General features: G+C 48.1%; 6 protein-coding genes and 1 long non-coding RNA gene across 17 annotated transcripts in view; 3 read left to right on the top strand and 4 right to left on the bottom strand.

The window, feature by feature from the left end:
* Positions 1-37,318, bottom strand: part of RNF213 (ring finger protein 213) — a 56,141-nt gene extending 18,823 nt beyond the window's left edge. The window contains exons 1-40 of one of the 2 annotated variants that reach the window (XM_062591406.1): positions 37,263-37,318; positions 35,059-35,200; positions 33,056-33,378; positions 31,131-31,802; positions 30,267-30,445; positions 29,476-29,634; positions 29,004-29,191; positions 28,468-28,748; positions 27,081-27,349; positions 25,606-25,794; positions 24,883-25,081; positions 24,098-24,153; positions 23,575-23,728; positions 23,111-23,266; positions 22,335-22,433; positions 21,398-21,520; positions 20,834-21,017; positions 20,013-20,186; positions 19,592-19,750; positions 18,712-19,298; positions 17,787-17,952; positions 16,917-17,134; positions 16,236-16,376; positions 15,817-15,978; positions 14,228-15,365; positions 12,219-12,412; positions 11,869-12,021; positions 7,634-11,227; positions 7,305-7,441; positions 6,882-6,977; positions 6,276-6,394; positions 5,739-5,861; positions 4,835-4,914; positions 3,871-4,018; positions 3,311-3,464; positions 2,685-2,873; positions 2,096-2,238; positions 1,502-1,656; positions 908-1,120; positions 310-491 (exon numbers count right to left, since the gene is read on the bottom strand). In XM_062591406.1, coding sequence (XP_062447390.1) covers positions 310-491; positions 908-1,120; positions 1,502-1,656; positions 2,096-2,238; positions 2,685-2,873; positions 3,311-3,464; positions 3,871-4,018; positions 4,835-4,914; positions 5,739-5,861; positions 6,276-6,394; positions 6,882-6,977; positions 7,305-7,441; positions 7,634-11,227; positions 11,869-12,021; positions 12,219-12,412; positions 14,228-15,365; positions 15,817-15,978; positions 16,236-16,376; positions 16,917-17,134; positions 17,787-17,952; positions 18,712-19,298; positions 19,592-19,750; positions 20,013-20,186; positions 20,834-21,017; positions 21,398-21,520; positions 22,335-22,433; positions 23,111-23,266; positions 23,575-23,728; positions 24,098-24,153; positions 24,883-25,081; positions 25,606-25,794; positions 27,081-27,349; positions 28,468-28,748; positions 29,004-29,191; positions 29,476-29,634; positions 30,267-30,445; positions 31,131-31,802; positions 33,056-33,378; positions 35,059-35,167 — 11,765 coding nt within the window. In that variant the 5' untranslated portion in view covers positions 35,168-35,200; positions 37,263-37,318. The remainder of the gene's footprint in view (positions 1-309; positions 492-907; positions 1,121-1,501; positions 1,657-2,095; positions 2,239-2,684; positions 2,874-3,310; positions 3,465-3,870; positions 4,019-4,834; positions 4,915-5,738; positions 5,862-6,275; positions 6,395-6,881; positions 6,978-7,304; positions 7,442-7,633; positions 11,228-11,868; positions 12,022-12,218; positions 12,413-14,227; positions 15,366-15,816; positions 15,979-16,235; positions 16,377-16,916; positions 17,135-17,786; positions 17,953-18,711; positions 19,299-19,591; positions 19,751-20,012; positions 20,187-20,833; positions 21,018-21,397; positions 21,521-22,334; positions 22,434-23,110; positions 23,267-23,574; positions 23,729-24,097; positions 24,154-24,882; positions 25,082-25,605; positions 25,795-27,080; positions 27,350-28,467; positions 28,749-29,003; positions 29,192-29,475; positions 29,635-30,266; positions 30,446-31,130; positions 31,803-33,055; positions 33,379-35,058; positions 35,201-37,262) is intronic. The other variant, XM_062591407.1, reaches the window with a different exon arrangement.
* Positions 37,319-38,762: 1,444 nt separating this feature from the next.
* On the bottom strand, positions 38,763-47,413 carry SLC26A11 (solute carrier family 26 member 11). 2 transcript variants are annotated; one of them, XM_062591767.1, is made up of 16 exons: positions 47,150-47,412; positions 46,609-46,801; positions 46,337-46,422; positions 45,323-45,402; positions 44,317-44,459; positions 43,830-44,005; positions 43,512-43,584; positions 43,121-43,171; positions 42,689-42,749; positions 42,303-42,358; positions 42,053-42,193; positions 41,405-41,532; positions 40,863-40,962; positions 40,248-40,384; positions 39,660-39,732; positions 38,763-39,380 (listed from the first exon to the last, which is right to left on the bottom strand). In XM_062591767.1, exons 1-16 carry the CDS (start codon positions 47,345-47,347, stop codon positions 39,289-39,291), a joined length of 1,788 nt encoding a protein of 595 aa, XP_062447751.1. In that variant the 5' UTR covers positions 47,348-47,412; the 3' UTR covers positions 38,763-39,288. The 2 variants fall into 2 exon arrangements, with proteins under 2 accessions (XP_062447751.1, XP_062447752.1); XM_062591768.1 differs by lacking the exon at positions 43,121-43,171 and having other exon boundaries at positions 47,150-47,413.
* On the top strand, positions 47,346-52,005 carry SGSH (N-sulfoglucosamine sulfohydrolase). The gene is made up of 9 exons (XM_062592089.1): positions 47,346-47,367; positions 47,725-47,817; positions 48,209-48,369; positions 48,629-48,734; positions 49,344-49,494; positions 49,855-50,011; positions 50,197-50,278; positions 50,379-50,582; positions 51,061-52,005. Exons 1-9 carry the CDS (start codon positions 47,346-47,348, stop codon positions 51,618-51,620), a joined length of 1,536 nt encoding a protein of 511 aa, XP_062448073.1. The 3' UTR covers positions 51,621-52,005.
* A 187-nt stretch (positions 52,006-52,192) lies between these two features.
* GAA (alpha glucosidase) lies at positions 52,193-62,904 on the bottom strand (the record flags this gene model as incomplete). The annotated part of the gene is made up of 19 exons (XM_062591811.1): positions 52,193-53,472; positions 54,042-54,194; positions 55,054-55,218; positions 55,477-55,575; positions 55,873-56,014; positions 56,235-56,383; positions 56,878-57,029; positions 57,473-57,606; positions 57,934-58,051; positions 58,560-58,644; positions 58,781-58,894; positions 59,133-59,243; positions 60,030-60,161; positions 60,366-60,484; positions 60,846-60,965; positions 61,058-61,154; positions 61,633-61,798; positions 62,350-62,495; positions 62,575-62,904. Coding segments are annotated over 19 exons (2,592 nt in total), but the record flags the coding sequence as incomplete, so codon positions are not given.
* A 162-nt stretch (positions 62,905-63,066) lies between these two features.
* LOC134148951 (uncharacterized) lies at positions 63,067-67,989 on the top strand. Of its 3 annotated transcripts, none has more exons than XR_009960314.1 (3): positions 63,067-63,140; positions 63,296-63,649; positions 67,817-67,989. It is a non-coding gene; the product is annotated as an uncharacterized LOC134148951 (long non-coding RNA). The 3 variants fall into 3 exon arrangements; XR_009960313.1 differs by having other exon boundaries at positions 63,093-63,140; positions 63,223-63,649; XR_009960312.1 differs by lacking the exon at positions 63,067-63,140 and having other exon boundaries at positions 63,149-63,649.
* Positions 63,193-77,879, bottom strand: CCDC40 (coiled-coil domain 40 molecular ruler complex subunit). 4 transcript variants are annotated; one of them, XM_062591658.1, is made up of 19 exons: positions 77,724-77,879; positions 76,948-77,076; positions 76,377-76,548; positions 75,861-76,051; positions 75,261-75,344; positions 74,956-75,175; positions 74,011-74,168; positions 73,024-73,146; positions 71,889-72,010; positions 70,909-71,152; positions 70,622-70,804; positions 69,333-69,578; positions 68,345-68,558; positions 67,641-67,810; positions 67,169-67,260; positions 66,344-66,464; positions 65,485-65,673; positions 64,509-64,667; positions 63,193-63,559 (listed from the first exon to the last, which is right to left on the bottom strand). In XM_062591658.1, exons 1-19 carry the CDS (start codon positions 77,856-77,858, stop codon positions 63,314-63,316), a joined length of 3,198 nt encoding a protein of 1,065 aa, XP_062447642.1. In that variant the 5' UTR covers positions 77,859-77,879; the 3' UTR covers positions 63,193-63,313. The 4 variants fall into 4 exon arrangements, 3 of the variants coding, with proteins under 3 accessions (XP_062447642.1, XP_062447643.1, XP_062447645.1); XM_062591659.1 differs by lacking the exon at positions 76,948-77,076; XR_009960311.1 differs by lacking the exons at positions 63,193-63,559; positions 64,509-64,667 and having other exon boundaries at positions 65,584-65,673; positions 66,344-66,492.
* A 435-nt stretch (positions 77,880-78,314) lies between these two features.
* On the top strand, positions 78,315-113,392 carry TBC1D16 (TBC1 domain family member 16). Of its 4 annotated transcripts, none has more exons than XM_062591845.1 (12): positions 78,315-78,354; positions 85,438-85,673; positions 86,826-87,456; positions 102,567-102,764; positions 103,603-103,750; positions 104,858-105,022; positions 105,720-105,868; positions 106,619-106,753; positions 107,567-107,753; positions 108,996-109,175; positions 110,196-110,342; positions 111,122-113,392. In XM_062591845.1, exons 2-12 carry the CDS (start codon positions 85,496-85,498, stop codon positions 111,365-111,367), a joined length of 2,364 nt encoding a protein of 787 aa, XP_062447829.1. In that variant the 5' UTR covers positions 78,315-78,354; positions 85,438-85,495; the 3' UTR covers positions 111,368-113,392. The 4 variants fall into 4 exon arrangements, with proteins under 4 accessions (XP_062447829.1, XP_062447830.1, XP_062447828.1 ...); XM_062591846.1 differs by having other exon boundaries at positions 104,855-105,022; positions 107,570-107,753; XM_062591844.1 differs by having other exon boundaries at positions 104,855-105,022.
* Positions 113,393-137,894: the final 24,502 nt, after the last annotated feature.

The raw sequence follows: 137,894 nt of genomic DNA, 5'->3' as shown, positions 1-137,894 counted from the left end.
GAAGTATGGAGACTGTGCTAATAAACAGCAGCCTAATCAGAGTTTTATATAAGCCTTGAACCCAGCTGGAATAAACTGCATAACATAGCTAGACTTAGGGGAGAGAATTCACATAAACTGAGAAGAAAGAAAAAACAACCAACTAAAACTGGTTCTTGATGTTTGATGTGATTCAGCCTTGCAGTAACCTGAAAAGGTTTGTGAAATCTTTCTCTGAGAATAGCAGCACCAGAGCAGCTTTCAGTCTGTACTGATATTCTTAACAGCAAGGCATGAGATTAAGATTATTAGCAGATCTGTGGTACATACTTCAGCTCCTTTAGCAGCTGATGGCACCGACTTTCACTCCTCTGTAAATCCTTCTCTTTACAAAGAAATTCAATGGGCATACGAAGGTTCTTCACTTTCTGTAGCCACATCTCCAGGTTGGATGTCTCCACTTGATTCTCCAACTTTTCGACACATACAGTTGCAGCTAACACATCTAAAATCTAGATGTGCATATACAGAGTATGAGTATAATATTGCAGCTGCATTTAACAATCATTTATGAACCTTGGGCTCATTTTGGTTTGCTAAAACAAGTGTTGTACAAATAATGTTTTATATGATTTTCTTAAAACTCTGAAATTTGCATGCTCGTGACTCAGATCATTAGCACATCCTACTAATCATGTGAAAGCATATCAAACTACTTTAATACTGCTAGTACGGCTGGACAGCTTTGCAAGAGTGATAATATAGCTGACTATCTGTAATACTAAGGATCCTAACTGGGCTTATGCTTCCCACTCTTTAATGCTGCTGGAATCAGAAGGAGATTGAACACTAGCTACATCAGGGAAGATAAATTGCATTCTCTACAAGGACTGAGGAACAGAAAATGTCTGATAGTGAGCGACTCTACCATCTCTGAATGTGGTATTCCATATCCTTCCTGGTCAATAAGGTGGTCTACCACAGTGGGATGTACAGCCAGGATCCTAGAAAAGTTTTGCAGACGGCTCTTGAACTGATTATATCCAAGGTGAACCCAGGGCAAGGATGGCATGGCCTCCTCTCTTCCGGGAGATGTTGCCTTCCATTCCTCTATGCAGGATAAGAGGGCAATTTGCAGACACTGAAAGTTTAGAAGAAAACAAAGTAAAATAAAATCAGAACTAAAAAAAAAAAAAAAATAGTTCTAAGTCGTTTTGTATCAGAAAGCCTGACAAAAGCCTCTGAAATAAGGGAATCAGTACTTTACAAAGAAGACAGTCTTAAATAATGTGGGAGTTTTTATAGGTGCTCCTGTGGAAGTGCTTTTTTGAGTAAGGCCTCAGCAATTTCAGCAGCCATTCCATGTCAAATGTACTTGCTTTGTGACTAGCTTGCTGTTAAGCTGTCTCAGAGAGGGGGAATTTGACTGACAAGATGGTGAGATTGATAGGGAAAGGCATGTTCACAGGCATCATGCTCTCCCTGTCCTAAAGGGTTCTTGATACTTGTTTCAGACACTGACCTGCAGCCCTTCTAGAGAGGACACACCAATGGTCAAGACAATAAAGTCTGTGACATAGGACTGGAAGAGCATGTTCCTGTCTTCCTCAGTCAGATCAGAGATAAATTTTCCCAGTGAAGTTCTCTGGAAGATATTCACAAACTTCTCAGCTTCATCTGGAAAACGAGGATGCAGAGAAAAGCTGAATATTAAGAGGAAGAAGAGTTTGACACAGCTTCTATCCTAAATGGACTACACGAAATTAATAACTGATGCATATAACACTATCTCATTTAGAGCACTAACACAGGATTTGAGGCCAGGCCTTCTCAGCCCAAGAACCAGTCTAATATTTACTGTATCTCACCTTCCTGTTAAGTCTTTATAATTCCATAGTACTTTCAATGCAAGGGCACAGAATAGAGGAGAAATGCCAATATTCAGAAGCACAAAGAAAAGCTAGGTGCACAAAACCCTACTGGGTCATACAAGCACAGAGGAATTGAAAATGACTCCAGGGTTGCAGGAGGGTAGATGCATAGTAGTGACAAGCTGGAGTTCACAGGGCAGAAGTATGGAGCTGCTCCGCTTTATGAGTTCAAGCCAGTGTCTCACCTTCAGTGCTTTGAATGTATTGAGCCTCCAACCACATATCATCCAAGTACTCCTTTATCCTCCAGCTGAAGGGCACCATCACATTCCCAGCATCAGCAGGCAACATCATGTTGCTCTGCACCAGAATTATCTCTGTCTGAGAGCTAGGAAATTAAAAGGTCATTAATGCTCTCGGCATTTGCCTGGGAAATGCATTCAGAGGCAGGAAGCACCAAAAACCAAGAACTTAGCTGTAGAAGGGGATGAGGGAAGAACTGAGACTCACTGACACAACCTTTCCTGACAACTGTGTAGTATTAGGACTTATTCAGTAAGCATTCCCTAGCAAAAGGGCTGTAACAGCAGGGCATGTGGCTAAAAAGGAATGGGTAAAAAGCGTGAATATGCCAAGACCCAGAGAGCAAAGCCCAGGAGCACACAAGATTAGGTAGAAAAAGAGGAGACTTCTGAAGTCACTAAGAACTGCTCCACATGCTTGTTGCATAGGGAGCCAAGAACATGTTAACCTCCGATATGGATTTAAAGCCATTGCTGGCCTGGTGTTAGTCCTGCCAGCCAAGCCCTCCCACAGTTCTCTGCAGTGACTCACCTGCTCTTACCCACACCGTAAGGGATGGTCAGAAGTTTTGTATCACTGAAAATAAACATCCACAGGTTTGTCACCCACTCTGCCACTGGCCTGACCAACAGCTCCAGATTGCCATGTCTGTCTACAATTGCTATCAGGAGAGCCAGGAATGGAGTGATCACATTCTGGACTCGCTTCCACAAAGTGTGCCTTTGAGGGCAGAAAGAGATAAAGACACTCAGAGGGAAGGTGAGCAATGGTATCAACAAGTCAGAAGGTGATTTTCCTGAGAAACTGCTGACATGTGTGATAAAGAATCCTAACCTTGTCTTAAAAAAAGAGAGAGACCACAACAACCACCAACACGACAACTCTTCTCATTTGTGCCCCTCCTGTAATCCCACTCTTCCAATCAGAACATTTGTGCATTCATGCATTCCTGTCCCAGAACAGACTATTCTGCTCTAAGTCACCCTCCCTCAGACACCAGGAGAGGACAAAATTCCCATCAGAGAGTTTCCATCACAGATTTGAGACTGACACTGCAAATATTCAGATACACAAAACTGCTGTCTCTGCTGAGCAGTTGCCATTGGCAGACTTTTATTGGAAGCTTATAGGTTACAAGATACTGCTGTTGTCCTCACCTGAAGGTGCCTGCCTCCTGAAGAGCACTGAGGTTGGAAGCCTCCCGAAGCACCCAGTTTTTTAGGTGAAAGGAATTTTCTTCTTGCTTCTTCAGAAGAGTGGAAAGGCGACTCTTTGTTATCTTCAGGAAAGAGGCTACAAAACACCAGAGACCTTGCATTTTCTTCTTTTTTTAAATCCCCTTTAGATCAGAACCCATATATCACAGGAAGCACAGAGCTTCACAGTTGTTTCAGTAATCATCCACAGGGGAAAATCAACCACTAGATATAGTACAGCCAGATAGAGTCAAGACCAGAGTTCCAGGAAAAGCCCTATAGCCCCCAAAGGAATGGCAAGTTCAAGGCAAACTCTAGTGAGTTCTCAGGCACACACTCTTGGGAGCTCACTCACCTGGGCCAGCTACCTTCTTGACACTATAGCAAGGACCACCGAGCTCTGTCAAGCTACAGAACAGAGATTCCTTCTATTTTCTGGAGCACCAGCGGATTAATTTACATGTTTTGGTAGTCTCTCAGATGCTCAGGGACTCTGTCTGCTGCAGCGTGGGAGCACATACCTTTTAAGTCATCCTCTTCGGACAGAAAGCCAAGAAGAATCTCAATTCGCCTTGTACTACGACTGAAGTCTTCATTTTGATCTCGTAGCATCCCCACAGCACTTTGCACACAGCTCCTCAGGAGTGCAGTGGTATCCAGGATTTCACCCTTCCCAGGGACAGCATGAAAACAAGTTCACCATTCTTCAGTTGTACATCCTTGCCCCACAACACATATCTCTCTTAAAATGTTTACAGTGCTCTCCTACAAAGGGCCTGTGCCTTTTTTCCATCTCTTAGTTTTCCTCTTATCCCAAGCTGCAAATCTAAATTCTCCTTTTGTTATCAAGACTTCCGTGGGCCCTTAAAATTGGTTTGCAACACAGCATTTGTATGAAGGCAAGATAAGATTCCTGTAAGGAAGAAAAATCCAGTGGTTCAAACAGAAGAGGAAATGATAAATCTGACTAGGGGATATACTCACTCCCTGGGAGATGTTTAAGCACTAGCAGGGCAAAGCCACATGCAGTCACTCTGGTACTGAGCATTCTGCAGCATCACATACTGTCAAGGAGCACTAGCCAGCCTCAACATGTCTGCAGCACAGTAAAGTCCACAGTCAAGTCCAGCTTTAAATGACCCCTCAGCTGACAAGCACAAGTAGCTGAAGTGGCAGGTTCAGAATCACAGATCTCAGCTTCAAGGTGCACTGAAGCTTTTTAAAACTGATAACAGTGACTCAAAATTAGAGATATGAAATGGCTAAGGAATTGGAGAGTCCTTAGAATGGTTTGCTTCTTTAGTGAATCTCATTTTGACTGGGGAACAGGGAGGAATTTGTGTCTAACAATTAACACCATTAACATAATATTCCTGATGGATTTCAAGTGAATGTGGATGTAAAATGTACATTGCACGTTTGGATGACAAAAGGCAGGGAGCCAAACTGACAGCTGAGAAGCAAGCAAATGTTTTTTGAACTTACTTCATAGTTCTCTGCTTCTGGCAGGAGTTTTTCAACCTCCATCTTGGCTTCGTCCTGATCCTTGCCATTCAAAGGAAGAGCTGCAACCAACGTGTAAAATTCTCTTTAGAAAGAGGCAATTCACTGCTGCTACCAGGTAGGAGTTTATTTAGGGACTGCATCCTAGAGCAGCAGAACATCCGTCAGAGATCCATTATCACCTGCATAGCTAGCTGAGATGCCATTCTCCAAACAGTTACCACTGCTAAGGCCGCCAAGCTTCATGCAGCAAGAACTGGAAGAAATGTGACACTCAGAGCTTATGTGCTAGGCTGTAATAGAGTCCTTATAGCTGTATTCTGCCTCCTGTAAGGCAGTATAGTGGAAGAGGAGAGACTCTAGGAAAAAACGCAGGAGGGAAGAAAAAGTCTTTTATAATCTTCCTCCAGGTTTAGATGAATAGATCTGTATTGATGCAAGTTGAGAGACTCTCTAGAATAATACACTGTTGGTGGTTTCCCCTACATGTAGTGTAAGCACACCTCTTCGAGCTCTCGTATTCACATTGACTGTGTTCTGGGCCCTGCTATGCAGAATCTGCTGCCACCCATGCTGAGACAGAGCATGCTGGGTGTTCAGCGGTGCAAACACTACATTTGTGTCAAAAGAAAAAGGGAAATCTATCAAATTAATTTAATTAATGACCCCAAAGTTGCAGTCTGTAGATGTAGCAAGCTAAGCACAAATATAAGTCTGTAGCCACACAGCATCCCCTAAAAGGATTAGAAGCTGAGCAGGGGAAACAGTTAGATTTATTGTATCAGACACTGAGTCCATTAGTACTAAATCTGGAATAATTCTTTATCTCCCCTTTTCCTCCACTGGTGTACCAACACTATCAGCTGGCAACCTGCACTTAGCTTACTTTTTGTTTTATCTGAATCCTCGCAGAACATCTGGCTGATGGCAAGATTCTTCAGGGCAGAGATATCAGAGATCATGTCCTTGGATCTGCGGAGATCATCTATATGTACCGATTGCCACAGGCCTGAAGATGGGACAAAAAGTCATCTCACAGACTCATAGAATCATAGAATCAGTAAGGTTGGAAGAGACCTCTGGAGATCATCTAGTCCAACCTCCCTGCTCAGCAGGGTCACCCAGAGCATGTCAGGTCTACAGCATGCTCTTCTAGAAGAGCTTCCCAAGAATTATCTCCAAGTACTTATGAACTGGCAGTTGAAATTCAGAGTTTGCTTACTCTCACTTCTTGCTGTAGAAACGGAAAGCAGCAATTTGCTCTGGATGTGCTAATGCATGCTACCCCAACTGACAGGCCACACATGCCACAGGAGCTTTGAGGCTCTTAAAACCCAGTGCAGACAACAGAAATCTTGCTGGTGAAAGCAGATCTTGTCTGAAGCCAAACAAACAATGACGAACCACAGACGGCCAGACCCACCTCCATGGAATCCCACGTAGGACGTTCCTCCTTCCATCCGGGAAAGCTTCATAATGAAGTAAACAAAGACAGAGGCTTCTCCCAAGTCCACCTTGTTGATTTCATTAACAACAGTGTATCTATAACAAAGAGGAAATGCTGTTTGGCAGACCATGAGACAAAAGTCAAAGCCACAAATCTTTCCTTGGTAAGAGAGAGGACATATTCTTCTTCCCCTGTAGATACTGAATAATGGAACTACGTTTCAAGGCACAGCTAGAGGTGATGGCATCAGAACAGCTTGTTAGGGAAAAAAGGAGTAAGGGGAGTGGAGTGAAGTCAGAGACTGTTCTGATGCCATCACCTCTAGCTGTGCCTTGAAAGATAACAGTTAATAACAACTCATGCTTCAGACAAAGGAGATTGTCTGTTAATCTGACACAGCTGTAATGTGGGTTTTTTATTATTATTGAAAGAACAATTCGTGCCTCTAGTTTCATTCTACTACGGCACAAATAAAGTGCACATTCCTGATTTTGAAAATCTGAAGATGATACTAATAACAAAATGGGGGGTGGAAAGTACTATGCAGAACAGCTAGCTGGAAAAACTTCTCATTTGACTTACTTGGCTGAGGCGATGAGCTTGGCATTTTGAGAGCCATCTTCAAAGTCTGTCTGAATAATAAGGATTTTATTTCCTGACGTGGCATCAAGGAAATCTCTAAAGGGTAAAAGGGGATTTAAAAGAAGTCACAAAGTGTAAACATAAGATGTAAGAGATGGCAGAAATAGTCACTCCACATTGGCATTGACTTGCTGCAGACAGATTAGCACACCTAACCTGTAGGGATGGTTTAATTTTAAAAACAAATCTCATGCCTCAACACGATGTAGCTGATACTGTGTGCACTGAGCCAGTACATAGGCCATCATCGCACAGCTTCTCCTGCCTCCCTTTTCTTTATGTGTTGCTCTACATGTTCTTCCAATGCATGTTTCACCCAGGTAACAGCCTATTCAGAGCAGGGTAAGGCAGAAACAGACTCACCGGATCCCTTTCAGAAAGGAGTACTCAGTGTCAAACTGCTGCAGGGACAGGATTTGAAGCCTTTGAGCTTTACCCTGCACTTCTCTCTCCAGGCAAGCAGAGTCAGCACTGGTGAGAAGCCTCGAGAAGGTGGTGACCTGGGAGTGCAAGATACAGGTTTGTTTTTAGCTCAGGAACAGAGTGGGTAGACAGGAGAGATTTGCTGGACTGTGCTCGCAGGCAAGGCTGTTACCAGGTTTCCTCAGATGTAGCCATAGTGCAGCACTAGCAGTATGAATTAACATAGTGCAAGTTATGTGATTTAAGAGAGGACTCTGCAGAATGTTTACCTCTGTAAAGACTGTTTGACACCCAGATCCAGTGTGGACGTGAGCTTGGAGGAAATCTGCAAAAGACGTGTGTTGCTGCTCCTTGAAATATATATCCGCCAGAGAGTCTGCCATAAACAAACCCACAGTGTTGCACAGGCGGATCACAGAATCAGGAGTGGCACAATTCAGCAGCGCCAGCTGGGCTTCTCTCTTCACGCGCGGCATGAGTTCATCAGCAGAACACACTGGTTTCAGCCTCTCCGCTGTCTGCAGGACAACAGACGCACAGGTATCGGAATGGTAGCCTACAAACACGTCAGAAGGGCTGTATTTCTGCTTGCTTATGAAGTGCTCTTCTAAATTAACGGCAGTGAAATCATGCACCCACTTTTTCAGCTCTTTCACAGTTTCTCTTTGCTCCTTGCTCAAGACAGTATTGATATCCAGGTAGTGCTTTTCTAGCCTGTTAATCAGTGGAGTGGGGAAGTGCTTATATACCACATCTTTCTCCTCAATGACTATCAAACGGAACTTTGGGTGCACCCGGCACTTCACTCGGTGGGTGCCCAGCCCCAAATCAACATACTTCTGGCCAGCAAGGTACACATAGTATTGATTGAGGGCATCATAGAGGCTTTCATAAAGGTTCTGCAAGTTGAGGAGCACCACCATTTGGCCAGTTTCCATGCAGACCTTCACACGGTTGATGTTCCTGCATATCTGAGTGTACTCTTGGTCCTTGGGGAAGCTAGAGCCAAAGATAATTTCTGGTTGTTGCCGGGCAGTAAAAAAAATCTGCTGGAGAATCTTCAGCGCTGCATAATTTTCAGTCAACACCAGCAGGTACCTGCATTCACCATCCTGACCACTGCTATAAATGTTTTGTTGCACCAGCTCAATGCTATTGATATCATGAGTATGTATTTCTCCTTTCTCTGGTAATTGTGACGTGAATATTTCCAAAGCATTGACATCATCTTTACCACTGAAGTTGCGAAGAACAACCTCAGCTATGTCTCGAGGTGTCGGTGCCCTTTTGGAGATCTTAGTCAAGGCAAAAACCATCTTTATGAGGCTGTAGTAGTCACGCAGACCAAAGAACTCCCTGTCTTGGGCTTTGCAAATGTTTTCATATGCATCTGCAAAATGATGAAAGTACTGTTCAACCTTTTGTAAAGCCCCTCGTGCTGAAAAACAAATACCCTTTGCACTTTCTACAAGCTCTTCTTTGCTGGGGTCACCACGGGAGACAAAGATGCCTCGATTCATCTTAGCAGGGTCCAAAGCCCAATTGGAAATCCCAATGAAGCCAACCTTTTTGTGAGGAAGAGGGACATCATCTATGCAGCCATCCTCCAGAAGTGGATGCAAAGTCTTCAAGGGCATTTTGGGAGAGTCTTCAGCCAGCCCAATTTCATCCAGAACCACCACAGAGACATACTCCTCCAGGTTCTTTCCATCTTGGAATCGAGCACAGTGTTTGAAAGTGCCTATGATTCCTTCCGGAGTAGAGAGAGGGCTGCACTGAAAGGACACTAAATGAATTTGTTTCAGCTCCTTGAATATATCTGAATGAGCGGCTTGGCCCTGCATAGCATCAGCCACGATGGTTTTAGCAAGGGATTTGGAGCTCCCAGGCTTGCCAACAAGAAAAAGAGGGATTCTCAGCTCAATACAAATGACCATCATAAAGACATTTTCCTTCAAGGCCAAATTTCTTGCTATGGTGTCTTGGAGGTGCACACCACTCAGGAATAAATCCTGCATTAAGCAGATTTCTTCCAAGATCTTTTTCTGGGTATCATAAGGTTTTGGAAGGACCTGGCTGATGACCCTTCTATACATCTCCTTCTTTTCCAAGGATGCATGATAGCAGACCCCAACTGCCAAGACTAAGGACCAGATAACACTGTTTCTCTCAACATTGCTCTTTGGAGCTTTCTTCTCTGCGAGGTACTTCTCCAGCTCTTTCAGCAGTAGCTTACTGTGCTTGTGAAACCACTTCAAAACTTCCATGCAGCGCTCCACATCCCGCAGGCTTACAAAGCTGCATTCATTGTCTCTCTGCCTCATGTATTGCTGAGAAGCAAAAAGCACTTCTGTAATTACCTCTGCTTCAGCCTGGCTCATTGGGACATGTTCAGTAAGCCTCTGTACAATCTGCTGTATGTACATTTTTTCAGTTAAGTTGTTCAGCTGCCCAAAGTCCCACACTAATGGAATCATACTGGGTGGGAGAGCATGGACCCGGTACACAAGCTGTCTCAGAGGAATAGAGCCAAGTTTATCCTTTGTCTCATCTGCTTTTACACGGTAGCCCAACCCAGCTGATTCCAAGCGCTGAATCATCTTTGGTGTGTGCTTACGATAAGGGTTGCAGGCTGCTATGATCTGCAAGCCTGAGCAAGAGGCTAAAGGCTGCCCCTGCACTGTGCGATCACACAGTACTTCTTTGATGCTGCTCACAGCCTCTGTTGTGTTGGCTTCATCGAAAAACAGGATTGTGTCCAGCCCATGCTGCTCCTTATTCATTTTAGCAATGGCTTCTGCTTCTTTGATCCTGGCATAAATCATCTCTGCAGTAGTACCTCCATGAACTTTTACAAGTTTTATGTTCTCTGCCTCTGCACAGCTTCTGCGCAACTCGCACAGAAATTTTACAAGTCTAGTTTTCCCACAGCCTGTTTCTCCCATGATAATGACTGGGATGTTGCATCTGAATCGCATCTCAATAGCTAGGATCTTTAGCATGTTGTCTGTTGTGATTTCATACGTTTCATCGGGATCTGTTACCCAGGGGACTCCCAAAACCATGCAAAGCTTCTCTAGCTTCTCATATCGGGGCAACTGATCAAACTGAATATTGAAGGGAACTCCTTGAAGCAACAAGCCCTTGTATAACTGTGAAGTCATAACATTTCTCTTGATAATGTTGCCATTCACAGGATTAACGGCATCAACACCACCACTGCCATTGGGCTGGAAGTGGAAACCAATGAACGTCATGGACACACGATCTTCATTGAAGAACAGATATGGATGAGGCTCAGATTCCCACTTTTTCCGAATGTGGAAAGGAAGAAGATCATCTTCTGCGATGTCCTGCATGTCAGAAGACAGGCTTCCTGAACTCTGATCAGAAATGTTTAGGGATGGTGTTGCAAAATCCCTTGCCATTAAGATCATGAAGGTAACCACAAAGTTTTTGAAACCCTGCAGAGTGTCCCGGACAAATTCAGGATTGCAGAAGATAGAAGCTTCACAGTCTCTCAGCTGAACATTCAAAAACCACGCAAAGTTTCGCAGTTCGGACCAAGAGGGATCTATGATCCCACAGTGCAGGAGGAACTGTTGTAGGCACTCTGCCGGGCTTCCTTCTACACAGTCCGCTTTGTAATAGAATGTATCAAGATTGTGCCCAAGATCAAATCTCTTCAGATATTGGAAAGGTCTCTGGAAAGCCTCACTGCAAAATTCCTCCTCGTCCATTCCTGGATCTGAAACGTCCCCAGACCGGTTCCCAAGTGTCTCCATCTCTAGTACCTCCTTTGGAGATTTGCACATTACTTTAGGGAACACATCAAGGAAATTATACTTCTGCCTCTGTGAGATCTGGAGTAGAGGAAAAAACAAACAAAAAAAACATCAAAGCTGTAGCATTCAACTGTGGCTCTAATCTTCTACAGTTTACTTAATCTGTTCTTCCAGCATTGCTGCCTAAGATCACAGACATACTACACAGCAACAGCCAGCCGGTACAACTGTGTCACTTTTTCCCCTCCTCTTTTTGGTGATGCATCAGAAATGTATCACAACAATTAATCCCTTTTCCTCCTACAATTTCTTTCCTGTAACAATACTCCTTTGTCTCCTCTACCTCTTTTTTCAGAGCTACCTCAAAGGAAAAATAAAAAAGTTAAATCCAAGAAACTATTGGGTTTTTTTATCCCTCTCACTTCTACACTCTGTTCTGGTATTTACATTTAAATATTTATTACTTCCAAACATGCAAAATAACATGATGAAGATTGCCTTCAGCAATGACTTACTCAAGAAAACTACAACAGGCATAATTTACTCTCTGTTTTTTACACTACTTCATAATGGAGATGCACAGTATACCCCAATGAAACAGGAAATCTCTCTACTCTATTTAGGATTATAGTCTCTACAACTCACGTTCAACTGTATACAAACATCTGTGTATAAAGTGATGAAAAACTCAAAGAGATCAAGTATTCCTGTATACATACATGTCTTGCTGTTTTCTTTGGCACTGGTAATACCTCAAGGATTTCAACAATATATAAATGGTATTTCTGTCGTAGCCACATATTTCCATTCATATCTGTCAGATATTGCAAAACCAATAGCTTGAACAGAAATTCTGGAATTCCACTTTGTACCTATCATTAGAAAAGGGAGAAAGCCATTTCCTGGTTATTTACTCATTGCTACTTATTCATGTAGGGACTAGAGAACAGTTTCTAGTAAAAAGGCTCACTAAGAAACAAAAACTTTTAAAAAAACAAGTTTTCCAAGGATCCTCACAGACCCTAAAAGTCTAGACAAGAAGGGCACATGGAAGGCATGACGCACTTACTGAAGAGGTGATATCAAAATGGAATATCATGGGCTTTTGCTGGTGTTGTCTCTTCAGAAAAGGCAGAAGAGACTTTAGCACTTTATCTTCATCCACCTCTGGTTCAATTAGCCTGATAGTTTTCAAAAGTTCTGTACAGTCAGATTGCTGTTCTTTCAGTCTCTCATGCAGTCTCTTCACATAGAGGGATTTTCCTGTTATCACACACACACCAAAAGAATTAAAGCAATTAATGCAGAACAGGTCATACTAGGACTATATTAAGAACAACAATGACAACAACAAATACAAGTCACTTGCTTAAGTCCCATATCCTTCCAAGGCTTTCAAACCTTTCAGAAACATATTCCAGAAGGAAAAAGTCTGAATTTGGTTAGAGTGCTTGCAGGTTGCAGCCTAGAATCAAAGCCATTGCCATTGTTAACTACTGAAGGTAGTCACTATCTACATGATCTGTTTTGCTCAAACCCACCAAGAAAGGCATTACTCTTTATCAAGACTTAAATATTTTCTGTTATGCAGCTGTATTTCTAAGGTCAAAACACGGGAAAAAGCAGCAGCAGCCAAAGAGAAAAGCACTCTCAAGTTTCCTATCCTATCCTGTAGAAATTAATTTAGGCAATAATAGCATAAAGCCAATGACTCAGCTTTGTTGTTTGTAATTGCCTGTAGCCTGTCGGTTCTGCAATTGTGATGACCCAGCCCCGGTTAGCATGGATAATGGAGAAATTGTTCTAATCCATGTCTAATCCAGTCATGGTGGCTTGGGGTCCCATCACACCCTTTATGCTGTCTGTAGTACAGGAGCTTGCTACAGTAGGCCTATTCCATAAACACTTCCAATTTACGGAAATGTCTAGGTGGAGTACCAAGTGTCTTCCAACCTTTTGAAAGCTCCGAACTCCCCCCTCAGCAGTATAAGAAGTCTGTAACACAACAACAACAGAAGAAGATGGATTTATAGTTTTCTAGACTGAAGCTATGGCAGCAGCCTTTTACAGATGATACCCAAGAGCTGCCCCGGGTTTCTTAAGTTTGACAAAGGACGCAGTTTATTCCAAAAACTGCTTTGAATTTTCCCACTAAGCCCATGAAAATGGTGCAGGACACTTCCCCTTTTGAACCCGACCATTTTCATCAGCGGCTGTGCTCTACCAAAGCCCAAGTGTGGAAGCTGTAAGGATGTAGCAAGGTCTGATGCAGCTCCTGTGCAAGTCTGAACTGCTTCTAGTGCATGCAAAGTTTACACATGAAACACACAGCACACACAGACAGTTGGACAGCCAAAGCACTTACTGGAGTACCAATCTCTGAGACAGGTCAACAACTAAGGAACAGAGTGAGAACAATGCTGACATACTACAACACTTTCAGAGTACTTTTCCAGTAATTTGCAGCTTAGAAACTGCTATGCCAGATATATTTGTATTTAATAGCCCTTGAGGGATGTTTCTCTCATGAATATATCTAGTAATTTTTTAAGTCTGTGTAAAACTTTAGTTTCCACAATATCCTGCGAGTTCCACAGTTTAACTATGCGTTATTTGAAGAACCACTTGCTTCTGTTTGTTTTTGAGCCTGCCACTCAGTAGTTTCACTTAATTCCCTCTAGCTTTTTGCACGAAGAGACTGTCAGCAATCACTCCCTATATGGAAAAATATGCAGGCTTACAACTCCTGTTCCATCTCATGCACATTTTCCTAAAGGTATATGTAGCCCTAGGAGGTTAGATTAATCTTATGTAGCATTCGCCATCTAGTTTATGTTGATGATGTAAGCTTTCTCTCTAGTCACTAAAAAGAGACAGTTGTCAGATTAGCAAGCAGAATCACTTCTGAAGACGCCTATCCTATGAGCTGTCTGTATAGCCATCATCTCACCCCACTATGAAGAACTTGAATCATTCTTTTTGACTAGATGCTTATGAACAACCCAGAAAACCTGGCAAGATGAAACCCCCTCTGGTTTTCAAGACTCAGTAGACCCCACTTTGCATGTGGCATCTTACCCACTCCAGCTCTCTTGGAAGACACAATCCCAACACACATGTTGTCCTTGAACACAGAAGCAGCTGAGCTTAAAGGCTGAGTGACCCTGTAGTGATCCTGAAGGTATCGCTGGATTTCAGCCAGGGGCCTCTGAGGGATCACGTGCACTTTATACTCGCTGAAGACAGATGGGATGTAGCTGTGTTCCCTGTTGCAGTTGCACAGAATGACTAGATGATACATGTTGTTGTGCTGTAAGCACTGGAACAACTCCTCTACTCTGGAGCTGACATCATAACTTAGCTCATCCGCATACAGCATGGTGTAAATTTTCTCTCCTCTGCTGCTAGGAGAGAGGCACCTCCTGAGGAAAAGCTCCACTTGCTCAGAAGTGGTCTGCGGAGTGCACAGGAGAACTTCATCAAAAGTGGGCAGGGGCTGATTGGGGCTGTACATGTAAATGGCCAGAGCAGAAGTGAGCACTTCAGAGCGAGGGCACATGATGAGGTTAGGCTGACCAACATGCAGAAGATCTTGTGGGAAGTCTCGTGTGACACGCTCTCTTCCCCAGTCGGCCAGACTTTTCAACCACCTGCCAAGTGTATCGACATCCAGGCAGTTCGGAAGGAAGGAACTCATGTTGCTCATGTAGCACTTCCAGATGCTCTCCAGCCTTTCAGTCAGGTCCCTCTCCCCTTTCAGCATTGCTGGCAAGTCAGAAATAGCCTTCCTCGAGCTGGTGGGCACCCTGCTTCTGGAGGCTCTAAGGACATCCTCATTGGTGCAGTTGGGTTTTAGGAATGAAAGCATCATCATGGCATTCTGATTGGGCCGCCCCTTCTTGAGTTCTGTGCACAAATAGACCAGCTGCTCAGCAGTGTAGTAGTTCAAATAGAAGTGCTGAGATCGCTTTTCACACATGAAGGTTTTCCATCTTTCCAGGAAACTCTCCATTTTTCTGCAGAGCCCTGGGAGCACAGCGACCACCTCTCCTTGCCCTTCTAGCACTGGGATCAGTGCCAAGGAGAAGTCTATGAGAACACATGACTCACTTTTGGGTGAGCAATATACATTGGCAAGCCAGAAACGGAAGAGCATGTTCCCAGCTGAATAAAGGTCTATAAAGGACTGTGCAAGTCTTTGGACATTGGAAAAGATCTGTGTGAGGACAGAGAATAAGAAAAATAAAACCTAAGCTGATTTTGCCAAGACAAATCCCAGTCACGAAACTACAGGGAAGACTTTCAGTTAAAATAAAAGTTTTTGTCTGGGCCAGGTACATCAGGCCTCACAGTGTAAGAAAAGGTTCCCTGTGGCTGTTTAATGTGAATATCCCTAGAAGTGAGTAAGGGATTCAGTCCGCACATTGCTACAAGAACACAGCAACTCTCCCAGCCAGGAGCATCCCCAGTGCAACCAGAGGACTGAGGATACCAGTCCCTTGTTCCATCTCTAGTCTAGTTCCACCCCAGCAGGGAACCAAAAAGGTATGAACCTCTGTCTCCTGCAGTCCATCCCCAGCAGCTTAGCTGTAAACCAGTCTTAAAAAAGTCACATTCAGGGCAAAGTCCAACCCCAGCCTCAACACTCATTGGGTTTGAAGTCTGACCTCTGAGAACCTCTCCACCTCCAGGCCTTGCTCTCCCTTTGCAGACATGAGCATCAGTTTGTTCTGCAGTTCACGCAGCTCCTCCAGAGAGTATCTCCGTAATGCCTCATGATCTGCAGAGCTTCCTGGGAGGGCGAAGTGCAGGACATTATCCAAAGAAACCTGCCAGAGAATAAGTCATCAGCAGCAGCACTGATGTGCATTGAGGTTTCACTCTTGAGGCAGTGCTATGCCTTGCAAGGAGGCTGCTGAGAAGGCAGCAACCTCCATAAAGGAACTGTGCAAAGTGGCAGAGAAGCTACAGCATGTTTCTGTCAACCACTGATGTGCCAGCAGTGTTACCTGCTGGAGATATTCCTGAGAAAACAGCAGCCTGACATAGTGGCAGCTCAAGAGGAGGAACTGCCAAGTAGCCTCACCTTTTGGCCATCAGCTGGTGCTCTGACAGTGTATATTCCTCTGCTGTTGATGGCAGCTGCCAGTGATAGAGATGACAATTCCACAGACCCATGGCTCTCTTTCACTGTTTTCAACCATTTTAAGTGTTGAGCTGAAGCATACTGCAGGGAGAGAGCACATAGTATTGCCCTAATCACTCCGACTTGGCACTTCTTTCCAGGATTACATCTGTGTTCAGGACAGACAGTTTAGACTGGCATAAGAGAGTCTCGGGATGGGGAAGGAAGAAAGGAATGACTACTGGCTACAGCTTGAATTTTCAGCAGAGCTGTCCTGTTTCAACTCCTTGGGCCGCAGAACAAGTAAAGCTTGCAATGCTTCTTGCTGTAGAAACATGCCCTGCTGCAAAGCAGTTCCCAGTCATCTGCCTTCCCTTCTACATTAAACTCGTGTAAGACTGAAACTGCATCACGTCACAAAGCTTCAGCAACTCTCTGGCAAAATCTTTGCTGCAATGCTAATTGTTGCTGCACTGAATCTTTGCGCTGCAGAAGCGTAAGACACTTTCCTTCCAAAAAAGGAAGGACCTCTGTGATGCCCACACACAAATGCAACTTGTCCTCTGCAGTCAATCCTCTGGCCACTCTTGGAAGGCAGAAATGCAATAAGATGCAGAGAGGAACTGCTGCAGCAGAACTCACCAGTTTCTTGGGAAGATTCTCATCGCTGTCAAGCGCTCGCCACAGCTTCTTCAAGCAGTACATGAAGTCACTAAACCCTGACTCTTGCCTCAGCTCATAGAGCAGGGAGGAGTAGCCATGCACAGCATCATGGAAACAGGCCACACGGTCCACATCCATATCATTCTCCCCAGCAGAGATGGAAGCCAAGTCTACAAATACCTTCAGCTCATTTATATCTTAAATGAGATAAATATACAAAGAAAAAACAAATGAGGCAGTTTTACCGCAATCTCGCATCATCCCTTTTTGCAGAAAATGGAACATCTCTTGCAACTTCCTTCCACCTATCCTGCTGGTTAACTTTATCGGGTGATTCATCCATATTAACAATATCCTTGGACCTGGCTATTCTCAGCATTGCCACGAACAGCAGAGTCACCGCCAGGACGGAAGCTGGACACTGCACGTACACAGTTGTTCAAGGGGTGTGCATGTGTGCGTGCACGTGCACATAAGATAACTAAGCTAACAGACACGTAACTAGTCAGACCACTGACATCCTGTGGAATGGATAGCTTCTATTCTCTTAAATCACCACTCTGAACAAAACAGCAACAACTGTTATAATCCCTTATACCAAGCCCAGCTATCCGGCAGGTTAGCTACTGGAGGCTACACAGGACTATAGCAGTATGTACAGGTTTTAGAGGTCTACTTCCTTAAAGGCTCCACACCAACATCCATAAGAGATGCTATTAACTCTTATTACTGATCAGGAGCTGAAATGTCAGAAAGCAGATGGTTCATGTACATGGCATTCCTCCTTGCTCCTTGACCCAGCATCCCTTCTGGTACCATCTGCTCAATTCCCAAGTGAGCAGCACAAACCTTTCAGTGCCTCTCTGACCCAGCAGACAAACTCCTTCTGACGTGTCAGCTCCATCAGACACTTGCGACGGTTTACAGTGATCCCCTGCAGCAAATTCTTGGCACGCATAAGCTCAGTGCTGATGGAGTTCAGTTTTTGTGTCTTGTAACATTCAAGCTTTTCTGTCTACAAAAGAAGTGATGCAAACAAATTTCACAATCTGGAAATGGGAGAAATGGTCCATTCTCTAGTGGGAAAAGGGAATCTCTCTGCAAAACCACAAGTCATACAAGAAAATATACCTACAGACTAGCTAAGGAACAAAGTGCAGAGATAAGAGAAGGCAGAACTTAACTGTGCTGTGTCAAAAGGAACTACAGAAGACAGACACCAGCAATCAACTTCCTGAGGTAAGTACACTGGGCTCAGGGCTGTGCAGTCACTTCCCTTAACACACACCCTCCTAAATCAGAGCCTTGGATCTCACATGCTGCCTAGACCATTCTTCTTTCCCTCTTGTTACACACTACAGCCTGTGACTTTGGGTGGGGGAGGTGTTTTGTTTTTAAACTGTGTCTTAACTGTATTGAAAGCACTTGGTAGCTTGCACAGGTGACAAATGCGCTGGACTAGAAAGCTGAAGACATCCCAACTTGACGATACAGGTACCTCACAGCCTTGGGTTTTGTAACTCAAATTCTGTCACTGGGCATGACCTCGAGTGAGACACTCCCCCTCTGTTCCTCTCTCATTCAGAGGCATACATCTCTCTCAAAGAAGATTACACACTTGAGCATGTAGTCTGAACACTTAAACTTTTACCTAACATAAGTATTCTGAGGAAGAGAATAGCTCTTGATAGGCTAGGGTTGATTTTCTGGGAGGTTCAGATTTACCCAAGGTTTGCAGTAAACACCTTAACAGTACAGAGAAGTGGATACTTACTATGTCCAGCAACTTTTCCAGGATACTGAAGTCACCAGAGAGCTTTAAACTCTCTTTTACATTGGCAATGATCTTCGCAGCATCAAAAGTTAAATGCAGTTCATGGTATTGCTGGATCTGCTGAAGTCGCTGATCTACCCAGTCTCTCTCTTCTCCAGGTCTGAGTTCACATATGGTATTTAGCTCAGTTTTGATATCTTCAGAGTTGTTTGTAAATTCCTGAAAAATCTTATCAACTGCAGAAAGAGTAAGACTTCCAGATCTAAGATCATCATATAACCTTTCATAGCTCTCAAAACACGGGTATATTAGACTGTCAAATACATTCTCAAGGCCCAGTGCAGGAACCTCCTGGTCTTCTGAAATTTCATACTCATACTTCTCCCTTGTATCCTGAGCTGCTTCCTCCCAGAACTGCTGGAAGATCAGGCTGTCTTTAAAAGAATGCATTTTCAGCACAATTTCTTTTAGCTCTTGGCTCAGGCTGTAGTAGGTCCGTAGAGGTCTCTCTCCCATTTTCACAACTGTATTTAGTCTTTTTGAGGAAAGATCTTCTGAGTGTTGAAGCTCCACTTCAGCTACAGCCACTTTAAAACACAGACAAAGGTAAAGTCAAAGGTCAGATGTCTAGTCCAATTTGTTTTATCAAATCCCCTGAGTGGGCACTGAGTCACACACTGCTATTAAACATGTGGACCTCTAGAAATATCATTTAATGTTTGAGCACTTACTCTTTCTCTCAAATGCTGTAAGTTTAGCTCCCCCTCCCCCCCCATTCTTGCTCTAGTTTAGAATTAAATCTGTTTACAAAGTCTAATAGCTGTCAAAGAAAATTACATTTTCTGAAGTTGTCACTTCAAAATTACTCCCCAAACATTACCTTTCACAGATGCCTGCACCTTCCTACACATGCCCAGAAAGGTTCCTATTGCTCTTTTTTCTCTCCTGATAAGTGTTACTTCTTCTCGCCTCCTCTGCAGCACTTCTTTCAACTCATTCTGTAGTGGTTCTCTGACCTCATGCAACAGCTGCTTGTGCTCTGAAAGAAAACCTGTCTGTAGTCACAAGGCAAAAACTTCCCATCCTCTGCACCCAAACTCAGGTATGGGTTAGTATAGTCAAAATGACGCAGTGAAATGCAGATAAGACAACAGACCTGGGAGCTCCATGTACATGCTGCACAAGGGCAGTACTTCTAACTACTGAAGCACCTATTCAGTATTATTAATCACTGAGGTAGGCTATCAATCACTACAGTGATGCCATAAACCACCATGGCCAACTTTGAACAGTGTTCTTACTTAGTTCCCAGATAAGGATGAATTGCTTCTCATGCTGAAGAACCTCTTCCAAATGTTTCACAAGGATACATCCTTCCTGGATATCATTAGCGACACTCATAAACACAGAGTCTGCTATGGCCATTACATTTTTTGCTTCATCTGCAAGTTGTTCTAGGAGCTTTGTGTTCGTTCCTGTTCAAGAAACAAAGGATATAAAGCCTAGATCTTTCCTGCTTCACAAAAGCTAATCAGAAGCAACAATTATCCAAATTAAAATCCTTCCATTTCCCATTTGAACTCCTAGCCCACAAGCCTGTAAACTCTTCACACCATCCTCCAACCCCCCATGTTCTCCTGAACACAATCAGTTCCAGGATTTCAGGAGAGCAGCTCAGGGACCTCCACATAGAAGGTCACTTCCCAAACAAGGATGAGGAACTCGTGTGGAGAAAGCACAAGCCACTTCAGACCACCCAAATGACAAAATATTTTGCATTTTTACATAGCAATAACATGTTAGAACTTCTCCTCAAAGCAACAAGTTATGTTCTATAAATCCACTGGATCTACAGATTCAGCCGTTCAGTATAAATCTTGAAGTGGCTGCAGTGGATTAGCAAAAGAGGAACACTGGCTCCCTTTCTTTAGGCTTTTCTCTCCAACATCAGTCTGAATACTTCGAGTCTTGAGATGGGGAACAGAGCAAGAGCAGGAAAATTTTTATACATTCTTCATTTCCTGCTCTGCAAAAGGAAGACTATAGTGAAGAGGCAGAGAACAGCTTTTCATAGACTCTTAACAAATATTACTAACAAACATGGACATACAGACAGACATACCATTAAAACTGAAGATATGTTTTATGTCAGGCCATGTAAGCAAGTGGTGCAAAATCTCATCAAAATCATCCTCATGCTGCCCACTCTTTTTGCTTGGCCATGACTTCATAATAATGGTTGATACAAGCCAGCCAAATTTCTCCATGTTGTGGGAAGGTATCAAGTCAAGGAGATTGCTCCGAGTCTGCACAAGTCATACAAGACACAGGGGAGGAATGCATCAGTGTTTCGCATTATGTTGGGTCAGTCTTTGTTGACATCAGTGTCTGATCCTAAGGCATGTTACACCTCCCATGTTAAAGCGTGTTCCAAAAAAGTCATCTGACATGACTGATGCCAGAAGCTGTGATGGCAAAAGTATTTTTCACGGACCCTTTATAAGTGGATCTTGGATTCATGATTACAGTATCTTATTTGTTGGTTTAACAAGCGAAAAACACCCACAACAATTCAAACAAGGAACGTGCAACTCTCCTGCCATCACAACGCACATCTTTATACAGGATTTCTATGCAACAGGCAATAAGACTCTTCCTTTTCCTACCTCAAGCGAAAATACAATACCTGGCCAGCTGCAGTTACAGCCTCTATAGCACAATTTTTGAAACACCAGCCAATGGAATGGTCCAGATTCTCAAATTTGTAATGCTGACAGCATGAAGCTAAGATTTGGTTAACAGGATGCTCCTATAGGGCAAAAGAGAAGAGAGATGTCTTACTAATTAGAAGTTTCTAAAATGTACCTAAAGCATGAAGGAGTGCTTCTATTAAGACAATAAAAGGAACTAAGCTGAAAATTTAAGTTTTCTAGCAATGTCAATCATCTGCCCTGCATCTACATCAGGGATTGGAAGTGATATGAAGCTTGAATAAACATTAGGAAAATCTTTTACATTGTTTCTTTTTAAAGTTTGTGATTACTAAATATGCATCCCTCCAACCAAGCCAGGCTTCTACCAGGAAATGCTTGTTTCCTAATTATACCATGAAAACCAATGGCTCAAAGAATTTTGTCACTTATGTAGAGAAGAAATACACAGGATCAAGTTTGAAGAGACCTACAGAGCATGTATATTTGGGAATCTGGACAACCCAGCTTCTACCTAATGGAAAATGTGCCAAATCACTTTCTTCACATCCTTCGGTGCTTATTTTATACCAACAGTTTCTTAAAACTAAGGGGATGGTAATTACTCAAAACACACGATCTCCTTTAAAGCGCCAAGATATCACTCACTGCTAGAAACATAAGAGCATTCCAGCCAGGTCAGCTGCCTGGGCTCTACCGGAGCTTCTGATTCCAGAAATACAGCATGGTACCTTTTAATATTCAATTTTTGAGCCTCCTAAACCTTGTTTATAACTGCAATAGCAATTTTGCAACAGTCACAGCATTTTAACATGCCCATTCAAGCTCTGTAAGTTATTCTACAGTAGAAATTATTCTACAGCAGAAGACTGGCTGTTGTTCCCTCTGAACCTGGCCCGCTGGTCCCCATACCTGACGAATCCTTCCGTCCAAGTCTGCAAGCAAAGTCTTCTTCCAGCACTTAGTGAAGTGTTCATCTGGAAAGCTGATCTTCACAAATTCATCCCAGGCCTGCAGGCAAGAAGTAAACAAATCCAAAACACTAAGCGTTGAAACTTAAAAACAAATGAAGGAAATAAAAAGACCATTCTGACACTGAGGAGAGGCCCCATGTCTGTTTTAACTGGGGCAGATAGTCTGCAGCCCCTCCAGATATTTCCATCCAGGAAAAAATCACTGTTCAATGTATAGTTAAAGAACACTCCCAGAGCCACAACAGGCAGCTTTAGCCCAAACACTTCCAAATATGCCTATTGCTAAAGGAACTGAAGGAACTTCTTTCATCTTATTGCTGGAAATGGCCCCAAGGAGAGCTGGGAACATGAGAGTGAGGTAGGCTGTAATGAACCACTCTGTGCTTTGCTTGCTAGACAGCCTCCAGGAGATACAGGGCAATCAAGAAAACAGCTCCAGCTGAACACCAGCACTGGGTAGCTCCTCTTGGGGCTGCCCAGCAAAAGGAGAACAAGGTGAGCTGAGAAGTACCAACCAATTACATCCCTTTGCTTCTCTCTCTAACAGCATTTAAAGCAACCCAACTTCTGAGTTAGTGTTCTCTATCTGTCCCCATCTCATTCTTCACTCAGCTACAGCAGGTACAGTCCTCAGGAAAGAGCCACTGTACTCAGACCATACGGTCAAGCTCTAGTAAAATACATTTTTATTCTGACTGTTTAAAGAAGACAAACCTCAAGTTCCCATAAAAAAGAAAATGCAACAGATTGATTGCATTCCTTCAGTAAGTTCTGGCTTAAAGCACTTCTGAACCAAGTTCGAGTATGTGTCATAGCTTCATAGAATATTTCTGCCACTGGAACTTCCTGTGTAGTTTCACCTATTGGAACCTGTGACACAGAAGAGAGAAGAAAAAATAAGAACAGTTACAAGCAGGAGAGCAATATGCAGTTGATTTAAAATAAATATTTCTGAAATGGAAGGCTTATGCACCAGGAATTCCAAAGCACAAACCAGCCCAGTAACAGACCTTCACAACTATTTGAATAAAGGTGAGAAAAAGGCTGGGAAAAGTCCAGGGCTTACAAGCAGCTTATGCTTAACAATCCTCATTCTAAAAGGGGCCTAGTGTATCACTTTTATAATGCTCCTGGACATCCCATTCAGATAAACTCTTGAATGGTTACTCAGTACTCACTGCTGTGGGCTTGAGTCTGGCAGTCTTTGAAATCATCTTGATCGAAGTAGCAGGAATTTTGAACCATGACCCCCGCTTTGCGCACCTGCAGACAGTCTTATGCAGCTTGAGGCAGAGAATCAAGCAGGACTGCCAACAGCTAGCTTCCAGAGCTCTAAAGGACAGGGAAAAAAAAGGGAGAACCTTTTTGTCACTTGGCTGTGGAGCAAGTGACACTTCCTTAAACAAAACAAAACAAAACAAAACAAAACCAACCCTCAAAGAGCAAATTCAATATAGCATGGCAGCTAGTCATCCCTTCCCTGGAGAGATTAGAAAAAAAATGGTTAACTGAGAAAGGAATAGAAATATAGGACCCTTTTATCCAAATATTACTTGTACAGACTCCTGATATTCTGCATGAAACGTAACACAACACACTTAAGCTACAAGCATAACCCCTCACAAGAGGTGTATTAAAAAAATAAAAATAAAATAAAATAAAAGAAGAGACAAGGCTCTCACAAAAGTGCATTTCAGTTACCTGGCTTGTTTTTCTTCCAAGATACACAGCAGTTTCTTTAAAAGACTTTCCACTACCTAGGAAATGAAAGATAAAATTATCAGACCAAATGAAAGATAAAATTATTAGACCATGGAATTAATTTTACAGACTGCTTTCTCAAGATCAAAAGAGGATGATAAGAAAAAGGAAATTCAGGATTCTCTCATGCCTTCTCCAATATTTTTATACATAGGCTATCCCATTGCAGAAATGCTTTAGTGGGTGCCACAGTCAACATGTATTTGGACAATTAGTGACTACCCAATAGCCAAAATTCTTACAATCTGAGGTTTTAAAATTCGTTATTACGGTTCTTACTTGCAATGTCCAGTTCCTGTTGTTCTCACACAGATACACGTGTTTTCCCAAAACACAGGAAAATATCTTAAATCAACAGCACGTTGCCCACATCCTCAAGCACTGTGCAAATAAGGGTTTCAGGCAGCAGTTTGAGTAGCTTAGGATTAAAATGTTTACTGCCAGTGACTAAGAGCAAACCCAGACGAGCAGACTCTTCCCCTTATCAAGGCCAACAACTTTTCTTTTTCTTTCTTTCTTTTTTTTTTTTTTTTTTTTTTTTTTTTTTTTTTTTTTTTTTTTTTTTAAGATGCACCCTCTCATTCATCTCCTCTTGGAAATCTTCTACTTCAGAGCAACTTTGTGCTCTGACATGTTACCACTCATGCTCCCCCTCAGTGTGGTGGACACAAAAGCCCAATCTAAGCCTTTATTCCTTACTTGGGTAAAGCTGTTGGAAAACGAACCTTAGAACTACTGTGTGAAATCAGAATGTTCTCTAATCTGTAAGAAACAGCTTGAAGAGAATCTAATAAATCACTGGATAAATCAGTTATAAATTCAGCCAGATCCTCCAGGGGCAGCACGCAGATCCAGGACCTGACCAGAGTCCTGTCAAATTCCATCAAGTATTTCTTTTCCTTCATTAGCTGCAGTAGAATCCCCCTGGATGGAAAACAATACAAAATCTTCAAGTTTTCAAGGTACGAGATGCTAAAGTTGGTTGAGCCCACAGAGGACTGTTACTCTTAACTCGCATGCTTCTTTTGTCTACCTCGAAGACAGGTAAAAGACCCCTAGATCTGGTAATCATAGCACTAATGTCAAACTACTGAGCTGAAGCATTCAACAAAAACAAATTCGAAGTCTTGCTCAGATTGTGCTTTAACTCATAGCAAGCTTAACCAATCCTGCAAGCTGCTCCACAGTTTGTGGAATTAAGGCTTGTTTATGACAAAGATAGTATGCTGTGCAGCTTTGCTGTACACCATAATCTTTGAGCCACCAATATAAGCTGTGTTCATACATCCCAGACACCCAAAATCAACATCCTGCATTTCTTATTTCTTAGAACAAGAGGGGAAAAAAATCTAAGGGATGAAGTAAGGTTATCACCAGCAACTACAACACCAAAATACTGGTTAAAACTAGTAAATCTAGAAAGCCCCCAGACATTCTGCTAAACTCACGTCTGTTGCTCCTTCCTTATTTCAGCAAATTGAAGTCCTTCAAGGCCTGCCCAGGAGTCTTCCGCCATTTGAGAGTGCTCATTGTGCAAAGAATCACCAAAGACATGCAGAAGAGGGAGAATCCATACCCATTGGCCTACTTTGTCATCAATGCATTTTTGGCACAAGATTGTCAGGTAAAATTTCAAACTAAAAAAAAATGGCAAAAGAATATATGGGATGAAAAAAAAACTTTGTCAAAAAAAAAGGCTACGTTTCATTACATACCTTCACATAACTTTTTATAATTATAATTCAATCCTACCTTCCTTGAAGAGTATATAGGACTGAAGTTTAAGACTCAAAGCTGTAATCCTACTTGAATCTCACTGCATAAATATATGTATGCATATTTTTATCTATCTATCTATATATGAATATATATATCAAGTAGAAGTGCCAATAATTTTAACTACAATTTCCACATGACCTCTCCCTAACTCAGTCAGAGATACTGTGAAACAGATGTACAGGGCTACAAATGCATACAGTCATTCTAGTAACTCTCACCAACCTTTTGGCTGGGCTGAAGTATTATTACAAAGGCCCCCCAAAATGAAGTTTAATAGCTGCAGCCATGTAGGTAAAGTAATTAGAAGGTCAGGAGTGCCAGGCAAGCAGATAGATAAAAGTCTAGTGAGCAGGGAGTCTTTAGACTGAGGAAAATCAATGCAAGATGTGCACTGATACATGTAAGAGAATGTGCAGACAAGAAGTATCTGAATATGGCATTTTAATTAATACAAGCAAGGACTAAATATGATGTTACAGATCATTGAAGTTTAAGTATGAATAGCAAACAGGTAAGATAAGCCTTGCTCAAAGCCTTGCTTTGAACAGGAGGTTGGAAACTGAGACCTCCAGAAGACCTTTCAAACCTGAATTTTTCCATGATACTCTGACACTAAGAGCTGGATCCCATATTGTTTGATTGCAAGGTGCCATGCTTATTATCTATTACACTGCAGCAAAACCAATCCAGTTCGCTACTGTCAGTTAGGTGATGTGACTGAATGAGTCTGCTCTGTAATGAGTAGGATTATAAAGACCTTGAAGCTGCCAAATGGTATCAGTGGATGGATGGCCATGCTCTGGAATACGAGTAGCAGGGGAGAATTCCCACAGCCTCAGTTCCTAGGTCAATAACAGCATCCAGAAGGAAAAGCAGATTCTGAAGGAAACAGTGACACTCACGGGCAATACCCTCTTGGCCCAGCTCAGCTGTTTATAAGAAATGCCGTAGAACCAGCAACCCATCTTACTTCAAATACAAGACCCTAACTGCTCTGCACATTTTGATCACTGCTGCAATATATGCCTTTTAGGCCAGCTGGCTAAAAACAGACACTGCTAAGTGTTTTCACAGGTCAAACCATTCCATGCATGCAATCAACACCATCTTCTTACTACACATCCCAGAATTAACATATACGTACCTTACAACCCCTGTAAAAGCATTTTTGGTGTACTGAATTTCATCCCATGCAGCTTCTCGTGACATCTTCTCCAAACACAACAGGCTACACAGGCTAGCCAGATAGTCCTTAGATACCGGCAGGCCAAACTCTACAGCTACTGTTAGAATGATCAGCCCCAGAGCTAGTTTACTTTTTATTACCATGTTCTTCTGCAATGCACGTGCACCTTCTGGATCAAAGAAAGGAAGAGCTATTTTCCAGATATATTTTAGCAGCAAACCATTTACCTAAGACAAAGAAGGGGAGAAACAAACACACATCAAAATATTAGTTCCCCTCTAAGCCATCTTTTGAGGCCATATTTTTCCCCTCAGTGTCCATTACATCTAGATACTCCATAGCCACATGCACCACACAGTCCCCAGTACCACCACTTGGTTACTGCTGCATGTCCCCACACCCAGAACAGCTGGGCAACATCAAGGAGCAGCACAGATCTCAGGAAGGAAACTGTGGGCTGTTTTACACTTAAGATTCTAGAGGAGGGGACACATGACCAACTTACCTCATCATCTTAAGCTGCAGTCTTGATCAGCAAGCAAACAGGCTTTAGCTTCCCAGTGGACTCAGACTGGTTGGGAGTCAGTGAAAGCAGATTTCAGCCCTACCCACAGCCCCCAAAGCCACTCCAAAACTACGTCTCAGGAGTTACACAGTATTGTGATGCTTGGTGATCCCATGGTATCAAAACCACTCCTCTAAAAACAAGCAGTTGTTTAAACCATTCACACTCTCTACAGTGCTTCGGTAGCCAAGACATAAGGTTACATCAGTATGCCATCTTGTGGCCTCTGCCTCATATCCAGGAGGAATGAGGCCACTGAAAGTTAGAAATAAGCAGCCAGCAGTGTGAAGCCCCCAAAGAGGATGTGATATTTCTGCCATATTTCCTACTTATTCCAGGTAAGAAATTCAGGGTTTCAGAAGCCCTGTCTGCACCAGTCATAAGAAGTAAGCCAGGAGGAGCTTGTCTCAAAACATGGCAAGTTTGGAGTCAAAGACAAGCGCAGAGAAGGCAGTGACAGAGTGACTAGCAGCAAAACTGAAGGGCTAGGCATAGGAAACTAACATCCAGACAAAACTCTCTCAAAAATCACCACGTCAAATCACCACAGTCAGGAGCTCTGCTCCTGACCAGAACTGCAACTAGTTAAAATGGTTTGACTGGAAGTTCTCAAGGTACGAAGTGGCAGTCACCACAAAAGGATTCACATTTGTTCTGTCACACATGAATCTTTTGACTGGAATGCCAAATTAGATAAACAAGGTCAATAGCAAAATTAAAGCTCTATGTTTAGTAACCCAATTTCTGTCTTCTAGGATCTGTTAGAAGAAAACATATTACCTTCTCTGCTCCAAAGTTTAACTCTGCCCATAGTATTTGCCTGCCATCATATACCAATGGCTCTCTCAGAACAACATAAAATTGTGTCAGTTGGGAGAGGAAGTTTCTCAGGTTGACAGGACTCCAGGTTTCTAGAATGCTGAAGATATTTTCTAGCATAACATTTGCTGCTATTATCTTCCCTTCCACCACATCTTTGCATTTATCACGGGCAATTTTGTTCCAGACGCTTTTTATTACGGAAGGCTTTGCACACACAATATCATCATATTGATGCCATTCTGTAATAAATAACAGAGATCAGAACACAGAAGAAAATCATTTGAGAAACAAACACCCATCTGCCCATGCCACTGCTCTTCTAGTTGCCCACAGAAATACTCGCACTGACCCATTAAGTTTCCAGCCTCAGTCAGTGGATTCTAATAAAGCTAGTCTATATGAAGTTAGAATCCATTCCACTAGAAGGCCTCTAATTGTGCATAATTGCTCCCCAGACCAATCTGTAACTTGCAGATCAAGTGGCAAAATTTTACCTCCATTGTTGATCAAGTTGCCTCTTATAAATAAGCAGCGATTCACAATATTATTAGTTAATGTAGGCTTGTAAATAAATTCATAGTCTCCTTCACTACACCAGTATTTGTAAGGGATATATTTATCCTTATTTTCTTTTGCAAGAGTTACACAGCCTTCAATGAGGTATCCATGTTCTGCTAGATGCCTAGATAACACAAAACACACCAAAGGAGGGCAAAACATAAGACAGATGCCAGTTGATCTATGTACTTCTTCTCCATGCATCACCTCAGTTTTTAACAGGAACAATGATTACTCTTTCATGATGACTATTCCGGAATACTTATCTTCACTACAAAAACACTTTGGGGCTATATACAATATGGACATATGGCTTATCTGATATATTAAAATGAAGTACCATGCTGCATCCTGTTCTCCACATGCAATATCCTCCTCTCCCTCTGTGTGACTCAAAAGAGTACTTACTTGGTGCAGTTCAGCTCACAAATGTTGTCCTTCCAGTCTTTATAACCAGAAATGCCTTCAGCTCTGATGAACACTTTATGGATCTCGGGGTTTAGCTTGAAGTCTTTGGACAATATCGCATGGAAATACACTGTAATATCATCTCTTTGGTTCACAGAACTGCAACAGAAAGAATTAAAAATATGTATTTAAAACAATTTGTGCAATTTAAAAAACAAAATGCATTTCTGAGATCCTAGTTTACTGGACGCAAGAGCCATGAGCTTTGTCAGCATTTCCTGCTAAAACCAATGCTACATGGCATGCCTCATGCAAAACCCTCTGATGGGTTCCTAAAGGAAGCATGAAATGCTCTGATCACACCTGTGCAACCTGAAATGGCTGTGTTTTACCCTTCTTCCAGCTCACATTCACTGAGCAAAACAAGCTACACCAACAAAAACAGCTCTTTGCCTACTTAACCCACAAAATTACATGTGTGAAGCAGTCCTGGCCACAGGTAAGAATTTTCTAATTCATTAGAAATTCTAATTCATTCTTTCATTCAGAAAGACTCAGCTGCCAAGTGTACCACATTAGCCAGTATGTCACTTGTGCTGCAGCTCCTGATCGCTAACTCTCCTTTGCATGACCAGCACTTTGCTTCAGTTTTAAGTCCAGTTCTATTTTCACAGACCCAAGATATATGAAGAACTAATCTTAGTACTTCAATCTCCCACCTCAGTCTGGAATTCTCCTTGCACCAAATCCTGTAAGTGGAGAATGCTGGGAAGCAGCAAGGATCTTCTCACCTTTGTTTAATATTATCCACAGGTTTCTGGTTCTTTTGTTGCTTTGTGTCCCTGTGACTGCTGGCAACAGCTGAAACATTGCCTTCTTTAGCAAACTCTGGCCCTTTGGTCTGATTTTTATCAGTTGTTTCATGTACTTCCTCTTTTGGGGTCTTTGTTTTCTCCTTTGCATTTTCCTTCTGTAATAGGAGCATAAACAGTATGAAATTAAGTCAGAAGACCCTGGAAGTACAACATCAAAAGAACTGTTCAGCATCTCCTCAGACAGTAGGAGATATCCAGCACACAAAGCATACCAGTTAACTTCATACTTTTGTCCTCTTGAAACACCAATCTCTCACCAAGACAAATGCAGTAAGGGGAAACTGCTTATTAAGGAGAATAGTGGATGGATTGCAAGAGGAATTCAATACACACACAACTGGAGGAAGTCAGGTCAATAAGCCATGGATCCTCAGAGGATAGAGCATAAAGGAAATTAAAGATAAACAAGAGCAATCTACAGCTTAACAGGTCTATCCACGAGTGGATGGTGCATGGATTCCTACAACACATGAAGGTCTCTTGGTTAGAGGAGAATTAACATATCTCAGTGGAGAACACTCCTGGAAGAGCTGTCTGGAGAACAGACAAGTTCACAGCTCCTGGTAGTAACTCAGCAACTATTCAATACTGGAGCTGTGCTAGAACCAACACACAAGAGAATAGAGTCACAAGAGACACTTTATAGTGCCACTCGCTTTCTTTCCATATGCCCAATCTCATGAACTTCAGCTTTATTGACTACAAAAAAGGGAATTAAAAATAAAGGGAAACATTTCCCAACATGACCAAATACTCACAAGTCTTCATTAACATATTCACCTTGAAAGTCAAAGAGCTCATTTGCTGGCTGCTCTCTTGTTTACTCTTCTCAGCCTGTGAGTTTTTGACCACAGGTGGAGTCTCCACATCTTGACTTTGATGTGCAGAACAAGACGTTGCAGACTTACTTTCAGATGCCCCTATATCCGGGCAAAATTCAAAGGAGATGCTTGCTCTGTCTCCCTTTGAGGCCAGTTTGTCTCTGCTGTCCAAGGACTGGGAATCTAGTCTGGTTTCTGGAAGTAATCCAGTGTCAGATGCATCATTGTGCCCTTCCACATTACTCCTGACTGTTTCTCCATGCTCTGCAGTACTTCCACCCCCTACCTTTTCCTCTGAGGCTGTTGAGCTTGTAGATGAGGCATCCACATTACCAATGGTGCTCCGTTTTGATGCGGTCATCATGTCTACTTTGTTGTGACCATCTTCTGCAATTATTTCCAGACTTTGAGCCTCTTTTTCCAAGTGACCCAAGACACTACCATTTTCACATGTTCCTCCACTGTCACCACCAAGCAAATCAGCATGAGCTTTGCCTGCTTCATTGCTTTGTGGAACTGTGTGTGTATCAATCACTTCTGGTGTTTGAGCCGGTGCTGTGCTTAGGGGAGGCAAAGAGTTCTGCTCCTCAGAGTCAGAAGGATTTGTCTTTGCTTTATTCCTCTTCCTTTTCTATATGAAGGAAGGAACACAACAAAATACCAGTTTACTCATGGTAATGGAGAAATTCTTTACCACCTCTCTCACTGCAGGTAGTACAAACATCATCTTGCTATGTGAAGTTAAGGGAGAACAATCACAAACCGAACAGACAAGACCAGCTACCATGTGATCATAAATACCCATAAATCAAATGGATAAATCAAATGGAATCAAATGATAACATCACATTGCAGTTCAAAGAGAAAGTGAGAACTTTGTCAGTTCTAACTCAGCTTTGAACTACATAAGTGTACTTGGCCTGAATGTTGATCTAAAGGCAGCAATTAGGCCAAGAGAAACCAAGATGGCCGAGGAGACTAGGCCACGCTTATTACCTTTGGCAGCTTCAGGTATCTTGTCATGAACTAGACTGGACACCTGATACGTTTTAAAAATAACTGGAAGCGAGTTACAACCCAGCTCCCCAACAGCTCCCCAGGCAATTGCACAACACAGAAGAGGGAATGGGGGACAGCAAAGAAAAGTGATGCATCTGAAGGTTACACTGATGCATGCCAGCATTGACATGTTTGGAAAACCACTGACTGTCAATGCTGATATAGGAAAAATCATGCACCATAGTTCAAAGAACTGTACCTCAGCAGTCATTAAAAAAATCAAATCAGCAAATTCTCGTCTGATTTGTAGTCCTATAGGTCTAACACACATGAAGTTTGCTGAGCTCGTTCAAATAAAAATGACTGAGATGCATCTTTCTTAACTCTTGGGAATCTCAGAAATTTTGACATTTTATTACAAAGTTGTTTTAAGTCATAAGTTAACAAAAAAGAGCTGCTCAGAAAAAACTTTAAATTCTCTAATTAAAGATGCAAGTAATTTTTGAAAATTATGTACTTTTAATACTGAAGGTTTTCTCACCAGTAATGCAAAACAAGATATTAACTGGGCAGCTCTGAGTACAATGCCACTAACAAGAAGATACTGACCTAAATAAAACGAACTAGTAAGGTGAATCCTGTAGTGTTTCTCTTAATGGAACAAATGTACTGTTAGGGGTAGCTGTCAGCTATCCACATACACAACACTTACAATGCAAACAAATGTATCTGGAGCTTGCCTAGGAACAAAGGCAGCAGTGTCAGGTTTGCCAGATTCATACAAAAGGGATTAGTGGTGATGTAACCCTGTCTCACTGCATTAGGGAAGACAGAGCAACAAGTTAGCAGCCATTCCTGCTCCTCAGCACTGGCAAAGAGCCTCACCTTCCGCTGAGACTTTCTAGAGGAATGATCTGTCATGCATTTAGGTACGGTCTCTGAAGTATTGCCTGGATCTCCTATGCTCTCCAGAAGTGATACTTGCTCTTCCTCCTCCTCTGGTTTGGTGATAGAAGGTGGCCCACTGGCAGTGCATTCAGGTGTGGTCTCTGAGGTACTGCTCAGAGTTCTTACACTCTCCAGCAGCAATGCTCCCTCCTTCTTCGTTTCAGTGGTAGAAGGCAGCCCATCAGCACCTTCTTCTTTCAGCTTTCCTCCAGGCTCCACGCCTGTATCTGGGACTGGAGCTGGCTTCACCTCTGCTCTTTCTGCAATGGAAGCAAGGTTCATTGTTAAACTAGAGTCAGGACAGAAAACAGTTCTCAACTGCTAGTGAGCAAGCAGGGCCTGCTGCTCATTAAATGCATCAATTCAACACACAAGCTGCTTTGTTTCCTCTTCAGTAACAACCACTAGCAATAACACCATCTCCAACCCCAGCAGAGCCTCTTTCCTCCTTCTAGGCTCCCACAGTCAGTAGCAGAATAATTAAGGTAAGAAACCACTATGCTCAGATACAAATCTATCTTTATTCTACCTCCAGTTAGCATGCTACTAGCCAAAGCAGCAGGCCTCAACTGCCTGCTAAAACTCTCAAGGATCCCCAAGATGTGCAAGTGACAGGACACTGGCATTTCTCCTAACTGGCTGTGCGACCTCTTCCACACAGCTGAACACTGTGTCCAGGAAGGAAATTCTCTTTTCCTCTTCAGCAGTTTCAGCCAGTCTTTAAAACCTTCTGTGGAAAGGCAGCTCAGTTCTGACCCAAGCATCAGAGTGGATCTCCACTTCTACATACCTGTTTCACAGGCTCTTCAGCACTGTTCCTGCCCTGTTTTTGAGAGCAGAAGCACTTAACCTCTTTGAGAAGAGGTCAACTAACACCAAAGGACACTGGTTTCTTTCGAGTATTTTTGGAAGCAGGAGGACACACACAATCAAGGTGGAGGTCAGCACATAGCCCCTTTGAGTGTTACAGCTTGAAAGGTGCACCATGCTTAATGACAGCAGGTTGTTCTGTGTCTGAACCAAACATCCTTTGCAATATCGTTTCGCATCCAATTTAATGTCATGTCATTATCCAAAGACTTTAAACTCTTGCATGAGTCACTGCTCCTCAGCAACTCCTCTGTTGACAGGGCTTGACCTACACATATTTACTTGGGGGAAAACTCTCTGGTCCCTCAGAGCAGATTTACTTTGCTGATACAGCAGAACTCCTTCTACCACGATTAGTTATTGACAGAGCAGGGTCAAAGCTTTGGGATCACCAGATCAGATTCTGTGGACATTTTTCTACAGTATTTAAAACTTAAAGATCTCAGGTTTGTTACCTTGCCATTCTGGATTGTGTAAGGATCTGTTAAGATTAGATCTTTTTGGTACTACAACAGGTCGATTCTGATTTAGCAGATTCCTTTAGGACCCTAGTTCTTCATTTCAACACATCAAAAGCTGCCCTGGTGATTTGGGCCTTTCTTGCTTTAAGCAGAGAAGGGATCAGCCAATATTTCCTCCAATGTAACTGCATTAATTCTGTGTACTCAAATCTCTTACTACTAGTGGAGGTAAAATTAGCATGTTGTCAAGAAGAGATGGAAATTCAGACAGCAAGCTGTAAACCTAACAATACTATGAGGATAGGAAATTCTGGTTCAGTAGGGACTAAATTGGACTTTGCAGAGCAGTATTCCATAAAAACGGCACCAGTTCATTGGCAAAACAGGAACCAGTTCAGCATTGGAGAGCTAGATGTGGAGCATATGCATGGGAGGTATCAATGACTGAAACCACTCTTTCCACCCCTCTCCAGTCACTGCAACATGAGGAAAGCTCCAGACAAGCCACGAGTGCTACAGCTGGCACAAGAACCAGCTGCTGCCCTGGCCTTTGGTGGCCAGCCAGCCCCCAGTGTCGCCCACCGCTCCACTCACACCGCACCCTCCTACCTGGCTCCTGGGGCCCCGTGCTGGCACCGGGAGGCAGCGGGGCCCCACAGCGGCTGCAAAACCTGGGGGAATCATCTTGAGAGACAAAGTGACACTTAGGACACTTCATGCTTCCCAGACACCAACGCTGCGCTCGGCTTTTCTGAGCCACAGGGAAAGAGAAAGGGATGGGACAGACGGAGAAAAACGAGCAGTTAACGCAAAACAACCAACTTCAGCCATACCGTCCTTTCCTCGCTCATTTTCTGTTTTCAGGGAACAAACTGAAAAAGTAAGATAGGGATGTGAAGGCTTCACGGAGCGCTGCTGGGCACAAACAGGACAGCTCATAGCCCAGCCGGGCACAACCAACAGGCTGGGGCAGAACAGTAGGGAAAAAAAAATATATATATATATGTATATATGTATATACACACGTGTATCTACATACATGTATGTACGGGTGTGTGTACATATATTTTAAAACATACTCCACTCTGCGTGGAAATCTTTTAGGAATAAACGCGTCAGGGAGCAGAAGCTCCCGGCTCTGCCCCTCCTCGACCAGCCCTGCCGAGCCGCGCGGCTCCCCGCGGCCCTCCGGCTCGCGGCCCCCCTTTACCTCACGTCCGCAGACCGGCCGAGGGCCGCCGCGAGGGCCGCGCCGCCAGGCCCCGGCCCCGGCCCCGGCCCCGGCCCCGGGCCGCTCTGCAAACGCTTCCGCGAGCGAGGCGCCCCCCGGGCAGCGGCCGCCCCCGGGGCCGGGCCAAGGCCGCGGCCACGGGCCGGGCCGGCCCCCACCTCGGCCGCCCCCCGGGGGGGGGGGGGCGGGGGGGGGCTGACCCGAGGGGCGGGGCCGACCCCCGAGGGGCGGGGCCGACCCCCCGAGGGGCGGGGCCGACCCCCCGAGGGGCGGGGCCGACCCCCCGAGGGGCGGGGCCCGCATGCAAATGACTCTTCGCTTGTCCCCGCCGCTGGACAGCGGCTCCGGCGCTGCCGGGGAGGGAGGGGATATGCAAAACAGCCGGGCAGCTGGGCCAATGGCGCGGCAAGGGGCCGGCAGAATGTAAATGAAGCCCGCTGGGTGAGCACCGGCGGCAGGGGGCGGGTCTGCCTACAACTCCCAGCGTGCACCGGGGGGGGGGGCCGAGGGGGCGCCGCAGCGGGGGGAGGGGGGGGAGTGCGGGGTGCCCAGGGGAGCGGGGATGAACCGGCAAGGGGGGGATGCGGAGCGAAGGGTGCGAGGTCACGCGGGGGGGGGTTGCGGGATGCCCAGGGAAGCGGGGATGCACCGGGGGGGGAGTGCGGGGTGCACCGGAGCGGGGGAGTGCGGGGTGCCCAGGGGAGCGGGGATGCGCCGGGGGGGAGTGCGGGGTGCACCGGAGCGGGGGAGTGCGGGATGCCCAGGGGAGCGGGGATGCGCCGGGGGGGAGTGCGGGGTGCACCGGAGCGGGGGAGTGCGGGGTGCCCAGGGGAGCGGGGATGCGCCGGGGGGGAGTGCGGGGTGCACCGGAGCGGGGGAGTGCGGGATGCCCAGGGGAGCGGGGATGCGCCGGGGGGGAGTGCGGGGTGCACCGGAGCGGGGGAGTGCGGGATGCCCAGGGGAGCGGGGATGCGCCGGGGGGGAGTGCGGGGTGCACCGGAGCGGGGGAGTGCGGGATGCCCAGGGGAGCGGGGATGCGCCGGGGGGGAGTGCGGGGTGCACCGGAGCGGGGGAGTGCGGGGTGCCCAGGGGAGCGGGGATGCACCGGGGGGGAGTGCGGGGTGCACGGGAGCGGGGGAGTGCGGGGTGCCCAGGGGAGCGGGGATGCACCGGGGGGGAGTGCGGGGTGCACGGGAGCGGGGGAGTGCGGGGTGCCCAGGGGAGCGGGGATGCGCCGGGGGGGGAGATGCGGAGCGAAGGGTGCGAGGTCACGCGGGGGGGTTGCGGGGTGCCCAAGGGAGCGGGGGTGCACCGGCGGGTCAGCGTGCACGGGGCGGGGGGGGAGGCAGCAGCGGGCGGGCGGAGGCGCCGCGCTGCACCGGCGAGGGGGCACACACCGGGCAGCCCCGGGAGCTCCGAGGGGCCGCGAGGTAGTCGGGGGCGGGGGGACACTGCAGCCGGCCCCCCACTCGGCGCGCCCCGGCTCGGGACCCGCCGTGGCTCCCCTCCCCGGCGGCCCCCGCACGCAAAGCCCCGGTGCCCCGCGGCCAGCCCGGCCCCGCCGCGCCGCGGCTGCACTCACCGACGGGACGGGACGGGACGGGACGGGACGGGGACCGGCAGCGCCCGCTCCGGCAGCCGCTCCGGCAGCGCCGCCCGCCCCGGCGGAGTTTCGCTTTTAGGCGAAGCGGCGAAGTTTCGCTTTCCGGACGTCACGGGCGGCCGCCCCCGCCCCGCCCCGGCGGCGCCGCAGCCGCCGCGGCCCCCGGGCTCGGCAGCGCTCCGCGACTCCCGCGGCTCCTCCCGGCGGGGAGGACGCGGCGCTGAACGGCCGCCGTCGGACACCGGCGGTTGCTCCGGCAGCGGGAAAGCTGCACGAGCCGCTGGGAAGCAGCGGGAAGGAGCGGGAAGGAGGGATGCAGCAGCCGAGCGCCTGAGAGCAGGGCATGGGCGGCCCGAGGGCAGGGAACCGCCGGGAGCGGGCGAGCGGCGTCTGGTCCGCTCCGTGCTGCAGCGCGGCCCAGCCCTGCTGGCCCGGCCCTTGGGCACTGGGAGCTTTTAGACAATTAAGCCCTTTGTGGAGGGCTCTGGAAGAGGCTTTTTATTAATCCGATTTGAGTCGCAGCGCAGAACGAGTGACATGCGGGACGAGTGCACCTGTGCCGTGCCTGGAGCGTCCCTGGGGAGCATCTGCCCAGCGGCGCCGGGGTCCCCTGCGCCCAGGCTGCTCCAGGGGAAACACGAGGTCTTGTGCAGGGGAGCAAAATACATATATATAAAACTAACTTCGGGCTGGATATCCACCCCTCCAGCTTGAGCTCCGTGGCAAGGAGCCAGCGAAGGCATTGGCGAGGAAGGAGCCCAGCTCCCGCCTCCAGCGCCCGGCCAGCTCTGCGGCACGGGGAGCCGTTTGTGGCCGGTGCAAGCAGCCGGCGGCTGGCCGAGTCCCCCTCTGCCCGCTCCAGAGCAGGGCGGTCCTGCCGGAGACGCGCTCGTAGCCCCGGCCCTGTGCTGCGCGCCACGTCCCGCGGCACTCCGACCTCCCGAGAAGCCTTTCGTTGTTTGGCCGCTCAGGCAGAGCTGCACCAGCTCCCTACCATGGCCCGGGCGGCCCCGTCTCATTCCCCGTGGGGGTCTTGGAGGTGCTACAGCACCACGGGCAGTAAATGGACAGAAATTAGCTCCTAAGGCTGCCAGTGCAGGACTGGGTCAGCACGTGTACAAAGAAAGCGTTTGACCATTAGTCTGTTTAGCTTAATGCATCTCTTGAAGCCCCTCCTGTCTCCCAGCACAGGAAAGAGCACTCATCCCCCCCCCCCCGGCCAGCCTCGCACACGGCTGAGGTGCTCGTGTCTCCTTTTGCAAGAAGTTTTGCTCCTCTCCTTGCAAAACCTGCAAAACCTCTGGCCAGCAGCGCAGGCACGTGCCTCCGGGAATTGCCCCCGGAGTTCATGCAGCGCCCTGGTTTCAGTTTCTTTTCCCTGCTCAGCGCTCTGTGGTGTCCAGGAATTAGAACTTAGTCACTCCTTCCTCCACTGAAGGCAAAAGCTTTCCCCAGAGGCAGGCAGAGATGCACGCTCAATCGTTTCTAATTACTGTTTTATTTTGCAGCCTATGCAGAACTCCGCCTCGGAAAGGAAACCTCCTCATAGCCGGGCGAGCGTCAGCCACCTTCATTCAGGAAAATGCCTTTCTCATGAACCCTGGGCCCCGTGCCCTGCTGCTCAGCACCAGCATCGCCACGTGCACTCGCTCCACGGCGCAGCGAGGAGCAACGACCCGCTGCCGGGGCGCCTTCCCCGCGGGCGCCCGCGCGGAGTCGGGCAAGGGCAGGCGGGAGAGCCGAGGCTTGCGGCGCACCGGATCCGCGCGGGCCCTGCAAGCCAGGGACGGGCCCGGGGCGGTGTGCCACGCAGACCTGGCTAACGGCACGGCTCCGTGCGGCACGGAGCCCCCGGAGACGGCAACAAGGAGCCCGGCTGGGAGAGCGCCACGAAGCCGCGCCGCTTTGCAGCGCACTAACCCTGCCCACGGCCAGGGAGGACACCCGTCGCCCGGGGCAAGCAGGAGCGGCCGAGCCTCGAGCACCGCGAGGGCGCCCGGCCGCCTCACTGGATGCGCCCCGCGGCCAGCGGCGAGCGCTCGGCGCCGGGGAACAGGACAGCCCAGCTGCTCCGCAGCTCCGCTTCGCCGTGCTGCTCTGAGGAGGGAAGCGGGAAGAGCGGAACAGACACTCAAGCCAAGGCTCACCGCGCCGGCACCGCGGTGCGCTCTGCTCTCCAGACTCCAGCTCTGAGGAAGTAGCAACCCGCCAGGGAACCCAGCCCTGGGCCACCCACTCCTGCCCATCCTGCAGCCCTTGGGGCGAGCGTTTGGCTCCCAGACTTGTCTTCCAGAGCCTCCTTCAGTGGCAGCAGCCTCGGGGATCAGTGCTGCAAAGCAGCAGCCTTCCCCACCCCGGGGCGGCACCAAGCCTCACCTGCCTCCTGCCAGCTGGTGAAATGCTGGAACTCTTCTAAGTTTGCAGACAGCAAGACTTGGAGAACATTGTCCTGAGGGCAAAGAATGCAGCAGGCTGGGATAAGCATGGTCCTGACGGATTTCCACCTCCCCAGAGGCTGGAAGTCCTGCAGACAGCCCTGCACAGAGGCGTACATGCCCGGCCCGTGAGACGTGCAACCCTTCCCCACCGCTCAGCGTCCTGCAGCTGGACTCGCATGCTGCAGCCTCCCCTCTCTGAGATGAGGGTGCTACCAAAAGAGAGGCAGCTACATCCTGCGAGCAGGCCGTGAGCAGCCAGCCCACAGCCATGGTCCTGGCTTTCCCTGCACAGCATCTTTGCAAGTGAGATGGGAGCAGCTCGCACCAGGGCACTGATGGCTGGTGCAGCCTGAAGGCTCTCTGCAAGCTGCAATGCAGCTCCCAGTGCAGAGGATGGCAATTCGCCTGGGCTCTTCTGCAGGAACCCCTCCTCTGGAGGACAGGGCTGATGCTTGGCACATGGGAAGCGGCAGGACAACGGCATGGTCCTAGTCAGCCCCAAGGCTGCTTCCTGCTGCCCACATACCTGCAGGCCGCGGAAGGTCAGGGAGAGGCCTTGCTTGTGCAACTCGTGCAGCAGATCTGCCAGCCCCACCACCACCGTGTAATCGATGCTGCTGACGTAGTGGCAGTCCAGGATGACGGAGCACGGTGAAGACGCTCCTGAAGAAGAGCATGTGGTCATTTCTCTGATGAGGCCAGAATTAACCACCCTCAGCTGGGCCATCGTGCATCCTGTTCACAACCAGCCAGAGCGCACACATGCAGTCTGCTCCTTTAGAGCCAGATCATGCTAGAGGGAGATAAACTTTGACATAAATCCCAGGACATCCCATCCAAAGTCCTCGTTAATTTTGCTCAACCTCTGCTTGCAAAGAGCTGCAGCTCCAGCAAGCCGGCGAGCTCCTGGGAGGTGGCTCAGGAGCAGCCAGGGCTGGAAGGGACGAGGACAGAAGGGGTCTCAGGAACACGGCAGGAACCAGGGGCTCTTCCCGCCACAAGAAGGTGTTCCGTTGCTGCTTATATCTGCAGTCTGCAGCACTGAGGCCAGCACTTTTCACCCCCTGTGGAAGTGATGCGGGTGGGCACTGCGTTGCAGGTCACCGGGCCACGCCGACGGGCTGGGAAGCAGGCGGTGTACCTGCCAGAGCGTGTCTGCACACGGTGTCCCGCAGGTACTCGATGGCCGGGAAATGCAGGCTGCTCCCGGGCTGCACGAGGAGCTCTCCCTGGTCAGACACCTGCGCAAGACCCCAGAGCAGAAGGTGGCATGTCACGGGAAGGGATGAAGGACACCACACAGGCTGCAATCTTCCCCAAGCAGGGGAAATTGCACGTATGACAAAGTGAACTGTCTTCCTTCCTGCAGGCGGGGAACATGCTGGAGCCCACATCCCTCGTGGAAACTCCCCTCCTGCAAGCAGCCAGCACAAACAGGGAAAGCAACGCCTCCCTCCAGCTCCAAGCGCCCTGGATCGCAACGGCCTTTTGCTTCTCGAAATGGGTCCCTGCACTGCACTGATGGCAGCATGGGGAGCTGGGATAGGGCAGAAGCAGGACAGAAGCAATATCCTGCACCCCAGCTCTCCTGGTACCTGCTGCTCACAGGGAGCCCTCTCCCAAGTCCCCACTCCTTGGCAAGCCCAGCTGGCCCCAGCGCATCCGAGGCAAGGTGAAGCCCACCTTTATTGGGGGCCTGGCAATGGGGTAGAGCAGGAGAACCCCTGAGACCAGCATCCCAGCCACAATGCCGTACTGGACCTCCCAGAAGCAGAACAGGAATGTCACGCACAGGGGCACGAGGTCCAGCCCTGCAAGAGAGAGAGCTCGGTCCCGGGTAGACCTTGTCCTTGTGCCGCGGGGCCCTCCAGGACGGCACCTGGGTCAGAACATCCCTGGGTGCCAGGGTTGTAATGCAGCAGAGGGAAGGGCAAAGGGCAGCGTGGGAGGAGCTGCAAAATCCCGACTTGTGGTGCTTCAGGCCTTAAATCTGGGCCTGTGGACCAAAGGCCATCACAGCTGAGGACACTGTGTCACTGGGGTTAGAGCAGAGCCCTTGGATCAGCAAGGGAGAAATCCCAGGCCAATTCTAGGTTACTCACAACCCTTCGGAAAGGGAAGGGCTCCGGTAATCCTGCAGTATTGGCCAAACTGTCCCCTCTTGCCTGGCACCCAGGTGGGCACGTGGCCCTGGGGAGCAGCAGTCAGAGTCCCCGCTGGTGGCCCCAAGAGGCTACGACATCCCTCATCCGCCCTCGCAGAGGGCAACTGCTCCGCACGGAGAGCCGGCGGATCGGCCGGGACCCCGCAGCGCCCGGCTCCGGCCCTTACTCTTAACCCGCCACAGCGTCCCGAAGATCCCGGCGTCGAACATGGGCACCACAGCGCAGATGATGACGGCGGCCAGCGCCGCTTTGGGAACGTAGTAGAAGAAGGAGGTCAGGTAGGCGAGCGAGAGCAGGACCAGGGCCCCTGCGGCGAGACGGACGGCAGCGCGTGAGCCGCCGCGGGGCGCCGCAGCCGGGCTCGGGGCTCTGCGGGGCCGCCCGAGCGGAGGCCGGGGCGGCGGCGCAGCCTCTACCTGTGACGAGCCCTCCCGCGGGGGTGCAGGCGCCCGTCTGCGCGTTCACCGCCGTCCTGAAACGCAAAGCGCCGGCGCCGGCCCGGAGCTGCGGCACTCGGACCTGCCGCCCCGGCGGCGCCGCGGACGGGGCAGATCGTCCCCGTTCAGCCCCCCGCGGGGAGGCTGCTGCCCGCCGGCGGCACCGCGGCGGGTGCGAGAAGCGCAGACGGGGCGGGCGGGCGAGCGGTGACCCACGCGCAGCTCTGCTCCGAAGCGGGGGCACGTGGGGACTCGGACACGAGGGGTCCCCCCAACCCTGCTCCCCAGAGCCCCCCGAGCCCCTTTGCCTTGCCCCCAGCAAGGGTCCTGCAGCCCAAGCACCCGCTCCAGCGGCTGCTACTCACCGCCCGAAGCTGCCCGTGACGGGATACGAGGAGACGAAAGAGCCCAGGATGTTGGTGAAGCCTGCGGCGGGCCACGGAGAAGGGTCGCGGACGCAGCAGCCAGCGGAGGCACTGCCCGGCCCCCCCGGGGGAGCAGCCCGGCCCCTGCCCTCACCTCCTCCCGGGGGGCCTCGATCCGACGGACCGCCTGGCCCCAATCCTGCCGGGCCGGGCCGGGCCAGCCGGAGCTGAGCCCCTCAGAGAAGGTCCCCGAGCACCGTGCCCGAGGGGGAGGCACAGGCCCCCTCCCTCCAGCACCCAGGAGCTGGTCTCCAGTTCTGGCTGGGAAAGGGGATCTTAGGGGCCCTAGAGGGGACGCAGCTGCTCTCGGGCCGGATTCCCACTGCACCGTCCCGGAGAGCCCCCCTCGCCCTGCTCCGAGCGGCCTCTTACCCATCGCCAGCAGCTCCTGGTTGGGGTCAATCCTGTAATCGTTCTGCGAGGCTGCAAGGATGAGGCAACCAGCATGGCCCAGAGCTTTGCACGGGCCCAGCACAGTGCAACGCGGGCTGCAGCACGGCGGGACAGCCCTGGGACCCATCGCAGCACCCCGACGCACAGCGAGGGGGACCCCCGGGCCCGCTCCCCGGTCAGGTACACGGGAACTGCCTTGCCATGGGGCGCCCCCCCAGCAGCACTCCCCAGGGCCCCCTTCTGCTGGCCCACGCGATGAAGCCAGCTCGGCGAGCGCAGCCCCCAGGCGCTCCCTTCCGCTGCCTCCCTGTGAGCAGCGAAACCCCCGGCCCCTTCCGAGACCCCTCCTGGGAGCCTCACACAGCCATACCAAAAGCCTTGGCAATCGCAATGGTCTCCAGCAGGCCCATGAGCGGGACCACGGCCAATCCATCTCCCATGTCCTGGGAGAGAAGGACAAGGTGAAAATGCTGTGGGAAAGACCAGCAAACGCAAGCCCCGATGGGATTCCCTGCAGTGCTTCCCACACGTCTGCACAGCCCTGTCCCCTCTCCAGCCAGGGAGCGGAGCTGAAAGGAGCTGCCCCTTCCCAGGAGGAAACCTTGCACTCAGGTTTGCTCAGCTATTTAAGATGACATTGAGCAACAAGAAAGCAATCCCTGGAGGAGCCCAGCCTGGCAGCACCCACCTGCACCATCCTGCTGAAGGGGACAGTGTCATTGGGGGCAACCTCAGAAAACAGCGGCAGCTGGAATGCAGGGAGCCCTTGGGGGATCTTCCCGGTGAGCGTGAACGGCTGAGAGCCCATCACCTGGAAGGAGTAAGCAACCAGGCCAGCAAACAGGACGACGAGGGCATTGCGTGCTACAATGGAGAGAAGATACCTACAGTGAAATATTGCCATGAGCCCTGAGGTAGCAAGACAGACCAGAGGATAGGTACCCAGACTGCACACAGGTGTTGGAGCCTTTCTACCCTTGGCACAGTGGCAGGACCATCTAGATGACTTCACCCTCCCCAACCCACCTTTGGGATTCAGCTCTTGCCAGCGTTGGACAGATTCAGGCTATGTTTTCCTCTTTGCAGGTCTCCCCTCTTCCCCTGCTCCAGAAGAGGTTGAGACCATAGGAAGGACTGCCATGGGAAAGAGAAAAGGCAGAGAAAGAACAACGCACCCGTGGCGGAGATCCAGACGATGAAATAACTGACCCTGGCGGACAGCGGCTCCACACTGGGAGCTCTGGGAAGGCGACTCTTCATTGCCCCAAGCCCTGTTAGTGCCACCAGGCAGGCCAGCCCAAGGATGGCATCCCCAGCCCTGCAAACAGGTCACATTGATGCCAACCCAAATGCACTGCAGTGCACAAGGAGAGGTACTGCAACAGCTCCCGCGAGGAGCGAGCTACGCAGGGAGCAGCTGCAGCTCCGGAGGGAGCAGCCCGGCTCGCAGGCATCCTGGTGACCCCTGCGCACCAATGGCAAAACACATCACGTTTCTGGGAGGCAGCAGGAGGGGGAGAAGAGGGTCTTCCCTGAGCTGGTGGCAGGATACTGATGGGTTTGCAGACTGCCTCTTCATATAAAGAGGGAAAAAGGACCCCAGGAACAGGCAGGATCCACATGGCTGGAGCTGCTTCCAGCTTAGGTTATGTGGGAAAAACATTGCAGCTCCCACTGTAGCACCTCACAGCTATTTTTCCACTCACGTTGAAGCCAAAACTGCATGTTACTGAGCTGTGCAAAGAACCTGGGGCTGTGGCACAGATCTGGAGCCACAAGTGCAGCTAACAGGGCAGGGGAGAATGGGACGCAGGGATCATTGATCTCCCTTCTTGGGCTGCCAAAAATTGGAGGAGGGTTTGCTACACACAGATGGTCTCAAGCATGTGCTTTTGGACTGGCAAAATCCAATTGACCTAACTGGGAGCAGAAAATAGGACAGGCATGCTCCATCTCTCCCCTTCTAGCAACTTAGGAGCCCGTGTACTCCCCTATCTTCAAATTTCCAGCACAGATGGAAAGGACAGAGAATGCACTCTCATATCACAGCACTGAGCAGAGACCAAGCAATTGGTCTGAGGAGCCTGGTGTGACCTAAGATACGGTTGTAGCAAAGCAGCAACTGCCCCTGCACCTGCAGGAAGGGATGGGAGCAGGGAAGGTGCAGGGACAGGCGCTGACCTGGTCTCTCCGATCCTTCTCAGCGTTTGATACACCTGCAGGAAAAACTGCCGAGGGATTCCGTGCAGTCCCAGGATGTTCTGTGCAAAAAGGTAAAGCCTCGTGAAACCCCACCCAATCCTGGCTCCCAGTGCCCTGGAGGGCAGCAGCACAGGGGCTCAGCAAGGCCCCTCCCCAAGGGCCCTGGCACACACAAGGTCTTTGCCGACTGCTAGCTGGGAACTTCATCAGGGACTATATCATGCTCCCTCACGCAGCCTTCAGGAAAGGAGCTCCCCCTGAGCAGCCCCATGCAGGGAGGCCTCAGAAGTTCTCTAGCTCTAGCTTTTTGCAGCACTCCAGCCCTGAACATACCTCCACACCATCCTGCTTACACATAACCTCCCAGTAAGGAGCTGTTTGGGATCTTTGTCCCATCCCCAGCCCACCAGCCCCTGATGTCTGCTTGCTTGCCGCTGGGAAGCAGCAGCAACAAGCTCCTGGGTTCCTTGCAGAAACACTAGCTGCAACCACAGCCATTAGCCAATATAGGTCCTCGGGCTTTTTGCAAAGCCTCACACTGTTCCCGTAAGCTTGTCTGATTTTGGTTAACCACAAAGGAAGCATTGCTGCTCCAGAATACTTCAGACCTCAGAGACACCAGTAAGGGACTGGTGAGGCCCTGAACCCACCAAGCCTTGCAGCCAATCTCAGCAGGCCGGAAAGAGTCACCCACCATCTCCATTGAGTGGCCAAATCAAATACACCTCGTGGTTTCACTGGGTGCCCTGATAGCTGGCAACTCTCACTCCTGGCTATCGCCAGGCAAGAGGATGCGTTTCAGAGGGCAGGTGGCTCACCACCGGTGCTCAGGAGACAGGGCCCACCAGAAGCCCTGGCAGTGGAACCCACATGCCCTTTATGGCCTCCTTCCTCTGCCACTGAGCCACGTGCCCAGCCCAGCTCTAAATATCCTGTCTCCACAATACATTTGTCCTGTGAACAAGAACCTCAGAGCAAATCAGCAGATCCTACCTTGACCTGGTTGAAGCTAATGGTGACTGAAGCAGCTGAGGTGAATCCTTTAATGACTGGGCAGGATATAAAGTCCAGAATAAAACCTGTGCAGGACACGGGTGGCAGTAAATGAGCTGCAGGCTGAGGCAGGGTGTTTGCATGCACACAGAGCTGTTGTCAGTGTTAGCAAGACAACCCCAGAGTCTCAGAGGGCACAAGGGAGGAGAGGGAACAATTACAGGATGTGCAGCATCCTAAAAATATGACTATACAAGGCAAGAGCATCTCACCAAGACGTAGGAGCCCCATGGCCAGCTGGATGCAACCTGACAGGAAGGCGAGCAGGACGGCATAGACGGGGTCATGGAACGTGTAAGAAGAGACAAGCAGCGACATGATGGCAGTGGGACCCAGTGTCACATCTTTGGAGGTTCCCAGTAAGCAGTAGACAAAGCAGCCCATGAAGGAAGAATAGAGGCCATACTGCACAGGGACAAAAGGAGCATTCAGCACCACCACGCTTGGGGCTGGGAAACGCTGGGCACTTCCAGGAGGCTGGATGAAGGGAGCACTGTGCTACTTTGAGATCCCTCCAGAGCCCACAGTCAGTCCTAAGCAAACACACTGCATTGTGGCTTCCTGTCCCAGAAAACTATGACTGCACATGACCAGCCTCTGGCCTCCCAACCCCTCCAGCCCTCCTTCACGCTCCTGCCCTCCCTGCAGCAACCCCTGCTCGCAGCTGTCCTGCAGTTGCCCTGCTGCAACAGGTAACGGCTGAGCCTGTGCAAGACGCAGAGCTCGGGGCTGCCGCAGGGGACTGCAACGCACCTGGACAGGCAGGCCGGCCACCTCGGCATACGCCAGCGCCTGCGGTATGACCGTCAGGCCCACGGTCGCTCCAGCGATCAGGTCGAGCTGCAGCCAGGCCAGGGAGTACCGCGGAAGCCAGCTGAGGATTGGGAGCCTTTTCTGCACCGCGCGGTAAGAGCAGCACCGCCCGGGCTCCTCGGGGCCCGCCGCTGGCATGGCTGCTGCCGCAGGACCCGGCGGGCTTTCGGCGCGGGGGCGGCACAGGGGGCTCCGGCAACGCGCAGCGCCGCGGCCGGGGGGGCCCGAGCGCCGCGCGCGCCCGCGGAGGCAGGGCCGGCGGTGGCGGAGCCGGGCGCGGGGCTGCGCGGCCCCGCGGAGCCCGCGGCCCGGAGCCGGCTGCGGGCGGGGGCTGCCCGGGCAACCCCCGGCACCGGGCTCCTTCCCGGCGGCCCCGGCCGCATCCGGGGGCCCCGCCCGGGCCGCCTCATGTGACGGGGCAGAGGAGGAGCCGGAGCCGCCGCTTCCCGGCCGCTTCCCGGCAGCGGCGGCCCCGGAGGGCGCCCGGCGGCGCTGCGCGATGCGGCCCGGGGCGCTGCCGCCGCCGCCGCCGCTGCTGCTGCTGCTGCTGAACGCGCTGCAGCTCGGCGGGGTCCCGGCCCCGGCCCGCAACGTGCTGCTGCTCCTGGGTGAGTGCGGCCACCAGCACGGGGCGGGGGGGGCCGGTGTCCTGGCCCCGCTGCCCTGAGCGAGGTGGGCAGCAGGAGCAGGACCAGTGTGGTTTGGGGGACTCCCTTGCCTGCGCCCTTTGGGCTGGGGAGAGATGAGCCGCCGGAGCCCTGCTGCAGCCCCTGCCCCTGAGCCTGGTGCTCAAGGCACCACGGGCTGCAGCAGGGCCTAAACCTCCTTGCAAGAGGGGGCAAAAACCCTCTGTCCCGAGGATGCTCCCCAGCCTGCAGCATCATTCTTAACCACTGCACCTGTGCCCACCTTGCAGTTAGAGACACCCTGGCAGTCAGACCCCATTGGCACAACAGGCAGCCGAGCTCAACCTCACACAGCTCCTTTTCCCCTTCGCAGCGGACGATGGTGGCTTTGAGAGTGGTGTGTACAACAATTCAGCCATCCAGACACCCAACCTGGACGCGCTGGCCCGGCGCAGTGTTGTCTTCCAGAATGCCTTCACCTCTGTCAGCAGCTGCTCCCCGAGCCGGGCCAGCATCCTGACCGGCTTACCCCAGGTAGGGCCCCGGGGCATGCCGGGGGGGCAAGGGCTGCCGCCCTCTGAGCGGAGCCTGCATCCTTGCAGCACTTGCGCAGGACCTGGAGATCCCTGCCTGTCCCCTGCCCTCCCCTCTGGGACCTGCCTCCGCCGCTGCTGCCCAGCTTTGCAGCTGCAGCACGTGCGCTTTGTGCCACCCCGCACACCAACAGAGCTGGGCTGGTTTGGGGGCCAGGGGGGCCGGCATCATCCAACCTTTCTGTCTCCCCCATTTGCAGCACCAGAATGGGATGTACGGGCTGCACCAGGACGTGCACCATTTCAACTCCTTCGACAGCGTGCGGAGCCTGCCCCTACTGCTCAGCCAAGCGCACATCCGGACAGGTAGAGAGTCAAGGATGAGTGAAACAGGCAGGAAAACTCTCCTCCTCCATGCGTCAAACCCCAATAGGCAGGAGAGCTTGGCAACTAACTGACCTGTGAGTTAGACACCACTAACTAGACGCATGCCCCTATTCTGTACTGACACATGATTTTCATTTTACTTCCCCCTCTGCTGCCCCCGTGCTGCTTCCCCTTCCCTCTGTGCCTCTGCCCATGTTCTGGGAGAATGGCCCACTTCCACTTCTGTTCCCAGTCTTTCTCCTTCCCGGTTCCCAAGTTCACACAGGGCTCCTGCTCGACCCAAACCTCCTCCTGGGCTGCTTAGCTGTTCTGGCACTTATCCCCACCTGCGATTTGAGGCAATGGTCGCAGTCCAAGTCCTAGTTTCTGCTCAGATGCAGAAGTGCTTCTGTAGCCAGCAGGATCGAGTGAAATGACTGGAGAAATCAACAGAATCTTCCGCTCTCATCAGCATTTCCTCTGTGCAGCCAGTGCTAGAGCAGATGATTTGCATTAGTCTCCAGGGAAAAGGGAGGTAAAAGCAGCAACCAGTACTTCACCCCTTGCTCCCTTTTTTCCTGATGCACCACGCATCTGCATTCTTTGCAGGGATAATTGGGAAGAAGCATGTTGGCCCAGAGGCTGTCTACCCCTTTGACTTTGCATACACAGAGGAGAACAGTTCAGTCTTGCAGGTTGGAAGAAACATCACTCGAATCAAAGCACTTGTCCGGAATTTCCTCCAGAGTCAGGATGAGAGGTGAGATGGACTGGGCATTCCCACGTACTGCCTTGTGCCCTTGGAGCACCCTCCAACTGGGGTATGGGAGAGCCGAAGGTCTCTAAACAGGGAATGCAAGCTCTTGGGTGGCAGGGAAATTAGCCTTGCTGAAGACACATCTTCATATCCCAGCTGATCATGAATAGGAAAAGACAACTTCACTCTAGGTCTCCCCCAAGTCAGAACCCTAGATTAGATGGGAGTCCTGCAGTGGGTTTGGATAGTATCCACATGGACACTGAATCCCTCCACAGCCCGAGGAAGATCCAGGTGCTTGGGCAGCCCTTTCCTTCACCACCTCCACCCCATGCTGTCAATCTCCTCGTTTTCAATTTCTAGGCCTTTCTTCCTCTACGTCGCCTTCCACGACCCCCACCGCTGTGGGCACTCCCAGCCCCAATACGGGGCCTTTTGCGAGAAATTTGGCAATGGAGAGAGCGGCATGGGCTGGATCCCTGACTGGAAGCCGCAGCTCTACAGCCCGGAGGAAGTGCAGGTGGGACCCCATAAGGACATGCAGCGGCTGCAGCATGTCAGTCACCTCTCTTGGAGCAGGGGAGGACAGGGGAGTCACAACAGCAAGTGCTGCTTGTCACAGCAGCAAGCACTCGTGGAGGCTGGTGACCCCCTTCCCAGTGGTTACCACAAGGCTGCCATGTGCCCGTTTTTTTCACTGTTTAGGTCCCTCACTTTGTTCCAGACACCCCAGCTGCCCGGGCAGACTTGGCAGCCCAGTACACAACCATCGGACGCATGGACCAAGGTGGGGAGCAGCCGGGGAAGGGGGATGCTGGGGCCAGGCTGATGCCTGTGTGCATCGAGGTCTGTCTCGCACCAGCTCAGCTCTGCCCCTCTCTGTGCAGGCATCGGGCTGGTCCTGGAGGAACTGCAGCGTGCTGGCTTCCACAACAGCACGTTGGTGATCTACACCTCTGACAACGGCATCCCCTTCCCCAGTGGCAGGACCAACCTCTACCGTTCGGGCACTGCCGAGCCCCTGTTGATCTCCTCCCCTGAGCACACTGGGCGCTGGGGGCAGGTCAGCCAGGCCTTTGCCAGCCTCCTGGGTAAGAGTTTGTGCTGTTGGGGAGACAGAGCAGAGATACGCAGAGCTGTGGCTGAGGGTTACAATCTGTCTTCCACCTTCCCCATGCTGAAACCCAGGGTCCTCTCCCTACTGGGCTGAGTCAGTCCTGCAGCCCTTGGCACTGGCATACCTGACCCCCTTCGTCAGAATGTGTGGTCACCGGGAAAGGCAAGGAAGGACCACGGAGGAGCCGTGTCCCAGCCCTGCAGGCTGATGTTCATCAGCCCAGGACACAGTTACATCCCCCAGAGCTGGAGCAGCTTCAGCCCCACATGGCTGTCACATTCCTCTCCTGCAGCAAAGCTGGCTGAACAGATTGCCCCAGTGGGAGGGGAGGAACGTGGACAACTTGCAGCCTGTGCAGCAGCAGACCCCAGAGCCTGTTCTCCACCTCTCTGGGGCAGAACTTCCTTCCACAAGTACCAACTGCCTTCTCTCACTCGTCTCTTCCTCTCTAGATCTCACACCAACCATTCTGGAGTGGTTCTCCATCCCCTACCCTACTTACAGCATCTTTGGCAGAAAGAAAGTGCAGCTTACAGGAAAATCTCTCCTGCCAGCACTGGAACTGGAACAGCCCTGGGCTACAGCCTTCAGCAGCCAGAGCCACCACGAGGTGACCATGTACTATCCCATGCGGGCCATTCAGCATCAGCAATTCCGCCTCATTCACAACCTCAACTACAGGATGCCCTTTCCCATTGATCAGGACTTCTACGTCTCACCCACTTTCCAAGACCTGCTCAACCGGACGAGGGCTGGGCAGCCAACCCACTGGAACAAGACCTTGCACGAGTATTATTACAGGGACCGCTGGGAGCTGTTCGACTGTAGCCGTGACCCCACTGAGAGCCAGAACCTGGCTCCTGACCCTCGCTATGCCACAGTCTTCGAGCTGCTTCGCATACAGCTCTTGAAATGGCAATGGGACACCAGTGACCCTTGGGTGTGTAGCCCTGATGCTGTCTTGGAGGAGAAACTGAACCCTCAGTGCCAGCCACTGCACAATGAACTGTGACTGTTACTTTGCCTTGCACCGGCATCCATTGCCACAGGGTGGTGCCAGGCACCCACCAGGCCTGGTGCCCTCTCCCCACCCCGTGTGCCAAGCGAGCAGCCATGCTCGCTTCCATCGGGTTCAATGCCAATGCCTGGAGCCAGTATGGCCTTAGAGCCAGGCCAGAGCACTGCACCCTGCCTGCATGGCACGAGGCAGATAGAAACGCAGATGGGCTAGTCCCAGATTCCTGTGTCACACCCCAGCCTTGCTTTCTGTATCAGAAACACCACCTGTCCCTGAAGCCCTAAGGGATCCTCTGCCCTGGGGCCTTGGCTGTATTCTCAGCCAGGGAAACTGTAATGCTAACTTTACTTTTCAATAAAGCCACTGGAAGAGAACATCTCAGCTTTTACCTCGAGTTTTGGCTCTTTCCTGCCAGATCCGTTTCTCCACTGCAGTGCTCCACATTGCAGTTTCCGTAGAGCACTGCCTGCTGTGAACCTCGCTGCAGGGGGACAGCTCTGTGCCTGCTCCTCCATGGGGAAACAGGCAGTCTGGGACAGCAAATACCAGCAAGTGTGCAGCAACACTCAGTGCCAGTAACATTTAATTTAGCAAAATATAAAAAAATGTACAGCATCTCTGAAGTGTGTGTGCCTGGGGACTGCAGAGAATTGTGAGCCAGGCTGGGATATCCGGAGCAAGAAGCCAGAGCCGGGCCAGCTCCAAGCAGATGTTTTGGCCTGGCCCCGAGCTGTCAGAAGGGCCCCAGGAGCAGCCAGTGGGGCTGCAGCTCTAGCAGCGTCCTTCAGCTTCAGCCCCTCATGAAAGTGGGTGCTGACCTCCCTCTTCATGCGGTCATATTTAGCCTGGATGCCGGTCAAGCTTCTGTTTGGGGCCTCTAGCTGGATCACACCTCCCTTGAGCTGGCTGCGGTGATGCAGCAGGACCACTCATTGCCTTTTCTCCTGCGTCAGCTCCTCCTGCAGGCTATTCACAGCCTTGGCTGGGCACTCTGTCAGCTTGGAGCTCTCAACGAGACGTGGGGAGCAAACCATGACAGTTTCTCCCAGAGGGTAGCACCTATTTTAGAATAGGCAAATGAAGCTCAACAGGACAGACAGACCTACTCTTTATTCACAGTACTTCCACCTCGCTAAACACCCACATGCAGATAGATGGTCCCTTCTCAGCCCTTGCTGGAGACGCAGGTCCTGGCTTCACCCAGGGTTCAGCAGCAAGGGAAACGCTGCAGAGTCCCAGCACATCTCGGTCATTGGAGCATGAACCCTCACCAACACTGGTGGCTGAAGGCTCTACAGCTCCCAAACCCTTTTCCCCAGCTTTCACCTCCCACGCCCAGCAAATGCTCTGAGCTTGGCTCAGATGCTAAACATGTAAGCCCAACATGCAAAAGGGGCTCAGCCTCTTGCCTGTATCCATTCCAAAGACACAATCAAGAGATTCTCTGTAGTCCCTTGACAGGTTAACAACTTTGGCACATTAACAGGTTTCTTGTCTCAGCAGGCATTTGGGTTTCTTTTCCTGTAATCAGGGTTCCCCATCCCCTGGGGTTCTGCAAGCCCTCAGAAGCACCTCTGGTAAAGAGCCCAAGCATTTCAAATCTAACTCATTTTAGCAAGAAACAAAGCCAGATTCAAAGACAAGAGCCAGGCTTTGAGGACAAGAGGGAATCCAGCTTTGCTTTTAAAAAGAAAAGGCCAAATTCAGCCTATGAGAGCAACCATATCATAATGCTCTGCCCTGCAGTATACAGTGGAGATGTGCTACACACGGAGGCAGGCAGGCCTCAAGACCAAGTGATTGAAAACTGCTCCCACATCGGCAGTGACACAGGGATAGTCAGCACCTGAGGAGGTGAAGGAAAGAATCAGCATCAGAGAGAAACAGTTTGCACAGAGCTCAGCTTGCTGGGGGATATGCACCTCTCAGCTGCTGGCTTTTCCTAGGGCACCTTTCCTGCAAAGCCCCTTCCCACTGGTGGCAGCTCTGGGTGAGTTACACAAGCCACATGGCTTCCCATGGCAGACAGCCCCAGAGCAGCACCATGTCACTGCTCCTCTACAGAGCTCGGGTGCTCTGGCCCGATCAGCACACTTCCTTTCAGTCCTTCATCCACCAGTCCTCACCCCCTTGCATGGCCTAATCCAGTGAAGCCCCAGCCCCAGGGCAAGCGACTTGGCCCATGCTGGGCAGTGCTTTGATGCTTGGTTGGATCAACCCTTTACTCTTTGACATGAAAAAAGTGGCTCCAGTGCCAGTCACTGTGGCAAAACCCTTCCACTCCATGGCTGAGCCATCGGGATCCCTTCCCAGCTGCCTGCCCTGGCACTGGCTGGCAGCACTCCTCCAAAGGCAGCCCAGAAAAGCCACCCTTTTCCCATAGGCTCAGAGGAAGCTGAGGCCAAACGCGCTTGCCTGGGTGTCACTGTGATAGGAGAAGTCATCCACAAGGGCACCATTGGCCAGGACTTGCTGAGGAGGACTTGTGACGCCCAGCACGGTCACAGCCTTCAGTAGCAGCCCATCTACCTGGTCGTTTACCTGCAAAAGCTCGCTGAGCACGATGCCCTGCAGCGACAAGAGGAGCTTGTTACAGATCCCCTGGGCTACGCACAGCCCTCCAAGCTCCACAGCTACGTGCAGCCTTCTGCCACCCTCCTGCGTCCAGCTGTGCGCAAACCCTGCTGAGCCTCTCTGTAAGGCAGAGAGGAATCGAGGTGGGAGCGGGGCCTTGGCAGCCCCACAGCACAGTGGGTCTCCCTGAAGGGCATGGCTCCAGAGCTCAGGACAGGGCGGCTGCAGGGGCTGGCCTGGCTCTCCTGGAGGGAATGAACAGGGCTGGGTACAGGGAGGTCCTGCTCTGCCTTGCACACCTCCAACACTTCTTGGAAGTGCAGCATTGATTCAGTGACCACATTCTGGCCTGGGCTGCACCACACCAATGCTCCACCTGTCTGCAGGGCACAGGTAATGCCAGTGGGATGGGACAAGTGATCTGCAGTCATCAAACCTCCCAGAGCCATTTACTGGAGTAACAGGGCTGAGCAACATCCACTCCCGCATGGCACCTTTTCAAGGTGACCACTCTCACCCGTAGCACTTGGGGTGCAGCTTCACCCCTTTCCTGCTGCTCCAGGGGCTCTTTGGGAGTTCCAGGCTCTGCCAGGGCTCTTCTGTTCTGTCAGAGCTGCACCTTGTTGGTGCAGAGTGCTGTAACTCACAGCCCGCAGGGACTGCAACTCCCTCTGTATCCTACAAGGCCAGACTCAGCCCAGTGATTTTGGCATGACAGCTACAGACTGTCTTTGCTGCACCACAGCACAGTGCCCCCTATGAATACTCAACCTCCAAGAGCACTGGTGTCTGCACAGAGCAGGAAATATCCCATCAGAAGCCTCCTGCCACCAGGCCCCCTCCCCACACTCACGTGCGTCGCCAAGAAGACGATCTGTGTGTAGTCCCCGTTCTCGAAGGTCTGCAAGCTCTCCCCGTCATCCCAGAACAGGTCACCCCTGGCAAACCCATCTGTCATCAGTGCCACAATCAATGTCATCCCCTTCTTCCGGGACTCAACAGTTCTAAACGCAGGCTCCTGGGGTTGTGGACAAGGGTGGAGGGGATCAGACATGACACATGCAGCAATAATCACCTTGAGAGCTGACAATGCAAGTTTGGACACCTTTTCCTCCAACGCTGGTTGAGAACTGAAAGCTCACAGCTTGTTCTGCAATGTCCAGTTTGCAGGCAACTACTTCATGCATTCTCTGTTCTGCCCTCTTCCACATATATGGTTTTGACAGTCATGATTGCAAAATGTCACCAGGGCTTCACTTTAGTAGAGGGAACTCACCTGCAGAGGCAGGATGTGTCCTGCTCGGACATGCACATTAATCGTGTCCAGAGGAGCTGGTAAGAGGATCCACTGGCCTTTGCTGTGGATAGTTGAGTCCTAAATAACAACAGACAGAGGAAAGAACATATCTTAGGGGCAAGTATATCCGAGAAAGACCTCAGCCAGGCATCACAGCTCTCAAACTCCCACAAGTAAAAGCCCACAAGAGGTAAAAGCCCTAAATAACTAACAGCCTTGGGAAAACTCGGTCAGGGTCTGATACCACAGATGTGATGGAATACATATGGCCCAGAAGAGAAACCACTGCTGCCCCAGAGCTTCTACATCAGTGCTGTTCCCCAAGACCTCTGCAGCCCAGTGCTGCTGGGAAGAGACAGTTAAGGAAGCACTTACCCCAGCTAAGCTGTACCAGGTTCCTGCCGGGAAGTAGCCACTGACTTTGGTCTTTGCTGCCTCAAGCACTGGTGTGATGAGGAGCCCTGCACCCCACATGAGCTGGCGGTCTACAGTCCAGGTGTTAGGGTCTTTTGGGAACCTGGAGAAGGATCCACAAAGCAGGACTGTAGTTGCCAGGGCTTTACTCTGCAAGAGACTCTGTGCTTACCTCCCACTGAGTCACGACACAGACCTGCAGCTCCACACAGCCTGCAGGAGATCGCACAAGTGGATATACCACCCTGCCCCATCCTGCCATCCCCAGAGACACTCTGCTCAGCCACCACTGCTCCTGGCTGGGGGCCCAGCTGGACACTCACTCAAGGAAGAGCGGCCGCGCCACTGTCTCCCCAGCAGAATGAGCTTTGTGGAACAGGGTGTAGAGGTATGGGAGCAGAGAGTAGCGGAGGTAGAGGGCCTTCCTCATGGCATTCTGAGCAGCTGGGCTGAAGGCATACGGCTCCTGAGGCTGCAAGGAAGAAGCTGAAGTGAGACACTTGGACTGTGCAGGCAGTACATGAGATGAATGGGGAAATATGTCTTTTGGGGATATGAGATGGACTTGGCCTGCACAGCAAGGCAGCAACAGCCTCAGGGAGACCCAACTCAGCTCATATCCTGCATGCACAAGCCCAGTCCCAAGCAAGCATGGCCCTGCAGCACTCAGACTGTATCAAAGCAGGCAGGTTTGACTTGTTAGAGTGGTCTTTCCATGTGCTCCTCTCCTGACACCAGCTCCTGAGCAGGACACAGACCCAGGGGCTATTCAGACTGGTCGTTAGCCGTGCACATCACCAATTCACTGAGCTTGGCCCTTCCACCAAATTGCCCCTCTGCAAATCTCCCTGCTGAAGCCTCCCCAAGAGCCTCCAGCAGGGAGAGCAGGAAGGACTTGGCTGGCTGAGATCCTCTTTAGCAGGGTGAGCACTCCCTGCTCCTTGGTTGATGCCTGCCCATGCTCACCCGGTTGCCGTGATCATTATGATTCCTCATGAAGGGGTAGAAGGTACCCAGCTGGGTCCAGCGCACACACAGCTCTTCAGTTGTGTCACTCGCAAAACCGCAGATATCCGCCCCAACCAGCGGCACACCAAAGAGATTGAAGAGCAGCACCTCTGTGGAGGGGACACAGACAGGATCAGGGCTGTGCAGCACCTGGGGCACAGAAACACGCTGCCAGGCTCCAGAGCCCATCACAGCACAGGGCCAAGCCCCGTCTCTGGCAGAAGCTCCATCTCCAGCAAGCTGGAGTAGACTGGTACCACAGCTCTGAGCTCAGAGACATAGCAAAGAGACTGGCAATGTTGGCACAGATTTGAAAGACCAGAAGGGATATCTCCCCCAGTAGGAGTTCCTGCAAGCTTTAGGCCCAAGGAAAGCTGGTGGGAACAGACCCCATCCCATGGCATTGCAGGCTGTGAGGGTTGCTGGACTCAGAGCTGACTCTAAAAAAGACTGTGAGGAAGTGAAGAAGCCATAGAGAAGTCTCCCAGCTTCTAGAAAGGTGCAGTTCCCTTCAGGGAGGAAACAGCAGAGGGATGCAGCCCCAGGAGCCCACCTGGTATGGAGTAGGACAGCTGTTCCCAGTTGCTCCAGACATCCCCCGTCCAATGACCAGCATAGCGCCCGTGACCAGCAAATGTGGATCGTGAGATCACGAAGGGGCGCTTCCCCCGGATCCTCACCAGTGCGCTGTGGGGACGATTTGGGTCAGTCTGGCCAAGAGAAGTCCCTGGGTTGCAGCAAATGCCCTATGTGCTGCCCTGCACCAGTGATTCCTGGCAACGGTGCAAAGCTGACACACACCAAGGCAGACACCCACTGCCACCTCACATGTAAGGCAGGTGATGTCCAGGCATCCCTCCTGACCAGACATCTCCAGCATTCCCTCCTCTCCCAAAAATTAGGGACGAGCAGATGACTGTCAGTTCCTTGAGGCTCCTGGGAGCAGGAGAACCAGTCTCCTGTAGGAGGGGGCACTTGCCTTAAAAAAGGCTGCAACAGAAGTCTCAGACTTACTCATGGGAAGCAATGGCTTCTGTCAGCCCATACAGACTGTGGAGGTTGTAGTGAGAGGACAGGTACTGCTGGCTAGAGGCACAAAGGGTTCCTGCTTGAAGGCGTCCCCCAAACACACCTGCATGGAAGAGAAGATAGTGAGAGCAAAATCAGGATAGCAGTCATCTCTGCACTAGGGAAAGGTTCAGTGCCCACAGCTACCTTCCTCAGTGGTCAGGGGTGGCACAGGCCCATGAGCTACCAGAAGCAAATGATGCTTCATTTTCCTGTGGAAGGGCACAGCACCCCTTAAGGAAAGTAATGCCTTTGCAATCACTGTATCCAGTGTATCTGCCCTCTGACTGCAGAGAGCACTCACAGCACTCATGCAAAAGCAAGACCTCCCAGAAAACGAGAATCAGCATTTCGGTTCATTCATCACATCCAGTTCCAGTTCCTTACCTGCTCTTCCATGTTCAAAGCCTACACCTGCAGCAGATGTGCACAACAGCACTGAGAGATGGCTTGAGGCTGACCTCTCCCAGGGTCCCTGCGTGTTCTCGCACTTTACTTAGAGAGCCTACCCCCCCCTACTTCTCCTGGTGCTCTCTTCTCCCCAGACAAGGGCCAGTACCTGCTTTCCTCACCTGGCACATAGGGTGGGTCCTCCAAGTTGTTGCTGGGGCAGCCGTCCTGAGAGCCCTCCACAAAGTTCGATGGCTCGTTCATGTCCTGGAAAGAGAAAAGATTTTTTGTTTCCGGACTAGGACATGGCAGATGCCTAGGGAATGAGACAGGGAAGTACACCAGCAGCCTTGCCAGGGCTCCTGGCACCCACTGGGCCTCATGAGAGGGAAAAGCCACTTACAATCCACATGCCATCAAAGGGCACTTGGTCATGGAACTCCTTCACCATGTCATACCACCACTCATGTGTCTCTGGGTTGGTAAAATCTGGGAAGGCTGTTGGGCCTGGCCACACCTGCAAGAGGAAGGAAGCAGCAATGGGGAGAACCCTGCCATTCCCATCCCCACTGCTTCGCACGTGCCCACATCTAGATTGACTGCTTTTTCACCATGGCCATCTTATGGGTGCTTTCCCCCATCGCTCAGAGCTGCTGTGCTCAGCAGCATTCCCAACTCCATCTCACAGCTACTGAAGAACCAGGAGAACGTGGGGCACTTCATTCCCACAAGCTCTGCTAAATCCCAGCACATACCTTCCCGATCAGGGGCTGTCCAGTGGCATTTAGGATGAATACCCCTCGCTTCAGTCCATCATCATAGGGTTTGTAGGTGCCAGGAGGCCCAGAGCTGCTGATCCCTGGATCCTAACAGGACACAAATTAGTGACTCCAACAGTGAACAGCTTCTTGCACTCCAGGCACATTGAAGAGAAATACAAGGCTCTCATCTGCATTTGCCCAGTCTCCCAGCACCAAGGTACAGGGTTGCATTCAGCCAATAACTTCTGCAAGAAATTCTGCAAAAATTTTGGTGAGCAAAGGACAAAGAGCCTGAGGAAGCAGCATGCACTGGCACAGTGACAGCTGAAGAAGGGGTTTCCAAGGTTTTTACTCCTGTTGGAGCCTGAAGGGGAAACTGCGAATCCAGGTGACGCATAGTTCAAGGCAAATGCTGCATCAGTGGTTTTCCAAACTGAAAACGTGCTCCCAGCTTCAGACACATGAATTGTGTCCTGCAGCCTCCTCTCCTCAGTCTGTGACTGCTAATCCTGCCTTTAGACCTGAGATCTGACCAAGTCAAAGGCAACTTTTGCCAAACTCCCCTAGACACCTCAAGTACACCTCAAGGAAGGCAGCGACTTCCACTGAACAAGCAGCAACACTGACCTTCAGCCCCGGTCGGCAGAAAGGGAGGGGGCTGGGACGTCAGAAACACTTGGAACTACATGTTTGATCCACTGAGGAAGGTCTGTTGTTGTTCTTGGACAGCACTTACTCATACATGCATGTGACAGACTGGTGGGTAACCAGATCACGAGACTGCAGCCAAATCCTGGCTTGCTACAGTTCTTTGGTTTTCCAGTCGTTTGCACAACAGACTAGAGCTCATCTGTGCAGCACAAGTAGGGAAAAGCCAGAGGCATCACTCACCACAATCATGATGTACCTCAGGCCACTCTGGTGAAAGTCCCGCACCATGTCCGGATAGTCCTTGAAGGTTTTCTTGTTGAATGTGAAATCTCTCTTGGCATCCGTGTAATCTAAATCATTCCACTGCACATCCTATGGAGACCAAGACCAGCATGTTATGGGAGGTTCAGGCCTTGCCTGCACAGAGTTGTACCCCAAAACCCATATCAGGTACCCCCACCCTGCCAATGCTCTCCAGTCAGCCTCTGCATGGTTGATTTTGAGGAGAGGCTTCACTGGCTTCATAACTGCTCATCCTAACTCCAGATGGTTTCCTGGACAGTGGCTGAGACCTACCAAGGGGAACCGGGCTGCTGTCATGTTGATCACAACCTCTCGGGTAATAGCAGTGGAGGAGTAGCCCCAGCGGCAGAGGTGGAATCCCAGGCCCCAATATGGGGGCATGAAGGGGTACCCTGGAAAGGAGGAGAGAGAGGGTTAGCATAACCGGCAGAAAGACCACACAGCATCAAATTCACCCTGCAGCCTCTCTGTCACAGCAGCCAGAGGCATAGCAGCCAAGGCACTTCCCCTCCTGCAGCAGGAGGAAGGGGACAGAGGGGTCTTTGAGAGAGGGATAATATTTGCTTTTTTCCTAGCCACCGCTGGGCTTTGCAGTTACAACATGGGCCAAGCAAAAGCCTTTCACCCTTGAAGCACTGCACAGAAGCCAGGTGCTGTCAGTTCACTCCTAACAACATCTGGACTCCAAGGCAAAGCTGACCTGGGGATTGTGCCCCCTCCCAGCCCGCAGGGCCCAGTAGTTCAGGCTCCTACCAACAACATCCAGGTACTGCCGCACGACACTCTTGGGATCCGGGCCCAGGAAGACATAGAAATCCAGAATCCCACCCGTCGTTCGCCAAGTCAAGGCTGGACTGGGCTGCAGAACCACGTCTGGGGAGAAGCACCAGCATGAGAACAGTGGGATGAGAAGAGAGACTCAGGCCATCCTGTCACCCCAGCACCAGAGTTTTCACAGGACTCACCCATGGCATTGCTGTTCAGCAGGAAGACTCCATGGGCCAAACCTCCGTCCTCCATCACCAGGTAGAAGGGGTGGGAGCCATAGAGATTGACCTGGGGCTGGAGGAGAGCACAATACCAGCAAAGCTCTGTGGAAGCAGCACAGAACCCACCTAATGCCTGCTGGCCGTAACGCGTCAGCCCCTAGCATCCTGCCAGAAATACCGTGATGGCTTAGGATGCAGACCTAGGGCTTATCTGCCCAAATGCAGCCTGAATCAGCAGAGCTCTCCCCCAAACGAAAACCCCAGGCTATTGGCCCAGGTACCCGCATACTAGGAGAAGGCAGCTCCTGAGCAGCACAGCGTGGAACCCACAGGTGTGGAACCCCAAGTCTTGGGATGATGGTCCCAGAGGCCTGCCCTGGGCTGAGAGCGAGTGCTCTGCTGTCTCTACACACAGACAGCTCCCAAAGCTTAACAAACATACACACATATTTTCTCAGCCTTGGACAAGAAGGAAATAAAGGAACAGAAAGGAATTCGGGGCCCCTTCCCCAAGTATAGTTATTTCTCTTTTTCTCAGCCTCACTGCGTACTGTGGGTGCCATGTCCCGATTCCACAGCGTGATTTTGGTCCATGACGTGTTGAGGATTAGTGATGTCAGATGTTCCCCTAGCCCAGCGATGAAATGAGATGGCAAGGAAGTAGAAATCTGCAGGAACTGGTCTGCGAAGAACAGAGGTGCCACAGTCGTGTTCAGCCTGCCAAAGAGAAACAGAGACTCCCAGCAAACAGCCTTGGCTGCGCCAAGCATTGCGGGGAGGGAAGAGCGGCTCTGCAGGAAAGCTGCAGCTCTGGGAAGCAACAGAAATAATCACAAACAGGTCCCTTAGTCACAACACAAAAACCAGGTTTCAGCTGAGCTCCAGGAGTACTGCTTCCCTTTTCAGTGAGACACTGAAACACTGACTTGCAGTTTTAGGTAAGAGTGGAGTCAAAAACTCACAGCAGCTGACTGCTGCCCTGGTCCCAGCATACAGGCATTGCTGTGACTTGTGCCACCAGCTCCTGATTCCAGGCAAAAATCCCTTTGGAGCAGCTTCCGCAGGGCAGAGTCAAGAAGAGGGATCAGCTAGTGCTGGCCCTTTCTTGCAGGGGCACAGCCAGCTCTGGGCAAACCCAAGGAGCTGAGACGGTGGAGCACGAAGCAAAGGAGCGGGGGACAGCACCGTCGCCAGGGCAGCAAGAAGAGCGTTCAGCAAGGGGCCGAGGCCCGGGGCGGGTGGCCGGCCGGCCACGGCAGGGCACTTACAGCACCTTCCCCGTGGACTCCCTGTAGACGACGAGGCCGAAGGGATCCTCGCTGAACTGCAGCCCGTAGAGCGTGGCGGCAGCCCGGGCGCTCGCCCGCGGCGTGTCCAGCGGCACCTCGTAGCGCTGGCTGGCCGGGTCGCGGAGCTGCCGGGGGGGGGAGAGCGGGTTCAGCCGGGCCCGGGGGGCCGCGGGCCGCGCCCGGGGGGGGGGAGCCAGGGCGCACCGTGAAGCGCAGCCGGCTGCGGGTCTCCAGCGCCACGTCGAGCCGCAGGGTGCCCACGTCCCCGGGGAGGAAGCTGGCGGCGCAGCGGCGGAGCAGGGCCGTGTAGCCGCCGGCGGTGGCCGTCAGGTTCTCGGCGCGGTAGCTGCGGTAGCCGCGGGGGAAGAAGCACCAGGGCGGCCCGCCGCCGCCGCCGCCGCCGTCGGGGCGCCCGGGGCCGGCGGGCGCGTAGCAGCAGCCCCGCGCCTCGCAGTCCGCCCGCGCCAGCAGCCGCTCGGCGCCGCAGTCGAAGCGGTCGCCCGGGGGCACCTCGCAGCGGGCGGCCCCGGGGCTGCGCGCCCCGACGGCGGCGGCGGCGGCGGCCAGCGCCAGCAGCGCGGCGGCGGCCGGGCCCCGCGGCGCCGCCATGGCCCGCGCCGCCTCCCAGCGGGCGCCGCGGCGGCGGCGGGCGGGCCCGGCCGCGCGCGTGACGCCGCCGGGGCCGGGGCCGGGGCCGGGGCCGGGGCCGGGGCCGGGGCCGGGGCCGGGGCCGGGGCCGGGGCCGGGGCCGGACTGCAGCGGGAAGCGAGGTAGGAACGCAAACCCCTCCCCTCGTCGGTCTGTAAGGAGGATCTGCACCTATTTAAATATTTCTGTATTTTACTTACAAAGCCTGCAACGTCTAGAAGAGCAAGGGAGGTTGGGTTACACTTATTTGAAGAGTTCTAACAGAGATTTTATTCAGTCTGGCTCCCGCTGTCTGCTATGCTTCCTGGGATCCTAGCCTGGCCTCCAGCTGCTGACTGAGCCACTGGAGAGCCCTTTCGTGCTGAGGATATTCTCTCTGGATCTGGTGGACTATGGCATTCACGGTGATAAGCCGGTCCTGCAATTTCTGCTGCTCATTTCTCCAGGCTTCTTCAGTGCGGCACAGTGGAGTGTATTTCCCTTCCTTTACTGCCTGCAGGTGCTTCTGGCGTGTTTGATAAGCCACAATCTCCTGAAGATTCTAAAAGAAGCGACAACAACAATTGCTTTTATGATAAATTGCATGTAGAAAGGAACTATAAGAAAACTGAGTATGATTCACGTCATGGAGGTACTGTAACCATCATATTTTGAAATGGAATGGGTTCTTTAGAGGGGAAGTGCTATGAAATCCCATTATAACAGCCAAACAGCATCTCCAGTTTGAGTGTTGTAGATGCACAGTCACACATAGAATTCCATATATCACAGCAGTACAATGCATGCAAGGCAAACCTTGCCTGGACAGAGTTTTACCAACTTAAAATTTCGTAGAAGGTCATTCAAGACCTTGAACTGGCTCTTCAATTTGTAATGTCTTCACAGTAGCCAGCTGGCCTTCACAGAACATAATTGTTACTTGAAATTTTCCAAGGTACAAAAGACGTCCTTCAGGATGATGTTTCCAACTGAATGCTGCCGCACTAAGAGTGTGAGCATGGCATCAATTCAAGGCCATTATTAGCCCTCAAAATGGTTTAAGTGCTCAGGCTTTGGAGACCTTCAGAGAGCAAGAACATTGAATGTTAAGCATGGAGTCCTAAGGAAAAGGTGTGAGGAATGTGAGCGAGGAAAAAATGTAAACAGTCAGACAAATTTGCTGTCAGTTCATCATTCATGCAGAAAAGCATGAACTCTGCAAAGACAGCCGATGTTAACTTGCGCAAAGTTCTCCTGCGAACTATTTATAGACCAAAGTTAATTTAAGTATCTGTTAATATTCTTTATTATTAAGCTATGCAGCAGTTTTGTTTGGGCTGAATACTCAAATCATTGACAGTTCTTGGATAAAAATTAATGCATTACTAAAATTATATGCCAAGCATGCCCAGTTCTGTGTGGTAATGAGAAAAGGAGATTAAGGGAGCCAGCAAAAGAAGAAACTAGCAGGTACTATTTGCTTGTGTGCTGCAAGGGAACAACATACTCACCCATCGTTTCTTTTCCTGAAGACATTCTATGTCTGAATCAAGGCCGTCAGACTCAGCCTGCAGTGTGCAAACTTCCTGCTGCTTTTTCAAACAGGTGGCACTAAGGGATGCTTGGGTGCTCTCCAGCTCCATGATAGTTTTGTTGCAGTCTTGAGCACTCTAGTAATTGGAAGAGAAGGAAATGACAGATTCTGGTTCTTTAGTTCAGCTGCATTCCCAGCTATACTATGACTTTTTTTTTCTTTAATTGAGTTTCTAAAGACTGTGCTCACCATGGAAGGCTATACCTGCAAAGCCGCAGGTTCTGTGTATTGACATCCAGGGTTTCTGTCTTAAGTGTACATTGCTGTACTTGGCTTTACAGTGAGGTGAAGAGGAGCATATGTCTTGTAGCTGATCATGCCCTTTGTTCGATCAGTTCCCTGATCTGTCTCATCACACTACCACACAAATATCTGTGCTATCACAAAAAAAGGGGTGGGAAAGCATGGCAAAACCACAGCAACCCCAATACAAATGAGTTTAAATTGCCAGAGAAGTAAATCTGCTAACACACACATGCATAAACTTGGTTCCCTTAGGGGCTCAGACTAAGAAAGATAACTGAGAAAATAAATAATGTGCAGGAGCTCAAAAAGTCCCATTTAATCCTGAAGCAGAGGCTATTTATTCAGGTACGTGGTAGGGAGTTTAGTCCTAAGAGAAAGCAAAGGTTTTTCAAAGCTACATCCGGGATATCACAGGATCCTGGGGCATACATGAGTCTCATAACAAGAATTAGCTCCATGTAGTTGTGTCCATAGTACTTTCCATGCCACCAGGGGGAAATCTTGGCTCAAGTAAATACAGCAGCACCTTTTGTGTACCATAACAGCAGATCACAATAAATTGATGATAATGGAGAAACTCACCATTTCCTAATTACACGGCAAATGCAGGCTAAGTGAATTCTTGCAGACGTGCTTTACTTGCTCACCTTCTGAGTTTCACTGATCCTCTTTCTCAGCTCCTGTTTCTTGCGGTGGAAGTCGCTCTTGGTGATATGCTTCTTATCCATTTTGTTCTGACCTTCTCCACGAATTGCTATGGTCTCTCTGCGAGAGACAGATGCTTCCATATCACGAATCATTTTCTCCTGCTGCTTCATCAACTGGCCGTAACGGACCTGCCATTTGTCAAGATATAAAAAAGGCTGAAAATATCAAATAGTTACACATGGCAACTAATCAAATTCTTTCATATAGCACATCCCATCAACATAAACCAGGTCTGTGTGACACACAAGCCTTGGCAAGCCAAATTTGTTCTAAGTCCAAACCTAGTGTGCACAATGTGGATCTGGAAGGTGGAGAGCTAAATTAGTTACTGGCTCTATAACAACTTGTCTAAAGCAATCTTCAGAAACTTTCATTGGGACTCGCTTGCAATAGGAAAAGCAGAAAAGCAGAAGTATGTTGAGAATGAAAGGCAAGAGTTTCTCTGCCAGAATATAGATGGCTTCTAACTAGTGATTAACATGATGTAGTGTTTAATAATCAATATTTCACTGCTTATAGATTGGAGTCACAGAATCAGGTAATAGACATATATCAAAGAAGATTCAGATATGTCTAATTTTGCAGTCTATTATGTAGTTAGTGCAAGGATTGCATAACGTGCATTCATGCTGAACATATTTAATTCAATTTAGCTGCAGATTTCCCCTTTTTCTACAGCGTTGAAGATGCTACGTCTCCAGCCTTTTTTTTTCCTGCTTTATGTTTCAGCACTTTCACTGAAGCTGAAAAAGTTGCATGCAACTCCTCCTTTTTGAGTCCTCTTTCCCAATAGCTTACTTGCATCCTATGAATCTCTGTCCTCATGGCTCGGATTTCGCCTTGTCCTGTCTCAGAATCTACTGTTGAACGCATCTCTTTGGCCAGCTGGATCTTTTTCTCCCACAGCATGATTTGATGCCTTCAATGACAGAAAGGGAAAGGACTGCCTTTGTAAACAACAAGGGAAGATGCACTGTTTGTTTATCAAGGCACCACAGTTCAGAAGCCAATTCTGAACACAAAGTTGAATGGTTCAGCAGAAACCAAAGGTTTGCATATGAGACGTCATAAGGCAGCAACACCCTCAGTGTGAAGTCAGACAGGAAGCTCTGCAATTTGGAAAGTGCATGGTGAGTGTAAAAACAAGCAAGCCCAGACTGATGGAGGCTTATAGCCCCCAATTAATTGCCCAGGCAGCGCATTTGCTCTGAGTTACTGGCAGAAGAGATGCCATGTGCAGCTTCCCATACAGATCTTGGCAACATCCAGCACAGATAAATACATTAGAATCATTAAAGCAGAAATACTCTCAGCTCTTTATGGTTTCAAAGAGCCCCAGCTGCTCTGAAAAGAAATCAAACAAGAAATCATAAAATTCTAGATGCTTAACTGGGGAGAGGAAGGGACAGGGAAAATACCGCACAAAATATAGTTACTGTGGTCTAAAAAAAATAGAGTGCTGCCTTCAGTTTCTGTGTTTCAAAAATTTGTTAAACTACTTTCAACATCTCCAAGAAGGGCAGAAGCACATTTGCTGCTGTGATTGGAGAAGGCAGGTAACATGGAGCCACACACAAGAGTTCAAAGTTTGTGGCATAAAGCAGGAATCTCTCTGGTACCTACTCTGCTTCCACCAAGCTGTTCAGGAGTCTTTCCTTCTCCTCAGTCAATTGACTGTGCTTCTCCTGCATCTCAATTGATTCTTTTTCTGCTGCCTAGAATTGGGAAGCAAAAACCAACACAGTATTTTCAGATTAAGGAAGATTTACAGGATCGCTGTTTTCCTCTGATTATCATACCTTTTTCAGTTGCCAGCCTTTGTACCCATACAAACGATATACCTAACCTGTTTCTCCTGTGTAATTAAAGTCATCATTCTTAAGCAAGAAACAAACATGGATGTCCTTTCTGTGCATAACTATATGGACTGCATAACTATATATCACTACAATAGAATCACCTCCTTCTGGTCGTATTATTTTGTACCACAAAGCTGTTTTCTTTTGGACCACCTGCTGTATAGAACTCTTGAAAGCCCAGTCAGACTGCAGGATGGGAGGCTGTGCCCTGGAGATGAAAAGCCAAGCCTCCATACCTTGAGAGAGCGTATAAACTCATTCTCTGTGATAATGTTGCCATATTGCAGCTCCTCAAAGCTGTTGCTGTTCTTGTTGATCAACATATTTAGTTTTATCAAGTCATTTGACATGTTCCTCATATGACGTTCAATTTCTTTCTGCTCTTTTGTTTCCTGCTGAATTTCATCTACAGGTGAATAGAAGAAAGATTTAAAATTCCCTTGAACGCCAGACTAAGTACAGCCAAGGTGTGACAGACTGCAATCAGACCAGACAACACTGCATGCAGATCCAGCTTTGTTCCATGTACCCTGCCAAAACATCTTTCCATAAGCCCAAAATTCAAATAAAGATTTTGGAAATAGACTACTGTGAAAGAGAGTTGGTTTTGGTTGAGGAAGTGCTGTCACTTATCAGCTATTGCAGACTTTATTTAAGAAGGGTAACACATGAGATCATCACTTGGGGTTGACTGTGTGAGTTAAAGACAGCAAGTTCAGGTCATTACAGGGAATAATGACATGCAAAATGGCAGAAAGTGCCTGGTTCTTAGCCCCAGAGTACACTTCTAGGGCTATACGCATTATTGCTCATACATATATAGGAATACTGAAGGCATTCTTTGGTAAAGGGTCTAACATTACCTGTCTGTAAGCCTTTGCTGCCTTTTTTTCTCCATTCACTGATGAATATCACAAGAAAAAGTTAGAGAATGACTTACTTTCAGTGCGCACTTTCTTCTGCTGCATGATTGTGATCTGCTTCTTTAGCATATCCAAGGAGGCTAGCTGCTCCTCCCGTCCATGGGTTAATTTGACCAGCTCCTTCTGCAGCTTAAGCCAGTACTTCTGTAGTGTCATCACCTCAGAATTACATTCTTCTATCTGCTTGGTCAGTCTGTTAATCTCAACTTCCAGTGGTCCCAACTCTTGCCCCTGTAAGAGGTTAAGGTTTGGAATTAATTAGACAGAAGCTGCTGGAGCACTTATTTATAGAATCATTGTAGAAGGCCAGTCCAACCAATAAGATGCCCACTAAATACTTTGACAATATTGTTTTTTGTCATTTAGCTACTCTCTGCCTCAATTTGCCATGGGTTGAACAGGAATAATAGAACTACCTGACCTCACAGGAATAAATGCAATGTAAATCTGTAAAGTTCTCAGATTCTATTGTGAGATGGCCACCTAAGCATGTACAATAGATATACCTGGACATTTGAAAATTTACAAATTGTATGTTATACTGTTCATTTGAAAGTTGGTATCCATAAAGCTCTTCCTGTTCATGGCGCTAGGGAGAGATCTAGGTGTCATCTGAATAGGGCCAACTATCTAGTGACTTAAGTCATTTTCCACTCCTTCTATTCTCCCTTTGTCTATCTTTGCAGATTTTATAATGTCAACCCTTTTGCTTCCAGAGTATTGATGTAATTCAACATTTTCCTCAGGTGTAGACAACTCCCTGCAGAAAACTTGGCTATGTACCCCCTCATTTCACAATGATTCCGCATTGCAGCTTCTCTTTACCTGAATTAGGAACTGACTGACAACTGTTAATGTTTATACTACTTAGTGCAGTTTTTAAATCACAATGCTGATGCCTGAAAAAGCTTTTAACTTCCAAAACTTGCAGTTACCTTCATCAATGACATTTATGTTCACCACAAAGGATAAAGTCAAATTGAGACAGAAGTGTAAAGTACATACCCCCAGCTGGGAAAGAATCACCTCCAACCTCTTGTTGCACTGGTTGATGACCCCTTGCTTGTTCTCAATCATGAGACTGCGCTTTGCGATCTCACTCTCACTACGGCTGATCAGAGCGTGGATATTTTTAATTTCCTTGTCCAGCTCAGAAAGTGTTTTTTGGAGAATTGTCAGCCTGCAGTTAGTATGAGTTGCATTCAGAATTATCTGGGCTGTATCATTCTCAACTTTGGAAAAATGCAGCTCCTAGTAGTATCACCAGATAGAAAACAAATCAATGAGTTGCTCTTGGTGACAATGATTTGTAATGCCAAGTTAGCAAAGGACAGGATCAGAGGATTTAGATTCTACTCACAGGTCTGTGCTATAAACTATAAGCAAGCTACATACCATCTCTGTACCTTTGCTTCTCCATCCATTGACAGTAAATAACAACTTCCACCTCTCCTACAAGGTAGTTGAGAAGCATTAAGGAGCCTAAAAATCCCCAGCACCAAGACTGTGCTCATCTCTTCTGAATTTATCTTCCCTGCCCTGGTGTCTCTAGTTACCTGGCTAACAATGGTAGGACATTTCCGTATTTCAACTTCTATGCCACAGCTGGCAAAAGCATCTCTGACCTAGATATAACTGTGTTAGATCCCCAGCCACAAAGAGCTGCTATGCTTATTGTTCGAGTGCAATATGACTGCAATTAGACAGCAACCCTGTCTGCTACTTCTGCACAATCTGTACCACACTGTGAGAGGTTATAATTTGATCTTTCCCAAGTCCATAGTGTCTGCACCATATTCTACTGTGCAAGACAGATACTAACAGAAGCAAATGCAGAAGCTTATCTACTTGTTTGTATATCTGTTGGGAAGGGGAGATTTTCTCTTACTGAAAGCCAGCCCTGGCAGTCTTCCAGTCACTTAAGATACACACCTATTTTACAAATCCCTGTGCAAACTGAAGTTAAATACAGAGAGGTGTGAGCATGCTATGTTAGTAGCAGCCCATATAACTCAGCAAAAGTAATACTATGCTGAATCTTCTAGTTTTTTCATCTATAGCAACTTGACATGCCATAAAGAACTGTGGGTTTGTTTTGACTGTTCCTGGGATTGGAATCATTATTTAGAAACTGAGAGTATGCCCACATCACTTTCTCTGAGAAAGCGCTATCAGTTACAGCACTGAAAACCAGCACCAGGACAATGACAAAACATATTTGAGAAACACTGCTCTAGCCCGTGATTGTAGCCTATCTCCTTTCTCAGCCCTCCCAAATGGAGAAGATACCATACCAGATCCATTTTTCTCTTACGAAGTTTTTCAGCCAGCTGTGAGAAGTACTTTGCTGCTTTGCTGGACATCATGTGATCCTGAAGTTTTGCCATAATCTCACTCTCCATTTGCTCTTTGGCATCAGTTCCTTTCTCTATATCCTTACTGATGGACAGCAACTCATTCATACGAGCAGCTTGATCCTAAGAGGCAGAGAAGACAGAGACAGGATCACTATCAATGGGGATTGGGATTAAACAGCTATGTCCTATTTAAAAGGATTCCTTTTCCAAACAGTTTTTCTTACCATCTTTGTTCTACTGAGGGTCTGCTCTGTCTCATCGAGAATGCGGGTATAGGTGTTAGATTCAACCTTCAAGGCCTCCTGCCTTGAAAGGCATTGGGCAATCATTTTCTTGGTCAAATTAGCATCATTGTGAGAACGGCTCAGGATGGTGATGAGCATCTCATTCTTCTCCTCTTCCTTTCTGATTGACTTTCTGCAGCCATGGATATCTGTTTCTAGGGACTTGAGCTCATGTCTGCACTTGCTAAAGAGGCAAAGAGGATGTAAAATCATCACAGGGACTGATACAAGTGATGAACACATACAAATTCCTCTTTTCAAAAATGCTATTGCAGAAACGAGTGAGGAGGAAGATCTTTATAAAGACCATCTGTGACACCATACTGTGACAGCGCAACATTATCAGAAGATAGATAGAAAGGCCAAAATGTATGTAGGAAAATTAATTTATTCTTTTGTTTTCTTCTTACCCTTTCCTATTCTGGCCAGGATGCAACTGTATAAAAACATATCATTTGTTCTTGTAGAATCAGTTAAGTTTTAAGACTCCAGACTAAATAAACATTTCCTTTAGCAACAATAGTAAGGTTTTCCTGAAGATTTCAGAAGGCATCACAAAATCCTAACTGAAAGTGATAGATAAATTCTTCTTGGTGGCTTGCATTTTGGACTGAGAGATGTTCCAGAGGTAGAAGGAACTTTTAAAAAGAATAAAACATGCACAGAATTACCCTAAGCAGCTTTCAAAAAAACCCACAGATTTCTGAGGGAGGGTTGTGTTGTGGATGAAGAAAAAAGTAACAAAGGACCATAGTCCTTTCCCTTTAATCTTCCACGTGCTTCAGAGTTGCAGACTTATTCTGTCTGACATATTCTACGCATACAATAATAAAATTGATAGAAGACATACTGCCCCTTTTAGAATTTCTTCCATCCAAATTACTTGAGGTTTTTCCTTGGACTGCTCTCAGATACTGTACCTCAGCAAGTCTTGCATGGCAACACAGGCCTCATCTCTTTGCCTCATTCCAGCCAAACTACTATTCCAATGGTTCATCAACCGCTTCTTCTCCATGTTAATAGCCTGAACCTCCATACTAGCCTGGAGAAGAGAGAATTTGTAGATAGACTGGATCTATACTAGACTAAGAAACCAGAATCAATGAGAAACAATGCCATACTTTTTTTTATTATTTATTTTTTTCTTGTTCATAATATGCTGCGCAGGAATACCTTCAACTAAACTAGCTTTCCATGCTCAAGCTTTTCTGCTCTTTCTTTAGTATTTTTTTTAAATCCTTATTCCTCCACATACATTAGCATATGTCATCCTACTAGTCCCATTAAGAACTTCAGTGTGTTTAAAAGCATAATTTATGTCATTGCATTTTTTTTGCCACAGTAAGGTTACAAATTAAAGTTCCAGAAACAACAGTGAACAGGGTAATTTCAGATGGCATTTCTGGTCAAAATTAGAGAGGAGAGAAAGAAGGAAAGAAAAGCAAAAAAAATGTCTCTAGTCCTTGATAGCAACTCATATTGCTATATTTCAGCAAAAAGCATCCCCCAAAATAGAAAGTTACTGATGTATTATTAAAACACAGAGGACTGTGCACTTTTAAATCATTATTAGCTTAGTATACCTGGGACAGCATGATGGTAGAGTTATGACAATATTATTTAAGCTGTGCTAGTTCTCTGTCAAGCTAAATAACTTTTATGTGTGATACTGGCTATAATGTGATACTGGCTATAATGTCCCATTGATGCACAGAAAGAAATATGATAATATGTTAGAAATTATGTTCGTTAGAAGCTGGAGAGGAGGCAGAGTTCTCTTCTGCTAATTTACAGTATCTCTGTTTAGCTCATTGTCACAGGAGTGCACTGAAAAGTGATAGTTCTCCAAAACAAAATGTTGAAAAGTGGTGGAGGAAATGATTTACAGACAATTCTTACAGACAAAGGGGGGAGGGGGAAATCCTCCATTCCTGTAAACAGGAATGAACTATAGGACTTCTAGTCTACACTGTAAATACCACATGACCATAAACCAAAGTGGTCAGTCCCTCCAGAGTGCAATATTAACTAAAAGTGAAAAAAGTCACCTTCTACCTCATTTACTGCTTGTCGAGTCATTTTTGTGTCCTCTGCCTGGGCCACAATCTGAGCTTCAAACAGAGCAATCTGTTCCTGTAGTTCATAGGCTTTTCTTGTTAAGCGGTCCACCAGAAGGTCCTAACAAGTCAGAGCAAACAGTCCAGCATGAGTACTACAAGCCTAGTCTTAAAAAAACTATACTCAACAAGAATCATATAGACTAGAGGCAAGATTAAATCAGCAACTAAATTAGATTTGGTTCCCGCTAAACCTTTTCCATTCAAAGGTGAAAGATTGTCCTGAATGCAGCAGTGACAATTTTCAAGACAATGTGACCTTCTTTGCTGGTTTTTATTATTCCATTTACATTAGTAAATTAATATTTCAGATCTGAAGTAACATGCATTTTTATAAGCATAGATTATACTATGCTACCTCCTTGGCAGCTGGGAATTGTAAAAATTAATGTTTCAAAATACTTTGTTAAAAAGGCATCTAAATCCACTCTGTTGCAATTTTTTGCATATGATTCTGTATTAATAATAATCATAGAATATTTCTTCTGTTGCAGAAACAAGCAATGAAGCCAGCAGAGGGAGCTGTAGCACATATTGATCGACTATAGCTCATTTTTCGATTCATTCATCATTGTGAAACTCACTGCGAGTCAGAATAGTTCCTGAGGCTTGAGTATATGATACCTCTTTGCTAAATCTCTCTCTGTCCCCCACCCACCCACTCTTTGCTTGCTCAAAAAGTGATTTATTATTATAAGGTTTGTCAAAAGCTTTGTACAGCATATGCAACTATCTTGCCATTGGATATTTTTCTCATTTTAGAAAACCCTGTTTTTTCAGTTATTTGGGAAAAAAAAACCCACACATCTTCATTGAGTCAGTCACTATGGCTTTTCTTCTGATAGTGGTAAGGCCTGGAGGAGAAGCTGCTCTAATATTGTCATCTACAGCTTTTTTTGGTCAAACGTTTTTTTTTTCTTGATACCTGTTTTTTCTTTTCCACCTCAGCCTGGACCTTCTCTGCTTCAGCTTTCTTTGTTGACTGTTTCATCAGTAATATATTATGACACATATCCTGGTCCATATTCTGCATGTAGAAGAGATGCAAGGCCAAGTTTTCCATCTGAGTCTGCATTGCAGAAACTAGAGAGGAAGGAGGAAAAGATATTTACAGAAAAAGAATTCCCACAAACCCCAGATAATTCAGATGGGCCTAAGTGAGAACTGACACCAGCTTTGGGGTATAGCTCCCTAAGCAAAGCTAAAAATCTGTAGGTAAATGTTTCCTTGAATTCCAGAAAATCAAAGAAAGGGTTTCAGGAGGCCACAAACTCTTTCCTCTGCTCCAAAACAGAACTGTCTCTTTCTCAGACCATTAGATAATGAAGGCTTCTCTTTTTCTAAAAAAACAACACATAAAAACTCTTTAGGCAATCTATTTTAATGTTTAACAGAAAAACAACTGTTTTTCTGTTGCTTATATAAATGCCTGCACTACAGAAAGACTGAGTGAACTTCATTTCTCTGACTGAAATGGGCTACCACACGGACAGTGCTCTGGTGCTCCTGGATCCCCTTTAGTTAACAACCTACAATCTTTATAACCTCAAAATACCCTTACAGAGACCACAGGCAAACATAACAGAGTAATGGAAAGTGAACTCTGCTGACTGCCAAGCCACAGAACAGACTATCTGCCAGGAACAGTCTTAGTCCAAAAGACCTTCTTAGAGGGACAGAGTAGTAATGTGGTCTTAGAGATGATAGAAATTACATGGCAGCCCAGCATATCCATGAAACTCTCTTCAATCAGTGCATCACTCCTGATGAATTTTACTGAGTTCTTCAATCTAATTCCTGACTTATATTCAAATCCATTCAACTACATGGGACTAGAATCAGGAAATATTACTAGAACTGCTTCAGTCACCTTTCTTGCGTTCATCATCTGTGTTCTGACATGTTTTCTTGTAAGTAAGCCTGAGGCCCTCCAGTTCCTCTTCTAGGTGCTGACGCACTGTGGCTATTTGAGAATGGCGGTCACGGCTCTTCTCCAGTTCCATCTGCAGGTGGGCTAGCTGCTGCTGGACTCCATAAAGAATCACTCCAAGCTCTTCTCTCTGTACTTTGCCTTTCTTTGTGGCTGTCCTCTGCAAACACAAGAGGAATTCGGTTACCTCACATCAGCCTGGACAGGGATGGAATGCTGTGAAAGCCAAAGAAAGAGTGCTCTACCAGCTCCTGAAGCTCCAGATTCACTTTTTCCATCTGCTTGGTAAGGTAATTCTTCAGGGCAGCCTGGAATCTTCTCATTAAAGGCTGTAAAGAAGTATGATGTTGATAATTGTAACATATTATGTAAACAAAATATGAAGTAACCTTAATGCTTCTCCTGCTATCAAATAAAACATTGTATTTTCTTCCATGAAGACATGGTTCCTATTCTAGTTACAATCAATCTAGCAAATGAGAAAAGTTACATAGTGTGTATTTGTTTACAGCAGGCAATGAATACTGAGAATGTTTGCAAGTCATAAATATATCAGGAGAGACACACATGAGAACCCATCCACCTACTGTTGTTACAAGTACTTCTCTTTCAAGAGTACTAAAGCTTATCAGATTTGCCTGCTACCTTGCTCACTTCTCAACCTGCAACTCTGAGGTTAATACTGAGGGAGCAGACATATTCTTTAGAAGTTAATACTTTTGTAAAAGCTATTCTTAACCTACAGGTAAGTTACTGCTTATAATTTTTGTCCCAGGTTTTACATGGCTATCAATAAAAATGACAAGTTGGCAAAACAGAATTCAAGATTTGGGGACTTTTCTCACATGCTCTGGATCCAAGACAACCAGCTGTGTTTCTTCTGCTGTTTCCTCACTTCTTCCACTTATTTCAATTTCCTCAGCTCCATGCTGTTGGTATTCCTGCTGCCATCTATGATTACCATGCTCACTAGCATACTGACTGAATTCCTCAAAGGCAGCCTCCGAATAGAGAGAAATGGGTTCTTCGATGTCACCTGTACTCCAAAACCAAAAGGGAGATGCCACAGAAATGAAATTATGTATTAGAGGATGTGCCAAGATAAATGTGTCCTGATGGAAGAAAACATGTAACATAGCCTTCTTTCCTTGGCAGCCTAGATAGCCATAACAATCAGGAGGAAAGTTATAATGAAAAGAATTTAAAGGTTGGCGCTGAGCATTTCCAGAGGTTAATGGTAAGACTGAGATTCTATAGTATTATGCCTCCAGTTGGATTCACAATGGTCTAGGAGAAAACTAGATACTGTATCTGATAGGTGGTATCAAGTATTGTACTACTAATAAGGAACTGATTGATACCTGATTCTGCATGACTGTCCACATGCACTGACAATGCCGATGTCCTTGTACGAACTCCTGAAGATGTATGGGAAGGATTTTCTCTGTCTGTTATCAGCTGCTCCATGTCACCCAGTTCAGAAGGGTGACTGTCAACTTCAACTTTGTCTGAGAAAGCCTCAGCAGATTTTTCCTGAAACACAAAATCCGTCACATAAAACAGGTCTTCACTCTATAACTTTATTGCTCCCTAGAACTCTGCTCAGTTTTGTCACCCTGAGACATGAGCAATATAGACAAAAATCAACAAGAGTCAGCCTTGTTCTAAAATCACCCCATAGATATACCAGCAAAGCTGTGTAATTCCTGATTAGATAAATTTTAGAAAGATAAAGGTTAACAGAGGAACCTCTCCAATTTTGTCAGAGCTCTTGTATACTTCTTGCTTAACCAATTAGCTCTCTATTCCAAATCAGATCATTTTTATGTTTGCAACTATAAAACTGTTTCTGCAACAGGAGAATTTAAAGTTATAAATACTGGTCATAGATTTTGTGAATAAGATTATATATATATTATTATAGCATCTCACTTCTGCAGAACCAATGGAGAGCTCTGCAGCCCCAAAGGTGACTCTTTCTGCTGGGAGAAATGTCTCTTCTTGGTCCTTCAGAGAAATAGTCTCTTCTTCACTGTCATTCTTGTTTTCTGACTGTACTGTCTAGCATGCAACAAAGGCAAAAAGCAGAACAAATAGATAGCATTATAATGCTACAGTAAATTGTAACAATTGTTTTTCTGTCACAACACACAGATAAATTTATCATCCTATTTGCAAAAAGGTGCTCCAGCTAGCATTTACAATAGTAAATGACAATAATTCTAAACACTGCATTTCTCTAAGATTAAAAAAAAAATGCCCTTGGGGATTTTTTGCGGAGGGTTTTACAGCTTGCACCATATGCAACCAAATTATTTTCTTCTTTCTTTTTAAAGACACACTCTTTTATCCTATATCATCAGTTGCCAAATAGAAATAGCATACAGCACCAATGTGTCTTTGGAGGAAAAGCTGTTATCCTCAATAAACATCAAAAAAGAACATGAGTATGTGTATTTATAAAATTGGGATATTTTCCTTCTTAAAGTATCTACAGAAGAAATTGCTCTATGTAAGAGCAGAGTGAGAGGGAACTTGGACTGTAACTAAGTTCCCTTTCTAGCAGCCTCCTTTTCTATACACAGGATAATGCTGCAGTAGTTGCTCGCTTGTTTTGCTTCTTCAATTTAAGCTGCTCCCGGGAAGACACTGATTTGGATTGAGTGCACCGGAATGCGTTGCCCTAGGGACATTTCAAAGAAAGTCACCTCCGTGATAAAGCGCGACGGGCCTTCGATTACGTCCTGCTCATCAGGGCTCAGTTCCAGCCCGGACGGCTCCGCGGCAGCGCCCGGGGCCTCCTCGGCGGCGGCGGGGCCGGGGTCTCCCTGCAAGCAGAGCATATGCCGCAGCAGAGGGCCGGGTGACTACACACGGGAAACGACCCCAGTTCCTTCCTCCGGGGGCCGCCGGCTCGTTTCCGGGGGCGGCGGGAAGGGGCAGCGGCGGCGGCCCGGGCCCGGGCCCAGGACCGCGGCGAGCGGCACCTACCCGCTCCGCCATCTTCTCGTTGCCAGGCAACGCCGTCAACACCTGGTCACGTGGCGGGCTGCGGGCCGTACCACCTCAGCCCGCGGCGGGGAGGGGAGGCTCGGACCGCACCACCGCAGCCCGCGGAAAGGGGAAGGAGAAGCGTCACCCCAGCGCGGCGGGGGCCGCATGACCTCGGCCGCGTCGCCGCCCGCTGAGACACGGGCGTCCCGCCGGGGCATCCCCCGGCGACACCCGGATGGAGGCGGTGCCCCCCCCCCCCCCCGTCCCCGGGGCGTGGTGGGCGGGGCTGGCCCCGCCCCCGCCGCGCGGGGCTGAGCGGGGCGGCGGCGGCGGCGGCGGCTCCCGGTAGGCGCCTGGCAACGGCGGGGGGGGGCGATGCCGGCGGGGCGCCGCGGGACGGCGCCGCGGGGGAGGGGGGGCCCGGCGCGGCCCGGCGCGGCCCGGCGCGGCCCTCGGGGCTCGTCGCGGCCGGCTGCGGGCGCGCCGGGCACGGCCGCTCGCCCCGGGCCGCTGTGTCCCGCCCGCTGTGCGGGCCCGGCGGGCGGCTGCTCCCCGCGGCGCGGTCGTTGGCCGCCGGCGAGGCGGCTGCGGGCTCTGCCCATCCAGCCTGCTCTCTTCGTAACGCCGCTCTTTGTCTTGCCGTCCTTCCCGCGCCGCTTCCCCGCTCCCCTCCCCGGGAAGGGCGCCCTCGGATCCGCCGAGCCGCGCGGGTGGGAGCGCTGGGTCCCCGGCCGCTGTTTGGCGTTTGGCCTCGGAGCCCTTCAGGGCAGGGGTGGTGCGTTGGTGAGGGTCGGTAGCGAAACTCTCCTTCCTCCCGCCTGGCTTCTGCCCCTCTCTGCTGTTTTCAGACCGGTAGGTTCCCTTGCAACGATATTATGTTCTTAGTAGCCGGTATGAATAGGAAGGAATAAAAATGAAAGCTCTTTTAAGAGAAAATGGGAATGTTAGGACCAGCCGTTGCTAGGCCTGCTCAGTTTCGGGATGTGCAGCTTGCTGCTCCTTTCCTAGGAACTCCCTCTGAATTCGTAAACTGAGGGCAGCTCCCGCTCACTCTGGTGATAACCTGGCTAAAACCAGAGAAGTTTGTTAAAGCTCCATTTCTGACCCTGCGCTGGATTTGCTGAAAACTTCCAGTTTGATTCTGTGTCTCACTACGTGGTTGGCATAAAGCTGGAGAGCCAAGTTAGGGTAGAGCATTGCTTTCTCTGCCCAACAGGCAGGAAGACGGGGCATGGACTGTTTCCCTTGTATAATGAAGACAAGACTGTTTCAAACCGCCATAGGATGGCGGAACCATCTGATCTGACATTCGCAGTATTAAGAAAAACCATTACAATGAGTTCATTAGCATGGCAGTCAAGCCAGGCACCTGAGACTCTTTAGCTGCTAGTACATAGGGCAGTGGCTGGAAGACAGTTTAAATAAAAAGCCATTAAAAAGTTAGCTACTGCACAAGCACTACAGTTAAGTCACCTGAAATGATGTTTCATCTTGGGACAGAGGGACATATGTCACAAGTAGTAATTTATCATCACTAAAGCATATGTTGCAATTTGAATTTTAGTGTTGAAGGAGTGGTAGGCTTTTTGTTTGCTTTTTTTTAGGTCTGAGCAGGTGTGGCTGGGAGCAGCCAGCAGCTGGCTCTGATGATAGCATTTCCTTTCTCTCCTTATCTTTGAGTCAAACTTGAGGTATTTGGTCTGTTGTGTCCCCCCCCCCTTTTTTTTCCTGCTCACCTGAGATGCATGTGAGTGAAATCTAATCCACTGAAGTGACTGGAATTTGAGTTGTCTGAGTGTCAGGATTCCAACCCTCACTAGTGACTGCTATTACTTTTTCCTTTTGCTCTGTACTCTGCATGCCATTGCTGCTCCAGTAGGTCAAAAAGAAAAGACTTCTTGGTGACCTACATAATTCTCCCCACGAAATGGGATGACTTCAGAATGGCTCTCTATGGTAAATTTTTTTCCTTGCTTTGGCTAGGTCATCTTGAATAGCTCCAACTAATAGCTAGTAGTTTTTAAAGCTGCTTTTCTTTTTTTCAAATGTAGAGGTATTGAAATTCAAAGGGAAGGTTGTTACAAGTCCTCTCGTGTGTACATAGAGAAGTACAGATCAGAGCGAGTGACTAGTTGAGAGCTGCACAGAAAATCCTGCCAAAGGGCTGGGAAGAAACTGAAAGTCCTGACTCCTGGGTTCCTGTACTCTGTCTCTGGTCACTGCCTACAGTGTACTGTAATGTGTGCTTTAGTTATGAGAAATGTGAACTTAACATACGTTTTTTTCCAAAGAGAGGAGGAAACAGTAACTTCTGTAATATATGAGATGTTTCTTGTGCAGTGGCTCTGTACTCATTTAATATGTAAAATCAAATTCAAGTTTCCTTGATTAAGGTGGGAAAAAAATACTGTTGGGATTTTCTTTCTTAAAGTGTTTCATGCTTAAACTTGGTGCTGATTTGTAAATCACCTCTTGTATCACCTTTGTGCCCAGACATGCTCTTGGTCTCGTTTTCTGCTTCAAGAGCCCTGTAGTTCGGCTTATTTTACTTGTCAGGCTGTTAAATTCTTGCACAGAAAATTAGCCCTTGAAGTCACAAGATCTGTTGCCAGACACGCAACTGCTCAGCAGTGTGGCTTGTAGGATGCAGCCCTCCGCTGATCATAGGCTGTCATACACCTATGCTGGCTAAACTTATTTGTGAAATACACTGCGTTGCCTTGTGTGTCTGAAGCACTCTGGTGTCACTGTGTGCCCGGCACCAGCCATGCGTAATGTGCTGGATCCTGTGTCAGGCCGCGCAGAAACCCTGCAGTTCCCTTCTTTACGAGAACGCGGAAAGCTTGTGCAACCGGAGGCAGCAACATTTGGTCCAGCAGCGTCTGCCAAGGTGAGGGTGTAATCTGCCAAGCCAAACAGGGTTTTGTTGTTTATCGCTTTGTGAGAAGGGGAAGGGCGTTTGTAAGCGAGGCGAGCAGCCAGTGTTATTTGAGATGCTGCTGGCAGTAACTGGTGGGGCTCTTGTGAAGAGGGTGCTGGGGTGATTTCAGGAGTTGGCTCCCTAGTGCGTTTCTGAGATACTGTGTAGCCGGGAAATGCTGGCATTGGCTGGGAGAGCAGCCAGGGGCTGCGAGAACAGTCTCCGTAGCTGCAGCAAAGATTTTTAGTGGCGACAGTTGATGTGTGGGAGAAGAAAATGTGTGTGTGTGCTTAATAAATATTGGCACTCAGCAAAGGTTTATCAGCTAATTGAGTGCTTCAGCTTCTGGAGAGCAGGGTTGTTCCTGCCACACTGGAAAGAATCCCTTAAAATCAAGGGATAAATAGAAAATTAATATAAAAATACATTTTAATGGTATGAATGTATTGCTGACTAAGCAGTTGGACAGAGTGCCTTGCCTGCCTTCCAAGTCAGTAGAAGACAGGCAGCTGTAGTATCTGCTTCTGCTCACAGCCAGGCCCCGTGGACGTCCAGGCAGAGACTGCCTCATACGCAGAAAAGGGCTCAGAATGGAGCAGCCCCTGGAGATCTGTTTTTTGACACTTGCTGGTTGATGTTGTATTAATTCCTGTCTTTTGGGAAGGAAAGGCAGAATCACAAGCTGTGTTTCAGAGACTTGTGGGATTGTAAGATTGGACTAGATGACCTTCAGATGTCCACTCCATTACCTGGTCATAGCTAGAACCAAATACTTACATGATTCCTTGTGGGTATCTATTTGTCTAGCCTGCCTTTGAAATCCTCCAGTGATGGAAATGCCGCCTTCAGGCTGCCCTGTTCTGGTGCATCAGTGTCCTTACTACTGGAATGGTGGAACTAAATATTCCTTGCTGTAGTTTAATTGCCTTACTACTTCTCCTGTCCTATGTGCACAGCTGTTCCTCTTTTTTGGCAGTAGCAATTCACCTGTGTTTTCCTTTTTTTAATCTTTCTAATCGTTCTTGTCACACTCCCTGAAACTATTCAGTGATGTGCATCTGTTATTTTTAATATTATGACCAAAGCCATATTGGGATTCCCTAGCCTGTAGCAACAGTAAAAGATGATATTTATATATCCTGGTTTATTTGCTTGTTTGTTTCCTCCATGGTAGTGGATCTCTGTTTAGATTTTGATGTTAAATAATCCCAATATCCTATATTGAGGGACTGTTGCATACTTAGTCATTTTCAATGTATCTTCACAGTTTGGTTGTCTGTTTGTTTTGCATTTGTCTATATTAATACCATCCTCCCCCCCTCCTGCCCCCGTAGGCCATTTCCCTAATTTTTCAAGACTGCTTTGAAATTCTGTTGATAGCATCTGCTGTCTCTCCCTGCTTAATGTCATCTATGAATTAATGGATGGACTTTCATTCCCTGTCACCCCTCACCCATGTTTATGTCATTAATTAAAGTAGTGAATAATACCAGATCCAGGGGAGATTACTGGGAACACCTCCTTACTCATCCCAGTTTGGTATATCAATCTATTTTATGGAGAACCTTGATAGCCACCCCAGCTATTGCCTTACACCAGCTCTGAAGTGGTCTCATCTAGACTGTGTGCCTCTAACTTCCTCAAAAAGATGTCATAGGAGGTAGCATCCAAAACCTTACAAAAATTATACTATGTGCTACTTACCACTACCCTTCAAAAAAACCTGTTACCCTGACCTGGAAGTAAATTGATTGGACATGCCCTGGTTTTGATGGATCAGAGCTGGCTATTTTTCTTCTGGTTTCTTCAGGTAGTTTAAATATTTATTCTGTAGAGAATGCAGAACAGCCCCTTGATAGTAATCCAGAGTCACTGCCACTCCAGGCTAACATTAAGCTGGAAACCTGAAAATGAAATGATCAGTTTTCATGCTTTAGTTGACTTCCCTGGCTTTATCTGAGGCGTAGCTCTCCAGTATGGAAGTTAAATATAATAGAATAGATTTCTATACAGGCAAAACATCATGTTGTTGACCTCCTGTCTTTTTCTTGATTTGTCTTCCCGACCTGTGCATGCATGTGTGTAATTACACCCCATTCCACCTGCACATCAAGGCAATGCTGAAGCAACAGATGTTCAGTAGGATCAAAATGATTCTTTCCTTTAAATTCTTGGTTTTCAGGGGCAGCTTTTTATCTTCACCTGTTGCTTTGTTCTTTCTGTGCTTGGTAAAAACTAATTAAGTGTTACTTCTGTTGGCAGACAAGTACTGTACCTCTTCCTGCATTCCTGAAAGCCCCTGAGAGTTGCAGTTGGACAACAAACAAACTTTGTTTTTGTACCTGCATGTCCATCTGCTGCCCTTACTAGGAACAACTTGCCTATGTTCCTCCAAGGAAGCATTCCTTGGCAAACAGCTGCCATCAGCTTTATACCTTCTCTTTGCTCATGCGGGTTCTGTGAATTTAGAGTTTTGATGAGATAGCTGATGTAATTAAAGGTCTGCACATTCAGGCTGGCTTGAGAGCAATGTGGCACAGCAAAGTAGACTGTGCTACCTACAAAATGTTGTGATAACAGGTTAGCCTCCTCTGCTTCAGATATGCTGGAGATTTGGAGCCTCTGATGCCATACAGGTTGCTCCACATCACTGCTTCAAGATCCTTCAATGCTGTGTGTTGAAACTGTGTTTTGTAACTGGGTGATGGGAAGGAGAAATTGCAACAGAGTGCATTCACTGTTCTCTATTCTTGCAGGGTGAAATGAGAAGAAAGGTGACTTACTCTTTAAAAATGGTTAAGGCAAGTGATTTTCTCCAAGATACGTACCAGAGCCTGTAGCAGTACTGTATTCTTTGGAGACTTCTAAAAGAATGAGCATTCCTCACTGTTAGTTGTTGGAAGGTGCAACAACTGCAGGTCTGCTATTTGGGAACTGCTAATTTCTGATATACCGCCTCTGCTCTCTCATTTCCTCATTTATCTGGAGAAAACTGTTTACAGAAATCAGAACTATTCAGTATCTGTTTTTGTGTGTTTTAAGCCCTTAAATATTTCCTGCATGTAGTACCTCTGACAGTATAAGTCAAGGCCTACTTACTTGTTCCCGCTGCCCCGGATAGCCCTATTACGTGCTCTGCAGACCATGGTGTGAGACAGTTGTTGTGAGTAGTATGCTGAACTGATTTCTCCAACTGCTGTACCAAGACCTGGTACCATGGGAATACGTGCTGCATGCTAGGTCAGACTGGCCTGTTCACTAGCAAGTAAGGCTGAGTAAATAAAAAGAAACAAAAGTAGATGTTTTCTGACCTCATGTACTTCTGGCAGAACAGAATCAGAAGTCTCCTAGCTAGGAGAAGTAGCACCAGGTAGAGCCTGCTGTGCCTTGAATTATTTTGAGCTGTGCATACACAAACTGTTTTGCTCTGTGCATGACCCACCTGCTGTTTCAACATATCAAGTGTTCTTCCTGATCTGTCTACTAAATAGTTTGTAGCTTAAGCAACCCTTCTGGATTCACTGTAGAATTTCTCCTCAACAGTCCTGCTGAAGAACACTTCTCACTTAAGTATAAGGCTTATTTGGTGGTTAGTTGGGGATCATATTCCAGTTAGCTAAAATTAGCTATTGATATTGAATATTTGCCTTGAGTTGGCATGTACAGTCTGTTACTAGATTGGCTCCTTCTATTGAACGTGGCTCTCTTGCTGCTTGTCTCTGAAAAAGCCCTATTTGACCACCTCTTCTCACAAAACAACACCCCCCCCAAACAAACAAAAACCCACTAAGTTTGTGCTGAAATTGTAAGTGCAAAATGAAAAAGTTTTAATTTATGTTTTCTTGGAGATCAGTGGTTGCTATACTTTGGATGACGCAGCAGCTCCTCATTTGCTATTGTGGCCTTCCAGTAGTAGTTCTGTGCTATAACTGAGGAAATCCTCCAGGATCTGCTCTGACTTTTCTTGGCATCCCCAGGACGGTGATGCACTGGGCAGCTTTGCATCTCTGAGTATTTGCTTATTGGGCAAATTTGAGTGACAAACATTACTTTCCTGTTTCTCCCCTATGGTAATTATTAAAATGTAGGGTTTTTTCTCTCTTTTGTTTCCTCATTGCACAGAAAAAGACTGTAGGATAAAGACTTACTTCTTGTTCTCTAGCACTTGGTACACACTCTTCCTGCTCAATTCTACGTTGTTGCTAACAGTAGTGAAATTTCAGTAGTGCAGCCAGGCTTAGGTGACTCCCTTGGCTGCTAACACTACTGTTCACTGAGATTTGTGGAGATATACTCTGTCTGGTGTATTATTTGGCATGTCTTTTTCTTCTGTGATCAACATCATGTGGTTGGTGATGATGCATAACCAGAGCATTTGTCAGTTGTTGCTAGAGTTGTAGAACTGATGTTGCAGTTGATGGGAGACTCTTCCTTCCTAGCTAGTGGCATGCATGTTCTTTACAGTCATTATATTTGTTCTAACACAATTCATACCTCCTTCTTGGCAGATCTTCTGAATTTGGCTCCTGATTAAAGTTGACAGATAATGGAAACATTTCCTTGGCAATGTCTCTGGGGCGACTCCTCCGACGTGCCTCTTCAAAAGCCTCTGACTTCTTGACCTTAAATCCTGGTGGTAGCAGCGGTTCATCTTCTGTGCTTGATGGGGAAATTATCTACTCTAAGAACAATGTCTGTGTCCATCCTCCTGAGCAGCTGCAAGGCATTGGGGAGCATCACCCAGGTGATAGGCTGTTGCAGACACTGCTCACTCACGGTTTTTTGTGTTTCTTGGAGTTTGTTTATATACAATATTTGTATATATACAATATTTGTTTGTTATATACAAACAACATATATACATATATATATGTATGTATATGTATGTATATATTTTTGCATCTTGGGCTCTAAAGAATGAAGAGGTGCCAGTGAGGGACAGGGCAAGGCAGACTTATGAGGAACGGAGGAGAGCCATCCACAAGCTCGTCTATCAGCTCTCCTTTTAACAGGAAAATTGATGATATGCCTCCTTTTTCTTCTGGCCTAGGAAAGATTTACATGTTTTAATGAATCCTTTTTTTATTGGTAGAAGATGAATAAAGTTGTCATTTGAGGATACTAACTTCTACTGCTTTTTCAAATACGTGTTTTCTTCAGAGAAGCCAAGTGAGATCATGTAACTGTCATTGCTAGAGTGGCCTCAACAACCATTGATAAAGGGAAAACAAAGGAAACTTGATTGTGGCTGCATGCACTGGAGTAAATGAAGATAAATGCTGCCCTGTCCTTTTATTCTCATTTGCTACTATATTCTTTCATGTCCTCATCAGAGAGAGTAGTGGCCACTGGCTTATCTTCACAAAATTAATTATTCTATGAACATTGATCCACACTTCCGTTTTTTGTGTGTGTGACTCTTTTTTCCTTGGCTTTCTGTGAGAATTCTAGCCCTTTAGCTATGTTAAAGTAAATATTCTTGAGAAACAAATGTTTAGCTGGCACTTGAAATTGTTTAACTAACAGTGAAAGTTTTTCATGTGGCAGTGTATTTCGTAATTTATTCTTGATTAGTAATCCATCCAGGAAGTTGAAATAATTGTGTGTGATTTCTGTATCCGCTTAGGACAGAGGGAATTTAGTCTATTCAAAAAACATGCAGACCTGAAATTATTTGTAAATACCGAGTAATATTGAGAACACCACAATTTATTTGACAGATTTCTCCACTGGTAAAGACTTTATTTACCAGTAGAGAAATAAAAGGTTTGTTTTCCCATGGGTAATAGTAGTAAAGGGGGGGGGGAGGGAGATAGGGAAAGGCAAATTTCTGGCTAGTAGAGTTTCCTACGAATAAAGCTGTGTCGTAACTGGTTGATCCTTTGCTTTCTTGAAGGCTATTTGTGCTTGTACATGGAGAAAGATGAGCTACTTGGTACCACACTTATCCTTGCCTGGGTCCCAAACTCACGCATTCAGAGGCAGGATGAAGAAGCCCTGCGCTATATTACTCCTGAGAGCTCCCCTGTCCGGAAAGCTCCCCGCAAACGGGGCCGGCACACTCAGGGTTTCAGCACTGTCCGGCAGACTTCCCCCACGGAGCAGAAAGGAGCAGTGATCCTGAAGGAAGAAGACATCTTGGCTGTGTCACAGCTTGTGAAAGACTTGGCTTATGTCAGCTCCCCTTCTTCGGAAGGGGAGAAGCTCTCCCAGTGTTGCCCGGCAGCAGACAGTACCCACCATTCCCCCCAGCCTGCCCACAGTGACTCAGGAATCTTATCGACAATCAGTTCTCAGGATGAGCAGAACAGGTCGGAGCTGTCGGTGGAGGGGCTGGAGGAAGGTCTGGACTGCAGGCCGGAGCAGGGGGAGGACGACGGCTCCTTGGAGCTGTCTGCTGATGATGTGAGCAGGGACAGTACTTTTGACTCTGATTCTGATGCCTTCTCCTCCCCCTTCTGCCTCTCTCCCATTAGTGAAGCCCTCGGGAAAAGCAGTAGTTCTGTGTTTCTGGATAACGAAAGCAGGTGAGTTTGTCCTTTCTACCAGTTTCTGGGTGAACGGCTGGGGTGCAGGTTGCTGAGCCTGGAGACTCTGAAGAACTTCAGAAGTTTGACAGCGGTGTAGAGTTAAATCTCCTGTTTTGCTTTGGGTTTATTTTGATTCCTTCTCTACTGTAATACCTGTAAGGAAATTGGTTGTTGGCTAGTCCTGCTTTTGCTTGCAAACCCTTATGCTGTCCATTGTTCAGGGCTGTGTATGTACGTGTCTGTCAGATAAACTGTCTTGAGCCCTGGAAGAGCAGCGTTTCTAAACGAGAAACGTGCTTTGTTGGTCTGATTGATTCTGCAGAGGAGATGTATTACTTGCTTCTTGTGGAGAGCTGCATTAAGGTTCTGCCTTCTCATACCAGCTCTGCTGTTGAGCTTTGGGTATCTCTATAAAGCACTCTGGTCTGGAGTCCGTGTGTACGAGCTCCTTTTGGTGATGTTTACATGTGGTCCCACTTAGATATAAAAACGTTAATTCTAAGATGTCTAACCTGGATATTTTAGTCAACACGGGTATATCTAAATGTCAGCATGGCACCTGCAGTAGATTCCATGTTGGGGAAAGAGGGCACCTTGGCAGAGGAATAATGAATAGTAATATACTTGTATCACTTGCTATATTAATAAGCAATGTTTATGGCTTTCTGGTCTGCGGTCTATCACTCATCTGCAGTATATCACTCATTGCTGTCTTGGGAGGGGATGTGTGCTGTGTTCTTGAAGCACCATGGGGCTGATTTTAAGAATATTGCTGAACTTTGAAACTATGCCTGAAATTAGGAAAAACAAATTCTGTGTGCGTGTATGTCAAAAACATACAGACCACGTTAAGATGTGACATTTGAAGATACGTTGTTGCTTTATTTTATGGGCTAACTTCAAACCCAGAAAATGGCAATAAGGACAAGGTTTATAAAGGAAGTATTGTAATAGATTCAACTCTTTCTGGATATTATAAAACATTTAAGAAGTGCAGTGATCTGAGAAATTTGTATCTACTCTGCACTTGATGCATGTCCTAGCAATAAGCTTATAATTAACTGCAAGCCTCCAGCATTTTCTGGGATGGAGCATTGCAGCGGCTCAGTGGGAAGCGGTTTCGGCAGAGCTTTGGAGGAGCTGGCACAGCGTGTCCCAGCCGGCTGCAGCTCCCTCCTCTGGCTAGAGAATTGCATTGCAAAGCGCTCAAAACGGAGACTTGGTTTTCCAGATTGCATTAGACAACATAGTTTGAAAGTGTTTCTACTAGCTCTCCGAATATGATGTCTGACACTCTTTTTGACAACCGATACAAATGTGGAAGACTTCTGAAACTACATAAATGTCATTAAAGATATGTTGAAAAAAATGTGCAGAAAAGCCTTTGAATGATTAAATACCAGTTCTATTAACAGACTTTATTTTGTTCTTCCATTCTTGGATATTGGTTATCTCTATCAGTGAAACAGATTGAGATTTCACTTCCATTGATTTCTAATTTTTTCCCATTCAGATTATGTTCTAATGTTAGGCTACTGTTTTGGGGTTGAACCTTTAGTTGCACATGCTTTCAGCTTTCAGAGAAGACCATGTCTATTTTAGAAATACCTTAGCCTTGACTTAAACAGAAGAACAAAAAACCTACTACCACCAAAGACTTTGCTTTAAGATATGTTAAAAAAAAAAAAAGTCTTTTTAAGCTGCAGTACTGGCAGTCTGAGTGTGTTTGACCTGTCTTTGTCACTCTGCCAATAGTTATTTTTTTAAGTAAATCTGCAGTCTGAGTTTTAACAAATGGTCACCAATCAGGATAACGTTCTGAATAAACTACGAGAAACTTGTGTTTATTTTTATTCGTGATGATATCTCTGTTTTTAGTCATGTAACTGTTGCAAAGAAGTATACTGCAGGGCTGTCACAGTGCATCTTTGATCAAAGTTGACCTACAGTATAAAGAATAATTGTTCTTTGTGTGTGTATATATACATATATATATATATAAAGGAACATTCCTGGTCTATTCTAGAATAAGTTTTTTAAAGGAAAAATATTGCTCTCTTTCAGCGTTGGGGGAAGCTGTAGCCTCATCTGTGGCCTGATTAATCTACACATGCAAATAACAGTTCTTTGTCTTTGCTTCAGTGGCTAGAAACAGGAGTAGTGAAGAGCATGTTCAAAATAATTTCTGAACTCCACTAAGAGCAGGAGATTGAACTCATCTTGCAGAAATCCTAGTCCTGGGCCTCAGCCACAAGGCCATACGCTCGTGTTTTCCAAGGGCTGCAGTCGCGTTAGAGAGCTTTGCACCTGACGGCGTGCCTGCTTTAGAGATGCTCTGCAAGGAGGGGAGCTAGCGAAGACCTGTGCCTGCAGAGCAACCGGGGGCTTAGCGAATGGGCAGGAATCCGTGTGCTTTGCAACGCTTGTGCTCTGAACTGTTAGTAGTGTCAAGTAAGGAAGAAAACGCCGTGTGCTGCGTCGTTCGTACCTTGCCTATGAATTGCTGGCGCGTTTCCGTGTTGCGTTTCTCAGCGCGGCTCGGGCGAGCCCTCTGCCGGCTCCCCGCAGACCCGGCTCCGTCGCACCGATTCCAGTCTTGCAGCGGCTCGCGTTTACATACGCTGCTGATGGTCATGGTGGAGTTTTTTCTTTCTTTTTTTCTGTTTGTTAAACTCCTCCGGCACCAGACTGGAAGCCTCTTACAGTAGTACATGCAGCACTCATAATTTGCAGCAGATTAGTCAAACAGACCTTTCATTGTTTGGGACTTCAGACTTGAAAGGCTTTTGTCCAGTGTGTCCATTTTTTATGCCAATTTGTTCTTCTTTACAGAACCTTGATATCTGCAGGAACTGCATGTTCCTTACAAACTCTTTGAGAGAGTTTTCACAGGATAATTTGCAAAAGTTTGGTCAGAAAGCATTCTCTTATTTCCTGCATTCACCTCATTTTTTTGGGGGGGGGGGGGGAGTCGATGCTGTTTTAAAGTCACTGCTAGCATGAAAACAGCTTCCATGTTTCTTAAGGGTTTGGTTTTGTTTTGTTTTGCTGGCTGCTTCCCATCTGAGCCAGAATTGGAGTGTGAACAAAGTTTGCACTGCTGGCAGATTGTTACAGCTCTCTTCCCTCCCTACCCCCCGGTCACCTCCTCCCTCCAAAGAGGAGCGAATGTTTCTGGTTATTTCCCTCAGCATCGGAGAGCTGTTAGAAGAGAACTCTGCCTTTCCCCGTGATTCTTTCAAAAGCTGAAGCAATGCATTTCATAGGTGTTTCAATGCAGTCATCCTTCTTTCCCTGCAGTTAGATATTGTCAGAAATGGAAAAATATGACATTGTGGAGGAATTAAGAGGGAAGAATTAGGAATCAGACTTGGATCAGATGAGATCAGGATGGCCAATGTATATGGTTCAGCAAGTTGCATACCAAAGTATCCGTGTGAGTAAGAGTTACAAGTCATGTACTCTTGGAGCATCCCTTTGAGAAGGTAGCCTGTGGAATAGAAGGCAACCCCCCCCCCAAAAAAAAAAAAAAAAAAAAAAATCCTGGTATGTGCAGAATAAGGCCAGGGAGGGAGAAGGGAGATAGGCTTGGAAGCATCTGAGTTGCACAACGAGTCGTTTAAACCAACAACTAGCCTTTTAGAACAGACGGAAATGAAAACGTATCCATTGTTAATTTTTCCCCTCCCTTTGCTGCTCAGTTTGAAAGGCTGCCAGGGATCCCATGCAGCGACTGATGCTTTCTTCGCACTTACACAATTGCTAAGGCTAAGAGCAGGGGGAGTGTCAGATCACCAGTGTACACATTCTTGGCTCTCTTTTCTAGTTGAGCCTGGCACTTGTGTATAGTACGTTCTTCTCTTGTGGAAAGGTGACTTTGCCCTTTTGGTTTTTGTGCTCGTTAACTTTGAGGGCCCCTGGCTGCTCATACTACCATGGTTCCTTGTTCTGAGCCCTATAGGGAGGCAGCTAGCATGGGAAATACCGATATTAATAGCAGTTTTATCACTGACTGCATTTCTTTTGGGAAGTGGTGGTACTGCAAATAAAATTGTTTCATTCTCTTATTTTTTTCCCCCTTTTTCGCTGTTGTTTTTGCTGGGTTGTCTGTCAGGAAATGTTTGCCTTGTGGGTTGAAGAGCACTAATTCAGCACAACTGTATTCTACCCAGCTTTGGCATGTTGTGGCCTTGCTAAATTACTCTGTTCTCATTTTTCCCATCAGTAAAGTGAAACTAATAGCATTTTGCTACATGCTGGAGATCCAATAGCATTTGACATCTATATAATGTCTTTCAACCAGTGCTTCTGAAGTTATTTTAACTGACGAAGGCATCAGATCTATACCAATGGGTTGCTGAAGCACTTAATGCTTTTTAAGTAGGGTTTTATTTTTTCTGCCCTGCTACAGTGATCTCTGGTTAACAGGAGTTTTTCCTGACAATAGATAGTGGAGCTGCCGAAGGCTTTTCACTTTACTAATAAACTGCAGTTGCTGCTACCTGACTAGCACCATACAAAAATGCTGAAGAGGACAAATGCTGGCGTCCGCTCCTCCACTGGCTGGCGGTTGGGATGTTGGCTGATACAGTCACCGTTTGGACTGAGACGCCGCTGTGGTGGAGTTGTACAAGTGGAGCTCAGGGCAACATCTGGCCTGTGGTCGGAGCTCTGTGAGCAATCCCACAGATGATGCATATGCTGGAATATACTCCAGCTCGTGTTCCCACGACACGTGCTTTAAAGGGCAAGCAAAAATAAATAGCAGTGTGATTAATGTGGCCACTGATATCAGTAGATCTGCCCCTGAAGCAAATGTATTTCATAAGAAGGTGATAATTTTAGCAGCCAATAATAAAAGTAATGAAGCATTTTTATAATGAGAGAGCTAAACTATAGTACAGTTCTCACGCTCCTTAACCGACGTGAATTCATGTAACAGCTATTCTAGACAGCCTAGGTAAAGCACACAGCACAAGAAGAAAGTCTGGAGTCTTGCTTGATGCAATTTTTACAGATTTGTTGGACATCCTGTTGTTAAGCCTCTTCCTAGGGAGCTAATCAATAAATTACCTTCTCATGAGGGAGCGGAGGTGCAGTTACGGAGGGTGGCAGCAGCTGCAGGAGCGAGTGGCAACAAAGTGCACAGTGTTGCATCATGTTGTTTTGGCAGCTCACCTGGAAGGCTTATTGCTGTTCAGACCTCTGCAGAATAAACAGGAGGCAAAATTACCGGGGAAATGAGCTGAAATTAGTGTGAACTAGCAGGAGCTCTGGAATCATCAAGAGGTTGGGAATTCATCGCTGTTGTAACAGAAGTGATTATATTCCTAGAACCAGGGGAATTGGTCATTGGATTCAAACCCTCCTGTAACTTCTTGCAGCATGTTGTGTCATGCTCTCACTGTGTCCATCGTTCCAGCGTTGGGGCTGAGTGCAGACAGTGCCGTGTTCTCTGGGTCAGACTTAATTTCTCAGGATCTTGCCTGAATTAGTGTAATCTGTGATGTAAAATAATGAAGCACCTAATTCTATTTTTACCCAAAGTAATGCCTATCAAAAGCATCCCCACTTTCTCTGTTTAAAAGGTGGGACTTTTTTCCTTCTCTTTGATTTATAGGGGTAGGTTGTAAGCTTCATATAAGGAGCTACTTTCAGGTGGTCTGTACTGAGCCAGGTACTGGGAAGAGGAACATGTCTTAGCTGTTGCTGTTAGCATGCTGTGTAATCAATTGAGGTTGTTAATCAATTGAAGTTGTTACAGGCAGCAAAACTGAGAAGGTTGGACAGATCCAAGAGACTGCAGAGACATAAGGATCTATCTTGCTTTACATAAATATTTGAACAGCAAGAACATTAATTATAGCAGGTTTGTTTTTTTCCTCTTTTGGTTTGCTGCCAGATTTCTGTGGAATAAAATAGTGACAGCTAACGTGAGATCAGGAATTACAGCTTGAGGGATGGTGAAGCTATTTATTTAGGATTTTAACTGAGGAATATTCGATGAGAGCAGATGACTCCTAAGAAAGAGATCCCATAACCAGGCAAACAGCTTTGCTAGTGAAGCAAAAGGGGAGCAACGGAGGAACAGAAATTCGGGAGCGGCAGGGAGCTGTGTGTTTAGAATCGCCTCCCAAAGGTTCCGGGCGGTGCCGAGAGTTGCGCTGTTTTGCGTTAAAGCTGCGTTAACCCCCGCTGCTAAAGCGCCGCAGACGCGCTTCAGCTAGAGCGGGGTGCGGGGGGAGCCAGTGCGGCCGGGGGGCCTCCCGGGCGCCGCGCGGGGCTGCGCCTCGCTCCGCTCCGCTCCGCTCCGCGCGGGGTCCTGGCTGCTCCGCTCCGCGCGGGGCTGCGGCTCGCTCCGCTCCGCGCAGGGTCCCGGCGCGGAGTCCCGGCTCGCTCCGCTCCGCGCAGGGTCCCGGCGCGGAGTCCCGGCTCGCTCCGCTCCGCGCAGGGTCCCGGCGCGGAGTCCCGGCTCGCTCCGCTCCGCGCAGGGTCCCGGCGCGGAGTCCCGGCTGCTCCGCTGCGCGCGGGGCTGCGGCTCGCTCCGCTCCGCTGCGCGCGGGGTCGCGGCTGCTCCGCTGCGCGCGGGGCTGCGGCTCGCTCCGCGCGGGTGCCGCCGCTCGCTCCGCGGCCGCCAGGGGGCGGGCGCCGCTCAGCGCCGCGGCCGGCGCCCCGGGCTCCGCGCCGCGCTCCGCGGCCGGGCGCCCCGCGCCGCCCCCGGGTGCTCCGTGCCCGCTCGCCGGCCCGGCGGAGAAACTGCCAATTAGGCCGAGGAGCGCTGTGCGGACAATGGGTTTCCCCCTGTTTGGTCGCTAATTATTCTCTCCGTAGTGCATCTGAAATGTTAATTCGTAACGTCTGTCTTCTAAAGGCCACCCATAGTCTCCATGTTCCAAGCGCTTTCTCCGCATGTTTGGCGTATTCTAGAAGTGAGAATAAATTAGGAAGCTTTTCTGTTCCTGCTCAGTGCCAGGCTTCTAGGCAAAATAACCTTTTCCCAGGATCAAAAGAGTTGTTGGATTCCTGAGGGGTGTCTGAACGGATTGAGCGAGAATTCAGAGAGAGATGAGGTTTGGGGTTTTTTGTTTTTTGTTTTTTTTTTTTTTTTTTTTTCCTTTCTTTTTGATGCCAATCTAATAATAAAGTCCATTGCTAAGAACTACTTTATACTAAGTATATTAGCGATGTGTTTAATAATTTACTCTTTTAGTTGATTAAACTTAGAATGCATCTCCCCACAGCTCCTGTACAACTTCAGTAAAACTGATTTAGAAAACGTTTCAATAGATGATGTAAGTGCAAACTTGTATCTTTTTTAATAGCATAAGTACATTCAAGCTAAGGGATGGTAACACTATAATAGAATCCCTGTTTTCCATAGTTATAATGAAACAAAAATATTTGTAGAAAATTACTTTACACAGTGGGTTTGTCCCGGGGAGAGGGGGGGAGGAGGAAGAAAAGGAATTTCTAAGGAAGCCTGAGTTTTCCTCTTCCCAAATAGGCATTAGTGCACATGGATTTTAGATCCAGCAAGACTGTGGTTTAACTGCAAGAATAGTTAGATTTGATAGGCGGAAGCAGAGCAAAAGACAACAGTGACCGTTTTCTCTAGGAGGCATTGCGGTAAAGTGCCTTTTCCCAGGATATTCTTGCATTATTTCTGTTACTTATTTATGTTATCGTAACACCCAGAAACCCTAATTGAGACTGGAGATAAATTATGCTGGCAGGTATCCATAGCTTTGTAAGAGAAGAATTGCTTTAACTGGATCAAAATAAAAGAGCATGTCCCCTCTAAAAGTACAACAGCAGTATATGCAAATAAATCTGCATAGTCTCTGTCTTCTTGGCTCAGTCCTTGCAATTATAACAGCATTAAGCATTTACAATAACTCTGAAACATGCTTTTAGTCAGCTCTCCTTTTTCCTCTCCCTTTTCTGCTACTTGAAGAAAGCTCTCCCCTTGGGAAATCCTCATTGTATTGTGGAAACAGTGAAATTCTCTCTGGGTGGTGTTGGCTGTGCTAATACTGGGTCAGCAGCAGCGTAGAGTCCAGGGAGTTGGTTAACTTTGTCAGTCAGTAAAAAGTCCCCCTGAAATTCCCAATTCATTGCTTGGAGCCAAGAATATAAGAACAAAGGTAATCTTCAGGGCTTTCAAGGGACCAGGGTTCTGAAGGCTTGATTGTAATTAGCATAATTAGTGTAGAATTTTATTTTTGCATGGATAGAACTGAAAGAAAAAAGCAAAATAATCCATTGATTTTAAAAATAAAATAAACACTGCTAAGAAAGGTCCCCTTTTCTAGTCTGGAATAGGCTGAAAAGCAAACATTCTTTTTTGGGCTTTGCTGAGAAATCACTTTTTCCATCTAAGGAATTTTTTTTTAAGTGTTTCATTTCGATTGATTTATTAATGAGCTAAAGCCTAGGCATGAGGTGCCCCTTCTCTGTATGGATTGTAAAAATCTGCCATTCAGCTTTTGAAATATTTTTCTTCCTTAAAATGAGGGTAAAATTTGCATCATTGAACAGCATATGCTTGACTCTAAATGATTTGTTGTGTTTGGCTTCTCAGGAGCTATGTGTATTTAATTCATAAGCATCAAACTGCTAATTCTGCCCTTGCTACCTAACTATAACAAAAACCCATAGAGTAAAACCTTGCCTCAGTTTTACCTAAGTAGTCTACACCTGTCTGGAAGTCTAATCTGTTAAAAAAAAAAGATTACTTGTCTTTTAAGTGAATGTATATATATATATTACATTCCAGACTTTGATTGGATAGAAGATATTAAAACACACATTAATTCACAACGAAATTCTGACTTTTTTTTTTCTTTCCCATTTACATTCAAAATAATTAACTCAAGAATTCTCAGTTTATTTTGATTTCCTTTTAGTTTAATTTACAGCAGTTGGGGGGACCCTTTGGAGGTGAGCGTGGCTGTTTTTATAATGCCCCCTATTGCTGGCTAAAATCGCTCTGCTTCCCTTCAGGCCACAAGGACTTCGAGGAATGAATTAGGAGGCAACAAAGCCTCCAGTGTAGTGAGGCTTCTTGCTCAACTGTGTTTCCCTCTGTCGCGCTGGGACAGGAAAGGAGCACCCCAGCACCGCTGCAGAGGTGGGTCATCCCGCAGTGCCGATTGCTCAGCCTCACAGATTGGCTTTTATGCAAGAAGATTTGGGATGATAAAGCGGTGTCACAAATAACCTCTGCAGGTTATACCTGCACATCTGAGCTAGCTGATTCTGTGCGTTCTGAAAAGACAAAGTGAGGGTGCTGTAAAAGCAGACTGCGATAGCCTCGTAAAACACAACAAATTGTCTTGATCTTTATTTCTCAAGGACAAAGCTATTATGCCTATCAAAAGGCAAAGCTGCATAATTGGGTTTCGTCGAGTCCCTCGTTTCAATGTGTTAAAATGTGTTATTTATCAGGCTTGCGTTCACAGGGCTGATGTTAATACAGAGCCCCGTCCAGGATCGTGAATCTACTGTTACAGTCCAAAGTCAGCAGGATGAATGGAAAAGCCGCTGCTCTCCCTACAGTGTGTGCCGATTAGGTGACCGACATTTATACAACTGGTAACCACAAACCTGTTCTAGGGCTTTTCCTGTGCGGGGGGAGGGACAGATTCCAGTACTTCTGAGATAGAAACAGCTGCTTCTCTAAATGTTGTTAATGATATTTGCAGTAAGAAGAATAACCAACAATAATGCATTGACTTTTGGAAGTGCTGTTGAATCTGCTTCCTGGTGTTGAGCATGAAACGATACAATTATTTTTCATAACCTTTTATTTTCCCTTTACGGCAAGCTAAGCAAAGCAAGTTTGTCAGTAGCAGAGTGCTCCTAATTTGGTCTCCAGTGACCTCTGCAGCTGTGATTGGCAGTCTGTTGTCAGGAAGGAACTTGTGCCTGTAAGACAGAAATGAGCAGAACAAATGCCGTAGGACAGCTTCAGTTCCCTTGAGGACACAGGCTAAAAAAGGTGAAAGAAGTGCAATTACAGGAGGTTTTCAGCACAGAAAGTTAATTAGCTACTAAATAGCATTTAGTGCAGTTCAACGTGGGGAAATTTATGTTTTGAAAGCAAACAGATCAATGGAAAGCCTGTGGAACTGGCTTTCGGAAAGTCCACGTTGACATTCATGTACTTTGTACTGTAACGTCCTATGCAGTTTTTCACAGATTCCCCTTTTAAACAGGAAGAATTGCTGGATTTGTTTCCACATGTGTTTGCAGATGAATAGACATACTTCTACATGAGTATGTTTTGACATTCAAGAAATTCTGTGTAACCTTTCATCCAAATTGAGGGAGTATCTAAATCTCTTTTTTTCCTTATTCACAGAGGTCAGTGTAAATTGATTCTGCATGGGTTCTTTGAGGCAAAGGAAATTCAAATTCCAGATATTTTCAGCCAAAGGGTGAATTTAACACAATTCTTAACCTAGTTCCTCTTCTGCGCTAATGAGATGTGAATAGCTTGTGCGACTGCAGTGTTCCACTATCAACTTAGGGCTCTGTGTGGTCATGCTCTTCTGGAAATGCCAGCCATTCTTTGTGTGTCCTTCTAGTCCTTCTCTGCAGCATTATTTGAAGCAGGCAGAAATATTTTGATAAAATACTTCATCTCAAAATAGGAATCTGTTTTCTTTTGCACTTCTTTCATATGTAGCTGAAATCAGCATGTTTCACAGTTTGTTGTGTATGTATCTTGTAAGGGACACATTTTCTACGAGAACGATAGATTTGGGTTCCAGCTGTCTGATAGTACTTCCCTTTGTCCAGACAGTTGCTACGCTCATTTTTTAGGCATTTCAGGATAGCTTTAAACTTTTATTGATGGATTATTTATTTGCAGCTGTCATGGACATTTTAGGCAGCTGATGCTGCCATGAGCTCTTTCACCTTGCTGGAAAGAAGAAGAACCTGGAAGGTCAGTGCCTGTGGGGAAGAGTGGGGAAATAGAGAAATGCTAACCCTTGGGGAGGAAAAGGGGCACGTAATTCCCATTACATGGATGCTCATACATTATGATGATACTTACTGTCTGTAAATGATTCTTCACAAGCCATCATGTGAGAATGGATTGGGCTATGAGGAAAGCTGTTACTACTGAAGGTGTGCTTTAGTGCAATGATGATGGAGAGCCAACTGATGAGGGTTTGACTCATGCAAGAGACTGTATGAGAATCAGGTGGCACACGTTGACAGCTTAGGTGACTGTCACATCATTGCTATAATCTTCACCCCCTTTCCCTCTTATAGTTACATTTGTCACATCATGTTATAAATGAGTTGTTGGATCTTTGTTGCTGAAATAGTCTTCCCATGTAATTGGTGCAGGTCTTTGTCTTGGTTCTGTAACACCAATAATAATTGGGTTTTATATCTCTTTATGCTGTAGGTGTCCAAATGCTCTGACTGAACAGTAAGTCGCTAAGTATGTGCGGTATTACTGCACATAGAAATTTTCACTGATCATGTGCAGCTGAAGTTCTCAGATTTGGAGTATGAGAAATCTGTAGTATTGTGGAAGGAGGTGGAGGCAGGCTTTAGATAAGTATTTTCTTTCTGAGGGGCTGCATAACTTCATGGAACGTAGATACAGTTGATTTTTAGCAATCAGTTATTGCTATAATTGATTGTTGAGTGGAGAAAATACATCACCCCCTGACCTCACCAGGAAGAATGAGATGTATTTTGAGACAAAAGGGTAATGGGAGTTAAATAAGAAAAAAAGGCTTAAGTGGAATTATGAATATGTCCCTTGGCTTCCTGCCTCAGGTTTTGTTTATCTCCCTTATTCTTTTTTTCTCTCCCTTTTGTTCCCATTGGCTATTGCACGGAGGGTTTCTTTTTTTGTTAAGAAGTGTTGCACACTGGTGGGCACTCTGTTTTCCTTGGATCCCACAATCTAATGTTTCTATGAAATGTTCACCAGCTATTTTCCTTGCGGTGCTTGATCTCTTTTATTTTGCAGGACTCTTTGGTATAAATCCCTCTTCTAACACATGTAATAAACTGACTTTGATAAAGAGTAAATTGAAGAATTCCTTCCTTCTGTGTCTTTTGTGTACATAGTTAGAGAAGTCCTCAAAACGCTCAGAATTAACATTGATCATGCGTCCTACCTGTCACTACTTAAGTACAGAATGGTCAAAGACTAGAATTATTTTTAAAAGTAATCCAACAGTTTAGAATAATTTCAAGTGCTTTTGTCAACAAATATATACAGGAAAAGGTAATTTTAAACATGGTGAATTTTTTCTTCATTACCACGGTGACTGAATATGCAAAATACATGAAGTGATATTCTCTCTGCATTTATACTGTGTATGAATGTGTTTATAGACTTCTGTAAAGGAGACGATATGTACAGAATGTCTCAGATTTCGTATTCTGCATCAATAAAAATACTGGAATCTCCCTGGCTTGCAGACTGCAAGACTCTGTGCTCATACTTGCTATTTTTGCTGTCCAAAAGGGGTAAATCTACTTGCACATTTTGCGTCAGATTGCTTCTGTGTATGTTGGATGCATGTACAAGCTTGTAACTAGCGGCTAAATGGGAACTGTAAACATTTGTCTTCAAGAAACAGTTCCAGAAGATACGGTGTTGTCAGTACCTTTGTGACTAGTGTCCGGTATCTAAGCTTATCATAAAAGCTAATTGTGTATCTGAAGCAGATTTTGATTATATGGTGTAAGTGCAGCTGGCAATATCATTCTGTATTTAGGAGGTACACAGTTCCTCAATATAAAAGCAGGTATGCCCAGCATTAATAGTAAATATTGTTTCTCGGCAGTCACGTGTTTGCCGCCGATCTTTTGATATGAGGCACTTCAACAACGGCACGTTGGCCTCCGTGACAAAGGAGCTATGTGACAATAATCCCCACAGTGAACCAGTTTTCCATCTTTTTGTCTTACTGACCAGTTCATCTTTGCAAGAATTTTAGAAAATTGGTTGACTCTGTTTAGTCTTTCAACTGGTTTGAGTCATCTCTTCCAGGAAAATCCTGTGTAACCAGCTGTGGCTGTTACTAAGTGTTGCCTCATAAATACTAGCTGCTGATTTGCAAGCAGTCCAGCACAAGTGTCTTGTACCAGAACTCCTATTACTTTTGCCTTAACATGGGATATCAAGTGCTTTAGGCAAGTGCTACACTTTGCAGCTTTATCAGAAAATAACATTTGGTTTTTCATAACTCTCAGTACATTTTTTGTAAAAAAAAAAAAATCACAGTATAGGTGATGATATATAGCTGCACTTGTAAGACTGAAAGTATCTCTATGTCTAAACTAGAAAAACTGCTATCATTCTTTGAATGAATTTGCCTATGTTGTTGTAGATGTGATCCTTGCTCACATGGTGATATTGCCACGTCAGTTCTGAGACCTCAGCTTCAGAATGGCTTGAATGTATTTTTTGCTTTGATGCTTTCTTTCAGAAAAAAATGGAGCAGCAGAACTTCTTGAACAGAGTAGTGAAGCCTGCTCTTTTACCAGAATGTATAACAGATTTTTGTCTCATCTACATAATGCTGCAGGACTGGAGAAGGGGGTTTGGGGATTTATTTCCTATGCGTGTGGGCGCTAAGGTTTTGAGTCATACATCTGAACTAGACTGCTCGCAGGGGCTCAGTTAAAAACTTAACCCACAACTAACTGGGATGTCCGGAGACCTGTCCATTGGAATGCAATGACCTGAACCATTGGTAGATGCTGCAAATAAGGCTCGTCCCTGTTGAAGAGGCACTGTAGCCAGGCTTGGAAAGCATACTGATGTGGTGTGCTGCAGATGCATGCTGAGTGTGTGATTTTCAGCATTCAGTGCCTACATTGTTAGATAAGCGGATTAGAAAACATTGCATAAAGTGGCATTGCAGGGGGCTGTCTTTATACCTGCTACTTGCCTTGTTTTGCAAACCCTGATTTCACAGCGGAACCCATTCAGAGCTTGCGCTAAGATTGTTCACATGTATTGGCCTTTTTAAGAATCAAGGGGTCACAGTTTCAGATTCACTTAATTCTCAAAGCAGTGATATTTTCCTTTTGGGATCAGGGCTGGTTGCAGGCATATGCGTTTTTTTAATCTAAACTCAGCTACTCTTAGAGATGAGTATCTGGAGCACAGTTAGCTCCTAGCTTATTGGAAAACAGCTGGGTTCACTTTCTTTACTTTGTGGTGGGTTAAAGAGCTCCTGTCTGATTTCCCTCTCCTTAACTCTCCAAAGTTTCAAGTCTGCAAGCAGAAACCATTTGTCTGAAGTTTACACACATGAATCTAGGCTTGTCAGGCCCACTTGCAAAGGAATAACGAGAAACTCAGGTTCAGGGGAAGTATCTTTGGATCTTTCTGGTTACAGAGAGAATCTGCCAAATGAGATCCCTAGTCAATACTGCCATTTGAATGTGTTCACTCATCCTGTCCTCAGCCAGACCCTGAGCAGCTGAGCTGCATGCTGAAGAGGTTGCTTGAGCTGTGGGGCAAGAAGTCCTTTCCTTCGGAAGTTATTCACTAAGTGCTGCTGGAGCTGCTGGGGTAGCCTGTTAAGCATCTGCGCTACTGCAGTCATCTTTTTTTTGTCCAAAGGGGTCATCAATCTCAAGGGCATAATGGCTTGAAGGAGTCCTGCAGCTTAGGGCTTGGTGGCATGGGCTGGGAGGGCAGACAAGTGCCTGCTGTACCGGCTGGCCAAACTGCTCGTTGTGCTTGGGTGGAGGAGCAGGGGTCCGGCCCTTCCTCAGCGGCGTCTGCGCTGTTCCTTTCTGCACTGACTAGCTTTGAAATATCTCAGAAGTCTGTGTCTTGAGGGATGGCTTTCACTCTCCCCAGTTCTCTTCACACTTTAAGAACAGACCAAAAATCGGATAGTTTGTGGAGAAAGTAGGGAGTTGATTTAAATAAAAATAATTTATTCTCTTGTTTGGTTTCTTTGTTATTGACTCTTTAAAACTGCAGTGAATTCTGATCTCGGAGCTCTGCCAAAGGGTTTTTAGCTTTCAGCCTGTGTGATTACTGCAGATAACCACAGTCTTTGGCTAATGTCTTGCTGGGTTTCGTTCCTCTGCGCTCTTGTCTGCAGGGACACGTGTGACAATCGCATGACCTGCTCGACCAGCTCTGCTTCTAGCCTTGACACCAGCGCCCAGTTCCAGGAGAGTAATGGGCAAACACAGAACACCAGATGGGATGAGCAGCAGAAAGTATTTGCCTTAGAGCAGATCTGTGGTGTCTTTAGGGTGGACCTGGGACAAATGAGGTCCCTTCGCCTTTTCTTTAGGTAAGATATTGATTACTTTTTTTTATCTAGAGTTTTCTCTTATTTATCCAAGTGATACTTGTACATACCCTGAATCAATGTGAACTGGGCGCTGTGGAGACAGATGGCTTCCACAATTCTATTTGTACGTCATTCACTAATGGTTGTCTCCAGGAATGCACGAGTGAACCTTCTCAAGGAGCGCCTCTGAATAACAGTTTGAGGTCTAAAGGAACATTTTTCCCTAGTAAGCTGAAGATACTGATACTGTTAGTTGTCTTGCAAAAAATACTTAAAATAACATTGGGGTGTGGAAAACGTCTCTTTATCTACACTACCTTCTCCATTGCCTGCCCCTCACTGGGCTTCTCTAGGGTCTTACTGCTCTTAACCTCTTGAATTAACTTTCAATTTATTAAAAAAGATAGTACAAATGCTTTTTACTTTCAGTTTTACTCCCTGGTTCCTTTGAGAAGACTGTGTGCAATCAAGTCCACACATCCCTAGGAGATGACTTTGTGTACTGGGTCGCTATTTTTGGACTAGATTTCTTGCTCCTTTTGTTCTCCAGGAAAGACAAAATTTAATTCCTTCACATCATGGAAGGGGAAAGGAGTGCTGTTACCAGGTGTGAGTGAAGTTTCCTGAGGGAAACAAACTCAGAAAGATCCTGTGGTCCTTATTGCCATGTCCTGAGCTATAAAATTGTTTCCGCTCCCTGTTTTAAGGGACAACTTAGTGCTACACTTTTTAATAATTTGCTTTCCTTTCTCATCTAATGTACCCCTTCTCTGCTATGCCTCTAGTTGCCCTGGGCAATAAATTTGGGTTGATCTCCCCCCCTTGATTTGTCTTGCAGTGATGAGGCATGCACCTGTGGACAACTGGTTGTTGCAAGCAGGGAGAGTCAATACAAGATCTTCCATTTTCACCATGGTGGCCTGGATAAACTGTCTGAGGTGTTTCAGCAATGGAAGTACTGCACAGAGACCCATCTCAAAGACCAGGTATCTGAGCAAGGTTCATGAGGTGGAGACAGGTTTTTTTCAGTACATGTGTTGCACCTACACTTTTAGCCCAGGCAGTGTGTTGGAGAAATAAAGTTAGGAGGTCATGTCATCAAGTCAGGCAGAAAGCTACAAAGTATTGGATGTTGTTTAGGATACAACTGCAAGTCAGATGTGAGATCTTTGTTGTACTCACTTACCTTCATCCGTTGCTGTTCTCTTTGTGGAATATGGGAGAAGATAATCCAGAAAACTTGCTTAGGTAGTTATTTTGCTAGATATGGCAACCAGACGGGTCAGCACTATGCTTTAGGCATGTAAGGTGGCTGGGAAATCTACAGTGCTACGTCTGAAATTCTGTCAGTCTTTCATCCATTTTGTGAGGCATAGCACACTGCATTCGAAAATGTTTTGACAAGGCATCTTGCCATATTTTGTTCAATCTACATACAAATGTGATAAGAGCTCTTTAATTATCTGTTTAAGATACTGTATTGTGCTTATTAGAAACAGTGATTTTTAAATTTCCATCCTTCCCACAGAGCCCCCTGCTGCTTTTCTTATTATGGTCGCATGGGCTCACTTTTTGCATTGAACAACCTTTGATTTTTAAATTAAATGTCAGCTGCAGTCTTGCACTGGGATCATGAGTGCCCTTAGAGAGCCTGGCAGTGCAGTCCCCTGCTTGCCTAACAGCAATCCCTTTGTATATGGCCAATCATATGTAATTTATTGCAGGCATTCCTGGCAGGGTGAAGTTTTGCTGTAAGCAGCATTAATTCAGTTTCAGGTCAGGGATAAGGTTGGGGGAGGAATGGAAATAATTATTATTTTTTTTAAGATGAAGCTGTTTTGTGTGTATTCAGATTTTTAATTATTCTAATCACTCTTGTTATTGTAATAGTTATAATTCAAAAAAAAAAAAAAAACAAAAACAAAAACAAAAACAAAAACTTCCCAAGTACTATGCCTTGGTGCTTAATCCAAAGAGAACCATGCAAAAAGCTTTTCCTGCTCTGAAAGCTGCTGGTTTTGAACTCTGCTCCTATCTCTGGCTGCTGCTTCCAGTTTGGGGTTTGTTTTTTTTTATTTTCCTCCATTCAGCAGCTTACGGATGAGAAGACATGTATGCAGTTCTCTATCCGTCGTCCCAAGTTGCCGTCCTCAGAGACCCATCCAGAGGAGAACACGTATAAGCGTCTCGATGTGTCTGCCTGGCTCAATCACTTGAATGAATCTGGACAGGTGGAAGAAGAGTACAAGCTGCAGAAGGTGAGAGGGGTGGCTGCTGCTATTTCGATCTGTTCTCTCTTGCCACAGAGTGCAAGTCCCCAGGTGGAAGTTGGGATCATTTGCTTTCATGCTGGGGCAGGCACTGGGTGTTTGAGAGTTTAAGATTTGCTTATAGTGCTTGGCTGGAAGTCTTGCTTGGACTGCAGATGAATCTGCTACAGACAGAATAATGGAATAACACCTTTCTGACTGGGGAGAGTGAGTTGTCCTGCTTCTGTTGCCCTTTGGAAGTAGTAGACCAAAGTGTCCAGTGCTGGATGTGTTTGCAAAATGCAGTATGAACAAATCGAAGAAAGGAAAATTGAGATTACTGTATGGGGATAATTCAGGAATTGCAGGGGAGCACTGAGTCCAAGTCCTGAGAGAGAAGTTTGCAGTGAAATGCAGTGTCTCCAAGAACTGGGGATTAAGCCGTGACATGAGAACGACACGTTAATCATAGAGCCTCTCCAGGGGGGGTTATTGACATTGAAATGAGCCCGATTTGTGTCTCGTCTGGGAATAGAAGGCCAGCACTTTCCCTCTAAACATGTGCAAATTGCAGGAGCTTGAATCAAGGCGTCACTTGTCAGGAAAGAACTGCAAAGCCACCAAAGCATAGTAGCAGGCAGTTTCTTGTTGCTGTGTTTGGGAATGTTAAATCTGTACCAGTCATAACTTTTGCTCCTTCTTCCAGGCCATTTTCTTTGGTGGGATTGATATTTCCATCCGTGGGGAAGTGTGGCCTTTTTTGCTGCACTACTACAGCTATGAGTCCACCTCTGAAGAGAGGGAGGCACTGAGGATGCAGAAGAGGAAAGAATACTTTGAGATCCAGGAGAAAAGGTAACAGACCAGCTTCATCCTCTGCTGTTCATCTCTCCTTAGGCCTTAAGTGACATTAATACCACTACTGAATTACAGAGTCTCTGCCTCCTCCTTTTCAGGAGAAGTTGATAGAGTGTGAAAGTGAGAGGGATGGGTAAAGGAGGTGTTATTAGGCATAGCTGAACTTTTGAGCATCTGGAGCTAATACTGTGTAACTCAAATGTTATGTTACTTGGGTTCTTGAAACAGGCTTGCCTGTACCATGTAGGAAATCTTACTTCACGGGCAAGGCTAGCAGCTTAATATGTTTGGTTTAGCACATTGAAGATGAAAATGAGATCTTATACATCTTTATAAATATATTTGGATGTAAAAATATGGAAGAAAAAGAGAAATCTAATTCAAGTAAATTATTGCTACAGAACTGTGAATTTTAAACTAGTTGTGGGTATATTGAAGCTGAAGAAAGACATTATTAATTAGGAATATTCTAAAGACTGACTGCTAAGTTCTGAACTGCCACACACAAGGATCACTGGAGAGCAGAGGGTCTAGCTACTTCTGAAGTGGAGCCTGATCAATTTATCAGAGGAAAAATATAATGCATGTCTAGGTAGACCTGCTTGTCTGGTGTTCTGGTGATGAGAAATCTCTGTGCAGAAAGATTAGTTTCTCTCTCAGATCTAAAGCTGAAACAAGGCTGTTTGTTCCTTGTGGCAATTATATTTGCATTGTGGCAACATACTCATGTTGCTTCTCTATTTTCAGACTTTCAATGACTCCAGATGAACATAAAGATTTCTTGCGTAAAGTACAGTTCACAGTAGATAAAGACGTCGTGAGGACTGACCGCAGCAACCAGTTCTTTCGTGGAGAGGGCAATCCAAATGTGGAAACTATGAGGTGACGAGTCTGGTTCTAGTCTCCCAAACAAAGTTTCCTATTGAATGTACAGAAAACTCAGAAGCCCCTTCTGGTCCAGGGAGCGTGGTGCCTAGGCCCCTGTCTTAGGGATGCTGCAGAAAGTCTTGCATACGGTGGCTAGTACTGAATGATGCAGAAACGAGTACTTCATCCCCAATGCTTTCACTGCTTCTTTAGCCATTTACTTCCTGATACAATAACCTCCTATCATCTAGCTTCAGTGTATGTGTAAGCATTTAAGAAGCGTGAGCCTCCTTCATAGCTGAGACAAACCATGTTGCATGTTTCTACTGCACTGCTGCCAGTGGGCTGGCCCACAGATTGGAAAGCGGGAGCCTAAGGAGTTCTGCTCAAATCCATTGTTTTAGACTGCTGTGTGCTATTCAGAATTCTTGTCATTCATCCAGGAGCCTCTCTGAATTGATGCAAAATGTGGTAATCCTAGGTCTGTGCTTTGGCCGTACTGCTAGAATTTGGAAGATTCCAGTTCCATATACTGTTAGTGTATCTCTCTTATGGTTCTAGATAGAGTTAGGGGAAACAGTTCTGTGGGATGCAACATGCTTTACAGATGTTCAAAAGATCTCATGCATGTGTGGTATAAATCGCATACCTCTGTGGTTGTAATTGCATATTAAACTTTCAGATGGCAGGAATGATCTACTACTGTTCTGCACTTTGTCCAACCCAGTCTGTGTGGTGGGAATAAGGGGTAGAATGGGAAGAGTACTGAGCTCAGCTGTGATGTGCCCACTCTGCATCTCACCTCTCCACTTGAATGTCTTTCTCTAGAAGAATATTGCTGAACTATGCAGTATTTAACCCAACAATTGGATACTCCCAAGGGATGTCTGACCTGGTTGCCCCAATCCTGGCAGAGGTCCTAGATGAGTCGGATACTTTCTGGTGCTTTGTGGGATTGATGCAGAATACGATCTTCATCAGCTCACCCCGGGATGAGGATATGGAGAAACAGCTGGTGAGGTTTTGAGCACAGAGCTCAGTTTTATCAAATCTTTAACTTCTCTTCTCCCTGGTCAAATTAGAAGAATGCCATGGAGCAGTTACCTAGGCTGTTGCTGTGGGTTCCAGCATACAGAATCACATCCCAAAGTCACAAAATGCCTGATGGATGAAAGGAATCCTAGGTGACTGGGACACTCCAGAGGCAGTTATAGCAAATAGATTGTCAGATTAAAGTTACTTTGACCACTTTGAAGGATGCTGATGCAAGGAATCTTTTATGATCAGATGTATTTAGGATGTTGTTTGCTTATTCTTTGCACTTCTCTCAGATAATGAAGACTCATAGGTTCGTTTCTTTTCCTGATTCTGAGGCATTTAATGTGAATGGGGCAGAGGAAGTGATTGGGCTGCAGCACTCTTTTTTGTGGGCTTTTTTGAAGGTCTTAACATTTTTAATAGTTTTTTTATGGTGTCCAAATGAAAAGCTTTATATATCTAAAAGAATTTCTTTAAATAACATACCTTCTTTAAAAATAGGAGTGTTTCAGATTGCAACATTAATATCCATTCTTTTCTAGTAAAGATCCTGGAAAATCCATTCTAAACATAAACAATTATGTCCTGGTCATGATGCCACCAATTTAAAGTGGTGAATTTCTGGTGGAGATCTTATGGGATGTTGCTGGTGATGTGCAGTTTGTTAATGTACAGGTTTATGCACTGAAGTGTACCTTTATGGTCAGACTTTCCGAAATCACTTCCATATTGTTCACTGTCTAGTGAAATGAAATATTGCCAGAGATAACTATTCTTTTTAGCTTTAGCTAGAGATAGCTTTTTTCTTTCCTTTTTTTAGTTTTTTTTTGTTGTTGTTGTTTAGTTTTTAAGGCTATAGCTCTATGCTGCCTTCCCCAGCCTAAATGTCTTCTCTTCTTCCTTTTCACAACATCAGTGTCATGGGATTTGCTTTTCGCTCTCCCTCCTTCCTTGTGAAACAGCACAGTGGCCTATGAGTTCTACCTGTTAATGATAGATCCAAGAGTCCTTCCTGGTTGTGCTGTGTTAAACAGGCAGTGAATAGGCCAAAATGTAAAGGAGGAGCTTTTTGTGAAAGAAGAGACCTGTAGCCTGTTATGTTGGAGCCCACAGTAGGCATGCCATGCGAGGGGCTCCTTGGGATGGAGAGTGTGGTGGGTGATGGTAGCGCGAGTCCTTGTGTACAAGGCAGTGGCTCAGCTGAGAGCATCTTTTCCAGATGTACCTGCGAGAGTTGTTACGGCTCATGCACCCACACTTCTATCAGCACCTGCTTTCCTTGGGAGAGGATGGCCTGCAGATGCTTTTCTGTCACCGTTGGATCCTCCTCTGTTTTAAACGTGAATTTCCAGATGCTGAGGCTTTGCGCATGTGGGAAGCATGCTGGGCTCACTATCAGGTTAGACAGCTGGAGACAAGTCACCCTGGGCAACGGTGTGTCCTTTGCTGAATCCTCACCATCTCAGCAAGCGTTGCAGGATTTCCTTAAAGGTTGTTAGTAGCAACATATCCAGAATAAGTTTCATTGCAGGTATTCCCTTTCCCGCAGTACTTTCTTAGCTGGTTTTAGCTAGCTGAGACTGTGACAGCATAGCTTACTGTCAGCAGTGTTCTAGTTTGATTTGCTGCAGTTTATCTTGAAGGAAACTAAAATTGATACAAACTGCACCTTGAGTTGCCTCATTACAGAATTCTGGAGCTCAAAGACCAATCAGCTCAAAAGATCCCTGCTTCATGTAAAACTTTGTTTGGCTGAGTACCGAATTCCCCAAGTATTCTGAGCATTTGAAGAACTGGGTTTCTGGTCTCCTGCAAGGATAGCAGTAGGGCTGGGTGACAAGGAGAGTATTCTGCCTATGAAAGGTCTCCTTCCTCTCCTACTTGGGTGAGCATAGCAGTACTGACACCTGAAAAGTCTTGTTTAGCAGCTGTCATTACTTGTAGGCATTTTCCTGCAGAATCGTCCCTGTAAGATGTCTAGGGGAGATTTGGAGTAGGTACATTCATGATGGGAAGTATTATAGCAGGTATGTAACTATCAAAGGAGCAGAAAGATGGAGGCCTATTTCTCCTATCTGGGGATGTCTGGGCTTCAAAAAGAGGCTTTTCAGGAAGTGCTGAACATTCGCTTCTGAATTTCAGACTTCTCTTAAACAGCTGGAAAATGTTTTCCCAAAATCACTAGTCAGCTTTGAAACCTGTGGCCCAAACCTCACTCCCGTACTTTAAAGGCAACAGACTGACTCAGCTATGATTCAAAATTCACCGGTAATTCACTTTCTGAGTGTGACTAGGCAAAACTGGAAAGAGATACTACTCAAAGCAAAATCTTTGATCCGGACATGCATGTAGAGGGTGGGGAGATTAAGTCAGACCTCTGTGTCCACCTGCTGTAATCCAGCTGATTTTCTCATTGCAGACTGACTATTTCCACCTCTTTATCTGTGTGGCCATAGTGGTGATATATGGGGATGATGTCATTGAACAACAGCTGGCCACTGACCAGATGCTGCTGCATTTCAGCAACCTGGCTATGCACATGAATGGAGAACTTGTACTCAGGAAGGTAAATTCCCGTGTGCGGATGAGGGCCAAGTCTCTGGTCTACAAGATGAGTCTGACCCTCGAGAAAATAAGATGCTAAATCTTCCCCATCTCCTGTATCCTTCTGCTTCTCTGGAGCCTGGAAGAATAGGGTGCTGGTGTTTGCCTGGAACCGGTTCTGCAGAAAGAAGAGATAGTTGTAGAGGACTTAGAAAGTAACAGTGTGGTTGGGATAACAGAACTTGCACATACTTAGGGGAAGTAGCAGACAGAGCTTTTCATCTTCATGTCATGGTCTCCAATCCATCTCCATCTGTGAGTGACTGTAGGCCACATGATGTGATGCATGCAGCAGTTCCCCTGGTCTGTTCCTGCTGACAGTACCGCCTCTCCTGCCCGCTCCTCTTAGTGGCAGCTTACTCAGAGACGCTGAGTATGCAGCAGAGCCATGCAGCAGAGCTCCCCCTCCACCTGACAGCCTGAAACGCACTGGCAAGCAGCAGGGATGAGGTTGTTGCTGCACTGCCTGGGCTGCTACAGCTCCGTGGCTAATAAAGGTGTTGTGATGCTTGAGATGGAGGAATTTAATGCTAAGACCAACCGTCTCTAAATTTATCTGCTGGCAGTGTCTCCAATTTAACCTTCAATTTAGGGTTCAGGAGGGATGCTCCTCTGCTGAAGTTTTGACTCTTCTAATGGAGCTAAACAGGAGTATAGCACAGGAGGACATCTCGCGACCCCTGCTCCCCATATTCATCCTCTGCTGATAATTGAACGACTTTGTTTCTATTTCTCCTCTAGGCAAGAAGTCTGCTCTATCAGTTCCACCTGTTACCCCGCATCCCCTGCAGCCTGCATGACCTATGCAAGCTGTGTGGGACAGGAATGTGGGACAGCGGCTTCATCCCTGCTGTAGAGTGCTCTGGCCATCACCCGGAATCTGAGAGCTGCCCATATGGGGGACTGGCGGAAGTGTCTTCTCCTAAACCAGGAAGTGAAGGCAAGAGAGGTCTGAAAACACGAGACGTCTTTGCTTTCCGAAAATAGCTGCAGAGGAACAGGGTGTAGCAGCAGCAGAAGGAAGGGCAGGAAGGATATGTACAGGAGAAAAATGTTAAAGACAAAAGTAGAGGGAGAGCTTGTCAAGACTCCTGAGAAGACTGAAAGGTGGAGAATGGAAGAGGAATTAAATCACTTTACAGGGGGAAGTAAATTCCATTCCACTAAGTAGTGGAACCTGAGTGAAATGTATCAAACCAGGAACAGTGTTTGCATGTTTTTGGATTTGATTTGGTTAGAAATATGAAGCATTTCTAGATCTTAACAATGACCCATTATTTTACCTCCTGGATAGACTAGTTAGCAACAAAAACTATGTTACTTGCAGATGAGAAATGAGAACGCTCAAGAGAGACGAGTACAACTGGCAGCATTTGTGGGTCAAGTGGAGAGAGCAGAACTGTGGCAAGACTTCTCTCTGTCAATGTCCCTTCATCCAGAGCATACTGCACACATGCACTCTCTGCTTCAACTAAAACGTGCAGCTTAGTGGCTTGTCTCTAAAGCCATGATGATCATTTTGATTATATCTGCCAAAAATAAAACTGCAAGTTATTGGGATAGTGGGGAGGGTATGTCATTTGTTGGTGAGGTAGGACTGGTCGCCTACAGGTCTGTCTCTTGCCTTTTTTTATACAATATACTTGCTAGCATGTTTTTTTCCCATTTATACAGGAAGTGTGCAGCCACGGGTCCTCGAGCACTGCTTTTCTGTATTCAGGGTATTTCACAGACCTATTTCAAAGTTTACTTCTCCATTATATTGCAGCAAAGCTGCTTCTTTATACTGACAACTACAGACTTTAGATACTGGTTTATAGAAGGCTGTTGTTTCTAGTATGTTTCCCAATGTGTTTCCCTTAGCTCTTATCAAGTACTGGTTATTTTCTGTCCTTATCTGTCTTCACCATAGACTGTAGCATCTACATTGCAACTGTGCTTTAGATGCTTCAGTTGGTAGCAGTGATGTGCCCTCTTACCCTTCCCAAGATGGAAACAAAACTTCAGTTGTTGCAGTCATTTTGCTGAACTCTGTCTTTGATAAGTTTCCCTTGCATTATTTTTGAGAGAACAGCAAATTTCTCCTGCTGCCTTCTATAATATATGCCAACTGGAAGTGGAGTTGGGACCTTGAGCACAGCTGTGTTGCCAAATACGAAATGTCCTAACCAAATTCAGTGACATCCAAAGGTGTGTCCTGAGCCAAAGTTTGTGCCAAATAGAGCCTGGAGAATAGCTCCCTTATAAGAATGAAAAGGGAGACGAGGTGAAAGTGTACTGCACTGCCTTTGCTACTTCCTTTTGCATGGTGTATGAAGTCTTGGTGTCTTTTTACTGTTGTCTTTCTCCCTCTCACGTGAACCACATCACTTCTTTTACACAACTATGTCTTGGTCTGACAAGATGAGAAGTCCATGCTAACTTTCTAGCTTTGTCTGTTAGGCATATTTGCTTTATTAGTAGCATGTGTTGAAAACTGTGTATCCTCTGCTGCAGCAGGTACCTCCATCTGACAAGAAGATTTTTTAATGAGCCTTGCTGCAAGGTCTTATCCTTAGCCCATTTGCAGCTGCATTTGCTGGACCATGTATGCTGTGTACCTATTAGGAAGTGAGGCTGGCATTTGGGATGACTTAATGTGAAACCACCAAGTACCAAACACATGCTGCTTCTGCAAGGGGAAGAAGACTTGACCTTCTGCAAATACTGTGCCAATGAGTGCTCTTACGTGTTAGAAGGACAGTTCGGCTCCTGACTTGTGTGAAGTCTCTCTTTAATTTGAAGGATGAAAATCTCCTTGATGAGAGCAACTGTGAAAGCTATCAGCATAGTGCACCGCTCTGAAATTGCCCAGATAATAATGTGAGAGTTAACTGGGCTGAAATGCTGCAGTTGTGTGCTGAGGTTGTATGAGGTGACACCTCATATAAAGACTGGTGACTGCTTTGCTGTGAAGCAGGGAGTTCTTTGAGATTTATGACATTTCAGTGAATAATAAAAGTTTGTGTGAGGCCTTTGTGTAGTACATTGTAGTACAGACTGGGTGTTGTACCTTATAGTCCGGGCTACAGAAGGGGACTTGGCTGGATACCACCCCACAGCCCGAGCTAATTCTTTTGCAGTTGTATGAAGAAGAGACTTGTTGGGTATTGAGTTGGTGTTACTCTCACCAGACTCCAGCGGGCAGAGAGGCAGGCCCAGGGTTTCAGCTGGGGAATGCCTGGAAACACTCAATGTGTTCCTGCAGGGGCCAACTCCAAGTGGCAGTGGCTGGATTACTAGCCTCAGGAAAATGGCATATGAGAAAACACTAGAACCATCTACCTGCCGACCGACACTACTCCACGCAGGCAGGCCCCAGCTCACCGAGGGGGCAACGGCAACCGGGCACCACCTGCCGTCGCCCGTGTCCTCGTGAGCGGCAGGGGTTGCTGCAAGACCTTCGCACCACCCGTGGGTGGTTTGTCAGCACCGAGCCAGCGCTGCTGCCTCACCGGGCGCTCCGCGTGAGGAGTGGCAGCCGTGGGGGCAGCTCTTCCAGACACTGCGCACTCAGCACAACCCAGGCCAACGCGGCGGGCGCTCACGCGCTGCGGTGAGCTAGGAGGAACCCGCAAACACACCTACCCAAAGATCCCAAGCTGGTTCTGCTGCAACAGTCGTTCCCAGCCAAGAGAAGACAATGGGAGGAGATGAAGTAGATAATTTTAAGCGTTATTTTTCCACTATTAAGATGTCATTCAGCAATGTGGAAATCGCTCAGGATTTGTTTAGTTAAGGACTCTGCACCAGAATTCTCCACCATGGGAAAAAGCTGGCTTTTTCTCATAGAAGCGGTGCTCAGCTGTGTGGGAGTCTGTCTACAGAAGCAGTGCCTACCCCTCTGACCAGCTGTCCTGTGCCAGAGCGGATTTCAGGTGTCTTGCTGCTCCAGTGTCCCGTTGTTCGCTATTGACAGCTTCCTGAGCTTCTTTAAGACACTGGATTCCACTTTACCAGAGTCAGAGTAATAAAGAGACAGAGCTAATAACCTGGCCCGCTTCCTGTTTGCCAGGAAACAGTCATGTCCTGGATAACTTGATCGCAGTGCCAGGCTGCTCATTAACTCCTGATACCATTATTAAATTCTCACTGGACATCCACAAACTTCTGGGCTTATTTAAATCCTGTATCAAAGGGAAATGTTGAGCCATTGGAGCAGAGCAGGTGCCAGAGTCTCAGGCAGTCTGGCAGGGGAGTCTGGGGCAGCTGGCCAGTTAGCCCAGCGATGTGTCCGTTGTGGAGAGCTGGAAGCTTGCCTCTCTTACCATATAAAGGTAGATGATTTCCCCCAAAAGGCACTGCAGGTTTGCAGGTACTATCTGTTCCTAGCACTGCTCATGCCGCCACCATGAAATTTCACAAAGTTTAATACAATCTGAGGAGTTTCTATCACTGCTAAATTAGGAGAATAATAACAAGAGTGCAGCAAGAACAAGTGGCAGGAGACAAGCAACTTATGTGAAGGGTGAGGTGAGCGGATTAGCCAGCACTTCGTGTTCCCCTCCAGCCACATCACTTGTCAACAATGCAAAGGAAGAAACTCTCTCAGGTCGGTAAGGCTGGTGTTAGGTGTTTGCTCCCATGGCTGGCCAAGTCCTGGCTGCTCATCAGGGAACTGAGGGATCTCTGCAGCAGCTGCTGGTTGTGGTGCTGGTGGCTGAGTAAGTGATGTGGAAGAGAGTCTTGTGTTGTGAATCACACCGGTGTTAGGGAAACCTTCAGGTTTTAGTTGGGTGTGGAAGAAGGTAACCTGTTTGGGGATACAGCATGGTCATATGCCTATTTTCAATAGCAATTAATATTCCTCTTCCTTTTGCTAACGTTTGTTTTGGGCGTAGGGGAGAGGCTCTTGAAGCCAAGAAAGCTGCTTTCACCAAGGCTGCCCCAGAGCTGTGCCATGCTTGTGCTGTCTAAAGATGCAAGAGTTACAGGTAAAGGTTATACAGTAGAAACTATTTATGTTATAGAAACTGTAGCAGCCCATTCTTGAACTGCTGGGAGGGAGTCCTGGCATCACTCAAGCATGAGATTTAGCCTTACCTACTGGAAATCTACCCTGTTGTGGGGCTGATGACAAGGAGTGACTGGCAGCTGAGCTAGAAGGACCTGGGGCCTCAGGTTGGAGGTGCAGGGACAGAAGGGTGCACAGAGCAGGCCTGGAGGCCTCAGGCAGCAGCTGCGGTGGAGTCAGGAGCAAACTTTGACATTATTCTGTAGTGAAAGAAAGGCCACAAGTCAGGTGTAGAACAGGGGATCAGTTTTCTGATATCCTTCTGACCTGTGTCCAGGATGCCCTTTTGCTTTATGGCACTCTTTGCTACTTGGAGGGGGGAAAAAAAGTACAGACAAATTTCTGGTCCTTGCAAAGGTGAATCTTAGAAACAATGACCCTCATGTGGCTTCTCTCCTGACCCGTTTCTCTGTTCATTGAATTAGCTGCAGCTGTACAGCCAAAAATAGACCCTTGCAAAGGTAAATAGTCAGCATAAGCCTCTTTAGACTCAGCCTTAAGCTGACATATCCTTCTACCTCTTGGTGCTGGAGGGGAGGCGGAGTGTTGTGAACAGGAAAAAAGAAAATCGAGTCCCCTGCTCCTGACAGCAGTAACATTATGCTTTGTTATCCCAGTGGGGAACCTGATCTCCCTGCATCTGGACAGCCAGGGAGACTGGTGTGCTCAGCTCGGCCAGACACCGCCCAGCGCCGCTGAGGTGCTGCGCTGGCCCGGGTCCCCGTCCCGGCGAGCGCCTGCGTTCCTGCTGGGCACGGAGGGCGAGCGGGGCGCGAGCCGGGGAGGCAGCCAGCGCCCCGCGCGGGGCACGCTCCCGGGGATCGGCGGGACAGCTCCGTTTGTCCCCGGCATTAAGCATTAACCAAGCAGGAGGCTGAGGCCCCTGGAACGATGCCGGACGCAGAGGGAAGTGGTGTTTAGCCAAACTGCTACTGGAATCTCTCGCACTGGAGAAAAATTTCCATTTGTGAATTGGAGCAAAAAGGCAGCCAGGTTGGTTTGATCTTGTTTCTGGGGTAAGTGGTGTGTTTGGACATGGCTGTTTTGTTCAAGGGACGCTGTCTGTCACATGAAAAATTACAGCTCAGAAGAACAAAGAGGCTCACCTGAGTTATTACAAGCACCAAAGAATTTAAAATCCAACTTAGCTTTCGCCCTCTCTGTATGCTGCCTGATTAATCTCCATGTCTCTCAGGTTGGGTCATAAAAATAGGCCAGTCCGTCTGGCTGTAGTTCATGGTCACATCCTGCTCCAGGGCGCTGGCCCAACCCTGTACAGTTTGTGCTCTGTGCTTCAGGGAAGGGTCTACATGTGGTTTATTCTTTTCACTCAGGCATTTAGAAACAAAAAGCATGATGAGGTTCCACACCAGCTTGGAATAAAAGCAGAGATTTGGGAGGAGTCCCCGGCAGAGGCCACAGCCAGCGTACTGAAACGAGCCGTTGCCCAAGAGGTGAGCTCCAAAGGCTGCCAAAGCACCTCCAGCAGGATGAGTAAGGTTTCTCCGTGAAAGGAGTTTATTCCCAAGTCCAAGATGTATTTGAGATTCCTCCTGGCTCTGGCAGGGAAGGTCAGATCCCGCAGCCAGGCGGTATGGCAGGGCTGTGTGCTGGGGTGCCGAGGACCCTCAGCGGGAGCCCTTCAGGGTCCCCAAGCCAAGGGACACTCCAGGTTGCAAGTGGCAGCTATCTGCTCTGCGTGGCCACTGTCTGGACTGCTCATTTTCATTTTCAGACAAGGTGACTGGCTATACTTTTTGGCTACTTTATATACTTTATTTTATTGCAGTGTAGCAAATATGCAATAAATTATACTCCAACAGCTGCGACCCCTAATAAGGTGCAATGGGTTGTTTTCCTTGGTTATACTTAGCCAAGGAATTGCCTCTTTCTAGTGAAACTTCCAACAGTGACCAAGGCCAGGCTGCTGTAGCCACCCCCAGGTGTCCCGAGGCAGCTGAACCTGCCCATGCTGCCTTGGCCTCCATCCCAGAGCTGTCACCAACTCCAGGGCATGAGGAGCTCCTTGCAAAAGGCCATGCAGGTGCTGCCCTGTTTCAAAGGGCTTTGTAGTCCGTGACTAAAACTGCTTGTGCCCTTCTGTGGCTTTGCAACCCCTTTCAAGGATCCTCTGAGCACTTGTGGAGAAAATCCTTCTCCTTTCTTCTGTGGGCCTGGGAAGGACCCCCTGGGTGCTGAGCCCTGTTCTTGGCCATCGTAGATGCCACATTGTACAGTCCTTTCTCAAACTGAGTTGTGTCCCATGAGCTGCTGGGTTCCTCTCATTCCCTCTTCCCATATTCCACATCCCTCTTCCCATATTCCACAACCAAGTTGCTCTAATTGCTAGGCTGGCAATTTAGAAGAAGGTCCTTGAGTATTTTTTTAGCCAGTTTTATTGCCATGTGCTTTTCAGCCAACAGTTTCAACATAATCGAAGCATCCAAAAATTGCCGTTCCTCAAATGTGCTTGTAGTTCATTTCTTCTTCTTATGAAAGGCAACTCTCTTAGTTTGAGCTTAAAAATGGCTTTGAAAAGCAGTTGCTGCTGTTAAGGTCCAGGCTCCCCTGCTTCAAAATCTCTATAGATCACAGAGCTGAAATCTGCCCTTTGGCCTCTCTTCAGGTTGTCCCTGCTGCTGAGCTGGGTTTTTTACAATGTACCATATACCTCACAGTGCACGTGTAAGGTCACATTTCACTTTTCTCCTCCATAGATTTAAGTTTTCTAAGATAAAACCAGAGTCTTTTCAGAGTTCTTGTCCTCTCTCGTGCCTCACCCCATGCGTCAGAGTCCTGGCAGCCCTCGTGTGTCCGGGGAAGCTGCTGGCCACCGCCACCGCTCCTGGCATGCTGCTCCCCTAGCTGTTGCTCTGCAGCTTCCAACCCTGTGGCTCCCCCCTTCCCAGCTAATCTAGAATCAAGATGGAAATAAGCTCAACAGTGTGCAAAAGGGTGATTGATCGAAGCATTCCCCTTTCAGCAAGGAAATCAAGCTTTTCTTCTCTACATTTCATGGCATTTCTGTCTTCAAGAAATGACTTTTAGGCAATTTTTATGTTGCCGTCTGGAAATTGTACTGGCCAGTGATGCGGATAGTATTTTAACTGTTAAAATCTAGGATCCAAGCATGTGGCAGGTGCTCCAAGACCGTTCATGTCTGTGAGGCACCTGTAAGGTGGAGAACAGGACTTGCTTGGATGCCTGCTAGTTTTAATAAGGAAATATTTGGATAATGCTGTCATGAAGCAAGCCTGGCTAATGAAACCAACAGGCTGGTTTGGTTTTGGGGTGGGATGCTTGAATGCAGTAAGATTTCACCTGGGTTATTGGTTAAAGGTGACCTATAAAGCCTTTCTTTACAGAGTGATGTTTCCAGACTGGGAGCAGGATCAGTGAACCAGTCGCAGGGTAACATCATTCACCAATCTAGGAGAGCAAATGCTGCCTGTGCTTTGACTAGGGGATGGTTAAAATAAATCCTGTGTTTGAAACTGATAAAGGAAATACAGTTTTTAGAAATATTCAGTGCTAGAAATGTGGCTGCGCTTGCAAGCTTTTGACCTCTTCAGTAGGCTGGTTGGGCATGGAGAGCAGGACTTGGAGAGAGATGTACTAAGGTGTACGCCAGCCGCTAACCCGAGGTGTGCTGAGTGCCGTCTGCTCCATAGCCGCTCCTGGCTGTGTCTCAGCCTCTTGGCCAGCCCTTGGCAGTGGCAGAGAGAGCAGCGGGCCGGCCAGCGCACCTGGCACGGCCATGCTCCGCTCCTGCCAGCCCGGGCACTGCCGAGCCAGGGTGTCGCTGGCCTCACCTCTCGGGCTCCGCTCCTGGGAAGCTAGAGGGATCTCTGCCCACCCTTGTGTCTTTGGTATTTTGTTTTCAAACCTATCATTGTCTGCAAGCCGTTGTCATTTAAACTGATGCTTTGCAGCTCACCTTTAAAACAAAGCCCCAGTTGGTCTCATGGGAAGGGAATATCAAAGAGGGTCTTTTTTTTCCTCCTTTCCCCTTGCAAGCCCAGCTCTGTTTTGTTCAGCTGGCTTGCATCTCTGGAAATAAATAAATAAATGGAGCCACTCTGCAGCGCAGCTGTACAAAAAGCAGAAAAACAAAACAAAGCAAAATAAAAATGCCTCCTCCTGTTAAAAATCCCCGGGGCCATCCCTGGGGCCACGATGTGTGAGCAGTGAACACCCAGGGATAGGATATATTTTAAAACTGGAACTTGCCCCACCCAGTTGTTGCTCTGGATGCACGCCACTGAATGTCTTTGTATGTTTTGCTATACTCATAGGGCTGGAGTTGCTCCCCCACAGTATAATCCCACCTCTAATAAAGGTGCATTTTCAAGCTGAATTAACCAAGTAACTGTCCTTGTATGAGGTCTTCTTGACAAAAGAAAATTGCCTTTAAGGAACTTAGAGTCCGTCTGCAGAGTAAAACTGAAAACGTTGAGCTGTCCGCGTTTCCTGGAGCCTGTGACTAATCTAGCAATGTCAGGTGTACTCCAAAAACATATTAATGAGCACAATGACAAAGCTCGTTTGGATAATCCAGTGAAAAGGACCTGGTGGGTGTTGGCATTTTTTATTGGTGATTTTTCCTGAATGAAAAAGATTCTCCAGATGCTCCTGACCCTCCACCACCACGGTCAGCGCCTGAACCCTCCCAGGTTCCACCAAATTCAATCAGATGGGATCTTCCTTGCAGACGATTCTGCTTTGTGTGACAAATCAGCAACAGGAGGAGCTCCTTTCCTTAGAAAAGGAGCAGCTTAAAAACTACTCCTAGGAGTTCTGTTTTCATTTTTTTTTCTTTTAGAAACCACAAATAAGCTAAGCTGCTTCTGTCTGCATTTGATGCTTGACTAACCTTGACGGTGACAGAGATGGCCAGGTAATGTTCACCTGCAATGCAGCTGGGCAATAGGCAGCCTCCAAGGTGCTCTTCTCTTCAAAGATTTTTCAGGTATTTTCATGTGTTAGAGAGGTCAGTGTTCTGCAAAGAGACACAAAGGACTAAAGAGGTGTTTCTTGATCTAGTGTTAGAGATGTCCTGCCTAATCGGTACCATGATTGTACCTTGCCTTTCACAGGCTTATATAAAGCAGGAAGATAGTCTAAAAATCTAAAATAAATCCCCAGTCCATGTCCTGTCATTGTCAAGTTAAACAATTGCAAGGTTATTGTGGATGCATGTGAATAAGTGACCCTGCTAACAAGTCTGGTTCGTTGCCAACCCTGCGGCTGAGCAGTGATCCAGGGCAAGTGGAGGGACGGGCTGCGCTCCGAGCTCCCGAGTGCTCACCTGAACCATGGGCAAAGCAAGCCATCCGGGCTCTGTGCCTCTCCCTGTCCCTGCCCTGAGTCGCACTCTCTAGGGATCAGCCTTCATAATGGATTTCCAGATCACCCACAAATAGGAACCCTGTATTAGATCTTGACCCAAATCATGTGGGAGGGATCACTCAGCTAATGGAGCATTTTCAAAGATGTCCCCATGCCCCCTGGTCCAGGGTCAAGCACAGTGGTGAAGATTGCAGGCTGCATGAAGCGTGGGCTGGGGCTGGCTCGGCTTGAGGGCTCTCCCTCACCTGCCACTGATGCTCTGTGGAAAGCAGAGAACCTGGGAACCATTCTGCTGGGGACCAAGTGTCCTGCAAGCAGGCCCACGGAAAAGCCCTGCAGCCCCTGAAACCTGCTGTAGTCCTCCTAAAGAAGTCGAGTATGATGACATCCTGCTTTCAGGGACTGTTGATCTCCTCCCCAACTTCCTGGCTGGATGTGCAGTGTCCAAGACTTGCTTGTGTTTGCTGGCAGTGGTGAGGAAGCAGCATTTGGACATGAAAGTGCTGGTAGGCCCTGGCTGAGCTTTGTAAGGAGTTGCTGGTTCTTCAGTGTGTTGAGTTTGTGAGTTTATACATAAACATGCCTCCTTGGCTTCTGCTGTTGCAACATCATCCAACTCTTCCTGGCTCCTGGAGGGAGGCAGAGTAGCATTGCTGAAACACTTGGAGATCTGACTACTGGCTCATTGCACAATCTGGAGCCAGGGTTGTATCTACAGCTGGGCTCCAAGTACATGAATATCCTTCCGTGAGGCTCAGCCCTGCCAGGTGCTAGGCCCTGTGGACCTTGCTTTGCTCTGGGACTCCAGCCTGCCATGGAGACTGCCCTCAGATCCCTGCGCTTGGCCAGCCATTGTGCTCTTCACAAGCCCTGTTCCAGCCTGTCCCAGCCAGCTCTGCATTGCACTCATGCTACTCACTGCTCTGCAGTTGTCCTTGCCCCAGTGCCTCCTACAAACACAGCCTGGATGTCTAGCCCTGAGTGTCCAGCCCTGGAGCTGAGCAACATGGTAAAGAGTTTTCTCCAAGCTCTCAGTTCCTGTGCCCCTACAACCAGCCAGCAAAAAGCTCTAATGTCTCCCTGGAGTGGCTGGGCTGTTGGTTGGGTGAGACACCAGCATGTCATGTGTGGGGTGACATGAGGTGTAGCAGGCTTCTTTTGGGCATGAGGCAGAAAGAGTTGAAAACTGAGCAACTTCTAACCAGTCCTAAAGTGCAAGAATAGCTCTGAACTCTGTTACTAGTCCTTTCACTGCTGTTCTGAAGGGCTCTAGAAAATTGCCCCATCCTGTCCATCACAGACTCCCAGCAACCACCTTTCCAAGTGAGGGGCCATAGGCATTTTAACAGTAGTTCATCCTGGTGCATCTCAAGGTACTCCACAAATGCTAAAGCCACTGCTACCTGTACAGTCCACCTGCCTTTTGGGAGCTCCAGGCCACCCTTCTCCCTGGCTCTCTGCAGCTGGGGGCTGCCAGGGAGGCCCTGCCAGTGTCCAACCTTCACCTGGGCCTGCAGGGACCTGCTCCACCAGGGCCCAGGGAAACTGCAAACATCTGTTCAGAGTGATCCCAACCTGTCCCAACCCCAAACGTTTGGCACCAGGCAGAGCCCATGTTGTGGATGAAGGCAGAGAGCTTTTTGGTATCACTCTGCCATAGAGCCTGCAGGTAGGTTTGTCCGGCTGGGCTGGGCTGGGCTGGGAAGCTCCCACATTGGCTCTGGCAGCCGGGTCCCAGCCCCAGAAACCCAATTCCCACATATTGCATGGGGTAACGGGTGCTGAAAAACTTCCAATAGTGACTGGAAAATTTGGAAACAGCCCAAACACCAGCTGGCCTTTAGGCCTTCTGCCAAGGGTGATAAATCTACCCCAAAGCCTGGGCTGCTGTAGTTAGTACTGTGGAGAGTGCTTGGCTGAGCAGCAGCATTTGTGTTGATGGCCCTCTCCAGAGGGCTTGGGGCCAGCAGGGAGAGCAAGCCCCAGCCTTGGTGGCCTAGGTGCAGCAGGGCTGTGGTCGCTGGAGCAGCCCCTGCACCATGACAGTGCTCAGCCTTGCCTCAGGACAGCAGAGCTGCCAGCTCCTTGCAAGGGAGTGTGCAGGGATGTGGTACAGCTGGAATTTGCTGGGAATGAGGTGCCGAGTGAATGCTGAATCCCCTGCTGCTGGGAACGTGGAACCAGCAGACGCTGGTGGCAGATTAGCATGCAACCATGGCACTGTTTCATGCAAGGGAGCTGGATACTCCAAACAGGCAAAGGAACAGCTTTCCCAAGCTGGAAGATCACTCCTTCTCTTCCTGCAGGCGTGTGGGAAAAAGGTCAGGCCCAGCTGCTGCAGCCAGCCTGCAGTGAGAGCGCTGTTGGCATCACACCATTTCCAAGCCTGTGCATTCAGCCTTCCCTCCTTCCACCAGCCACTGCCAGGAGGAAAGGGTTAAGAAGCAACAAGACTGAAGAACGAGACCAGGGAATTCAGCTGCTGACGCAGGTAGGAGATCTGCAGGCAAAGCATCCCTGTTATATAGCAACACAGTGCCACAACGGTGCTGAGCAGCTTCAGGGACCTGCACCTCTGTGAGCTGCACCCATGCAGCACCAGCTGCACATGGGGCAGCAGGCACAGGGCTTACCATGTGCTTGAAGCAACCCGGGGGGGGCTCTCCTTGGGCAGCCACTCCACACAGCAGGCCTTTAATTCCCTGCCATGACCCAGGGAGGCAGAACCAGCCCGGGATGCTCCGAGCACTCCCTCCCCAGGGCTCGCGCTCCATGATGCCCCACCACAGTCTATGCAGCTCTAGGGCTCTTGCCCTGGGTGCAACCAGGCCTGGCCTTTAGCTGGGCAGCTCGACCCTCACTGTTGTGATAAAAGGGGGTCTGGACAGCCTATACATCCTGTGACACAGTCCCTCTACACATCTGCTCTGAACCATGCTGTAAGGAGGCTCCAGGGCACCTCCATAGGCTACTAAGGATGGGCTTCTCGAAGGTTAAGTGTCCTGGTGCAGAGCCATCCCTGCTGGGAGCAGAAGTGGCAGGACAGTCGATGAGGGCCTGCATGTGCTGACCTTTTTGTTCTTGAAAATTCACTCTTCAGCAGCTCAGGCAATAAAAAGAACGAATAAGGCTGAAATCTGTGACATGGGAAGAAGCTCTCAGCTGTGACGGTGCTCTGGGGTCTGTTCCCCTGCGTGGGATGGCACAGGGTGGAGGTGTCCCCAGTCGCCCGCAGGATGCTATCACTCAGCCTTAAGGAAGGGGCTGCTGGCCAAAGCTGCCTGCTCAGCCGGTGCCCTGGCTGCGGCCGATGCGGTGCCGTCGGCTCGACGGAGCAGGCAGCAAACGCGTAGCACTGTCAATGCGCCTGGCATGGCTGACTCGGGGCTCTGGAAAGCAGATGCAAGCCAGGCGGTGTTTTCACCAACTCACTTCCATGGCCACTTGTGCTGCCCCTCAAAGAGCCAGTTATAAAGTCAAGCCTTATGGAAATATAATGGAATAATCGGTGGCCTATTGTTGCTGGGCTTAATTTAGCCATTCAGGCAGGGAGTAGAGCAGTATGAACGTACGTAAGCAGAATCCAAGAGATGAATCAGCCCCAAGTCCTCTGTGGAAGCAGAGGACACTGAGCAGACCCAGGCAGATGTTTTCACTTGCAACCTGCCAGCCCCAGGGGCTCGCCAGGGACCTCAAGGCAGCTGCATCTTGGATGCAAGCAGGGTGCAGTTAATGGAGAGTTAGTCTGCTTTCTTTAATGCCAGGTCTAAAATGGCTGCAGCTGGGCTTAGTGTTAAACACCCAAATTGCCAAAACCCCTGTGCAAGCCGATCGAGCGTAAGGACGTTGCAGAGTGTGCTGAGGACGAGGGTCTGAGCCGAATGCATAAGGGGCTCAGCTTGGGAAGGACTTTTCAGCTTTTCAGCTGCAGACCAGGGACCCCAGTAACCTTCCTGCAAGTGCCCTGGGCAGGTCAGCATCTGAGGGGAGCTTTCCAGCCTTTTCCCATCCAACTTAAGTGGCATTTGTGAGAGTGTTTGGAAGAGCCCTGCCATCCAGGCCACATTTCCAACTGGCAGTACTTCTTGATGAATCTTTCTAACTTTGATATTTTTTCCTGCTGCTTTGCTGTGCCCTCCCTGACACCTGGGGATTCACCCTTCCTTCTTGCTGTTTATCTTCGTGACATTCTTTTGGGCTGTCTCATACCCCACCCTGGCCAACTGGCAGGTATGCAGCGCATTCAGGCTTTCTTCATAAATTAGTCACTCTGTTCCTGTGACCAGTCTGTTATCTGCTTATCTCTTGGTCTCCTGGGGAGTTGGTCAGTGTTTCAGTCCCTCCCTGGTAAGGAAGTCCTTGAGTTGGTCAAAGCAAGATCCTAGAGGGCTGAGCCCTCCTCTATCACCCTGAAATCTCATTGACTCATGATTTTTCTCCATTTTGCTTTCCGGAGCTGGCTGGCTTCACCACATTTCCTCCACATCTGCTGGAGCCCAGCTCACTGAACACCTCTCAGCTTTGGTCCTCAACTTGTATTACAGAAGTTCCTAAATCAGCTTGGTTCAGCTGAAACTTTTGTACTGAGTTCACCACCATGATATTTGCCACTCTGATGCTTAATGAGCCTTGAGTTCGCTGCTCCCTCCTCTCCTCCGCCTCCTTTCCTGCCCCATTTCCCCTGCTAGCCAGCCCCAGAGCCCAAGTGTTCCCCAAGATGGACTAGCAGCCTGTTTTCAGCCTACATTTTGTTTTCCTGTTTTCTGCTGATGTTGCCAGTCTCTCCTGGTCTCTATTATTCATGAGTCTCGGGGTCTGCAACACTTCCTGATTTAGTGCCAGCTGCAAACACCCCCCGTGTGCCATGTACCACCACTCCCACTCCAATAAGGAAGATGTTAAATAAGACCAAGCCTGGCTTCATGACTTTTGTAAAATGTACTTGAGATTAAATCAGCAGGTTTATTTTGAAATGCCATGGGGTCTTCTCCAGTGAGTGAGGTCCTTTTGCCTTTACTAACTGCTTTACAGTGGTGTGTTGGACGGACGTAAATCTGCGATGTGCAGTATGTCCAGCAGCACCTGCTTGCAGCCCTGCCCTCCCCTGGAAAAGGCTCAGGACTTTCCCTGCAGGTAATGGCTTTGCAACAGGCGCTTTCTCAGGCCAACACTTTGCTGATCCACAGATGTTTCCCTTAGAACCCCTGCAGCGGGTTTTGGACACTGACCTTCCCCAGGCCGTGAATGGCTATGAAAAATACACAGGCAGCCCGCTGCGATCCACACCAAAATCCTTCCTGAGCGTTCCCGTTGTCCCCACTCCCAGCTCCCAGGGACACTGCTGCAGGTCTGGCCTCACCGCTGCATGGAGTGGTGGGACATGCTCCCCGGACGCCAGGTGCCCGTGGTGCCGGGGCTCGGTGGGGCAGCCCCACGGCAGCCCTGGCCCAGCAGCCCCCAGCCCCGATCCCCGCGGCCCCGGCATGGCAGCCCCGGGGACGTCCCCAGCACCGCGGCCCTGAGGAAGCCGGCCTGATGCCAGCACCCTCCCCGCCGCCGCCTTTTATGGCCCTGCTACAGCCACGGCCCAAACATGGGCTGCGGGGAACGGCAGAGCACAGCGAAGCCTCCCCGGCCCGGCCCCACGTGCGGCGCTGAGAGCCATCCCGGCAGCGGCCGCGCAGCCCAGCCCGGCCCCACCGAGGCCGTGTGCAGGACTGGGGTGCTGATGAGCAAATGCCTCAGCGCACCAGCTCCCAGCTCACCTGGGGAAGCAGCAAGTGCCCTGGACCGCATTTGCTCATGGTGTGCTGCAGGCAGCTCTGCGTGCTTAACCCATGCAGCTCCTCATCCCTCCGCATCCTGCCCCTCACAGCTCCACGTCCCTGCTCCTCGCAGCTCCACATCCTGCCCCTTGCTCTCATCCTGTGCCCGTCTGACCCTGTGCCCAGGCCTGAGGCACCTTCTGGTCAGCTCAGCATTTCAAAAGACACAGTGTCCCTTCACGCATCCCTGTTGCCCTCTAAAAGTGCAGGGGTCTGGGAGAGCCTGCAGCCTCGCAGCGTCCAGACCAGCATGGCTGGGCTTGCACACAGCCAGTGGCAGAGTCACAGTGACTGTTTTTGCTCACATACTGCAGACAAGCCAGCTCTAAACGTCTGAGGATCAAGGTGCTGGGTAATCACAGCGCAGCACAGCTGGTCTGCTTCATCCACATCCTCCCCGGGGGCAGAAAGGCAGAGCAGGAAGGGGGACAACGGTCACCAGTCCTGGGAATCCCCTGCCCTGCCTGGCACCAGGACTCAAGAGCCGCATACGGCCCCAGCGAGCTGGGCTCCTTGTCCGGAGGAAAGGGTGTGCCCGTGAACACAGTGGGTGTGGGTGTCAGAAATGAAACAGCTGCGACCATCCCCGCGCTGCCACCCTCCGCACAGCGGGGCTGCTGCGCCCCGACTGCTTCCCTGTAACCGCAGGGGCTCCAGCAGCTCCTCGCCCCCATTGCTGACCTGGCCAGGTATAACCAAACCCGGCTCCACCATGGGTCATCACAGGCGGGAGCAAGTGTGAACCTCCCTGCAACAGCCAGCTCCGGTGTCTGGGGCCCAAGAGAGTTCCAGCGGGGCTGCTCCAGCTGAGCCTCCTCCAGACTGGGCAGCGCGTGGGGCAAGTCCGGCGTTCTGCACTCTGCAGTGCCCAAACACCCTCTCACCGTTTGCAGCTCCTCAGTTCTCCCCACACAACTCTCGCATTTTTCCTGCAGCTCCCCTCCATTTGCATGGATGTTCATTTGTACAATGAGATCAGTCTCCATAAACCAAAATATCTGCAAGGATCAGAGAATCATAAAATCAGTAAGATTGGAAGGGACCTCTGGAGATCATCTAGTCCAACCCCCAGGATGAGCCCCACAAGCTGTGATAGCCCATTGCCTGTCATTTCTGGGGTGACTGAGGCGAAGCAGGGATGAGGAGCACTGCCAAATCCAGAAGAGCTGGTGTCTGTGTCTGATGGTGCCATGGACAGAGGGAGCCTGGGCTGTGTCCCCCACCTCACATGGTGAAGCTGGCTGTCATCACAGCCGCAGTGTCCTGTGCCCTGCATGGCTGCTGGTGGCCCATAGCAGGGACAAACAGCAGGTCGTTGTTGCAGCACCTCCCATGAGGTGGGATGTGTGGTAGCACTTTCTGCTGGCACTTGCACAGTTGTCCTCTCCTGCTGGTATTTTGACCTTGCAAAAACAGTGTGGACTTTGGGATAGAAAAGGGAGAGAGGCTGCAGTTCTGCTAGTTCTGTCTGCTGCAAGGGGAAAATCCAGGACTGAGTTTAGGGCTAGATTTGCATGTGAACTTGCAGCAATCACCTCCAGTGTGGGCATCACATTTCCTGGCTGAGGGCAATAAATCCCTAAGCACCGGGATGATGTTAACAACAAACCTCCATGAATCAGTTACAGGCACCTGTGTGTCCTGCCCTCCCCTTCTGCCTGGGTGGATCATTAGTGTCATCATCCTTTTCCTAAAGTCCCCATACTATTTGCAGGGCTAAAACAGAGCAGACCTTCCTAGCTCTAACACTTACACATGTCCTCTATGCTCTTACATATGGCCCTGCTGCTCTTTTCTGGTCAAAGTGGCAAAGCTGCTTCGGTTGATTCCTTTCTCAGATTCTCCTGGGTCTCCCTGGATGCCAGAAGCATTTGAAGCAGGCAGAGTAACAGAGCCAGAAAAAATGGCAAATATCTATTCAGCTCTTGAGATTGGGGACTGAACTGGGATCAAATGCAAAATGCAAAGAGGAGCATAGCTCATAGAAAATGGAGTGTGTGGGAAGGGGACATTAACATAGCTGCATTTCAGAGATGCATCTCCTCAGCAGGAGGTTGTAGTAGGTTTTTCCCATGCTTTTACCTCCACGGCTAGGTTAGCTCAGCCACAGTGAGCAGCTGCATGACTGAGATGATCTAGGGTTTGTCATATGTCCAGTGAGATGGTCTCAGCCCTCTTTGGACAGTGCAGATGATTACATTTTGGAATGGCATTTCCAAAGCCAAGTCCAGAAAACTCAACAGGAAAGGCAAAGCTTTGGCAAACATGCAAGAAGCCCTTCTGCTTTTGGCTCAAAGCAGCACTACGAACTGGGGGTTTTGGTGGACTTCTCCAACTCCCAGATATTCCTGTGTCATGGAGTTTCAGCAAAGTGAACAACAACAAGCAAGAGAGTTACAAGAAGACCTGACCACATCCTGCACTGCCAGTCTGGGAGAAAGTTTCTCCTTCTTCCTTGCTCTTTAATCCATCACATGAAAACCTAACCAGCTCCAACAGTTGGGAATTGAAATTGTTCCAGTTGTGACTAGAAACAAAGAGCATTTTTTAACAATAGCTCTAGACTTCTTTCAGTGGGCTGGGTGGAGTTCCCCACTGTGTGGAGTTACTCTGTTAAGATTGGATGTCAACCTAAAAATTGCTCTGTTGCTCAGCTGGAAGTTTTGGGGTGGATGTCAGAGCCCTTGGACAATAGCCTGTGTAGGCAGCAGATTGAAGGGAAAAGAAAGTGAGAGCAGTGGTCCCCTTAGGTCTTTGGCACATGGCTCCCCAAACACCGCGGGGACACAGTGGTGGAGCTGTTCCTTGGCCACCCCAGGAGGCCAGCCGCTGCCAGAGTGACCGGCTCTGGATGGCGCTGGAGGCAGAGGAGGAGTGTGCGTGCACGCTGCAGAAAGCAGTGCTGACCCGTGTCCTGTGTGCTACGTCCTAAGCTCCCCCCCCCCAGCCCAGGTGTGTGAATCTGGGCGAGTGAGGTCTCCTTGAGTGCACCACAGAGATGCAAAGGTACAAAATCCTTCTGCAGTCCCCTCAGGCCACGGAAATGCATCTGGGGGGGGGGGACCTTTCACCCCCCCCACCTTCATGGGATAGCTGGCCTTGCCAGCCTTGGAGAGGAGATTACTGGGAAGGGAGCAACTGGGGCTTCTCACACTGGACCAGCTGAATGGCCCCATCCTGCCCCATGGAGTGTGGGCAGCACTGGTGCACATGTCAGAGCAGCAGAAGAGAGAGCCCAGGAAGTGAAGCCTCTCTCAGACAGCCTGAGAGGCAGCTGGAGTTCCCAGAACCTGCTCAGCATCCCCAGGGGAAACCAGACAGTGAGCAGCAGCCTAAAAATAGCTGCTCAGGGCATACACATGCTCGCCTGACACAACGGGAAGTGAAAATGGAGATGGGCTGCAGCTTTCCATGGAAGAGCCCCCAGCCCACCCTCAGCCGTGCCCCAGTGTGTGCCCAGCACAAGGAAGGCTCTTTCCGTGCGTCTGAGGGAAAGCAGCTCTAACTCACGGCTTTCTTGGGGGTACGCTGGGACCTCCCCGTGCCAGGCCTAAATTACTCGCTGCCCTTTTCCCAAGGACTCTCTCTGGGATGACTCTCAGCAAATGCAGGGTGGCTGGTGGTGGGCTCCTTTGGCAGCACTGGTGCTGCTCTGCTTGGATGCTCCCAGCGACGCCTGACACCTGGCAGCTTCTGACGACCGTTGCATCATCCTGCCAGCTGTGCAGGGCTCCTCTCCCCCCCCCCCCCCCCCCCGTCCCAGGGTTATTCTTGCTTAGGTGAAAAAGGTGCATGCAGTGTGTGTGACTCTTTGTGCTTGTGATGTACTGGCAGCTCTGTGGCACCCACGGTGAAACCACGCACAGAGGGGCCCAACCTTCGGGACACTGCCATCCTTCTCATGAGAAGACATTGTTCCCTTTCAAATGTCTCAATGAATGGAAATCAAAAGGCGAGGACTCAGCTGAGAAGTTTTCCCTGGCCAGGGAGATCCTTGATGTGGTGAGCTTCTTGTGTTGCAGGACCTCTCTGGAAGGGAACACCCTGTTCTTCCCGTGCTGCTTTGCCACTCGCTTTTGTGTAAATTGCAAATTCTTTCTCTCCTCCAAAACCTCCATTTGAACATTCAGCATGAAAGAACATCTGAGGATAATGTACAGACACCTAGAGCCCAGAACGATGTCAGCCCAGGTAGGGGGACAGGACTGATGTGCCGGCTGGGCCAGTGTCCTGCAGGTTCCCCTGGAGTCCAGCTTGAGTCCCTTAGCAAATATACTCAGCTTTACATAACCAAATACAAGCGGTCCAAGTTGGGGCAGAGTTTGGAGGATCCAGTCTAACCAGCTTCTCCCTGGTAGTGCTCACCCAGCTTCTGTGTTGCTGTTTCCAGATAGTAACTTAAACCAGGAGAAAGCCAGCTCACCCACTGCCACAGCGGAGCAGAGCCAAGCACGGATGGCTTGCCCTATTTAATGCACGTGCAGTGGACTTGGAGATTATTGACATTTTCATTTAAGGAATTTATATGCTGTGAAAATCACAACCAGGCGCAGAGCTGGGCTTTCTGCAGTGACAGAGTGACCTGCTCGAGGTGTGGGGGCTGGCAGCGCTTCACAGCTTTGAAACAACACGCCGAGCCCTGCCCGTCCAAGGAGCCGGAGAGTGAACCGTAACCCTCGCCGCCGCCTGACGCACAGCTGGCCACCGGTTCGGCAGAGGTGTGCCGAGGCCACCAACTCTGCCGGTTTCTACTGCAAAAACACAAAAGCTCTCCTGCCCCCCACTCAGATATGTATACTTTCAAACGGGTTTAATGTAGTTCGACCTGGGTTGGACTAAGCAGCTTTATAGAAGAGAGCTAGTCTAGCACTGTCTAGTGACAGTGTAATGCATGGAGGGCGGACAGCATGCCCAGTAAATCTTTCCAAAACCTCTGAAAACATAAATACTTGGTGTAATCCTCTGAGAGGATAAAGTGTCAGGGCAGTTGCTGGGCTGGTGCAATCGCATTGCAATCAGCCATGAGCAGTCTCCGACTAAACCTGCAAACGTGATGCTTCGCGGAGCGGCGCAGGTGGAAGGAAGCCAGCCGGGCTGCCACTGGGCAGGATGCTGAAGGGAAAGGCTGCTGGGGAACTGTGCTGCTGGCTCGACTCAGGTGCAAGGAGGATAGAAACTGCCTGACCACAAAGCTGCGCGCTCACTTCCTCCCTGCGTCTGCAAAGAGCAGCCGCGTGCACGCATGCAAGACTGCCTAGGCGCGGAGCACGGGGCGCGCAGTGGGGCCCGCACACACGCCCTGCCCAGCCACACAGCAAGAACCAGTAGCACCATTTTGAAACTGAGGCGTCTCTGTGAGAGGCTGCAATCTGTGGCCGCTGGACTGTAGCGATGGATTTGCCGGAGGAGTAAAAGCTGTAGCCCCGTTGCTCCCTGGCAGCAGCCCTGGGCCAAGCTGTGGCCGTGGCTGCACAGCCCCCCGCTCCCTCTCCGCGTCACGGCTGTTGGATCCATTTCAGCAACTCCCAACTCACGCCCAAGGGAACTGTATGCCTGGAGCAAGGATGCTGTAACTATTCATGTAAAGACAAGACCAAGCAGCAGACTGAGACCACAGGCCCAAAAGCAGCTCTCTCCACCGCCTCCTCCGCAGAGCAGCCCCATGCACCTCCTGCCCAGCCGTTTTGCAGGGGCACGGTGCAGACACATAGGCCTTCTGCAGCACTGGGGGCCCCAAAGGGCCCCGGAGTGTTTTACAGTCTTAAGAAGCAGAGTTGCATACGAGTTCCAAGACCACATCACCAGCTGCCCCTCAGCAGTGGAGTTCAGCACTCTGGAAAATTACACCAGCCAGCAAAGAAAGAGCCGAGCCGAGCAGGGCAGGGCAGGGCAGCTGGGTGACCCCCAGTCTCGGCGCTGCAGCACCTGGGAAAGGCTGGGGAATCTGCTGTGACCATCAGAGGCAGCAAGGGCTTCGTTTGTACAGCCCGGCCAGCACTTGGCAGCTTCGGCTGTGCACAACTCTCTAGCAGTGCAGTGGGACATGCGCTGTTGCCTGCACCACTTCCTCCAGCCCCCGAAGGTGTCACAGCCAAAACCAGCAGTTATCACTTCTGTTTATGGGCAATATCTACATCATTGCTGGGCTGCCCCGGGAGGGGTGGCCGGGGTACCTGCTTGCACCATGCTACACAATGTTCGCTTGCTCTGCCAAAAGAGCTGCTCGCTGCTGCCTGCGGGCGCAGAATCGCAGCACTGCTGTGCCAGGTGCTGCACAAACGGCTGACGGGAGACCACCATGCCCACCTGGGGCAGCAGAGAGGGGCAGAGGAGGAAAGCGCTCTGCTTCCTGCAGCCTGCTCCCTCTGCAGGGTACCATCCGGTTCAGGTCCAGGGGTGGAAGGGCTGGAGTGCACCCCCGTCCCCCTTTTCTCCCTCCTCCCAGTGCCGCAGTTGGCTGAGGGCGGCTCTCTTCAGCACGGGGGGCCGTGCCCACCCCTCGCCTGTTGCCCTGCCTTGCCAATCCCACTTTGAAGTGGGTGGCTCATGGCTATATCTAAATGCAGGAACGTTCTCCTCAGCCATAATCTTAGCAAATAAATAAATCAATCAATCTCTGCACTTAATAGCTTAGAATGACCAGCTTGGCTTCCTTTGCAGCCTGGGAAGGCCTCATGGAGCCTAATCCCTTTCAGGAAGATTTGCTTGTGTGGGTGGGAGCTGGGAGAGTTTGTGCACAAGATAAGACGGCTGGGCTGCACCTCTGGGTGTGCTGAGGTTTCCACCTACCAAACACCCGAAATCCCAGCAGAAAGCCCTTTGCCCCATGTGTCTGGTCAAGGAGAGAGTGGTACCGAGAGCCTGGAGACACGCTCCCAGGGAGGAACGGGCACGGGCGCTGCTCTGCTCGTGCAGGGCGGGAGCCTCTGCGGCAGCAGCCGTGCGCGGAGCAGCCCGGGCCGAGGGGGCGTGCGGGAGCGCGGCACGCCGCCAAGGCGAGCAGGGCCCGCGACTGGCCCTGCTGCAGAGGAGGCAGAACAAGCTCGCTCTGCAGCCCACTGAGGTGGAGGAATCAGGTTTTGCTGCATACGGCAATTCTAGCAGCTTGTGTTGTTGTTGAGCTGAGGTGGTGTTTTAATCTCCTGAGGATGTTTGTGGGGCTGGTTTTCCCTGTGTATAATATTCACATAAAGATGATGGTTTTAAAAGAAACTTCAGGTGAAGTTGGTTCAGTCTTTTTTGAACTCTGACTACTGAAATGTGAAAATGTTGTGTTTGTTTTTTGAAATAAGAACATTTCCAAAGAAGCTGTCTCCCTTGCTGCTCATGCAGAGCTGGAACAATCTGTGAAGCTCTGGTTAAAATGCTGACTTGGAACATTTTATTAACTGTCCAGTAGCACAGATGAAGCTTTCACCCTTTATCCTGTGATCAGACCACATGGAGCAAACCCCTGTGCCCAACGAATACTTCACAAGATCAAGACTTTATTTGTACGAGATGGAAATCTTAGATTGTCTTCCTTGAAAAGGATAAGGACCCTGGAGGTATGTGCTTTGACTCACTTTATTAGGAGTAGTCTAGTGGTTTCTTTCATTAAAGAGTGTGATCAGAGGCCAGGCTTCTGTTTGCTGGGATGGTAGAAGTATTTGCCTGGAGACCTTTGTCCTTACTTCTTCAGTATGAAACGAGCTGCAACTTTTCAGCCTGGCTCCTAAGAAAAGGGGAATTTCTTCTTCTCCTCTTGCCTGAATCTGGAGACTCAGGTTGGGGAGAAAGCCCTCTGGAAGCACTAAGAAGCCACAGGTATAACTTATTCCCATTGCCTCAGCTGATGGCCAAGTAGCATTTTAAAAACACACCTTAATCACTGCCCCAACCTGCTATTCTCAGCAAGAAGTCTTGGAGCTTCCTGCTTTCTCACACTCTCGCAGTGAGCATGCAGGACAGTCAAAGAGCGTGATGGTGGCATAGCTCCTGTCCACCTGGACAGCGGTGTCGGGGAGGAGAGGGCAGCCTGGGAGGAAAGGAAATCCCGAGTCACCTCTAGGCTGTTATGGCTGGGCCAGGGCCAGCCTGAGCCATCCAGGCTCCTGGTCTGTGCGCAGGATTCCAGTGCTCACTGTGTGGCTTTTGTTGCAGAGGAATCTTTGTTGAATATGTTTTACTTGGGGTTTTGTGTCAAAAATTAAATCTGACTCCAGCAGCTTCTTGTTTGATTTTGTGGAGTGGCTTGAAAGTTGAGCTGTCTGGGGCTTGCAGTGTGTTGGCACTGTTTATTTTTTAATGGAAGTTTTTGTGATTCCAGTGGATCGAGATGATTGGAAAAGCTTGCACAAAACATCTCAATCCTTTCACAACTCACTGGGCAGCTGAAAGGCTCCTTGCTGCTGCCACCAGTGGATTGCAGCCCCTGTGGGAGACACATGCGCAGACCCATTTCTGATGGAGAAAATCTCATAATTATACTCAGCTGCCAAGGAACAGCATCAGCTTAAGCGATAAGAGGCAGAAGAGAGCTCAGAGTACAGCCCTCTCCAGGGCTGCTTGAGGAGTCGAGAGGGACCAGAGAAGGTGCAGAACAGGACAGTGCAAATCATTGTGCACCAGGCTGCCTATGGCATGTAGGGAGAGAGATTTCAAACTCTCTCCTGCCCCTTTCTCTGCCTCCCACCATACAAGGGGGTACTATCATGGGTGGGAAACATTCTCCAGCATTTGCTGGCACCTGCCAGTTTGCCCTGTGCCTGTTGTCTCAGGCAGTCTACACTGCTCCTCCAGAACAGGTCTAGGCACATGGAGCAGACAGGACCTGCTTGGTGTTGAACTCTGTGGATGGGTGGGAGGGCCAGGTCTAGGGAACAGCAGGACTTCAGCGCCTGTCTTCCAGCTCTGAAATTTTCCTGAATTCCATGATTTTTTTTTTTTTTTTTTTTTTTTGCAGAGCTTCTAAGAAGATTAAAGACAGATGGTCTCAGAGGCTCCCTCACTGACACCCATGCTGGGGGTGAAGGCAAAAAGGAAAAGGCCAAGGGCTATGGGGAAGGAGGGGTTATTCCCATCTGAGTCCCCAAGGGATGGAGTCTCCTGAGCATCTGCTGTTTGGTGGTGCCTCCCCACCTGTGCTGGCAAGAGCTCTACAGACCTGGGCTGTCATTTCCTTCCTCCAGAGCTGCCTCTCCCATGAGGAGTCTCCTGGGGGAATGAGGGTGGGATGGCAGAGAGGAGCCTCCTCGTGCCTCCCAACTGCACGCCCCAAACCACTGCTCTTGCTAACAGTGCCACATGCATTTTGCATCTCAGCCCCTCCATCAGCCGCATGAAAGCAGGCTCCATTGTGCTTTGTTAAACCAGCTGTGACACTGCATTGTGTACTTCCTACAAGTGTCTCATTCTTGGGGATTTTACACACAGCTTCTCTCCTAGTTCACGCTGAAAGTAGCACAAGAAGAAAGAATTCACCTAACCTGGCCCCATGTGTGCCAAAAGCAACTGCATCTTCATGCTTGTGAAGCCACTCACACTTCCACACCATGTCCTGCTTCTCAGTGGCTTCACCTCTGGGTTTTCCCACTGCTGCTACCTCTGAGTGGGTGATGGGAGCTCCTGCTGAGACACCTCACCTCTGCATTTGGTTTCCAGGCCCCTGGCTGATTCACACTGATAGCCAGAGCCTTGAATGTGGAAGGGGCTTTTGGTGTGGCCTGCTTGTAGGGGAGCAGTGTGAGAGCTGCAAAGCCTGGCAAGAAGTGAAGCCAAAACTGCAGGACACCAATTAGCCTTCGCGCAGAAGGTCTGGACAGGCAAGAAGAGACCTCCTAAATGAGGATGCATCTCTTTATGGTGCTTTCCCTGAACATTAAGAAATATTGGGCTCTCTGTGCATTGGTTTCCTTCCTGCAGCAGTGCATTTGAAAATATTCACCTGCTCCAATGTCCCATGTGTTTCACTGACAGCTTTGAAAATTAAGCAATTTGGTGCAAAGCTGGGGGCTTTTTGATGTTTTTTTTTTTTTTTCCTGCTGCTTTAGAAAGCCCATTATACCAGGGCAGGACACATGTCACTTCAGCTAAAGGAGTGAAAGTGGTGGGGATGGTCCAGGTGTTTTCAGTGCCTGCATTACAATAAATTCCAGCTCTGGTTCCAGCAGAATTGACTCTTCCCTCACCGTTTTGAAATACCTCATGCCAGCACTAGCTGAGCTTCTCAGCACTAACATTGGGTTTGAACTGTGAGGCAAAGGGGCAGCTTGTATTTAGAAGGAGACAATAATTGCAAGTCAGATTTGCTTGTTCAATACTCTATTGACAGATTTGCCTTGGCAACCTGGAACAGGGTTTCATTGTGTGCATCTTACCTCATGGCATCCTATTGATTGCTTTTTTGCTTTTTTTTTTTTCCTCCCAAGCATACCTACTCATCCTTTTCTTGTCTCTCTCCAGCATGGTGTTGACCTCAGCAAAGGCTATATTATAATCTGGTTTTCAGACTGGCCACAGCCTCAACAGCAGATGCAAGCCAGAACTGACAAAAGCAGAAGGGCATATCCACAAGCCCAGCTGGCTGAGGCTGAGGGCTTCCAGGTAGGAATGAATGGGCCTAGCCCCCTCCCCCATGCCTCCAAGGACACAGCCATCCAAGGGAGTTGCAAAGTCCATGCCTGGCTGCCTTGGAGAGCGGCCTTGAAGGAAATGCTGTAACTACTTATGAATTAACTTCCTGTTATTATTTAGTTCTTAACCTGGTGCCTTCCTGGCCTATGTGGCTTCCAGAAGACACTTCTGGCCCTTTTGGGGCAGACTGGGAGAAAAGCTGAACGCCCAAACTGCAGCCTTGTAGTCTTCTTGGTGGGATTAGAGGATTACAGTTGAGAAAAGAATTGCTGGTTTGAATTGCTAATAATGATACAGACTAATGAGCAACATCAAAAATGATGGCATGTGTAATCAGTGCTGCTTGATAGCAAACATACAGCGGATCTGCAGGAGCTGCTGGTGTATGAGGAGAGGGGAAACAGAGCATCTTGTGTTTCAGAGAGGCAAAACTCAACCCCAAGTGAGGCACTGTCATAGAGCTGGCTCTGTCTCCAGGGTAAGAAGTTTATAAATAATGATGAAAAGAATAAACCTAGACAGATATCAGCTCTAGGTGGTAGGAGGGAACAAGGCCAGCAAGTATTTGAGGAAAATTGCCTTGGTATGCTTCCTAGCACCTGCAGGAAACCCATCTGCCTCAGGCTGTTAAAGTTTGTCTTACAGCTGCACCCGGGCAGTCCCCCCACTTGGG

The sequence above is a fragment of the Rhea pennata genome, chromosome 19, assembly GCF_028389875.1.
Source record: "Rhea pennata isolate bPtePen1 chromosome 19, bPtePen1.pri, whole genome shotgun sequence".
Lineage (NCBI taxonomy): Eukaryota > Metazoa > Chordata > Aves > Rheiformes > Rheidae > Rhea > Rhea pennata.
This window is presented reverse-complemented; position numbering and strand designations above follow the sequence as displayed.

Excerpts from the sequence above, each read along its gene's own strand:
- SGSH (XM_062592089.1), top strand. The coding sequence starts at position 47,346 with ATGGCTGCTGCCGCAGGACCCG. Across the intron at positions 48,735-49,343 it reads CCAAGCGCACATCCGGACAG|GGATAATTGGGAAGAAGCAT; the intron begins GTAGAGAGTCAA and ends CATTCTTTGCAG. Across the intron at positions 50,583-51,060 it reads GGCCTTTGCCAGCCTCCTGG|ATCTCACACCAACCATTCTG; the intron begins GTAAGAGTTTGT and ends CTTCCTCTCTAG.
- SLC26A11 (XM_062591767.1), bottom strand. The coding sequence starts at position 47,347 with ATGCCAGCGGCGGGCCCCGAGGAGCCCGGGCGGTGCTGCTCTTACCGC. Across the intron at positions 45,403-46,336 it reads TTAGCTTCAACCAGGTCAAG|AACATCCTGGGACTGCACGG; the intron begins GTAGGATCTGCT and ends CTTTTTGCACAG. Across the intron at positions 42,194-42,302 it reads CGCGGGAGGGCTCGTCACAG|GGGCCCTGGTCCTGCTCTCG; the intron begins GTAGAGGCTGCG and ends GTCTCGCCGCAG.
- CCDC40 (XM_062591658.1), bottom strand. The coding sequence starts at position 77,858 with ATGCTCTGCTTGCAGGGAGACCCCGGCCCCGCCGCCGCCGAGGAGGCC. Across the intron at positions 70,805-70,908 it reads CCCTCAGTAGAACAAAGATG|GATCAAGCTGCTCGTATGAA; the intron begins GTAAGAAAAACT and ends TCTGCCTCTTAG. Across the intron at positions 63,560-64,508 it reads TTCAGGAAAAGAAACGATGG|AATCTTCAGGAGATTGTGGC; the intron begins GTGAGTATGTTG and ends CGCTTCTTTTAG.
- TBC1D16 (XM_062591844.1), top strand. The coding sequence starts at position 85,496 with ATGTCTCTGGGGCGACTCCTCCGACGTGCCTCTTCAAAAGCCTCTGAC. Across the intron at positions 102,765-103,602 it reads TCCCTTCGCCTTTTCTTTAG|TGATGAGGCATGCACCTGTG; the intron begins GTAAGATATTGA and ends TTTGTCTTGCAG. Across the intron at positions 109,176-110,195 it reads CATGCTGGGCTCACTATCAG|ACTGACTATTTCCACCTCTT; the intron begins GTTAGACAGCTG and ends TTCTCATTGCAG.